Below are 141930 nucleotides of genomic sequence, written 5' to 3'. Positions count from 1 at the left end.
GCTCCCCAAGGCCCCAGCCAAGTTTCTGGGCCCCAGATGAGGCGTGAATCGCTGGTTCCCCCTGGAGGGGAGTAGTCAGTCACCCCATATAAGTTTATTTTTATACATGTCTGATCTATTTCACATCCGCTCAGATATTTTGACACATATACAGGAAATGTAACTCTCCCCCATATGGCAGTGTTTGGTTGGCCAGACCTGGGGAAACTCAATAGGGTCACAGAGGAGCAGAGGGGAAGAATGCCAGAGGCCTGAGGCCGTGATGGGCATTTCGGGCCAGCAGGCAGGGGACAGGGGTCATGGTTGGGTCGATCCAGGAATCCCCCTGCCTGGGTAGAGCCCCAGGGCCCACACCTAGGAAGCCGCGTGCGCCCAGGGTGCAGCTCTCCCAGAAGGATGGGCTAAGGGTGAAGCCGTCCAGCAGAGGACAACTCGAGTGAGCAGCCCAGAGCATGGGGCTTTTGGACAGAGACAAGTCTGGCCGGAGAGGCAGAGACTGAGGTACCGTGGGCATCAGCAAAGGGGCAGATCAGCGTGCGGGCATCCTGGCAGGAGGAGAGCCCGAGACCTGTAGCTCACGTGAAACAAAAGGCAGTACCCAGCCGGACCGTCCCCAAGTCACCAAACAGAACCACGGGCCTCACTTTTCCTCATATGCAAATTGGGTTTGATACTACCCAGCTGAGAGCCTGGGAGGATGCAAAGAAAGAACGCTGGCCCTGTTCCTCCAGAAGGTCTGATAAAGGAGAACAGCGCCACAGATTCTCTCCAAGAGTACAGCAGGGAGGGGTACTGGTGTCTCCTATGCAGGGGGGGCGACGTAGGAAGGTCGATGTGCGCGAATCCCCCCCCCCCCCCCCCCCCCCCCCCCCCCCATGATGCCTGGCTGCAGCGGTGGCCGGTGAACTTGGTTCTTCAGTTCTATTCACCAGGCACCGAGCTCAGAGCCTAGAGAGAGAGAGAACCCATCAGGTCTTTAAATGACGCTGACGGGCCCTGCAGGAGTGTAAACAGGAGGCTGCGGAAGAGCCAGGAGGGGCTCCTTCCCCCCAACGGATCAGGGAAGCTCCTTCTCAGCTCTCCCAGACAGAAAAGTAGACTCACGCAGCCCATCATTCCAAGAGGGACAATGGGCCTGAACAGCACACTGATTTTGTGGAGCTTTTCAGGGGTTTGTTTTGTTGGTTTTTTGTTGTTGTGTTTTTTTTTTTAAGTTTAAATTCACGGTCATTGCATGGGCAGCCCTAACTCACGGAGTCAAGATAGGGGCAGGCGCCCTGCTCTCTCCCTGTGATCCCTCAGTGTTGGTGTCGGACACGGGGCATGGGCAAGACTGGCCGTGAAACAATCTCTCCTAAATGAAGCCGTTTGGATCATTCTAGTCCTTAGAAACTGCATAGGTAGCCTGGCCTCTGCCTCCGTCCCCAGGGCCTCCTTCCCCCTGGCCCTGGACCCTGCTGGCCTGGAATATGTCACTGCCTTGGTCAGCCCCTTGCCCAGGGGGGCTGGCTCAGGATAGAAAAGAACCAAGGAGGAGCCTCACAGTCCCTGCTTGGTAAATGGAGTGTGACAGCCAAGAAGTTGCTAAGCACTCCCCTTCCTCCATTCTCCTCTGGGACCCAAAGAATGGGAGCTCTGAAAAACCCGAAGCCTGGGGAGTGTCAGAGGGTGGAGGCTGCACTTGGCCTCACCTCACCCCATTCCCCCACCCACCTCCCTGTAAATCCTGGCAACACAACAGGAAGGCCCTTTAACTAGCACATAAAAGTGCTTTGGGCTTTCAAAGCCCCCCACTCTGGTGTTTACGGGGAGCCTGAGACATTTATGGGCCATTTCCAGTCTCCTTCCCGCTGACCTACTGAAGCATCTTGGTTTCTAGCTGTGGTGTGGGGAACTGTCACCGCCCAGGTAAGGGACTGTGAGGCCAGGAAGGAGCATGGGACACCCCCGTCCCCGGGAGGTGCCAGCTGGCCTCTATGGGTCAGGCAGTCTGCTGGGATCCCCCTCGGATTCGCCCCTTTGTCCTTCAGACAGGGCACAAAATGAAAACTCACCAAGTTGTTATTTACCAACTGACTGGTTGGCGGTTATAGTAACTGTAGATCAGTCTCGGAAGGGGCCCAGCAAACACCCCGGAAGGGTCATGAGGGCCCCATCCCAATAGGTATTCAGCCCATTCTGGAGGTGGCTAGGCAGGTGAGCTGTCTTAGGCTAGGATTCCAACAATGGATCTTTAATATCTTGTTTAGCCCTGCAAGACTGCAAAGCTATAGACTTCTAAGGATCTGGGGGGAAAGAATTATTAAGCATCTCTCCCATGCAGAGCCAGGACTTCCCCAGGCCAGTAGACCTGGGAAGAGCCCAAGAGAGGCTTTCCCCAGCTGGGTCTCTGATCCTAGCAGGTCCAGAGACCACCTGGCTCTAAGTGCCCAGTGGGGTGGCAGGGAGCTCCCAGCCTGGGAGCTGACAGAAGCCCGGTGGTGGGGTGGCAGGGAAGGATCTCTGCCTGCTCCTAGCTTCTCCCGCCTGGAGACCTGGGCCAGGGAGTCATCCTAGCCCTAGAGGCTCCCAAGGCAGATTCGGAAGACCCGCCCTGGGCTCTGCTGGTCGTCCCCGCTCCCCAGCCCCTTCCCACCCTTCCCCACTGGCCCTCCTTTCCTGACCTCTTCTATCTCTTTGTCTGCTACATTTTGGGGGGACGCTTTTGCTCTCCCCCTTATTCTTCCCCTTTCATATTCCTTAGACTCACTCTTGTTCTCGGAACCATTCCATTTGGTTTTTACTATTTCTTCCTCCCTTTTGCCTTTTCTCCCTATTTGATCTAGCCATCTCTGCGCCCGCTCTTAGACAAGATTGTCTCTTAAGGTCTCGTGCGACCATGAAGTCACATGATTTTAATTATATTCCAATGAATATATGTGCTACACATATACGTGCCAGGCTCTTCCCGTTGATTACTACACTGGAACCTCACGACCTTTCTCTGAGGCTGAGTTTCTTCCCATTTTACAGGTGCAGACCTGAGGCTCAGCCTGATTTGCTTAGAGTCACAGAGCTCTTAGATGACAGACCTAGGATGACCTCCAGCTGCCTCCAATCCCAGAATGGTAATCAAGATCTCCCACAGTAGCACTCTATAGTATAACATATATTATGACCTATAACATAGCACATTCCAGATATGGACAGTGTATTTAGTGCGGTGTACAGGACCATGCCAGCTACTGTTCTTAGTGCTTGTTGTTCTTTTGTTTTGTTTTGTTTTGTTTTATTTTATTCTTAAAGATTTTATTTATTTATTTGTCAGAGAGAAAGAGAGAGCGAGCACAAGCAGGGGGAGTGGGAGAGGGAGAAGCAGGCTCCCCGCCGAGCAGGGAGCCCAATGCGGGACTCGATCCCAGGACCCCGGGATCATGACCTGAGCCGAAGGCAGACGCTTAACCGACTGAGCCCCGCAGGCGCCCCAGTGTTTGTTGTTCTAACCACACACAACTTCACAGCAATCCTATGAGGTGGGTGTACTACCCCCATTTTACAGATGACAAAACTGAGGTGCAGAGAGATTAAATAACTTGCCTACAGACACACAACTAGTAAGTGGCCGACCAAGATCCAACCCCAGGCATTCGCCTGCAGCCTCTGCCTGCACTGTCCCTGGGCTCCCGGTCTCCCCCCAACCTCAAGCTCTACGGCAGGTGGTCCCCCTCCTTCCCCCAAGCTCTACGGCAGGTGGTCCCATCATCAGGAAATTCAGGGTGGTGGAGGCATGGTCTCTGATTCAGACAGTCACAGAGTTTTCAGAGGCCTATGGGCCTTGCCTACGAGAGGAGAAAGAGTCCACAGCATGTGTCTGGGTCTGTATGTCCTCTGGAACTCCAAGGCCAAGTGTTGAGGAGGGATGTCAGAGGAAGGGGTCAGCTGAGACAAGCAGATCCTGTCTTCTTTCCAGACTAGAGAGAATAAAGGCCTCTATTTGGAGCCCCTGCACACACACTGCCCCCTCCCAAGCTGGCTACTCCCAGAAGGGCCTCTTGCCTCCGCCCCCCCCACATTCTGGGAAGGCCCTGAAAAACTTGCCCTTCCTCCTGACCCCGCCCTGGGAGCCACAGCTAAATCTTGCTCCACTATTGTCCAGCAGCACCCCAACTTGGACCCATAACCTCCCAGCCCCTGCGGACTTCTTGGCGGGTACCTGGTATGGCTCCCCCCGCCCCCGCCCCCCCCCCCCCGGCATAGGGAAGAATGTGTTGCTGTCATCCTATCCTCCCTCCCCGACCCTAGCCCAGTGCAGAATTGGATTAAGAACAAAAATACGAGCTGTGTTTGTTTTAATCAGCTTCAAGACATGGGGACTTCTAAAGGGAAGGAGAGCAGGCCGGAGCTGGCCCGAGGCAGGCAGGCCGGGCGGTGATGCCATCCTGAGGTCAGGAGCACACAGAGCAGTGAGTGCATCCGCGGGTCAGATCCCGGGCCAGATAAGGGCTGAGAGAGGAGGACCTGGGGGCCGAGGGCTGGGGCTCAGGGAGGAGGAAAAGGATGGTGGGAGGGAGGGGAGACACAGGTTTCCCCGCCACACACACCCCGGAGTGCTGGAGTGAGGCGGGAGGGGAGGGGAGGCGGTGGGAGGCCCAGGGAGCCCCTGTGGCGAAGAGCAGCAGGGAGTAATTTTTTCCAGAGGAGGGGCTTCCTTGGGGTCTCTGGAATGAGGGATGATGGGAAGGAGGTGAGGGAGGGTCGACGATGATCTCCACCATCCATTGCAGGAAGAACCCCTAGCAGGGGCTGCCACAGCGCCCGAGCAATGGTGTCTGGACTTGAGCTTCATGCCCAGATGTGCCAGAGCTGGGGGGACACAGGTGTTCACGTTAAGTCAAACATGTGGAAACCAGTGGAAAATGGGAGGTATCAGCGCCAGATTGAGGGAACCTGCCTGATCCCTGGGCAGATGTCAGATTTGATGAAGAACGGGAGGCTGCAAGGTGTGGAGGAAGGACTCTGAGGTGGGAGCCAGGAACCTGGGTGCTCTGGGATCCTGGGGCATTTAAGGAGAAGCCCCTGTGGCCATACAATCCCACACTTGCTCTATGAGTGTCTATGCTCACATTAGCTCTGTGAGCCAAAGAAAGGGGCTCAGAGAGGTTCAGGAACTGGTCCAAGGTCACACAGCCAATGAGATAAGAAGCTGGACTTTAGTTACCTAAAGCTCAGGATACCCGGCCAGTGCTCCAACCCCTGTGGGTTGAACAGCCTCAACTAGTTCTCAAGTCAAAGCATCCAGATGGAAACAATGATGTCAGACAGCCGAGGGCAGAGCTCCCAGAGGTCCTTCCCAGAACCCTCCTGCTCCCCAGCCACCAGGCACCAGGGGAAGGGCCTGGATGGACTCTGCCCACATGCCAATCGGACTCTGGTGCTTTGGGTCACCCTTGCCTGGAGGCACCTGTGAGGTGGCGGCAGGAGTCTGGGCCAGCCCTGAGGCCAAAGCACTGGCTCCCTGGGACAGATCTGGGTCTTCTCATCCAGGTCCACAGAAAGGTTCTGGTCCATGACGATGCTGTTACCAGCTGGAGGTGAAGGAGAAAAAACCAATAGTGAATTCTTTATATGGTTACATTTAGTGAGCTTCTAAATTTGAAATGATATCCTTTTTCTGATTTAAAATGTTCTTTCTTTCTTGTTACAAAACATAATGAAAGCAGGATTTCTAGAAAGTCTATTCTTGGCAAAATAAAAATTGTCAAACCTTTTCCTCCCTTCAGTTAAAAGCAATTTTTAATGGGTCCATAAAAATCCCCAAGTTTGGGAACAACTGTATATTATTTATTTGGTTTTTTTACAGATTTATTTATTTATTTGAGAAAGAGAATGCCAGCGTACACATGTGGGGTGGCGGTGTGTGGGGCAGAGAGAAACTAACTCTAAGCAGCCTCCACACCCAGCACAGAGCCTGACGTGGGTCTTGATCTCACAACCCTGAGATCATGATCTGAGCGGAAACCAAGAGTCAGGCGCTTAACGGACTGTGCCCCCCAGGCACCTCTATTATTTATTTGGAGACATTCTTACCTAGCCTGAGACACAGTCTGGAGCTCTGCATGCTACAAGTGCTTAATAAATGCGGATCACAGGACTTCTCATGGTCCAGGTCAGCAGGGGCATGGATGGGAGGTTTGGGGTGGCTGTGCAGGCCTGAGCAAACTACTGCATTTCCGCCTCAGTCTCCTCTTCTGCAGTGGAGGAGGCAGGAGCATCTGGTGACCCTGAGATGGATTTCAGTGGCAACATCCCGCAGCTCAGGGAAGGGCAACTCTGAGTTCTTGGCACATAGATGAGGCCCGTCTCAAGCCTGGAGCTCGCAGCCGTGCCCCAGGCCGAAGACTTAAGGGGGAAGACGGAAGGATGGACTTGTTCAGCCAGCCCACGTGAGAGAATTTCTAGCATCAGCAACGGAGGGTCTGCCAGCCAGGAGAAAAGAGTATCACCGATAGCAGCCAGGACTCAGGCCCAAACGAAACGATGGCCCCTTGCCCACTGTCCCAAGCCTCTGGATGCATCTCCCAGCCCCTGCAGGCTGGGACCAGTCTCCGAGCCTCCGCTCCACCATAAATCACGCCACCCTCTGTAGGTCAAGTCCATCGGATCCAGTGCCGCTTAGCCCCTACTCTGATGCCAAGTGGGGGGGGGGGGCGGTGCACGCGTTATCCAGGAAAACGGTGCACACAGTTGTGCTGCATCATTTCAGTTTAGGACATATATGTTCATATGGGTCTTGGTCAAGCAACAGGAGTCAAGCCTGTTAAGAGGCAGTTGGACTAAACAAAATATGACCAGTCTCTGCCCTCACAGACCGGCTTCTGGAAAACACCCCTACTGACCTGAAGAGAATCCAGAGGGGAGAGGAAACCATTCCGCCCCAGGGAGCATTCTGGCTAAAGGAGAAGGTGGGTGCTCTGCACAGACCCAGCAATAAGGTAAACCCAGAAGCAGGAGGTGTGGACTGTTGGCCATCCATTGAAAGGGCCTGGACGAAGATGTTTCTGTGAGCGCTGGAGCTAGGTTAGAATGGGGAGGGAAGGGGCCAAGGCCATTCCACTCCTCCTTGAAGCGGGGCCCTCAGCCACTGGGGGAGGCAGGGCTTGGCCTGTCTGGAGCAGACACTGTCTCCGGGGTGTGGGTGACGTTTCCCAGCTTTGGTCTGGTTGTGACGCAGGAAAGAGGCAAGTTTGCCAGGGTCCTGGGGCACAGGGGGAGAGGGCACAACGGCCTCCACAAAGTGTGGAAGGGACAGGGCAGCTATGGGGGAGGGCGGAGGTGGCTCTCCTACCCCCTCAGGCAGCTCAGCTCTGCACAGTCTCAGCCCCATTCCCCAGACACCAGGGGACACCCGCTGCTGACACCATGGCATTGGGTTTCCCCTGGGCTGGCTCAGGCTACTGTCACTGGGCCTGCAGGAAATTGCTGCTGACACTCGGGGAAGGGCCCAGGGAAGGGTCTGGGGAAGGGTCCAGGAGGTGGGGGGCCAGGATCGTGCAGTCGGTGAGTTCCGAGCAGGCACCAGACGGGCTGGAGCAGGGGCAGACCGCTGTGGCTCTGAGGGGATTGTAGCCACACAGAGCTGGGCCCTGAATCTCCATCTTGGTCCCGCTCCTCTTGCGCTCTCCCCAGGAGGCTGGGGAGTCTTGGAGCTTGGGGCCAGCCTGGCTGCGTGGGGTGAGAATGGAGGGGAAGGGCAGCACTGTCCAGGGTCACAGGACCCCCTCCATTTCCCCACCCCCACGGTTGTACGAACTGGCGCCTTAGCATCCCTCCGCTGCTCCACCCTCACCAGGCCACGTGCCCCTGCTTCACAGGCTCCCCTACCAGCTTTAATCTGGAGAGGAATCACATCCCCCTCCTCACAGGCTGTCCCCTGTCCCTCCCTGTCCCACTGGGCCCTAGACATTCTGCTCTGCATCCTCCCCCTGTGCCATCCCTTTCTCTCTCCCTCTCTCCCTCCCCTGCCACCTCTCTGTTCTCTGCTGTATTTAGTAAGATACAAACATGCGCTGGCTCCCAGGTGCTCCTAAGTATTTCAAAAATTTGGACAGAAACTGGGGAGGGCTGGGGGTGAGTGGCAGGAGGGATCCTGGGACTGGGAACTGAGATCCTCCAACTCGTACTGCCCCCGGAGGTTCTCCACCAGAAAGTGTGTGGTTACATGCTGGGGACGTTGGGGGTGGAATGACCAGGGACACACAGCACTCTGTGCGCTCAAAGGTAATACTTATAGGAGGCTGGGCTCAATCCCCACCTGCAAAGAAACATCCGTGGACTTCTCTCCCCTTTGCACTGCCCTGTCCCACGGCTCACCACCCCCCATCGCAGATGAAAGCCCTCCGTCCGGGGGACTGTGACCATCCCCCAGAACTTTGATCCTAGACTATCACAGCCGCAGCCCCAGGCAGGAGGACCCAAAGGAGAAGCAGGCCCAGGGGAAGTGCAGGAAGGGGCAGGCCCATTGGAGGAAGCCCCCCAGGGTGCCAGGGTAAGGGTGGGGATGGCGAGCATCCACTGTGAGTACAGGGTAGGGGCAGTGGGAGTCCAGCCAGGGACCCCCAGGAGGCAATGAACAGTAGATGGTACCATGCTAGCAGCCCGGGCCCTCGGTCTCATGGCCCCCGACAATGCAGGCCGCTCTCCAGGAACCCCACAAGGGCGGGAATGGACCATTTATTCAGATGATCCATCCTCGTCCATGCACACCTGTCACAGCCGTGACACTGTGACAAACGTGCAAAAGGCCCCCAAAGGCCCACTTCTTCCTCAGTCTAGGAGACTCCTTCAGAATGGGGTGGGACTGGGCCGGGGCGGGGTGGGGGGGGCCTCTAACTTGCTGGTTCCCAAACTGGGTATTAACAGACTGTCAAATTGGAATTTAATGTTCTGACTTTTCATTTAATCACAAAAGAAAGGTATTTTAACACTTGTTTTGAAAGAAGTGGAGAGGACAGAATAAAAGACCATCCTTCCCAATATCAACTAGTGATAAAGATCCAGCGAGGGGCAGCTTTGGGGGCAAGTGACTGAAAGGGGCACCAGGAGGCCCGGGAGGCACTGGTCAAGTGCGAGCCCCAGATCTGGGCGGCCGGCACGGAGATACGGTGCACAGAGAAAAGTACCGAGCCGTACATCTGGGAGGAGGGCACTGGCGCGCCTAAGTCACAACTAAATGGAAAAAGTCAAGTAATTAAGGCACAAGTCAGACATTGAGCTCACAGAAGCTCATGCCCTTGGGGCCACTCTTCCAAACTCAAATTCCAGCTCTACCCCTTGGTATCTGTGTGACTTTGAACCAAGTGCCTCACCTCCCTGTTCCTCAGTCTCCTCATCTCGGAAATGGGGATAATGACATTTAGCTCAAAGAGCCTGTGAGGTGCTCAGGAGTCAATGCATGTGAAGCCGGCCTGCGCGTAGCTCGAAAGTCAGTGGTGTTTGCTGTTCTTCCAAGAAACTGCAGCTGCCAACTCTAAACTGAAACATAAATGAGATGAAACAACTTCAAATTAAGAAAAGAAAACGTAACGTGACATTTTACAGGATCAATCACATTATACGATACTGCTTTCTTCTACAAACTTATTAGAGGCTCTATATATGGTTACTCATTCATTATTCAACCAATATTTACCGAAAGCCACCAGCTTCAGAGACTGTTCCAGACAGTGGGAATAAAGCAGTGAATTAGACAAAGTCTCCATCCTCATGAATTTACATTCTCCTGTGGGAGACAGTCAGTAAACTAAATAAGCAAAAAAATATATAATACAATGTCAACAGAGAACACCAATCGGGAGAAACACCAACAGATCTACATGTACACATACCATGTTCAAACTGCAGAAAAATCAACACAAAGAACAAATCTTGAAAGAAGCCAGAAGGAAAAAAATGTTTCACCTGTAAAAATGGATAAGAACTACATCGGACTTTCTTTAGACACCATGCAAGCACGATTAAAGTGGAATGAGATGTTTAAAGTGTTGAAAAAAAATATATGTCCCAATCTAGAATTCCGGATCCAGTGAAATTATCCTTCCAAAGGAAAAGAGAAATAAAGACGGTCTCAGACAACCAATGCCAACAGCAGTAAGTGCTGTGAGGAAAAATAAAGCAGGGTGGGGGTGCCTGGCTGGCTCAGTCAGGAGAGCATCTGACACTTGATCTCGGGGTCGTGAGTTCGAGGCCCACGTTGGACGTAGAGATGACTTAAAACAATAACAAATAAAGCAGGGTAAACGGTTAGAGAATGGTGGGGGGAGGCACTCTCTCAGGTGGTCAGGAGACCTGTCTAAGGGGGTGCCATTTCTGTGCAGACCTGAATGAAGTGAAGGATGGAAGCAGGAGCTGTGGGCGGATCAGGGAGAGAGAGCCACTGGCAGAGGGGACAGCAGGGGCAAAGGCCCTGAGGTGGGAGGGCGGGCATGTTGGGGCAACAGAAAGAAGTCATCATGGCTGGAGCATGATGAGCCCAGGGCAGAGGCTGTGAGGTGAGGAAGGAGAGGCACAGGGCCCAAGTCATGGAAGGAATTTGAACTGAGAGGTGACACAATCAAGATTTACGTCTTCAAAACCCCACTCTTGGCTCTGGTGTGTGGAGAACGGAGAAAAGCTGCAAGGCACTGTCCAGGCCAGAGATGGTGGGGCGTGGACCAGGACAGCAGTAGAAGGGAGGGGGTTACTGGATTCTGGATATGTTTGGAAGGTAGAGCCAATAGAACAATGGATGGATTGGATCTGGGACGTGAGGAACAGAAAGGGGCCAAGTGGATATTCTGGTCTGAGCAACTAGAGAGCCACAGTTGAGAGCAGCCTGCAGCTGAGATGGCGGACCTGGGACAGAAGCAGGTCTGTGGCTGGGTTGGGGCGGGGGTCGGGGGGCAATCAAGGCTCTGTTTAGCCATGATGAGTCTGAGACGCCTGTGAGGCCTGCAAGTGGACAGGACAACTGGACGGCTAGACATACCAGTCTAGGCCTCAGGGGAGTAGGCAGAGCTGAAAATATTCGGGAATTGTCATCAGCAGGAAGTGTAGCTCAAATGCCCTGCTTTTTCTCAGGCTTGGGGCTTTCTTATCCTCATTATGGAAAATTCCCCATTGCTCTGCTAAGCAAAGTGGAAACAGTCTTTCTAGGGTTGTCTCATTCAAGTTGGAATATTCCAGGCAATGTCCGAGGAGGCGAGACCAGTGCCCCTTGTCTCCAGCAACTCCGCCGGTCCTCCTCCCGTGGCCCGAAGAGCATGGCTCTGCGGAGCAGGTGTCTGCGAGGTGGAGCTCCTGGGAAGATGTGGTTGGAATGAGCTGAGAGGGATGCTTCAGTGTCTTCCGGGCAGGCCCACTTGGAGACCCTGGGCAGAACCTGCAATAATCTTCGATGGTGCCCAGAAGAGTGAGAAAATCAGTCCTCTCCAATTCCCTTTCATTTCTGATTACAATGCGTCCTTTACATAACAGGGGAATCTAACACTGGTCACTAACAATGTGGCCAATGGGGCTCTAATGCCCTCGAATCCTTGCTAACATTCCTGTTGTAGGAAAGAAAGCAAACCTTTGGACTCAGAGCCTTCTACGGGCAACTCTAGCTACAGTGGAATCACACTGCTATGCTTTTGTGTTATTTATCTTTATAGCCACTTCCTGTTTATGACAAGTGCTACTATTGTCCCATCGATGATAAGGATATAAAATTTCCTTTTAAAAGATATCTACGTGTGTGCATAGGCATACGCATGCACGTGTGTGTCGTGAGTTACCGTAAAGAAAACCGTTAATAGTACAAATGTGGCCCAAATCATGAAGGTGCTATTTCCACGACTAAAGTCTGAAAAAAAACATGGCTCTCAAAGATGCAGGAATGAGAATAAGAGTGCTGAGCCTCATGTTCATACACAGAGGTTGTAATCCCCCAAGCCACCCCAAGATCGAGGGTGGGAACATTCTCATTTCCCTCCATAGCCCCGGCGGGCCGTACCTGGATAAGACTCCCTCTTCCGTGTTGTGTTTGCCACCACCGGGTTTCACCAAAGGGGAAAAGTCTCTGAACATACAATTCTCACCATCTCAAGGCCATAAAATTGATGTTGTTACCAATGATAGCCCTCCAAGTGCTGCAAATTCAGGAAATGCCCTTTGAATCAGCAAAGCTGGGGCGTCTGGGTGGCTCAGTCGTTAAGCGTCTGCCTTCGGCTCAGGTCATGATCCCAGCGTCCTGGGATCGAGCCCCGTGTTAGGCTCCCTGCTCAGCAGGGAGTCTGCTTCTCCCTCTGCCCCCCTCTGCCCCTCCCCCTGCTCATGCTCTCTCTCTCCTCTCTCTTTCTCAAATAAACAAAATCTTAAAAAATCAGCAAAGCTTATGAGGCGCCCTTTAAGTAAGAGCTGCATCTGGTCACACTTCTAACTCATGCAGACAGACGTTCTGGACAATAACATCCGTAATCGGGGCGAAATTCGTAAGTGGATCTGGGCATGACTCGGGGCCTTTAGCGAGCCTGGCCCGGGCCAGACCTAAGAGGTCTCTGTGTATCGGGGGGTCCACACACAGCTGCCTGCCGAGTCAGAGGACAGCGACCGTGTTGGGTCCACAGACCCAGGCAGAGAACCAGCTCAGAATGTGGATAGAAGATACTCAGAAGCCAGTCCTGCTGACCTCTTGGGACCCTGTAGAGGCCGCCACTCCCCTTCCCTGGAGCCCTTTGGGCCCAGTGATATTATCCCGTAAGTAGGAAGTGTGGGTCCTGGGTTCTCAGCACCTCCAGCTGCGGCTGGGCTGAGGGAGGCACAGCTGTCTGGCCTGAGGCTGTGTCTCTTGTGAAGGAGAAACATCCGGCCAATTCCATCAAGAATGTCAGTCACAGTGCAGGGGAGGAATCGGTCAGTTCAGCCGTCCTGTCCTGCAGCAAGCGCTTGCATTCAGGAAGCGGGCGCCTGACCGCCCTCGGCCGGACGGGGAAAGAAAGGCCCATCTCCCATGGACTGCGGCCCAGGCAGCCCCCGGTCCCAAAGGTCTGCTCCCCACTAGAGCCTAGGGCTGGTGGCCCGCAGCCTGGGGGCGGCACAGGGACCCTCAGACGGGACCCAGGATGTGGAGACTCGAAGGTTCAGGGGGGAAAGATATGCAAAGGTGAAAGGGCAAACCTGTTTCCAGTCTCCTTATCAGGAACAGCCGAGTGAAAGGGAAGCGGGCCGCCCTGAAGGTCAGGCTGGGGGCCATGGCAGGGGCAGGGCCCAGCCCAGGAGACCTGAGAGGAGACCTGCTGGGTGGGGGAGAGAGAGAGAAAGGGAGGATGGAGAGAGGACCAGGGAGGAACCAACCGCAAGGCCCTTTGCGAAGGGGAGGAGCCGCTAGGGTGGCCAACCATCCAGGTCTGCCTTCCTGCAATACGGGCCTTCCACGCTGGAGACCAGATGGTTGGTCACCTCTGCAGCAGCCCCGGCTAGGGGACTGTCAGAGTCCCCCACACTGCATACCATCCCAGGTTCACCCCACCACCTTGTCTGAATGCCTTCTTACTCCCCATCCAATGCTAAGGAGTGCCTACTCCACACTAGGCCTGCTGCCACGCACAGCAGGTTCGGCCCTGAAAGGACAGACACGCCCCCTACCGTCCAGAACTTGTCCATTACGCACCTCTCAGAGCCCAGGCAGAAGGCCCACTCCCCACCCCACCACCTGCCCAGCCGGCGCACCACACGGTGCTTCCAGGGCGGGCATGTCTCTGGGAGACATCTTTTCTGTCTAACCCACCAAACACCCCCGGAGGGTGGGGGGGCGGACTGCTTCTAGCTCATGGCTCTACCTCCCACTGTGCCCAGCATAGGCTCCTGTGCAGGACAGGTGCTTTGGATTGAGGGGCTAAGGTACTGAGGACAGCTGGAAGGGGGACACCTCAACAATCTGAACGCCCACAGCCCATCATGCACGCCACCCCACCTGCACACCCACATATGCACATGGGGCACACCTAGCCTGTGGGGGCATTCCCCCCAACCCAGCACAAGGGGGGCCCCACCCTTCCCAGCTGCTCCTTAAATTAAGGAGCAGGGATTTGTATCACCAAAGTCACCATGGGACTGTAAGCCTCTTGCAGGCAGGGGCTGTATGCATTCATCTTAGTCTTCCCAACAGGGCAGTGCTTAGAGCAGGACTATGGCCAAAATCAAGCCTGGCCCTCAGAGAACAGGACCCCACGTTTCTGCCCTGCCCCCTAGTGGCAGTTTGTTGTATTGCAACTCACAGGATCTAACGGCGGGAGGGGGGGCGGTTCTGACAGCGGCTGAGCTCAGCCCCCTGAACACCCCCATCTTTGAGATGGTCTTGAGGTATCATTAGGATAGGGCCCCTGGGTGTTCTGGGAACAGCTGGAACCCAGCCACTCCCAACCAGCTGGGGAGTTGGAGAAAAGAGCAGGATGTGGGAAGACAAGGCCAGAGAAAACGGCAGCCTGGGACCTGATGTGCGCTCTAGCCACAGGCCACGTACCGAAGGGACTTGGCAATTTTTTCATCGAAACTCAGGTGTCCAGGATCGGATTCTGGCTTAATCACCATCTTTGGGTCCTGATGCACTCTCATGCTTTCATTATATGGTTCACTTAGCTATTTTTCCATCATGCACAAGCACCTATGAACCAGGGATTTTCTTTCTTTTAAAGCAGCACAGTCCCCCTTTTATCCCAAAGGAAATTTTATTTTTTTAAAAGGTTTTATTTATTTATTTGACAAAGAGAGACACAGCAAGAGAGGGAATACAAGCAGGGGGAGTGGGAGAGGGAGAAGCAGGCTTCCTGCTGAGCAAGGACCCCGATGTGGGCTCAATCCCAGGACCCTGGGATCATGACCTGAGCCGAAGGCAGATGCTTAACCGACTGAGCCCCCCAGGTGCCCCCCAAAGGAAGTTTTACATGGAATCCGAATGGAAAAGGGCAACTGCTCTGGCTGCAGTGGGGGTGGGGGCTGGCCGCTAACTGCTTGGCTTCCCCTTTCTCTGCCCCACAGCCCTGAGCAGCCCCTTGGAATTCTGTAGAACTTTATCTATACCAACAGTACCCAGGAGGGCAGGAACCTGCCTCCTCCATCTCTGTGCCCCAGTGCCCAGCACATGGCCAGTTTGGTGCCCCCACTTCAACACACGTTGGGTGAAATGAATTGAATGAGAGACATTTGCTCCAACGACTACCCAGGTCGGGTCTGGGGAGAGAGCACCAAAAAATGACCCTGCCTCCCAAAGTCTCGCCCATCCGCCCATCACAGTGCCTACCGTTCCCCATTACCACACAGTCTAGCCTTGCATGTCCCCCAGAACCCAGAAGAGGGGCCACCTCCTCCATGAAGCTTTCCCAGATGTCACCAACCAGTCATTTTGCTGCCCCTGAGCACCAAAGCCACTTCATCACCCCTCTTTCCCACATTCTTCACATGCACTCAGCCTTCAGCTCAAGTTAGGGGCAGGCACATCTCATTTCCCCAGCAATGTAGACGCTGCCCTCCGTAAGGGGCCAGACATGTTTGATTGCCTTTTGCATCCATCCCAGTGCCTTCACACAGAAATATTCAATAAATTTGTTTGAGGAAGAAGGCAAGTCTCCTCATGCTCCTCGGGGCACTGTGTTTCCAGAAAGGCCTGTTAAAATTCTCCAGAAGGGGCACCTGGAATCAATTTGCCCTACTAAGACATGAGCATGGAGTGGTTTATCCACCCGACAAAGTGTCACTGAGCACAGTGCGTGGAAGGGGATCCGGTATAGGGAAGTTTGGGTGGAAAAGAGACATTTAGGGTCGTACCAGTGCCTGAGCCGTGTACAGAGGATGGGTCTCTGGCCCTGAGAAGGATTCAGAGAGTGGGGCCAAGGAAGAGTTGGAGGTAGGGGCAATAAGAGGACAGAAGCGCCCTGGATAGCAGCAGAGCTGGCCTCCCCACGCTGGTCTCCAGGGCCTGGCAGGCTGGGACACTGGCTCCCTTTCTCTCCCACAGAACATCTGGGGCTGCATCAGACATAACGGTCTGGTAAAGAAAATTGTTATGGAAATATGTAACCGTGAGATGTTATCAAAGGCGTCTTTAAAGTCCCTCTTCAACCCCCAGCCGGGTGGAGGGGATTGGAAATTGGAAAACTGGGAGACAAGCACAGGACCATCAAAGTGGCCGAAATTCAATCCAATCTGCAGGGTTGAGGGTGGCTAGCAGACCCCTGCCCCAGCGCAGAAGGCTGCAAACCCACTGTTTAAAAACCAAATCAACAGCATCATCAGATCCGGGTCTGGAGCAAACAAACGGCGCCCACAAAGGCTTCCCTGGATTTCCCTTGCGTTGGGGAAATCTGAGAAGCGAGGCCCTGGGGAGGCGCCTAGCCCTGGGAAGGCTCCCAGCTTCCAGGGCTTCTATCTCCTCCTCCCCACCCACCCCACCCCCAGTCTGGGCTCCGGCTCTTTGACTCTTTGTCTCCGTCCCTCCTGATGTCTCTCCTCTTCCACGACTTTTTGTGCTTCTTTCTTCTTCTGTCTGTCTCTCTTCTCTATCTCTCTTTCCACATTTCTTTTTCTAAGAGTGTTCTCTCTTCTCTCTACGGTTCCCTCTTGTCATCAGTCTTTTTGTGACATTTCCATGCCTTCTGTGTCTTTCAGCACTGTATCTGTCTCTACATTTTGTCTTCTCTCCACCTTCCTTCCTCCCTTCCTTCCACAGCAACTTCATTTCCTTGGCCTCTCTTTAAATTTTTGGCCCCTTTTTCCGCATATGGATTTCCTGTAATTTCAGACTACATATGAGGTGAAATCCTCTTCGACCAGTTTATTTACCAGCGTGAGTCCTGGGTGTCTCCCCCAGGTCTCCAAACACACACTGGCCCTCCATGCATGCCCATCCCTTCTCCCAGCCCCTGCACCACGAACCGTCCATCGCTGCCATGTAACTGTGCCAGCACATACAGGCTCACCGAAGAGACATGTGGTTTTACCTATGAGCTGGCTCTGCAGACATGGAAATTTATGTCTGGAGGGTGGAATGCTACAGCACATAAAACTGATACACGCAGAGCACTTCCTTAATTTACAATTCTTTTTTATGGGGGATGAGAGAAAAAGACTGTTATTTTGCTACTAATACAGTTCTCCATATTTATCCTCGAGATGTGAGGGTTTATCTTCACATTTCTTGTGGCCCTAACCTTGGAAAGCTCTTTTAGATTGCAGGTTTACGATCGGACAAGAGCCCAAGTCGCGCGTCCTGCTGGAAACACCCAGGAGTTTCACTCCTGCAGAGTGTCCCAGTGACCACGAGAAGAAAGCTCCATTTTGAGTCATTCACCTTAGAAGAATCATTTCGGGAACGGAACGGGAAACGCTCAGGTCTGTTTCTGGAAAAATGGAACTGCGAAAGGGCAGGAGAAAACGAAAGCAGAGGCACGGCGGACGCCGCGGGAGCCCCGGGAAGGCGCGGGAGCCCGCAGGGCAGGGCGCGGTCATGCGACGCGAGGCAGCCATGGGGGGCCCGGTGGGACCCGAGCGGCCCGCGAGTGGCAGCGGCGGGTTCGGAGCAGCCAGCACCCGGCCGCCTGTCCGGCCGCCCGCCCGTCGGGCCATCTGTCCTTCGCGGACCCCGAGGAGCCGCGCTCTCCGCTAGCGCGTTTCCTCGGCCCGTCGCCTCCGGCTCGGCTCCCGGGCACTCTGGCCGCGCGGCGGACAACCTATGGGCTGCTGTCAGTTTACCAGGCCTCAAGTTCACGGGCACCACGTCCGTTCCGCCCGCATGCGCCCAGGCCGCGGTGCTGGAGTCCGAGGCCCCGGCTGGAGAGAAGAACGCGCGGCGCGGCCTGGGGCTCCATCTTCGGGGCTCCCCGGCGATCCGGGAAGAAACCAAGCGCCTGTTCCCTTTGATCTGGTTTTATAGAGATTTGATGTTGACATTAAACTTTGAATGCTTTTATCTATTTCAATCTCTCTCATTCCCATTTTGGGAGGGAATTCCTGGGCCCGCGGCGATGTCCGCGGGCGGGACGCGGGCACCGGGATCAGCAGGTCCGGAGGCACGAGGGTGCGGGGTGGGGGTCGGGGGGAGGCGACGCTGGGCACAGCCCCTACCCACACCCACACGCAACTCCGGCTCGCCTGGCGTACACCCACCCCTTCCCCGCTCGCGCGCCCGGCCGCTCTCCGCAAGGCGGGCGCGGGAGGCTGGGCGCGCGGTGCAGGCGTGGCGGACAGACCCGGGGGCGCAGGGCGCGGAGCTGCCGAGGGACTGGGGCGCCGCCGTCGCCCCTCGGTCTTCCCTTCGCAGCCCCCAAACCCAAGCCGAGGGACTGAATTACTTTCAGGTGTGGACCATTTAATAAAATAAATCTTCCTGGGCACGAGGGAAGTTTCCAGGGGCCCAACTCAAATCAGCAGACTTCACATTCAGAAAGAGAGGCTTCCCTAAAATCTTTCAGGGTTTTTGCGGAACAGGAGGAAAGGAGGTTCAGAAACACAGGGTGTCTCTTCCTGGGCTGATACTGTCCTGAAGGGTGGGGGGGAATCTAGGGAGGTGCTTTGTCTCTTTCCCGTGGCTCCTTGGGCTCTGGCTCTGTCTGTTCTTGGTGCTTAGGAATGGAATCAACCATCTTGGAATCGAATCACTGTTAAACCCGCCAGAGCCCCCCAGCACAGTGGGGAGACCCAGTGGAAACACAAAGCTCTTTCCTTCCTCTCCCTCACTTCTTTCTCTCTCCTCCTCTCCTTTGTCTCCATCATTCATTGCCCAACAGTTCTCTTGATCTGAGATTTCCAAATCCAGTTTTGCAACACTCCAGGGAAACTCCAATTATCTCTAGGGCTTTGTGAAATGCTCAAAACGAAATAAACTTCAATTAACTTTAATTACTTAACTGCAGGTTATAGACCCCTAGTTGGGCAGGAGAAGCCGAGGAGGATGTTGGGGAATCAAGCAAGCCATCCCGGGGTGTCACCACTCTCTTGAAGTTGAGGAATTCCAGCTTCAAAAAACTTTAGGGCTCGGGAAAGAATCCTGGACTCAGGCGAAGAAAAGCAAGTTCCCAGGAGGTCAGGGCCTTAGTTAAGTAAGGTTTGGAGCCAGGGAAGGCTCTCCCTGACAGAAGGGGGCCTCCTCCCCCACCCTCCTGCCAACCATCTCCACCTAGGCCTTTGGAGGAGGAAGGGAGCGCATTTCTCCCCCACTCTAAATCCACCTACAATTCTGCCCTAAGGTCCAGTTGACCCTGGACTCGGGCGGGTCCTTGACCGTTCGAATTCAGACCACAACAGAAGTTTTGCATGAACTTTCCAGGAATTGGGGCTGATGTAAATATGCTATCTGTCACGGTTCTGCTCTTGTAGAAGAGTTACTCACCCAGAAGTCTCAGAGACCCCCCTCATCCTCACACCACCGGCTCCAGAAAACTGCCATCTCCTGAGCTCAGGGTTGGGAGCCCCCAGAGGTGACCAGATGGTTGTGACGGAGGGCAACTCACTTTCCCAGCATCTGACGGGAGCCCACATGTTTCCCGTACAGAGAACAAATCTGCCCCATTAAAGCGTTATTCCGTTGGGGAAGACACGGAGGCGATATTGGAAACATGCTGGGCCCACTGCAAGAGCCACCGGAAGGGGAGGCAGGTCTTCTCTCGCAGCCAGTGAAGGCCAGTGGGCGAAACTAATCCTGCCACGTCCACCCGCACTGGGACGGGCAGATGGAGGGAGGGATTACTGACCAAAACATCTGCAGGGAGTGAGCCTTTGGGGCTGGTGGCGTAGTCACAGACAGAGCATCTGGGGACAGACAGGGGAAGAAGGTGCTGGTGACTTGGGGGGGGGCAGCTGGGGGGACATGGCCGGGCTGCTTTGGCTTGGGGCCCTACTGGAGAGTCCACTTCCCAGAGCCTGAACTTTATAGCAAATAACTCCATGGTCTGAGCCCCGGCAACACTGCTGATCTAAATAGCTTATTAACAAATGAAAATATATAAACACAACAATTGCCTCTAAGAAAAAATTTATTAACACCCCCCATGTTATTTGCAAAATAAATAGCTGAGAACATATGGGTGAGGGGGGATGTGGCTGTGTCCTAATTAGCTATATGCTCTTGGCAAAGGTTCCCTCCCTAGGCCTCCCTTGCCTCGTTTTTAAATGAAGATGACAGCCTAGATCAGTGGTGCTTGAGCTGAAGACACCATCAGTATCGCCCAGGAAAAAAATGTCAAACCAAAGTTTGCTGGGCCGCAACCCCAAGACTTTCTGGCTTCATAGGTCTCAGGTAGGGCCAATCATTTGCCTTTCTATTAAGTTCCTGATGCTGCTGCTGCTGGGCTGAGGGTCATCCCTTTGAACATCTTCGGACTAGGTGAGGGTTTAGGTGATGCCCATCCTGATTCTAGCATTCTGTTCTATCTCCACGCCCCTGTCCTTCCCCCTCACCCCCTGGGGTGTTTGGAACCAAATACGAGAGGCTTGATGTTTCTATGCCCAAGCTTGTACCCTCTGTCATCGGTACAGAATAAATCCTTCAACTGGCCAACGTGGGCTGATCGCCCTGCCCCGAGGGATTCCTGACCCCTCGGCGCACCTATTCCAGTCTGAATTAACCCCAGCTGGCTGACTGCGGGGCCTCAATCTCCCCACGGTGGCTAACACTGGTTTCCCTTTGTACCAAGCAGGACGGGGCCTGATCCTAACTAAATCCCAAGCAGGCCTGTTGTACGGAGGGCTGCCTTCAGAGGGGCTGGCAGGAGCCCAAGGTACATCTCCGGGCCCTTCCATATAGCCTGGTGTCTGCCAAACACTTGCCCCAACACACGCACATGCACACGCACGCGCACACGCAACGCGCACACTTCGGCACACGCGAACCCGCGGTCGTCAGGAGAGCTAGTTTTACTTTGATGTACCTCTCGCTGCACATTTGTTTTAGCTCCTCTCCTGGAGCCCCGGCCTTATTTATCTTCTTGGCATGGGTTCTTAGAATACTTCCATTCAGGCAGCAGCAAAATCACTCAGCTCCACTGTTTTATGAAGTTTATCAAACAGCAAAATATCCGGTCTCTTTGTCCAATGGGTCTGGTGTGAATGTGCCTACAGAGCTGCTTTTCCCCAGACGTCCCGGGGTCTGTGTGTGGTTACAGACACCCTCCCCTGTACGGACCCCACCAAATCCAGGGCTTGCCTGTTTCGGCTGCAAGGGGCCCCCAAAGTAGATGCAGGGCTTTGAGGCTTCTTCCAAAGAGGGAGACCTAGCCACACACACTCCACACATGCACACACCATGTTCACACCCCACCAACAGAGCCTCAGACTCCCACGGCAGATGCACACCCCCCAAAGCCCCCCACCCAGACCCCTGGCCTGGCACAGCACCCCCACCCCCAAGGACAGGCGCTGCTTCTAAAATCCTCACTGTCATCTCAGTCCCAAAGTGTGGGACCTCTCTGGAGAGAGCCACCTTCCCTGAAGCCGGGGCCTTGGGCTCTCCGCTCCCATTTAAAGGGACCAAGTGTTTCATAATCTTCACGGATTGACTCAGAACAGCTGCGGGCCTGGTCTTCACTGTCTTCTACCCGGCGCCCGAATCATCCGCTCGTTCCCCAGGAATCATGCCCACCCCAGGACTGGGCTCTCTACCTCTCTACCTCTGACCCCAGCAGAGGACCCCCGCCAGGGCCCACACTCTCTGAGGGCCAGGCCAGCCAGCCTCCAGACCCATTCTCGCTTAGCACCTGGTGTGCCTAGTGCTGTTACCAGGAGGGCAGCGATCACAGGCTTCCAGAGCCCGGCCAGTCCACAGGAAGCCTTCCGCCCTCTGCCCCCAAAGTCCAGAGAGTAGCCTTGACTTTGCAGTCGACAATGTGTAGGGATCGCAGGACCCCCTTCCAGATGGACGTCTGCCTCAGAGGTTCCAAATGTCCCCTGAAGACATATCCCTGTGCCCCGTCTTGGCAGCAGCCATTCTCCGGGCGGCTGGTCGTCCATACGCCACACACCGCCCCCCCCCAACCATGGCAATAAGTCACTTCTTCCCACTAAATACCTCTTCCCTCCAGCCATCCCTCTTCATCCCCTCGGCCACACCCCAGTTCAGCCCTCAGTCACCTCATTCCAGGACCACTCTCTTACATGCTGTGTCCCCTTGCCTTATGTGCCCCCACTACCTTGGGCAAGTGACTGACTTCTCCGTGCCCTAGTTTTCTCAGCTGTAAAACGGAGATAGTGGGACTTGCCTCGTAAGAAGCTTAGAATTCAGTAAGACAGTGTACTTAAAGAGCCCGGCCCATAGTAACTGCTCAAGAAACATTAAGTATCATCATTACTATTATTACTCTGCTCAGGCCACCAAAACTCTCTTCCCAAAGCACAGCTCTCCTTCTCCTGCTAAATAACAACAACCATAATACTCCTAACACTCCAAACACTTAGTAAGGGCCAGGCCCCCTGCAAGGGCTTCTCACTCACAACTCCCCGGTGGCTCCCATTATCTAAAAGAAAGAAGGCTCCATTTTCCACACCTGCCACATTCTGGTCCTGCCCAGCCGGTCTCTGTCACACCTGCTACTCCTTCACACAACCCTCTGCTGGAGGCAGCCACACGCCCCGTGCTCAGAGGCACCATGTCCGCTTGACCTGGGCTCAGCAACTCCTCTCCATCTGTCCAGATCCTTCACATCTTCTCAGGCTGCAGCTCAGAAATCTCCAGGGACGCTCTGCACGGGGAAATGGCCCTTTGCTTTGGTCCCCAGGGCTGTGCAGCTCGGAGTCCAGCAATGGGTGCTGATATGCTCGCGACCGCACAGCGGTTTTCTTCTCTACCTGGAAGTGACTCAGAGTACACCACGCCTCCCTGTTTATGTCTGTTCCTCCGCAAGGGCAGCCCAGTCTCACACTTAACAACATCCCCGTATTCCTGGGTGATTGTTCACGTGTCCAAATCTCGTCTCCTCAGAAGGAAAAAAAAAAATCTAGTAAGAAGGATTCACCCAGAATTTGGAGTGGGGGTGCATTTTTAGCCCCTCATCTCCCGATTCGGCCCAGCATGGTCTCTGCCCACCCCTCAAGCCCCCCAGGGCTCAGATCTACTAAATGGCAGGAGGGAAAAGTGCAGCCCTCGTCTGTCTGAGAAGACTCAAGCAGCACAGCATGCTGGAGACGGCGCAAGCTGATTAGGCCACCTGCCTGGGGGTCCCTCCTGGTTCCACCATTTAGGAAGTATATGACACCTTGGACAACTGACTTCATTCTCTGAGTTCTGTATTATCAACTGGGAAGTAGAAATGATAGCATCTACCTCCTGGGTGGGTTATATGCAACTTTAAAAAGTACAGTGCCTGGTTCAGACCCAGCTCAGAGTGGGCTCCCAACACTGCCCCCCCCCCCCGCCCCGCTCCCGATCGCTCAATTCCAGGTCTAAGGCCGGGGTTCCCCTTGCTAAGCTGACAGCAATGCAAATAGGATATTCTAGTACCTGCTCAGGGAAAAGGTGCCCCTGCTTCCTTCCTTCACCCACATGAACGAAGAGCCCCAGAGGAGCCCTGAGATCAGCTCGCTGTACTGAGGGAGCCCCTAGGAGTCTGTGTGCTGTGGCTGCTGACCTCTCAGGGCACACCTTGTCCCCATTTCCATATCAGTCTCCCTCAGGACAGGCAGTGAGTGGGGCTCTCACTGCCCACTGGGCTTTGCCACTTGCCTGCCGGGCTCCTCATCCTGCCCCTTCAGGGCCTCTTCTTAACTCTTCAATGTAGCCAGTCTTTCTGAGCCAACACGTGGCCTTCGAGCCTCCCCACGGAGTCGGGCACCTCGAGTGTGAATCCCAGCCGCACTCCGCAGCTGTGGGATCCGGGCAGTTTTCTGAGCCGGTCTGGGTTGCCAGCCTCCACAGTGGCCCTGCACTGGTGGCATCCTCTCCGACGATCAATCAGAACCAATCAGAACTGTGTGGCCAATCCAATACGGCTGAATTGTGCGTGTGTGCGTGCGTTCTGAGGCTGGGTCATTAATGACACTGCACCTTGCACCTGGGTCTCTCAGATCGTTCGCTGTGGGGAAAGCCAGCTGCCAGGTTGTGAGAACCCCCAAGCAGCCAGGTGGAGAGGCCCCCGAAGGGGAGGAACTGGGGCCTCCCATCAACAGCCAACACCAACCTGCCAACTATGGCAGTGAGCCACCTTGGAAATCCATCCTGCATGCCAGCACCAAGCCTCCGAGTCCTGCAGCCCAGCCCATATTGGACTTGGGGTCATGAGACACCCCAGGACAGACCAGTCAGCCAAGCTGCTCCTGAATCCCTGACCTGTAGTCACCGACTATTGTTGTTCTAAGCCCACCAAGTTTTGGGGTGATTTGCTATGCAGTACTAGATAACTGACACACAGATCGATCTCCATTTCTTCACTTGTTAAAATGGGACTATTAATGTCAGCTGTGTAACAATGTGAAGATGAGATGAGATGGCGTTTGCCTGGCACACCGTAGGTGCTCTGTGAGCAGTGGACATTATTATTACCCGGCCCACTACCTCTTCTTCCCGGGTGACTCAGAGGAGGCCAGGCAGAGGCCCTTTGACCCTTGTCATTTGCTTTTCTCCCAGTCCCTCGTAAAGTTCAGACTCAGTCTTGGTCCTCTCTCTCTTCCTCCAGAGCAGGAGCAGACCCTGGACTAGAGTGGACGTCTCTGTGACATGGTGGTAAGCTCCTTCCAGAACTCTGGGGTGGGTCCCACTCACATCTCTAAGGGTGTTCAATGGTGTATGTTTGCATTTCCTTTGAAGGGCCCCAGATGTGCTAATTACATACTTGTTAGCCCCGTAAAAACAACAAATCTGGAATCTACACTCTGGAACCAATGGATTTCCTGCTGAAATGAGTTCAAGAGGTGCCCCGGCCAGCATTCTCGGTAAGAGCCAAAGCTCTGCTACGGAAGGGTCTCACGGATCGCCCCGCTTAGCCTGCCGCGCACAGCTCCTCTGCCCTCCACCAACTCTCCAACCTCAGGGCGCCCAGCAGCTAGACATGTTCTGCCTCTTCTCTGCTTCTTCTCTGCAGGCTTTCTTACTACCTGCCTGCTAGGTATGGGTCATGCGCCCCCCCTAAAGTTGGGGACTTCTGGGCCCTGGGGCTTGCTCCCTCTCATCTCCCACTTGCAGATCCGGTGCATGAAGCTGGGCTTGGCGGACGCGGTGCATGGTGCATGGCGCATGGTGCAGGGTGCACGGACAGATGCCTGTGGAACCATCCTGCCCTCCCCCTGGAGTCTCTCTTGATTCTGGTGGACTCTTCTGCCTCTTTCTCTCTTCCTCCCACTTCAGCCCGGACTCTTCCTGCTCCGGCCCCAGCAATTCAACAAATCCATGTTCCCCAAATGTGGCTTCCTCTTTCCCACCTCTGGGCTGTTCTCTCTGGATGCTCTCTCACCTGCCCCCTCCACATGCCCTTCCCCTGTTAAGCCCCACTCAACCTTCTACCTGGAAGTGTTCCATGACCAGCTGCCCCCAGCCCAAGGCTGGGACAGGTGCCCATCTCATGGCTGCCACAGCCCCTGTGCTTCCTGCCAGCACACAGCCTGTGATCTAAGTGCCCATTGCCCTGTGTCTCCCCTGCCAGCCTGGAAAAGCCCTGGGAGTAAGGCTTCTGTCCTCGGACTCCGTCCTCACCGTGCAGCCCCACTTTCTGGCACATGGCAGGCACTCCATACGTGTTTGACGAATAAACGAATGCACCATATTAACTGATCAGAGTATCAGAATTGCCAAGAAGCCCAAACCTGCCTCCTTCTGTTTTACACCAAGAATGAGTTCACCAGAAACTCTCCCACAAAATGACTTCTCCTGGTCTGCGTTGGCATTTGCCACAGAACCCATTCACCTCACACAAAGGCAGTAAGACAGGCATCAGGCCAGACCAGGCACTCAGGACACATCCCCGACACAGCCCCACCTCGCTGTTCACTGCCCCCATCCCAGCCCGACCCCAGGGAGGTGGGCAGAGAGCGTAAGCAGAGAAATATAGGTTCAGGGTGGAGGCAGGCTCAAGAAACATCTGTCTAAACACTGTTTTGTTCATTCCAGCAAAGCTGAACTACAAAATCATTCCTCTCACTTTCCAGGGGAGAAATTGAGGTACGGACAGGTTAAGTGTCTGTCCCAAGAAAACAGATCAAATTAACAGAAGCGAAAAAATAGCTCCCTAATGTCCCAGAAATTTCACCCCAAAGCCCAGACTGCAGCCTGGATTGTCAGCCCAGGATTCTGGGTCTCCACAGCACAAAGCTCCCCGCCCCCTTCTTTCTTTCTTTTAAATATCATGGGTGAGGAGGAAGCACCGGATCTGAAGGTTTATTTACCATTCCTTAGCCTGACCTTCCAGGAAGAATGTCACTAATGAGAAACAATCTCCTTGGGCTCCCAAACCCAGAATTTTCATAGGGATCAATTTAGGATTTCAGAGTCTAAACAGGACAAGGGCAATACCAACTCTCTTCCCTTCGAGAAAAAAAAAAAAAAGCAACTGAGTCTTTCCTGTCTGGAAGGAAGTTTTGTATAATGTCAGATCTGAGGTGACATCTTTCCCGTTGTCCCGACCCCTTTCGGATATCCACTGCAGCAAAAGGGAGGAGCCTTCGCCGTCCTGTGGTGTAGGCTGAGGGAAGTCAAAAATGAAAGAAAGTAGGAGTTGGGGCTGCTTCCCTGATTCTAGAACCAACCTCACAGGTGAGGCTAGATGCCAGGAACTCTGCTCTCGAGACCAGATTCCACCCTAATTCACATCCCAATGCTGATTTTGTCGTGGTGGAGGAGACATTTCCACTCCAGCAAAGTGTCTGCTCCACGAAGCCCAGAGGCACACCTAGTACCTCAGTGCTGGCACACTGTGCCTGTCACATAGTAGGTCCTCCTAGTGAATGAATGAATGAATGAATGAATGAATGAATGAATGAAGCAACTGGCTGGTGCAAAACAGTTGCCTAGACACAGTCAGTTAGTACCATTTTTATTTTAAAGGTAGTGTTTCTCAGCAGGTGGGAAGTTAGTTGTTGTTGCTGTTTTTTAAGGTTTTTCATGACAGGACCTAGAATGATCTGGATCATCGCATCAGTTCATCTCACTTACTCCATGGATAATACAGCAGTGACAAACACTACTGCAATGCAAGTGATTATCAAACATCACACATGGTGAACTTGCAGATTCTCTTAAGATTCTGCCCCATATCTGGCTGCGTCAGTGGGTCGTAAAACCTCTCAGGTGTTCGCCGCTCTGGTCTCAGCTTAGCAGAAACCACCCTCCACCTACTGTCCCAGCCACCCCAGCATGAGGTACAGCGTGTCTCAATAACCTGCCACTCTGCCATCAGGAATGCAGCAGTGTGGTTCCACCCTGGACCACCTCTGTCCCTAATCCACTTTGGCCTCAACTTCCTCTTCAGGGAAAAGTCCCAACCTTCCTCTGAGAACACGAGGGTGTGCACTGGATGATTTCAGCTTTGTCAAGTTAGCCGAAGAAGGAATGAGAGGCGCTCAGTGTCAGGCGGGGGACCATGGGTCTGGGCATAAATTCTGGGTCTGCCACGAAGTGGCCATGTCCACCGTGGACGAATGGCTCCCTTCTGTGGCCTCACTCTCTTCTCTGTAAAATGGGGATAATAATTGTGCCTACTTCGTGGAGTTGGGAGGATTAAATAAACTCATGTCTATAGGATACATTAGATAGTGGCTGGTACACTGTAAGAAGTATTAGCTCTTGTTTTTATCTGTAAAATGAGGGCCCCTGTGGTACTCCAGGATGTCTCAGCCTTCCTAAGGGAAAACCTGGACAACTCTAAGAGTGCCAATTTTTGTGTTTTCTATGCGCCTCTGCCCCATCAAACTCTCCCCACATCCCATACAGATAAAGAGTTTGCACTAGTGGCTTAAAAGGGAAACAGGAAAGCGTACCCTGTGTCGCATTATCCTGGGGAAAAAGCCGCCCAGAGGGCAACTCTATCTATCCATCTGATCCGAATGTAAACTGGGGTTTTCTCCAGCCTCAGTTCCACTGACGGAATGGAAACTGGTTCTGGTCAGAGAGTGAGGAATGGCAGGAGGAGCTTCTGGGCTTGGGCAGGGCTCTGGGTCGGTCCCTAGGTCTCTCTGATCAGCCCCAGCCTCTAGCCCATTCAGACCCCGGAGTCAGGAACTTTCTGCCAATTGCCATCTCTGGATACCATAATAGTAATAATAATCTCATGAACTAACACAGTACATCACATCCATCAAAACATAAGTGCTTCTCCAACATCCTCTGTCCGCGTGCACAGCCCATTTTTACAATGAGAACACTGAGGCTGAGAAAGATTTATCACCTGAGGCAAAACACTTGGCATTTAAGCCCGGCTGCCTTGTTTAAACTGTTGGTGATGTTTTTCCTGCATCCTCCGTGCATATCTCACAGTAAGCTGCTCGATTCCTTTGTGGAACAGAAGCAGCGTCCTGAGTTGACATTGACATCCTCCTGAAGAGTCAACAATATCCACAGCCTTAGTCCAATAACTATTAAAAAAAAAAAAACCTTACTAATGAGCAAAAGGGATCATTGCAAATTGATTGCCCAGAGCTACGATCCACTGGATCCTAGAGAATGGATCCCCCCTGATGAGGCCAGAGTGGAAAGCTTAATTCTGAGCTGAACCTCCTTCTTGGCTGGAAATCCCAGCCCCAGGTGCTCCCACCTCACTAGCCCAGTCTGCAGTCTGTGATTAGGGGCCCTAATGGCCATAATACCTCCAATGTGGTGTTTAAACCAATAAGGCTTCAGAGAAGTTAGGGTATGTTTAATAATGGCTTAATGACTACTTGTGAGATGCAAGGCTTCTGGTTCCTGTTTGGCCTTGATTTACAGCCCAACTCTGGCTGAGGACAGCCAAGAAACCCCCTCTAAGCCCCCAGCGGAAGAGGGAGGTGTTCACACCAGGCCTCTTGGATTCCTTTAAAAATTGAGAATTCAAATGAAATACAAATGACGTTTGACTCCCCATCCCTCTAACTAGTCTCTGGAGGCACTAAAAATAAAAAGCAGTGTAACCCAGACTTGGGGACTCCTCAATCCACAGAAGGGAGCAGGTCCCAGGGCCCTCAGGAATTTCTTCCCGGATCTTAGGGTGGGGGTTGTTTCTCTTCTCAGAAATTCCAAGCCACCTCCCTAGTCCTATGCTTGCTTCCTTTTGGCTGGGGTGAGTCAACTCCTAGGAGATGCCACCCTACCCTCATCTCCCTCCAAAATGGCAGGCCTGGGGCAGCAGAGCCCTGAAGTCTGGGCTGCAGCCAGCCTCTCTCCAGTGGATCCCCATGCACTCCCAGATCGTTTGAAAGGTATTCACTCCACGCCTGCTGTTCAAACCCCAAACCCTCTATGTACCCCTCCACCTGCTCCAAAGACAGCCTCTGCCAAACCCTGCAAGTCTCCCTGAATCTTCTGGTTCTGCCTCTGCTTCTCAAACCCACCAGGAATACACAGAAAGGCTCCAAGGATTGCCGTGGTCCAGACTCCAGACTCAGATGAAGACAATGGTGACAGTTCAAGGTCCCACAGCTAATTAATGATAGTGCCCAGGCCCAAACTTCCCAGCCCCCATTCCCAGATTAGAGCTGTTTCCACACACCTCTTCCCAAGGACTCCTGTCCCAGTGAGGAACAAGGGATCCCCAAGGGAGGTGTTTCTGCAGAGGCAACGTTTTTCCAGCTCCCAGCAAAGAGTTAGGTAAAGGCCCAGCCCAGCCCCTCCCCCACCCCGCCCTTAGCCCAGGCTTATGTCGGGAGACCAGGCCTAAGAGCGTTTGTTGGGCGTGCCTCACGCCTCTAGGGGCGAGAACCTCCAGGCTGGATGTCAGGCCCAAGGCTGCTGCTCTGAGCAAGGGACTCACCAAGATGGGCAGACAAAAGGGACCCTGCCGTCGAGAGAAGGTGGCTTCCTCCCTCTGCTCGAACTGCCTCTGATACGCGGCCTGGGGTGAATCAGGGGGCTCCCGGGCTCCGAGGGGTTAACCCGCGCGGGGCCGCACGTGACGTGGATGGTTCCAGCATTAAGTCAGAGGCGCGGCCCCCTCCCCTGTCCCCCGCCCCCCGCGGCGCGCGCCGCTCCCGGGGGCTCCGCGCCCCCGCGCCCAGGTCCCTCCCCCTTGGCGGGCGCTCACAGGCCGCACGGGCAGCGCGAGCCCCGGAGCCCCGGCGGCCTGTGCGCCGGGAGCCGGCATGGACCCCAAGCGCTGCGCGCCTTTCGGCGTGGGGCCCGGGCCCGGCCCCTACGCGGCCGCGGGGGACGAGCCGCCCGGCCCCCAGGGGACCCCCGCTGGCGCGCCTCACCTGCACCCCGCGCCGCCCCGCGGCCCCCGCCTGACCCGTTTTCCGGCCTGCGGGCCCTTGGAGCCCTACCTCCCAGAGCCGGCCAAGCCGCCCGCCAAGTACCTGCAGGACCTCGGGCCCGGCCCGGCGCTCAACGGCAGCCACTTCTACGAGGGCCCCGCGGAAGGTAACGCGCGGCGCGGGCGTAGCGCGCAGCCCCGACCCGCTCTCCTTCTCTTCCCCGGCCCGCCCGGGCCTCCCTGCTTCCCTCGCCCGCTCGCCCAGCTCGCCACTTTTAGACCCTCTAGCCCCTCGCCACGGCTCCCTCAGAAGCCCCACCGGCGCTGGCCCAGGCCGGCAAAGCCAGCGCCCCGCGGGAGGCAGAGCCCTCCGTGCCTCCCGTGGCGGGAACGGGAGGCGGGAGGTCGCGCGAGGGTGGAGCGGCGACGGCCCCGGGCCCAGTGAAGCCCGAAGGCGACCGGAGGCGGGAAGGAGAAATCATGTTTGGCCGGAGTTGGCCTGAAACTGCCACTGACCCAGAAGCCCGGACCGGGCCCAGGGCCCCGGGCGCCACGCGGAGCCCTCGGTCCCGATGCGGGGAGAGAAGCGCGGCTTTTGTGTGTGGCGCCCGTTCGGGGCCCTGAGCTTGGGCCCCGACCTAGAGTGGCCCAGCAGGACTCAGCCGAGGGCTGCGGCCTGGCCTCCGCCGGCTTCTCCACCTCCCCCCCACCCCCCCCAAGGCCCAGCCTCCGCGGGGAAGGCGCTGCCGGCGCGTCAGGCATTCGGCGGCGCGGCCGCGGCCGGTCCCGCAGTACCGGGGCCGTTCTCAATACGGAATAACTGTGTTCTTATTTCTCAGACTAACCTGGCCTCCCCGTCGTTATGCACGGTGATGGCCGCCCTTCTCGCAGTCTTGGCTTCCTCGCACTGGATCGTCTCGGCTGGGGCCGTCGAGAGCAGCCCCGGCGGGCCTATCCCCTGGGCGCCTCGGGCTCCTGGGCCGGTGCCCCGTGCGCCAAGGCCAGTTGGACCCTGCCATCTCCGGAGAACGCGCCTGAACGCCGGGGCCTGCCACACGGGCCCGCAGCCGCGCCGCTGCCCACTGCACCGGCTGACCTGCAGGAGGCGGCGCCCGCCCCATCTGCGCTGCCACATCCCGCACCTTAGGCCCAGGGCTGGATCCTCTGAGATCGGCCCCAACCCGCCTCCACCCACTGGCGCCTCGCCGGCCTCCACCGAGTGGCCAGGCAGCTCGGGCCTTCGCCCAGCCCGGGCGGTGGGAATGTGTCGGGCAGGGCGGGGAGGTGTGGTGGGGGTCAGCGGAGGAAATGAGCGAGTCCGCGGAGCTTCGTGTCTGTGCCCTTTGAAAGAGGCTCTCCTGATAAAAACCACAGTTGGGATTTAATGAAAAGCAGTTGGCCTGGCTCCTCTGATCCCCGCCAGACGGCGGCGGCCGCGCAGCGCCATGAGCACCGCTGGGGACAGGTACCCGGGCTGGCTGGGCGCGCCGCGTCGGGCGGGACCCACGCCTCCGGCCCGCGTCCTGCTGGGCAGGCGGGATGCCGCAGGCACCGCGAGGACGCCAGGACTGGCACGCTGCGGAGAGCGCTGGGGCAGAACGAGCAGCGGGGCGCGGAGGGACCCGGCGACGGCGAGGGTGTCAGCAACGAAATGCGTAAAAGTAAAACCAAAGAGTGTTAACCACCAAAAAGAAGGAAAAGGAAAATGAACAAAACAACGGAGGAGAGAGACGAGGAGAGGTAGACGCAAGTCGGCAAGCCGGGCAGAACGTCAATAAATAAACGGAGAACGAACAGAAGAACAAGAAAAAAAGCAAGCGCAGGATCAAACGATCGAACGAAGCGGGTAAATGGAGAAGGAGGGAAAGGATGAAGAGAGTAGAAGCAGGAAAAAAAAAATGAAAGGAAAAAAGGGACATTCTAACAGAGCAGAAAGCAGCAAAATCAAGTGGGAGAGGAAAATTAACGATTCCAGTTGAGCGGAGGACCGGCCAAACGAAAAACAAGCAGCAGCGGGTGCGAGCGGAGCCTGGGACCCCAGCCGCCTCTCGCCTCGCGGATGCCAGGGCCGCAGCCCGGCGGGCGCGGGCCGCTTGCGACCCTGCGGCGGAGCGGGGCTGCTTGGGGAGGAACGGCCCCGGGGGACTCGGGCCACGCAGTCTACGAGGTGGGAAGTGGCGGCAAAGGGGGAACCCGCCTTATTTCCCGGCTTCTAACTTGACGGGCTCCGAGCGTTTCCAGTTCAAACCAGTGAGCGCGCAGCTGCGCCCCATCTGCGGCGCGATCTCGCCGACGCCGGGCAGTCCCGCTCTGGAGGGCCTGGCGCGCCTCTCCCGCTCTTTGCGGCGCCCTTGGCCGAGAGCGCACCCAGCCCTGCCCTGGACCCCGGCCGCGTCCTGGCGGTGCAGCGCGGCTGCTCAGAGGGCCGGAGAAGTGCCGGGCCGGTCCTTCCCGCTCCGCTCCGCCGCGGGCCGCCCGGTCCGCTCCCTGGCTTGGCTCTCGGACCCGGGAACGCGCCCGCCGCCTCGGAGGCCCGGAGCGGAGCATCCCGAAGGCCGCGCTCACCGGACCGACCGCAGACCTCGTGAAGGATTCCAAGTCAGGGCCCTCCCCGCCCTCCTCTCCCTTACCAGCCCCCTCCCCCCCCCCCCCCCCCCCCCCCCCCCCGCCGGCTGAGGCGTCTAGGGCAAAGCTGGAAACTCTAGGGAGAGCACCAAGGCCCCGCCGGGGTCCCGCGCACGGCGTTTATGCACACGACGGCTTCAGCCGGAGCTTCGAGAGCCCAGGCCTCTGCGAGCTCTGCGCATCGCGTGGGAAACCGCGCGGAGGCCGAAAGCCGGGTGGTGGGCCCGGCGGCCTCAGTGGACGCTAGCTGAGAGGGCAGTGGGTCTCCCGGTTGGCGTCCGGAGCCAGCGGTACGGCTCCTGAGCCGCTAGCGGGGAGGTGGGGGGGGGGCTCTGGCGGCCCCAGGGTGCAGGAGAGCAGCGGGGCGTGGGAGCAGGTCAGGGACCGAGCCCCGTGGCCGCCTCAGAGGTTTTTGCCCTGGCTCCTGTCTTTCTGGCCCGCCAGACCTCTGCTGTGGTGCTGCAGTTGTGCAGGCTGTGGACCCCCTGGTGCTGAGACCCAGGAGTCCAGTCTCTACCATAAACACTCCCCCTTAACCACCCCGTGTCCCCACCGGGTGCAGGTGACCCCCAAACACAGCCTGCATACACCTGGAAAGTGCCGGGGGCCTCCTGGTGCACCCTGCTGTTCACAAGCTGAGACTCAAACTTGGGGCTGCCTTTCTTTCCTTTCCTTGACTGCTGCCCTTAGCTGATCCCACCTCCGCTCTTTTCTCCACTGCGCCTTGCTCTTCAGGAGACATTCTAGGAAGTGTGCCCCTGTCCCCTCAAAGAGGGGGATGCCGGCTTCTCCCCGGAGTCCTTCAGGTAGATGGAGGTTTCAGGGCCATGGCAATGAGGAGGGGACAAGTACCCCGGTCCCCTGGGAGGGCTGTAGACTGGGCAGGTGAGGGAGGCCAGTGGAGGCCAGCAGCCTTTTCTGGGTGGCTATTCGGAAAAGTCCTGCTGCGCTTTTATCTCTTACTCTGGTCACTCAGAGCCCAGAGCTAGTCACTTCCTCTGGGCAGATCCTGTTCGGACAGACACTGAGGGCCCAAGAGCCAGATGAGCAAAGCCTCAGGACTTTGGGGGGCCCTCTGTAGTGATGTCAGTGCTCCCCTCATCCCCATCCCTGAGCCACCCTCACCTTTTTTTGCCTCGAGTCCAGCAGGACCTCCCTCTGAACCCAGAACTCCAAGACCACCCCCTCAAATCTGCTAGATGTGGGGTGTCGTCCCCTTCCAGTCTCCCACTCCCCCTGACCATTTTCAGTTATTTGGCTCAGCTTCCATGAGTCCTTCTCCCTAAGCTGCTGCCCATGGAACTACCTCTAGAACCAAAACATGTGTGGGCCAAGAATGGAGGTCAGTGGCTGGTGTACTTTCTCCTCGATGCTCCGCCCGAGCTGTGAGCTTGGTGCCCGAGGGCAGGTCTCCTGACTCTGCCAGGCCTCCAGGACCCTCTCACAACATGGAGCTTCTGGGAGGTCCCTGATCACCTTCCAGCTGGGGGGACCTTGCCGGACTTGTCCTCCATAATGCAGACAGGGGCTCCTTAGCGCCAGAGCCCGAGAATCCCATCTCTGGTCCCATGCTTCCCTGATGATAGCTGTGATCCTGACACCGAGTCCCAAGGAGGAAACAGCCTCCTGGTGCCAGCCTGCTGGGCCTCCGGGGGTCCAGGCCCCTGCTGGGGATGGGCCAGGGCCGGGGCCAGGCTGTGTGAGTCAGTGGGGCGTCTCTGTGGCGGTGCTCCTGCTGTCCCAGTGAGCTCTTGGAGATTTCATGGCAGTGCTGCTGGGGGCCTCGCCAGAGGAGAGGGCGGAGCAATCAGGGTGACCTATTTTTCACCATGACCGGGTTGTGGCAGGGCTCCACCAAGCCCGCCGAGTGAGGGTTAGCGTGTCAGAGTGGGGCTGCTGGGAACTGTGCCCAGCTGCAGTCAGGTCCTCCCTCCCTGCTTGCTCGTCATGGGCAATGGGGCGGGGGGGGGGGGGGGGGGGGGGGCATTGGAAACTGCTGAGGAGGGAGGGGGCAGTCCATGGCCAGAGTGATGGGGTTGGGAGCTGAGTCCTGTTTTGACACTGGCCCCCCCAAGCCCTGACTCTCCTCTGCAGATAGCCGACCTCCTGGTCTCTAATGCTGGAGCTCAAGTCTTGGGCCCAAACATCACAATTTTCGGAGGAATGAGACAATCTTTTTTGGACGCTTCTTTGCCCCATCTTGCCTTTCATGCCCCAGGGCTGGGGGATTTGACATTGCCCTGAGATTTGGGGTCCAAAGAATGGGGCACAGCCAGACCAGCCAATGGGGATCTGAATGTCCCTGTCTGTCCCCTGCCTGGACCTGGGACCGGAGGCAGGGGCATGAGGACCTGGGAACCATGTTCCCTCCCCCACCACCCACAGCCAGGGCCAAGGAGGCACTTCCTGGCAGGGGCGGGAGACGTCAACCACCCCGTGCTCACCCCCTCCTCCCGCCTCTGCGCCAAGCCCTGCCATGGCGCCAACCCTGGCACCTCCACACCCTGTGGGACGCACCACCACAAAGCGCTTCCCCGAAATGAACCCTCGTCTGGCCCCAGCAGATCCGCCCAGACCACAGAGCACATGGTTCCCCAGGGCCCCCTCCCCAGCTGGAGGCTCAGCAAGCAGGCCTCCGAATGCCAGGCTCCCATGGAGGGTGGCTGCTGGGACGAGGGAAGAGAAAGGAAGGGGGAGGCGGGGACTGAAGCGTCAAACGTCCTGCCCCCTCCCCCAGTCCACCCACAAAACCCCCTGGTTCGGTTTCCATCCTCCTTTTTGTGTTTTCCATTGCAGCTGAGGAGAAGGCCTCCAAAGCTGCCAGCTTCCCCCAGCTGCCCTTGGACTGCCGAGGGGCGCCCAGAGACGGGGCCTCTAACTTGCAAGGCTCCCCAGGCCCTTGTCTGGCCAGCCTGCGTGTCCCTCTGTCCCCGGGACTGCCTGACTCCATGGAGTTGGCCAAGAACAAGAGCAAGAAGCGCCGTAACCGCACGACCTTCAGCACGTTCCAGCTGGAAGAGCTGGAGAGAGTCTTCCAGAAAACTCACTACCCTGATGTGTATGCCCGGGAGCAGCTGGCTCTGCGAACGGACCTCACCGAGGCCCGGGTACAGGTGAGGGCACCCCGGACGTGGGCCTCTCTGGCTGCCTCTCCCACCCCGACCATGGGCCAGGCCGTGGAAGGGCTGGGAGAGGTGGGCGCTGGTGCCACGCAGACCCACCTTTCCCAGGTGCCTGCCGCCCGGCCCGCCTGCCCTCGGCTCCCCTCCATGCCCAACTCTGCTGCCGCCACGGGCTTGCAGCCCAAGTGCCTCATGGGGTTGGTGGCCTCTGGGAGTCCTTGCTCTGCCACTTCCAGCTGACCAGGTGACTTGGGGCATGTCCTTGGATCTCTCAGTCTCGCTTTTCCTACTTAGGATGGTCTTTGAGGATCACAGATGTGACAGCCTTTCGGAAGCAGTGAAATGCTGAACACATCCGGCTACTCCCGAGGTAGCTGCCCAGAGCAGGAGGGTCCCCACTGGGGCGGGGGGGGTTTGAAGCTCAGTGATGCTCAAAGCCATCCCGAGCCAGCGACTGTCAGGCCCACCAGCTCCCAGACCCCAGCCGGGAGAGCCTGGCCAGGGGCCCTTCCCCACCCAACCAACTCTCTCCAGCAGAGATCGGGCCGCAGGGCTTCCTGGGTAGGGCTGTGGTCAGCTTCAGGTAGGGGTTGGGGGTCAGGGGACGGAGGGATGCTGGGAACAGGGGAAAGGGAGAAGGGAAGTCCACGTCCAAGACATGTCGGAGGTGAGAAAGAACATGAAGGTGGCAAGCAGAGGGTGGGGATGGGGAAGGAGGCTTCAGTAAACGCCTGGCCCAAGAGGAAGATGGTGGTTGTTGCCTTGCTTTGACTTTGAACTGGCATGACGCACAGCAGGTTCCCTGAGGCCAAGCAGGAGGCACTGGGAGAGGGGTGGGATTTGGGCTTCTCAGGAGAGGTGAGGAGGTGACCTCTAGACAGAGAAGATTCTCTTTCCCACCACAGAGGAGACCTATTTGGGACAGAGCTCATACATAGCACACCTGTGTGGGGCCTCCCTCTGGCCGAATATGGGGACTGGCCGGCCAGTCCACGAAGAGGCTGGCTGCCTTCTAGCAGAGAAGGCCCTACAGCTGGATTCAGCGTAGGACCAGAGGGGCTTGGGCTGTTTCCCCTTCCCTTCTGGGTCCTCCTGCTTTCATTTTCCTCCCAGGCGGCACCCAAAACACACTTCTAGGACTGTCCTCCCAGGGCGCCCCAGGACCTGGGCCAGCAGGGTAAGAGACCAAGCATTCACAACAGTCCCAGAGTCCATGAGCCACGGAAGTCCGGAACATCAAGTCTCCGGACGCTCTGCGAGCCTCTGGATAGCCGTGGCCATGGCACTGCCTTGGAGAGGCGGAGCGCAGCCCCCCACTCCTCTCCCAGGCCTTTTCAATGCCGAAGTGGTGCAGGGGCGGCCACAGGGCTCTTTTCTCTGATGGGAATGTGACAGCCACCCGTAGGCCCTACCCCATGGAGAGCAGTAAGCCACCACACAGAACAGTGCAGAGGGCAAGGCCCAAGTGCAGGCAGAAGTCTACAGTGGGGGCTGCAGAGACAACCAGGGATGATGGGGAAGAATGCCCGGTGAAGCAGGCCAGACTCCTTCATCTACCCGAGGGGGAGGGAGGCTGAGAAGGAAAGGCCCAGCAGCTGGGCAGGTGGGATGGTCCGTCCTGGACCTTGCCCCAGGCCTGCTCTGGGATCTCTGCATCTGGGGCTTAGGGGGCTCGGGGCCTGCCAAGCTCCTTAACTGTCATGGCTTCACCTGCCTGCGCAGTAGGAACGGCCACGGTGGGGGCGTGTGTGAGGGGCCGAGGTGGGGTTCCTTTCACACACACACACTCTCACACACAGAACTTCTTTTGTCATGGCTCCCAGCTAAATCCCTGGAAAGCAAGGGAATGGTTTGGTTCGGTTTGGTTTTGATATTGCCAACAGCTAGCCCAGAGCCTGACACAGAAATGTTTATTAAATGACAGAAATACAAAACGCATGCACTGGTACCATAAATGTAACAGCCGCAGGGCCTCCGTCAAGTGAAAGATTCGGCGCAGATAGGTACACAGATGCGCACAGCACACAGGGAGGCCACCCTCACCTGCCAGGAGCTGCCAAATGAGTGGGAGACACAGATGGCAAAAGGGACGATGGTAATAGGGTGTGGTGAGTACGAGGGAGATGCCGGAGCATCACCCAGGCCATCGGTGACATATGCGTGTGTGTTGGGGTGAGGCAGTAAGCCCAGGCAGGGGAAGGCTGAGGTGAGGCAGGGAGTCGCAAGGTAGCAGATGCGTTCAAAGGCAAGCTGGCCTGAGAGGCAAGTAGGAAGAATCAAGCCATACTGCCTGGCTGGGGGTGAGGCTGTGGAGAAGGGCAGGGCTCAGTGCCCAGGGGCCTTAAGGAGCTGGGCTCTGGGCTGAGGATGGGAGGTGGGGAGCCTGGGAACGGAGATGAGGCAGGGGGGCTAGAGGCCTGTGCCCTGATATGCCTAGGCAGTGCCCAGAGCCTCTGAGGCCACAGATCCCACGACACCCTTAGTGGCACAAGCGGGCTGGAGAACCAAGAGAGTGACTCAGCCTGGTGACTAGGGGTGAGGGGTGGCCCAAGGGACCAAGAAGCCCCCCCCCCCCGTTCCCTGGCCTGGAGAATAGGGATTTACAGGCTGCTGCAGCTCAAGATCCTCCAGCTGGAGCCAGCTCCCCATCCTGCAGGAGGACACCCCCACCCACTCTCTCCCCAGCGGGCTCTATTCCTCAGGGCCGCTTTGTCACTCCCTCAGCCTCTCACCTCGGTCCCCAGGTCTGGTTCCAGAACCGCAGAGCGAAGTGGCGGAAGCGTGAGCGCTACGGGAAGATCCAGGAGGGGCAGAACCCCTTCACATCTGCCTATGACATCTCTGTGCTGCCCCGAACAGACAGCCACCCACAGGTGAGACCCCAGCTGGCCCTGCGTCAGGGCCTGGCCACATCCCCCAGGGTAGCGTGGGCCCCAGGGAGACCTGAAGCAGCATTAGGACTCTGCGGGACCATGGGTAAATCACTTCTCCTCTGCAAAGTGGGGCTCCTCCCTGTCTTGTGAACGAGGCATGCCGAACAGCTGGTACTGAAGTAAACCTCATTTGGAGGCGCAGTGGCAGGGGGCTCCTGAGATGCCATTTCGAGTGTCGGGGGTAGGCAGGAGCAGATTCTAGACCTGGGCCAAGTGGAGGTTTCCTGCTAAGTTTCTGGAGCCCTAAGGGCAAAGACAGAACCCCCAGGTAAGGGAGGCAGCCCCTGGGCTACTGATTCATGGGCCTTCTTTTCTGTCTCTCTTTTCAGCTGCAGAACTCCCTGTGGCCCAGTCCAGGGTCCGGGAGCCCCCCCGGCCCCTGCCTCGTGTCTCCAGAGGGCATGCCCTCCCCGTGCATGTCTCCATACTCCCACTCTCATGGGAATGTGGCTGGCTTCATGGGGGTGCCAGCCTCCCCCGGAGCCCACCCTGGCATCTACTCCATCCATGGCTTCTCCCCTGCCCTGGGGGGCCACAGCTTTGAGCCTACCCCAGATGGCGACTATAAGTCTCCAAGCCTCATCTCGCTCAGGGTGAAGTCCAAGGAGCCACCCAGCCTACTGAACTGGACCACGTGATCGGTTGCGTGGACATGCAGACTAAGCTGCCCACCCCCCTTTTCCTGTTCCCAGCTGCTCCCACCCCACCCCAGCCTGGATGCCAGAGAGGGCACACCTCTGCCTCCAAGCCCCGGTCGGTTCCCGGAGGCCCAGGCAGAGCAGCTGGGATCCTCAGCCTCCCACAGGGAACAAGCTAGAGTTTTTTTTTTTTTCTCTTAAAATAAGGTGAGACTGCTCAGGACAAAGGGGGCTGCAAAGCAGGTAGGACTCTTCCTACCACACACTGGGTCCCTTCATCCAACTCTGGGCTGGAGGGAGGAAGACACTGCCCTGCTTCCTTCAGACTTTGTCCAAGTTTAAGTGTCATCCCTCCAGCTGAAATGGCTGAATTGGCTCCTCATTCAGGGAACCCAGGAAAACAAGAGGATGATGACACAGGTTGAACCAGGAGAAGCTCTTTGTGACTAAGGGGAAACCAGTGTTAGAGCAGGAGCAGCCAGGGCCAGCCTGACTCCCCCCTCCCACCACCAGGGGGCGAGCGCTCAGCGTCTGGAGTTCACAAGGGCCTGAAGGCCACCGGGGAAAAGGTGCCAGAAAAGGTGCCCGGAGCCCCAGCTCCAGCCACCCCTTACTCCTGCCCTGTGCCCCCTCCCCCAACATGGCATGGAGTCCTCACCCCCTCCAAGGGGGCAGAAAGTCCACCAGAAACCACCAAATATTTGGATTCTCTTCTATGGGCTCAGGCCAGAGCTATGCCATAGAAACTGTAGACTCCCTTGGTTTACTCATTAGATGTTGGTAAGAATAAAACAGACTTCCACAAATTCTAAGCCCCTGAGATCTCAAACCCCACTTTTGTAAAAAAAAAAAAAAAAAAAAAAAAGTGTGCTGCCCAGCATAATAATAAAGATGGCAGTATTTTTTAGACCAGGTGATTGTGTATCCTCAGGGTTTGACAGTGGGTTAGCTGGTCTGTGCCCAGGGTTCAGGCTGGGCCAGGCCCTCCTAAGGGGCCAGCGGGGGTCCTGGGGGCTAGGGGAAGGTGGGCCTGCAGCAGGGCCCCCAAGGCCATTGATGCCATGCCTGGCCCTTTCACCTGCCTAGGATCGGCTCGAGGGCTGCTGGGCCCATGTGGAAGGGAAAATGGGGAGCTGGGGTGGGAAGGCAGAGATAAACGTGTGGCTGAACTGGCAGTGGAAGGGGGCTGGAATGAAAGATGGGTGAGTCCACTGAGGGCTCTGAGCTCCCCTGGGCCAGAACCGTGGGGGTGGGGCAACCCCCTTCTCCCAGATGCCCCAGGAACATGTCTGAGCTGTGGGGCAGAGACAAAAGCCAGGACTCTTTCTTGTGGTTTCAGAGTATTAGCCAATCTACCCTTCATCCCCACTTTCTGCCTTATCTCCGCAGCCTGGAAGGCAGGAAGAAAGCAGGCCCGGCCCTCCCACCCTCCCAGTAAACACAACCACATTGCTGAGAGCTCAGCCTCGGCTAGTAGCCTCTTCCAGGCACAGAGAAACCCGAGCACACAAAGACACCAGTGCTGTGCTCGTTCCCAGAGGGAGCAAGTGCCCCATCAGATCAGATTTTCCTCTAAGACAGTCAGTGTGACTAGGCTCAAGCTCCCCTCAGAAGAAACCAGGGTCTTCCTTCCCTTCCCTTCATTCGAGGGCCTGGCTGCTGGTGATTTCTCTCCTCTCGGTACTGATGCTGGCTCTGAGGTCCATGCGAGAGCCCTGCGTCCATCAGGAAGGGAAGAGTCGGAGCAGTAAGGAGAAGCAGCCCCAGCACCTCCGAGGAACACAACCCCCTTCACACAGCTGGTCAATAATGACTGGGCCTCAAACCCACACTTCTAACTCAGGGCTAAGACCAGTGCACTAGAAGGTTCTTCACCCAAGGAGTGGGCAGCAAGATTTTGGAGTTCTGTGTCACCGAGTCAGAGAGATGCAGAAAGGTTGGTTTGTTCTACAAATATTTACTGAGTGCCCACTCTGTGCCAAGCATTGTGCTGGGTGCCAGAGATAGAACAATGGTCAAGAAAAAAAACCACAATTCCCTCTCTCACACAGCTCAGGGCGGGGGGGGGGGGGGGGGGGAGCGGTGCGGTGCACGGGGAGGAAAGGATCTGTGAAAGCAAAGGAAGCAGAAGTGGGGGAAGAGAGGGATGAGAGAAGAGAAGGCAGTAAAGCCAAGAGAGATCCCCGAAGCAGGAGTGGAGGAGGCAGGCGGAGGCTGGGAGCGAACCGTGCGGGAGGGAGGCCCTGGCGGAGGAGGGCACGGGGAGGCCAGAGACCAGCTACTGGCTCCCATCCAGGGGCATCTGCCCACAGCTCATATTTCTCTGTCCAGTGACAGCTAAATGAAGAGAAAGCTAACTTTACAACCGCCCACTTCACACATAATGAATATGAATGGGCATCCCGGAGCCCGTTCCCTGGGATTATCTGTGAGCTGATGGCTTCTCCCACTGACTGGGCCATCCCAGCCGGCCTGTCCCCTGGCTGGGACGCAGGCGGCCCTTCCACCTGCTTCCCATTAGCCATTCTCCCGTCCTCCTCCACACCCTAGGCATCTCACCGCTAAGATTCAGTCCCCAGGTCTTCAGATGCCCCTGCCCCCAGCCTCACTCCAGAGGTGACCTCAGCTCTCAACCTAGGCCAAAGGCCAGGCTGGGGGCTATGCTCATCCCCTTCTGGAAAAAGAAAGGGGAAGTGGCCCCATCTGGAATCCCAAATTTAAGAGAGTTGCTAGGCTCAATGTCCTTTTGCTAAGGCCCCACTCTGCCCCAGTGAGGCCCACCCAGAGAAGCCTTAAATCTCGGTGCTGGCAGGGGCACAGACCCCAGGCCCAGAGCAGAGAGCCCTCGCTAACGGGCCCTTCAGTCCAGGCTTCTGGGCTCAGTCCGGTGTGAGAAAATGCTTCTCATGAGAGGCATTCAATCTTCCTCCCCCACCTCCCCCCAGGCATTTACACATCAACCTGAATTACAGCCCTGAAGTGCAGACCTTCTGCAGCTCCGGACAGGAACCGAGCCCGGCCCCACCTCGCCAGGAGCCGGGCATTCCCTGTACCAGGCAGAGGGAGCACACACCTCACTCCTGCCCCAGCCTCTGCCTCAGGCTTACCCTCGCCATTCTCCCCAGGGGCAATGCTCTCAGAGGCCCCGCGCCCGCCCCTCACCCACGGCAGCCTCCGCCGCCCAGTCTCTTCTCCGGGGCACTGGCTGGGGCCGGCAGAGCCTGGGCGGCCCCGCAGACGTCTGTCTCGGTGCCCACCACGTTACTGCTCCCGCTTGCTCTCGTGGCCACCTATCGACTGACAAGGAAAGTGGGAGGGTGCGGTGTTCTGTTCACCTGGACGCCCAGGGCTCCTGGAACGAGGCCTGGCCCAGAGAAGAGGCCTTCAAGGCAGGACAGCAGGGTGGCTGGGTGAATGACTGACTTTTGAAAGCCTTCTGCATAGAGAGCAGTGAACTCAGGAGGAGGGACAGGAGGAGCCCTAAGACATTGTTCTGGCCCTTGAAGGCAGGGGTGGTCTCTTCTCCAGGGGATTCAGGAAGTGGAAGCAAATTCAGAGTGGGCCAGAGTTGGAAGGGCCCTTAGCAGGACTACGAATAGCTGTCACTTACGAGCCGTGCTGTCACTCCTCAGCCAGGTCCGTAGAGCCATTATTAACTATCTTATTCAGCCCTCGTGACCACCTTGCTGTTATTAAACCAGTTCTTGCAGATAAGCCAACTGAGGCGTCGAGCTTGATGAGCTCAAGGCCCTTCAGTGAGTAAATGGCAGCCTGCAGCCCGAAGCTGACCGTGCTGAGTGACGTATGAATGGTACAAGTACTGCTTCCCCAAGTCGGTTCGTGAGAGGACAGTCAGGAAGCCAGCCGCTTGGGACAGAAGCCTAACAGGAACGGTGGGGCAGCCACACGCGAGTCCTCTGGGACCCAGGAGAGCAAGACGCCCAGGCTCAGGCTGAAAAGGAAGGTGGCAGCGACAGCCCCCGAACTACCTGAACAAGGGCACATTTGGGGCACATGAGAAGCCAGGGCAAGGCCTAGCGGACATTTGCCAACAATCTCCTTGCCAAGGACCATGCTTGTGCAAAGATTAAGTACTTACTAAAGGGGGCGCCTGGGTGGCTCAGATGGTTAAGCGTCTGCCTTCGGCTCAGGTCATGATCCCAGGATCCTGGGATCAAGTCCCGCATCGGGCTCCCTGCTCCTTGGGAGCCTGCTTCTCCCTCTGCTTCTCTCTCTCTCTCTCTCTCCCTGTCTCTCATGAATAAATAAATAAAATTTAAAAAAAAAAAGTACTCACTAAAGGTAATAAAAGAGCAAATGAATGCCTTGGTGGTAAGTGCTGGGGAATCAAAATGATTCATTAGAGAAAGTGTGTGTGGGGGGGGGGCGGGGAGGCCATGGGACATACACTTAGCAGAGACCTTGGTTGTATCCAGGCTCTGGCTCTCATTATTTTGTGCCCTTGGGCAAGTTCTTTACCCTTTCTGTGCCCATTTCTCATGTGCAAAATAGGCACTGCAATGCTGATACCTTTCAGGGTTATTATAAACAATAACATCAGAGTACTGGCTGGCTCCTGTGTGGAAAATGAGCTTTCCAGAAGCATCAGTACTGGGCCTGGTACCTATGTGGCACCCAGTAAGTGGTAACGCTTTTGACTGCCAGTTCCCTCAGATGATACGGCCACAAGGTAACCCATCCCTCAGTGGATGGAAGGAGCCCTGGACCTTGAGCCTGGTTAGCAATAACCAACATTTTGTGTAACTCAACCATTTACAAAAGGCCTTCATGTACCCTGCCCATCTCGGGAGCCAGATGAGAAAGAAAACCACAGAGAGAGGGTGGCCACTTTACCACTAGCACACTCTGTGGCTGGGCAAAGACTCTTCCTCTCCTGGGCCAGCCCCTGGGCCTACAGAGATGCAGGGGTTCACCCGCCCACTCAGGCTTCATGGCCCTTGCAGCTTTGATAATGTGTTCTTTTTTGTATAAACTGAAATATAAATTAGATATATAGGTATTTACAGACCTTTGCAAACCAAGAGGAAAAAATTGCACCTCTGACTAAGGGAAGCTTCAGAAAAGGGGAAGGAAGGAAAACTTCAGACAAGCTGGTTCAATGAGTGGAGTATGAATGTGAAAATCTATCTTACCCAAACTAAAATCTCATGATACATACTTCCTATCGGTCCTGGGCAAGGAACAGTAGAAAATCCATCACGCACACACAAATCGTGTCAGAGTCCCTTGTCTGGTGCAAGTTACCAAGGGGCAAAAAGTCGGTCAGTCACAGGGACTTCCCACCTCAGAGGTTGTGTGACTTACAGAAAAAGGACAGTGCTGGCTTTGCCCCTGCGGCTCCAAATCATACAGACTTATCCTGGAAGCCCAGCTTGGGGCCTACACTGAGGCTCAGCCCAAGACCCAGGCCAGGCAGGTACTGAACCAACAAAAGGGAGATTTTCCCCAGAGTACATTTCCTTTGTAAGCCAAGACCCCTCAGAGACTTAAGACCTCATACACATGGCCCACAGGTAAGATAAGGGACCTTCAAGCAATTCTGAAAAGAGAACAGTCCTATCATATCACCCGCAGCAGAAACAGAGCCTCAAGATGGAAGTAGGTGAAAGCGGATGTGTGTCCAGGGATCTGAGGGCCAGGTGCAGGCTCCACGAGACCTCAAACTGACACCTACCACAGAGAGTTTCCTTGCCTCTTCCCCAGCAACGTGGGCTCCCCCAACACACTCCTTCCCACTGCGAAGCTGACCGCTTCCCCAGGCTCTGGTCACAGACGTTTCCTCTCAGTCCCAACCACCTACCCTTGCTAGGCCTATAGCAGCTGACCCCCTCTCTGACCCAGCCCCTCCCTCGCTAGCACTGAAATTGGTTTGGTGGAGGCCAACTCAGGAGTGTGATCCTGGGGCTTCTACTGCAATTACATCAAACCCAGAGATACAGGACAACTTGTCACCCCAGCAGCCCGGAGCCCTGGAGCTGGGCTGAAGTGATTCCAGATTGATGTGGGGGAAAAAACACTCTGGATAAGTGCCAACTCCCCGTTTCTCCCCCTCAGGTGGGAAAGGCAGGCAGCCTGGCAGGGAACAAGTGGGTGACCCATCAATGCTGGCAGGAAAAGCCACTTTCTAGACCTGAGGAAATATTCAGGGGCCGTATTTCCTGCAGACACGGCAACGGGGATTGGTTTTGCTTCCTTTTAATGTAAACAGAATACACAAACACGTTAAAAACCCCAACGTGACACAAGAGAATACATAGAGATTTATATATAGGTATTTACAGACCCTCGCAAACCAAGAGGAAAAATGGCACCTCTGGTTAAGGGAAGCTTCTCTTCCTACCCCCTAACCCTGCCCAAAATCAAAGCACTGAGGCAGCTGTAGGAGCCTCTGCAATTGCTTCTGGATGAAACTTAGCAGGAGGCTGGAATGACATCAGAAACCCTTCAAAGCAAAACCAAACATTCCGACTTTCTGGCCCTGACCCTCCTCCTTGGCAGGCTGACATGCCAAGGATTTGTGTGTCTCTGGAAGAGTCAGCACGACCCCTGCAATTCAGATGCCAATAGCTTCCCAGCCCACCCCAGCTTTTCCCAGCCTTGGCCTGAACGAGAAACGAGCTGCAACCAACCATGTCCAAGAGGGTGGGGAGGAGTAAAGGAAGAGCGGACCCCAAGTAGAGAGCAGACTGCGGCTCGGTGCAGGACGCTGGGAATCAACTGAGGGGCCAAATCTAGCCTCCCCCAGCAGCCCAGCTCGGCCTAGGGAGGGCACAGTGGGGCTGTGCTGCCACCTGGAGGGAGGTGGGAGCACTGCAGCCACGGACCGGGACAGCCCCTGGGGCACCTCCAGGTCAGCCCTTCTTTCCTTGTCAGTCCCCTGCCCAGGAGCCTCACTGCAGCAGCTCCTCCCAAGAAATGGGCTTGGAGAAGACCTCCCTTTCTAACCAGAGGTCATAGTTCATCTGGAAGTCCTCAGGGAGGTCCACCCGCTGGCCCAGGACACTCTGCAGGCAGTTGTCCACAGGCAGGAAGTCCGGGTTGCTGTGGGCCCGGTCGTACCGCCGGGCGTTGAAGCGTTCGATATTGGCACGGAGGGCACATTCCTCTGCCTGGAAGTCCCAAGGCCGGGCATCAAGATCTGGGACAAAGCGGGAAGACATGTTTAGGAGCTGAGCCCTCATGGCAGCTCCCCGCTGGGTTCACTGAAGCTCGGGGCCAGGCTGACCCTGGCTCGAAACGCTGTCAGCCCCAAGCAGGAGACCTCCAATTCCCATCCTCAGGAAGACTGATGGGACTTTTTACTTCGATACAAAGGAAAATCAGGGGAAAAGAGAGAGGCCAGATCTACAGAGAAAGAGGCCACACTGCCGTTTTGGGGGGGACCCAGCCAGGGAGAGCCACAGGAATGACACGCTTCTCTGAAGTCACCTTCTCCCTGGCTCTCTGGGATGGATGGCAGGAAGCTGCAGAGCCCCTCATTTGCTCATTCTCTCAGTGCCCTGACCAGGGACTGGGGGGCACTCCCGCTCCACACAAATCCACAGGGCACTGCGGTGCTCACGTGGTCACCTGGCCGTGGGGCCGTGAGCAAGGAACCGGAACAGCGTGGCAGCATGTTCGGGAAAGCCCAGGAAGAGCCCACCCTGCCTGGAGGCCGACGCAGCCGCCCAGACGGGAAGGACACGTGCGGGTACCGAACAGTTACGGGTATGAGGGGGGCGCCCTGCCGGGAGCAAGAAACATGGGGGACAACACGGCTAATGGGCCAAGATCCCTGCATGTGATGGACGCTGAGCTGAAGAGAAGCTGGGTCAGATTACGCAGGAGGGGAAGGGACGCTGGGCCAGCCTCACATGCCTTGCTTAAGAGTTCGGCTCAAATTGTAAGGGAAATCAGAAGCTAATGAAGGATTTTACTCAGGGAGTTAGCACCCCAGAATCTGCTTTTCAGAAAGATCACTGGGGGGACACCTGGGCGGCTCCATCGGTTAAGTGCCTTCGGCCCAGGTCATGATCCCAGGGTCCTGGGATCGAGTCCCACATCGGACTCCTCGCTCAGCAGGGAGCCTGCTTCTCCCTCTCCCACTGCTCTGCCTGCCGCTCCCCCGGCTTGTGCTCTCTCTTTGACAAACAAATAAAATCTTAAAAAAGAAATTTAAAAATAAAATAAAAAATTTTAAAAAAAGATCACTGGGGCTCAGTTTGAGGCACTGACAGAGGGGAAGAAAAGGGGGGCAGGGAAGAAAAGGGGGGCAAGGAAGCCATCAGGGTCTGTGAGAATTCCAGTGGTGAGACCCAAGGCAGTGGTAGTAGGGAGAGAAAAGATGGGCAGTTATCTTGTGACAGTTTCTGAAAAAGGAACACCTTCCAGGGGACAGAGGAATGGGGGTGATCACATGCGCCAATCCCAGGCAGTTTCTCAAAGTCGTTCTTGGAGCTCTTATCCGGATGCTAGAGAAGCAGGAACTGGACTCTGTGGGTTCCTCGGAGGGAAAGGCACCCCCCCAGCTTTGCGCCAGAGCCTTACCATTGCCGTACGCCCAGTCGTCGTTCAGCCGATGCCGCACCTTCTGGTAGATGGCAGACATGGTCTTCATGTTGCTCTTCCGCCACTGCCGTCCCAGGTACTTGGTCTGCACCTTGAGCAGCTTCAGCACGTACAGCTGCATCATGGCCTGCTTCACCTTCAGGGCCCGCTTCAGGATGGGGGCCGACTTGAACACCACCAGCATCTGGAAGGGCCACGAGAGGGCCGGATCGAGGGCAGAGATCAACACCTGCACGACCACCTTGCTGCTCACCCCTTCTGGGGTTACAGGCAGGGGAACCGACCATCTCCGTCTCCCCAGACTGAGGGGTTTCCCGGGACATGGACTCCCACCACTAAAATCATGGGTCATCGTGAAATCTGAGGGAAGCCGTGAACTCACTCACCGGGAATGTTCCTATGTGCGTGTATGGAAAATTTCCGAGGATCCACGGACCTCCCCACCCCAAATGCATCCTCAGACTCAGGGTTAAGGGAGACTCCCAGAATCCCGGTTGTGTTACCGGTGGATGTTAAAAGGACATAGAAAAATCCCTTCTCTAAGTGTCCACTGGCTTCAGGGCACGACTGAGCCTCTTCTAGCTTCCAGTTCAACTCAGCGAGGAACCAGGCACGAGCCGTTAAATGCAAGGACGTGGCAAGAGTGAGTCCGGTGAGAAGGGGGTAGGGGCAGCAGCAAGCCTGCCCCCAGGACACCCTGGGAGGGGACAGCACGGGGTGTGGCCCTCTGCCTTGACTTCCAAGTCGTGTGCCCGCTGACTGCACTAGCTCACCATGGTCCTCGAATGCTTCCATTTTGTCAGCTTGTTCAAGATCCGAAGCAGATTGATACAGGAAAAGAGGTTCCTCCAGCAAAACTGGTTATTGTCACCTGCCTCCTGCAGGGAGAACCCGAGAACAGTTATAACCCTCACAGCTGTAGGGTGCTCAGCAGTGTCCATGGCCCGCACGCCTCTCTCGGAACTGTCGGGCCTTCCGCTCCTCAGCCCAGGAGGACTTCCATCCCAGAGCTTGGCAGGGGAAAGGGAGCTCCCTAGAATTTTTCTGCAGGAAACGTGGAGCATGATTCTGGGGACTGTGCCCTTAGCCCCCAAAGCTGGGGCATCCGCACCCAGCTCCCTCAGAGCTGTGCCCCACGGAGATCCAGTGTGAGAGAGCGAAGCCACCCGACCAGGTGAGCCCTGGGTCAGCAGCCCCTGAAGACCACGCTCCTGATGAACTACTCCCTGTATATCCACATCTTTCCCCTCAGCGAGCTCCCTCCTCTGGCCCTTCTATGCCATTTTGGCCCTTTAAAAGCCAGTCCGCAACAGGGACCTCCCATGTGAGCACCTCTATCCCTGTGTCAGGGGAGGCAGGCCCTCCACCACCACCCCTCACGCCAAAGGAGCAGCCAGGGAAGCATACAGCCACTCACCAGACTCTCGGCGGTCAGCTCCGGCAGCTCGTGCACCACGCAGTGGGGGTAATCCAGGACAGAAATGCTGCAGAGAGCAAGAGAAGCTGGGCGCCCACCCTGAGCAAAGGCTGTGGGCTGGTGAAGCAGCTGCGACAGGGCTGGCTCCTGGCCTTCCTCCCTCACTTGGGAGTGGAAGCAGGACTCCGCCTTGTGTGCACCCCCCTCATCCCGCCAGCTACAGGAGATGAAATCCCTGCTACCACAGAACTTGTACGGTCCTACTATGGCCAGAGACCAGCCCACCATCTTGTAAGGTCCAGAGACCCTGCCTTCCCCACAGCAACGAGCCTGGGGCCAGGGGGAAGATTTCTCAAGGCAATTAATGTATGCCAAGCCCCTAGTGGAGAGAGTGTCTGGCCGAGAGCTCACCCTGCGGTGCACCATCAAACACAGCGGGCCCAGGCGAGCAGGGCAGGGGTAAGAGCAGATAGGGCTTTACAGTGCACATGGCGGAGGCCCTCAGAGAGCAGGAGGCCTGGCCAGTCTCCTCAAAAAACCACCGAACAGTGAGGACAGTACTGGAGCCCTGGATGAGAACCCTCCCACCCAGGCACAGACTAAGTCACCTGTCACTAGAGTGGCTAGACTCAGACTCGACACACTGGCATTCTCCACAGCAGGGACCGTGTCTCGTTCATCTTTGTGTCCTGAGGCCTGGCAGAGTGCTGGCTTGTAGGGGCTCAACGGGCTCAGGAGGAGAGGCCAGCCAGGAGCCCTGCCATCTGGCCATACCCACCCCTTCCTGCTCCCTCATCCTTATCACCTGTTCTTGGCGGTGATGTAGGACATGATGTTTTGATTGAAGAACTTTAGGATCAAAGGGATGCAGTTGGCAAACACCAGGTGCTGGGCCATGTATTCAAACTGGAACCAACAGAAAGGAATAAGCATGCCCTTTAGGACCTCACCCTCTTTCCTCCAATGATAAAAGGCCTTGGACAGAGGACTGTGTCTTAAAACATTCATGCAGAGCTCAAGGGGGTTTGAAGGTCAAGGCCTCAGTTCTTCGGGGCCGGAGGAGCAGCAATGTCTGAGGCCCTGGCCCAGTGAATGGGAAGGCCCTGCAGGTACCTGGTAGACGTGGTTCAACTTAAAATGCTTGAGCAGCAACAGCAGGACAGCAGAGATGGCCTTAACAATGACCTCCTTGTGGCGGTTCACATCCACCCCCAGCTTCATGCTCTGCAACACCGTGGTGCTGGAAACACAGTTCCCCGGGTGAGCCACCAGCATGTACAGCACAGCCGTTCCTGGTGCTCACAGGAGAGATGGGATTCCTGAGCCTTCCCTGGGCAGAGGGCCCCGCTTCACCGCCCACCCCCACGGACATCTCAGAGATCAGGACCGGGGCTCCTTCTGCCCACCTCGCAGGCAATCCAGCTCAGCACAATGTATTTCTTGTGAGGCCCCTAACACATTCTTAGCCTGCTTCCCTAATTTCTCAGAAAATGAACTTCTCCTTTTCAAGTTCTTCCTAAGCTTTTGCTACCATATGAACTTGGGTCCCTCAAAGTGTATTCTGTGGAATTACCAATACATTGAGACGTTTCATACTATGGAGAAAAAAGGGCTTTGGAAGTCAGATAAATAAAAGCAGCACTGAGTTAAATCGGTTTCTTAATTCAGGGTTTCTCACTGTAAATCTCTGTAAGAGGAAATTTAGTATTTGACTCGGGAACCCTTCTTCCAAGGATCATTGAAGGCCTAGTGTTCTGGGACACTCCCTTTGGTATTAGCCAACCCCTGCCTCCTCCCTCACCTGGCTATCACTGCCAGACTCAAGGGGCCCAGCCCCTAGGGAACTGGGCTCAGACCTGGGTGGTACTGGCAGGCAGGCTGGAGGTCAGATCAAGGCCCAGGTCCTTCTCAAAGCAGAAAACGATCTCGGTTTGTACTCTCATATCAAAGCAAGGTCAGTGCCACAGGGAAAAACAACCCCTAAGGATTTCACTAGCGCCCTGAGATACCCACAAATATCCTGCATGCCAAATCACCAGTGAAGAGAAAAGAACCCACACCCAGCTCAGGTTCAGCTGTTGGCTGGTGAAGTGTCCAGAAGCTAAACCTACACCTCCTGGATGTCCTGATCACACAGCTTTCGAGGGAGGGTTTCGGGAAATGTCTAACACCGCCTGATTCATTTTACAGAGGAGGAAACGACTTTTCCCCAGTTCACTCAGTGGCAGACTTTTCCCAAGTTCACTCAGCGGCAGAATCCATACCAGAATCCAGGCCCACCACATTAAGCCACTTCCCCAACGGGTAAAACTAAACATTTAATCTGATACAGTTTCTTTCTTCTGAGCCAGGAATACCCTAAACTTAACCTGCAGAGAAACTGAGCCAAAGAGAGAGACAACCTAGCAAGACTGGGACCGAGAGGAAAACACGTCCCTTTCCCCTCTACTCTGTGGCCCCTGACCTGCTCCGTTCACGGGAACACTACTCACGGCATCTCCTCAGGCAGGACATCTGCTAGGATGTTGATTGAGTCCGTCTTGGCCTTTGAGGTGGGGGCTGCAGCCAGCAGGATCTTCAGCAGCGCGATCTGGGGAGAAGCAGAGCTGAGCCCTGAGAGGCAGTCCTTCCCGAAGAGCTCAGGTGGGTGGCAGGAGGGGCTGAAGGACACTGGCAGGGCGTGCTCTCAAGGCCAGTGCAGTGGGGACGGTCCCAGACCCAGAGTACTCCTGAGGAGGAGGCAACACCCCAAAAGCAGGAGCACTCACCATATACTGAGGCAGGCTGGGAAGCAAGCCTTGGTAGAGGGTTTCTGCAGGTACTTGCTCGACTTCCTCTTCTCCCTTTCAACACAATAGGTACAGATACAAAACCCCTGTCCCAACTGGTCTCCTGAGCCAGCTTGCTAGGTGGCTAGAGGAGCATCTGTAAGTACCTATGTAAATAACGACGGCAAACCTTGAATAATACAACGTGTGAGGCACTTTACCTGCAGTAACTCAGTTAATCCACACTACAACTCTGTGAAGAAGATACTATTATTATTCCCATTCTACAGGCGAGAAAACTAAAGCACAGCGAGAGCCAGTAACTGGCCTAAGTGGCCACCTACTGAGTGATGGAGCCGGGAGTCAGGGGCGGGTGACAGGCTCAGAGTCTGCGCCCTGGACCCCCACACAGACCCAAGCCACCCCTGCAGTGGGAGCGAGACTGGGAGCTTTGAGGGCAGGGCCTGGGGCAGCTTTGCAGTCTGGGCCAGCGCAGTGCCTGGGAATGGCCTGGGGGTCTGGGGTTTTGTATTTGTACCTATTGTGTTGAGAAGGCCTCGGACTCACCCCCGAGAGAGGAGAGCGAAGGTACTCCTCCTCCATCTGTGCCTGGACCTCTGCAATCGACGTGTACTTGTGCTGGAGAGAGAGCAGAGAAACACCTCTCATTCTCTGGCCGAAGCCCCACACCCTGGCAAAGACCCCACTCGATTTTCTTCAGACACAATCTCCTCAAAGAGGACTAAGTCACCACAAAGATCCCTAACTTAAGTCCTAAAATATTTTTCTAAGTGGGCACATATTTCTTTTTTTTTTTCCTTTTTTAATTTTTTCTAAAGATTTTATTCATTCACTTGACACAGAGTGAGCATGAGCCGGGGGGGGGGGGGGGGGGGGGGGCAGAGGGAGAGGGAGAAGCAGACTCCCCACTGAGCAGGGAACCCAATGCAGGACCCGATCCCAGGACCCTGGAATCATGACCTAAGCCCAAGGCAGACACTTAACCAACTGAGCCACCCCGGTGCCCCCGTTGGCATATATTTCTTAAACCCAGTCTAAAAAGCACACGATAGATTAGAAAAAAAAAAAACACACAAAGGAAAGGGGCTTTTCAGACAACCATAGAGACAGGAGAAAACTATTAGAGGGAGGGTCCAGGATTCAGAAACGCCTAGCAGCACAGGGCCCACCTAACTCACTTCTACTACAAATCTCAAAAATAGATTTCAAAAACATATCAAAATTTCCACTCCTGACATGTTGTCAGGGGAGACAGCCCTTCCCCACTCTTGATGTTTCCTCCCACATGGAGGGATATGCACGTGTAAAAAAAACCCCGCTCTCCCCTGCCCCTTTCCACACACTCACTCCTCCCTTTGCCGACTAGTGAGTATCGGGAGAGGAACAGGACTTTCTGAGCCCAACCACCTTCTCTCTTCACTTTAGAAAAAAGAAAAGCCTATGTTCTCTTCTGCTCCTCAACCAGGCTTAGCAGGGTTCCAGCACTGCCTGACCCTGGGTAGATGAGTCCACCTAATTCTGGAAGTAAAGCATTAGGGTGCACATCATTGCTGTGTTCTTATGCCTCATTGTCCAGTCGCTCTATCAGCAATAAAGCTGGTGTTTCGATTTCCATCTGCCTACTCCTCTATCTCAACTGCCTTAGAACTTGGACTTGGAAAAGGGAGGGCTATTTATCAGGCCCTTTAAAACTCCACCTATTAAAATAAAAATAAAATAAATAAAATAAAAAATAAATAAATAAAAAAATAAAACTCCACCTATCAAGTACTATCTTTAATAAACTCTCAGTTAAGTCCCCAACAAAAACTCAGCTAAAATAAATAGAACTTACAAAGAACTGTATTAAAGGGTATAGCCACGGTCCACCTATGCCTCCACCCCAGGTTCCTTCAGGCAGACAACAGTCTTAAAAAGGTTTCTCCCAACAGACTGCTCTCACTTTACTCATATGGGACCAAAGTAGGTCAAAAGCTCATCCAAAGCCACCTACCTGTTTCAGAGTCTTGATGCTTTCATGGATTGGCCTGGGCAGCCCCACCACCGTGTTCGTGTCACTGGAGAATAAAGAAAACCCTGTGTTAAGCCTAGACAGCAATTCGCCTCAATCCCTAAACACCAAAGGCCAGGAGAATGAACTCCCGTTACCTTTCTTCAAAAGGATGTCAGATCACACTCACCTGCCTAGGGTGTAACCTATAAACTTGCTGCGGCTGGATTCCAGGAACATCTCAATGTCTTTCTCTCTGTCAAAGAGAAAGAACGAGGTTTTTATTAAATGTTATTTCAAGGTGTCATGGTCAATAAAACATAGAATGCCCAGAAATTGTGAAGCCAGAAGAAAAGGTCTCCCACCATTGTTTTTCTTTTTAGGTAAACAAGAAAAGAAAAGAGAAAGAGAAAAAAATGAACAAATGAACTAAAATCTTCAGACTATTTTAACATCCTCTATAATGTTGTTGGATCAATAACCTGAAACTATATTATGTGTAACTAGTTTACCAGTAAAATTAAGGTGCTACCTCAAACTGAAAAGCATACTTTATTCAGCTAACAAGTCCGTTTGTCAAAAGAATTTCTCAAATATTTAAAGTTATTACAACAATTAGACCTATCAACTACAGAGATTTTCATATGAGTCCTGGGTCCGTCTTAAACAACTGGCACACCCTGCATGAGGACTAGTTTTGTACTGCCATCACAAATAACTGAAAACTGGGGTTTCAGATCAAGAAACTGACTTCTGTATCCTTTCACGTGTCCACCTATTTCTTAAGTCGGTGCTTTTTTTTTTTTTTTTTTTTAAGATTTTTATTTATCCATTTAAGAGCGAGAGCAAGGAAGAGAGCACGAGCAGGGGGAGAGGCAAAGGGAGAGGGAGAAGCAGGCTCCCCGCTGAGCAGGGAGCCCGATGCAGGACTCAATCCCAGGACCCTGAGATCGTGACCTGAGCCGAAGGCAGACGCTTAAGTGGCTGAGCCACCCAGGCGCCCCTAACTGGTGCCTTTTCAAACAGATGCCATTTCTACATATCCAGGTACCTTCCCACCCATTGATTCATGCACACATATCTCAAACACCTTAATTACGATTCTAAAAACTCTTCCTTAATCTTGAATTCTTCTGTGAAAAACCACATGCAACTCCAGCAAGAGTGCAGATGGGTTCAGTTAAATGTCCTGGTTTTCATTTTTCCTATTCCCCCTTCATGATAGTACAGCTAACCAAGAGCTAACTCATCTTACTGACTCAAGAGCCATACAGGGGTCTCTCTGAGCAAGTCCAGCACCCTGAGACCTCTGGGCCAACAGAGGGTACTTTAAGAGAGTTCCATCCCAGAGCCAAAGTCAGCCTGGCCCCACAGAGGACCTCCTGTGGTGACTCAGGCCAGGTGCCAGGCCTGGGGGTGGGAGGCCTCTGGTTTCAGGAGCCAGAAGTGCGCCAGAAGTCTGAGCCTCACCTGACCTTGGGAGCCCACGGAAGCCCTTTGGGGCAGGCGAGCCTGTCAGTCTGAGGGTGCTGTAATGGGGGAGGCATCACTTCATCCCGCTCAAGGGGGAATGTCTCCCCCTCCAGACTGTTGTCATCATCATTCTCCTCTTCCTCTTCTCGAGAGTCATCAGCTTTGTAGGGATCCCGCTCGTTGAAGGCATCCAAGTTGTCCTGTTTTATCAGCGCCTGAAAACAGGGGGAAGGGAAATCAGACAAGTGCCAACCGAGCAACCACAAAGGGCAAGGAGGCTAGAGAGGCTGTAACACAGAAAGGTGGTAGGCAGAGCCAAGAGCAGGGGAAAAATCTGAGAGGAAGTCAAGGCTGGGCCCAAAAGACAAAGCCTTTCTTGCCCCAGTGCCTCAAAAGTGCCATGCTGTGAGTCCCCACGATAAACTGGACCCTGGGCTAGAGACACAGTGTCCCTGGCCCAGAGACCTTCATTGGGACTAGCTGGTCAGAGATGGTTTCCAACAACAGCGCTCACCCAGGGATCATGCTGCCATGTGCTGTGCACCTCGGGACCCTCGGGACTCCCAGGGGACATCCGTCACCCTTACCTTGTGCTCCCGACGGCCCCGCTTCTGCTGCTGCTCAATCAGGTCCGAGGCAGACGCCGGCGGGGAGGCAGCCCTCATGTTGCGGATCACCTTGATGCTGTCCTCGGGCAGCGGCGGGAGGCCCAGGATGGTGCGCTTCTCAGCCTTCATGCTCTGTAGCTCCTCAAAGCCACCCAGTGTGCACTGCATCGTGGACAAGGGACGGGGCCGGGCTCAACACCTCCGCGAGTGGGTCCCCGAGCCCCGTGTGACACCACAACCCGCACCAGTCTCTGAACAAGGGACTGATCACACAAGGATCCAGTGACGCCAACGCGGGAGCAAACAGACCAAGGGAAGGAGACATGCAGGCTGACTGAGCTAGTGGACACGCTTAGCTCTGTATGTATGATATACTCTTCAGATCAAGAAGGCAGACTGAAGAGCCTACCCCTTCAGGTTCCTAGACAAGTCTGTGAGACTCACATGCTTCAAAGGCTGTACATGCCAGTCTTTCAAATTGGGGATACACTTTTAGATACTCCAAAAAAAAAAAAAAAAAAAAAAGCTTCCTCTCAACATGCCCCTAGAAGCCAAAACCCCAGTGGTATTCAGCTTTTATCTCTGGCTTCAGTGAGGCTCTGTGAGGAACCAAGAGGATGTCTGACCAAAATAAAATGCACACACCACTCTAGAGAGGCGCTAAACTCACTGAGCCTGGCTCCACAGAGCTGGCCTGCTCTGCAAGGAGGAAGCGAGCCCCAAGGGGACGAGGAATCCCACCTGCAGCTCCTCTCTCTGCTGAGGTCACTCCTCCAAGTGGGAAGGGCGCTGGGCTTCGCTACTGACAATGGCCCCCAAGCCAAGGGTGCTAGCCATTCCTTCCCCAGCCAGAAACAGTCTCTACACCACCCCCGGAGGGAGACGGCACTAGCACAAGGTTCGCTCTTGCTCTTTTGCTTCCTTCAAGTGACCTCTGACTGAGGGGACCCAATTACACCAGCTCTACTTCTGCCTCCAATCACTTCATATACTCCAGGCTCGGAAGCAGCCTGTCTGGGGAGAAGGCGTTTTATGACTAGAGAAGCAGCTTGCAGGAGTCAGAGAGCCAACAGTCTACTCTGACCCAAGGGCCAAGTCCTCTTTGGCTACAGTGAGGCAAAAGTGTCTTGTTTTGTTTTAAACCAAAGTTTTATAGTTTAGTTATATATTAATTTATATATAGGTTTTCACATAATTCAACATTTAAAAAGATATGCAGTGCAAAGTCTCTCTCCTGCCCTGACCCCTAGCAGCTGAGTTCCCCTTCATAAAGTTTTTTTTTTAAAGATTTTATTTATTTATTTGACAGAGAAAGAGACAGTGAGAGAGGGAACACAAGAAGGGGGAGTGGGAGAGGGAGAAGCAGGCTTCCCGCTGAGCAGGGAGACCGATGCGGGACTCGATCCCGGGACCCCAGGATCATGACCTGAGCCGAAGGCAGTCGCTCAACCAACTAAGTCACCCAGGTGCGCCCTGAGTTCCCCTTCAAGGAGGTGCTCACCAACACTGTCTTCCAGAGCAGCAAGAGAACTTTCTTCATGGGGAAGTGAGGGGCATGGCCGCTGCAAAATTTGGTCACCATCCCAAACAGCATGATGGCAAATGGTTCATTGTTGTACAGGGGGGAACCTAGGGGTAACACAAAGGGATCAGGACCAGCAGGAACAGGGCCCTCCCCAAGGCCAGCAGCCTCAGCTCCCAGGCAGGGCCTCAAAACCCCAGGATCTGCAGGGCCCTACCCAGCTCAGCCCTGAAGGTCTGTCGCATGGTCCTCCACTCAGCCTTATCACCCTCACACTCCTGGTGAACAGTCTCCACAATCAGGTACATGATGTTAAGCAGGACCCTGGGAACAAAAGCCAGCTCATAATGGTGCAGAATGGGGAAGCAAGGGAGTATCCTGGCTTCTCCACGGTCCAGCTAACAGGAGGAAAGCACGTGCACAAAGGCTAGTCGGTGGCAGAGGGCTATAACGCAGAGAAAACTAAAAGTCCCACAGAGCGCCCCATGGGGTGCCCTTTCTTGTCCTCTGCTATTAAGGGCATGACCAGATCTTACTCTGCTTTGCATTCCAGCATTGAGCTAAGTGCTTATCAAAGCAGGTGCTTCATCAATGGCTGAATGGATTAATATGAACAAGAATGGCCCAAAGCATTTCTGGCCCTAAGCTTCCTGGAGCAAGAAGAGCTCAGAGGTGGGAGTGAGCTGCGGAAGTAGGTGCCAGATCAGATGAAGCAGCGCAGGGTCAAAGCGAGAACAAGCAAGTGCTACTGTGATGGAGCGGAAATCGGGAGCCAGCGGGCAGCGCCCAGGGACCCGACCGCAGTGGGGAACGCCACGAATGGCCGGTCTGAAAACTCCCAAACTCACAGAGACAGATGCTAAGCCTCACAAAAATGGGAAGGTGATCTCACTGTTCAGCAGTTGCTATTACTTCCTGTACAGCCACAGAATATCATGAAGGAGATGGGGGTCAAGCTGCGCACCCGAAGGTGGAGCCAAGGAGCCACGTCGTGCGTTTCACCAAGCACAAAGTATCGTCAGCAGCAGTGTGGGCAGGAGGCCGCACGTCACTGTGGCTCTATCAAGTGGCTTCACCCTAGATTTCCTGTGGGTGGGGTCTCAGCCCAGAGCCCCACTGAGGGAGAGCCCCCCCGCGGGGCCGACTCAGGGCAGACGGAGATCGGCGTGTGCAGAAGGCGCGCACACACAGCGAGGGCCCCGGAAGACGCCCTCCCGCTCCCGGCTCTGATCTCATTCTCAGGGAGCCCAGGCTTGCTGCCTGCCTCACCTCAGGTCTGTGCTGTCGGCCAGGGAGATGGCCGGCTTCCTCACTGCGCTGCTGCACGCCGCACTGTTGCTGCAGGAGAGATTTGGGAGTCAGGCCTTCCCCCAGGAAGGAAGACAAGGAGTCGCCCTGACAAGGGCGCCCAGTAGGGGGGACTGAAACGCTATGATAAGTGCTTTGACTGCCCGAGAGGCCACAGTTCAACCTGAGTGGTCAGAATAGAGCCTGGGACCACACCGTCAGCCCCAGTTGGCCCATTCACCCTTCTCAAAACCACTGAGTTCTGCCAGCTCTGTCCCCTCGCCCCCTGCCTCCCCTTCCCTACTCCAGCTCCTCAGAACAACTCACTCTATCTCCATGTTCAGAAGCTCCACCAACGCATTGAACGTGCCCACCTCCAGGAGCAGAAAGATGTTGTAGCGCATCCAGGACTGCACCTCTGCCTCCGAGCTGCACTCTCCAAAGGTGCCTGCAAACATAGGGCACAGCTCACGGAGTCCCTCCCGGTATCGGGCTGGACAACGTCACTGAAGGCAGCGTCAGAGGGCCTGGGGGCCTGCTCGGTACCTTGGGCAACATAGAGAATTGCTCGAGCCACCTTGAGTCTTTTCTCCCTGGCAGTGACTTCCAGGCCATCCAGGAGCCTCATGGCATGGGTACGGTGCTGGTTGGTATCCAGCTCGGTCCATTTCTTATCTGTTACTGCAGGGCAAGAGACCAGTCGCACTTGAGCCCAGAAAAATCCTCACAATGGAATGAACACAATGTTAACTCACCAAATTCAAGACTGCCACAAGACCAGAAAACTCAGAAAGAAAAGTTACTCTCTAGGTCACGCTGCTGCTCTACGAATTTCCAGGCTGAAACACTGCTATTTTTGGTGCAATTCTAATCACAGAAAGCATTCCCCCCCCAGTACTCACACTCTACAAAGCCACCACCAGAGCACCAGCAAGCCCACCCTAAAGGTCACATGTGGCCTGGAGCAGTCAGGGTTCGGCAGGTTTCTTAGGCCAGGCCAGGACGACTCAAGGCACTCAGATGACCAAGAGAAGCTCTGCAGCTGTCACGGCACAGGGTCAAAGGAACCAAGAAGTGCAGAGAATCATCTCACCGTGGATCCGGAAGTCCTCCTCAAAGCATTTTCGATTCATCAGGAATTCTGGCCCTTCTGTGTAGCTGTAAAGCTCTATCAAGAACAAAGCTTCATCAGCTCCATGTCCATGTGCCATAGCAGGTCACACACGCAGCAGAGAATATAAGGCATTTGCCTCTAGGCCCCACTCTGTCCCTGAGTCACAGTGACTCCGGGACTATCCAGTTACTAAGGGGATCTTAATGCTCCGACGTACATAACGGAGAGAGTGCTGACTCCCCTCGCGGCAGATAATCAGAATGCCGGTTACACATAAATCCAGGCACTTCCAGTCCGGTGCACGTCAGTCCCACCATGCCATGCGAGGTGGACTACCACCATGGACGTGTGTCTCTTAAGTGGCCATGACCTCCTAGCTAGGACCTGCACTGAGAAGCCTGAGGCCTGAGAAGCAGCTCAGGCTAGCCCCACATGACATGTGGAGTAGCAGTGGCAGCAACAGATGTGCACAGATGCAGGCAAGACCTACTGCTCTAGGAGAGACCACTGTCAGGCGGACAGTGTATGGCCAAGGAGCATCACTGTCTGCGACTGGGCCACAGCCAACCGAGCTGGCCGCACAGCAGAGGTGCTTCACCAAAGTAAAGGAAAAGCCAAACATATGAGATACACAAAGCTTGAACCCCGTAATTAATATGTTTATATATATATATATATGTTTATACGAACGCTATATATGTGTATATATATATCATTACTAGCTAACCAAAGGAAAACATGAACTCCAAAATGACACTGACTCTTAATTTTATTAAAGACCAATACAGAAAACAAACACCTCCCAAGAGTAGGAAGGTCTGTGCTTTACCTGCGAGCTCTGCAGCCCACTTGTCTGTGTCAGCATATTCAAACTCCAGATCTGGCGACTCGGAATAGCCCTGCGGAGAAAAAGAGACAGTAATGCCAAAAGGAAGAGATACATATGCGTCCAGAGACGCTGCTGTGTTACAAGACACCACTGCCTCCCCTTTCTGAGGTTTTATCACATTTTGTCTCCGGGCCTAGCTCAGGTTTCCCTGTTAAGCCCTTGCAGAGCACCTTCCACTTTTCTCTAAGAGCACAACTTCTCATTATATACCAGCATGGGTGTGTGTTTCATGTCTGCCTCTCCATGACACTGCAAGTTCCTTGAGGAGGAGAACTTTGTTCACTCTGCTCACCAGTAACTTCACAATGCCCAGCACGCTACCTCGCCTGAACGAATGAATGAAGAGTTTATAGTCAAATAAACGCTTGTTAGATAAATGAACACAGAGCTTCTATGTATTCTGTGCAGTGAATGACCCGTTCCACATGGTGCTAAGATGCCGGAAGCCTCACTTCTTTCTGGCTAGTAGTAGGCCATCAACAGCTCAGGACAAAATGAGTACTGACATTCTCAGCTTTCCTGCTTCTCTCAAATTTCAGTGAGAACTGACAGACAGAGAAGGCGGCAGCCTAACAGAATGGTTTCCCTCCCACACACAGGAGAGAAATGTGACAAAGAGAATCTTTTCACTGCTGGGGGGGGGGGGGGGATAGGTGATCACCCAGAACACACCATCTTGAGAGCCTTGTGCTGGGAAGAGAGAAGAGGTGATGAAGTAGGTAAAGTCCTCAGGCTTAATTCCAAGCTACTTGGGAAGAGAAAGACCAGCCACAAAATGACATAACAAACCCACAGACACCGAAAAACATGAAGAACTCCACTCTGTCAGAGGCAACAGAGTGTGTACACTTTCACAAGTTACTGAGCTTCAGTTCATTTATGGAATGGGGATGACGAAAATCTATCCTGAAGGTTTTTAAGGACTAATCAGAATTATGTAGCGCAAAGGTGGCTCTCCTCAAGTGATGGCCTCCCTGTCCTCCAGGCATCGCTCAAGCTCCCGGCCGACTGATTCCAGCTAGGCCCAAAGAGCTGGGTGCAGAACCGGCATCTCTAAGAAAATAAATTGAAACAGATCTCTCAGCTTAAACGCGTTCACTGGCTGGCCTTCCACATGTTGTGTCTATATGGAAACTAAAGGGTAGGAGAAATTTAAATCGCATCAAAGGGTATTTATTTGCTCTTTCAAGGCTACCTAGGGAAATTTTAAACTGTTTTTAAACTGTAACTCCTCTCCTGATGAAGGCGGGTTCACCCCCACCACTTTGATAATCCTCCATCACCCCACCAGGCAAAGGCTCCTAAAAAGTCAGTTTCATTGCTTTTTCAAATTCACCTCAAGCTCAGAGTATCTCTATTTTGGACTTGCCAAATTTTGACACGTTTTACCAGAGCTTTGCACTTGCGAACAAAATACAAAAGCTTGAGAGGAACTGATTTCACATATCAGTCTTTGGTATGACCTGGTATACTGCGTCTGGACAAGGAGGAATTCCTTCTCATTAATAAGCGCCTCACTGCTGATCAGCCTCTGAGTTATCTCTGGTGAAGGAGACCTCACAGTAAATACTCTGGGAACGTACTGATTAAGAAGCCCTAAGATGCTGCGACGTGTGTGTCTTCATTCATGAAATCTACATTGGGAGGGAGTGGGAGGAATTCTTTAACTCGGGGTGAGGTGACTAGTCAGCTTCAGACTATGGTGTCTCCGGAACCAGAGGAAGAGCCCACTAGCAAGAAAGGGAATGTTGAGCCCTAATGCTTGTTTACAGTGTGTATTTGTGATCGTTAACAGTTCGACATCGGGCGGACTAGGCACTGTCAAACGACAGCCCGCACCTGTAAATAGCTAAGGTCAGACTGAATAGGGAATGTTACTCCCTCCTACTCTCAAAATCTCCGGGCGCGTAGTACTATTAGTGATAATTAGCTCCGTCCGCCCCCCAGCTCCCTTCCCTGCCCACACACACCGCCCACCGCACGCTGCGGAGCCCACAGGACAAGCCCACAGAGATGATTAGGGGTCGGGGTGCAGCCGCCCGCCCCCTGGAGCGCACGCAGACCACTGACTCCTCACCCCCGAACTGGGGCCGGGGGCGGCTTCCCCAGGGGCTGGGGCCTGGAGGCCGCACCCTCAGCCCCCGCCCCAGAGAAGCAAACGAGGAGCCGCCGGCCCCGGGAGGTTCTGGCAAACAGCGAGCTCGGGATGGGACCCTGGCCTCACGCCCCTGGCACCGGGGCTGCCAGCCTTGCTTCCTGCTCCTTTCGCTGTAAAATGACAACTCTCCCACCGGGCCCTTTCCAACCCTCCGGGCAGCCCAGCTGGAACCCGAAGGAGGCCCCGAGCCCGGGTCCCCCGCCGCCACCCGCCCGGTGCTATACTCGCCCCCCGAAGCTCCTGACCTCCGAGTCTTTGCGCTGGTTGCGGTTGAACTCCCGGGCTTTGCCCCCGGGCAGGAGGCCCCCGCCGGCCCGCGGGGCTCCGGGTGGAGGCTGCGCGGTTGCCGGTGGTGGAGGTGGTGGCGGCTGGGGCTGTTTGTTGTTCATGATCAGTGGGCCGGGACCGCCGGCTGCCGGCTCCATCTTGGCTGCTCCACACCCCCGGCTCAATTCACGGCCGGTAGCCGTGATGCAACTCCCGCGTGATTTCCTCCAGGAACGCTCCCTGGTCGCCATATTAGGTGTGGCGGCAAGTGCTGGAAGCCATCTTGGCTGCCCAACACCTCGCGAGATTGCGTCTGCCGGGACTCTTACCTTTCTCTGTCCTTTTGGTTTTCGCCCCTATTCAGTACTTGTTTAGGTGCAGTTTTATCTGTGAGTACTTCCATAGCTCCTTAGGTCAGTTTAGTTGCGCCCACCTCGCTTTAATATAACTTTGCACGTGACACTGTTACAGCTCTGTTCAAAGCTTAGGGGATAGAACAGTGAACAAAATGGGCACGATCCCAGTCTTCACGGAGTTTACACTCACCTGGGGGAGATACGCTAAACAAATGAATAAATCAATAGAACAATCAGTGTTGTGACAAGCATACATTCATCGTTCATTCAACAAACAATAAACGTCTCTGTGCTTCCAGGCAGTGCGATAGAATGGGGAACACATCACGTTCCCGCGCTAATGGTACCTGACATAGTACCGAGTAGGACATTGACACAGTGAACGATGAGCACGCAAATACGACATTAGAGAAAGAAGTGCTGAGAAGAAACAAAAAGTAGCGTAAGGCATTAGGAAGTGGCAGTGGTGATGGGACGCATGGCTATGTTAGGTCGGATGCCAGGGGTGGCAGGCCCGAGAGTACGATTTTAAATGAGTTCTGAAGAACTGAGAACCAAGCAAAGCGCCCTGGAGCAACTTAAGCAGAGGGACCTGAGGTCGGTGTGGCAGGTGAGTGAGCCAGGGGAAGCATAGGAGGAGGTGAGGGCCAGATAATGCAGAGGCACATAAATGCAGAGCATGAAAAGAATTTTGAATTGTATTCTAAGTGAGATGGAAAACCATCAGAGGGTGTTAACCAGGGAGCTGTCATGGTCTAATGTATACAAGACCAATCTGGCTGCTTTTTGGAGAAAGGATTAGGGAGTTGACAGTGGATGAGGGTAGGCAGGTTCGGAGACTTTATAGATGACAATGACGGTGCTTGCACCAGGATGGAGTTAGGATGTTTCCATATTGTGTGGGTAGATCCTAAAGGATTTAGTGAAAGGCTGGAATCCTATCAACAAGACAGAGTGGAGTAAAGGATGAGTCCTAGATTTTTGGCTTGAGTAACTAGGTGAGTGGTTGTGTTGCTTATTAAAATAGGGAAGTCTGGGAGAAAGAAAAACAGGTTTAGGAAGAAGATCAAGATTTCTGTTTTGGACATGTCAAATTTGAGATGCCCATTAGACTCCTTAGGGGTAACGTTTGATAATTACCTATTACTATGCTGTGAAGTCCTTAAAGGCATTTTCGCCATCTTTGTCTCTCCGGAGCTCCATCTTGGCTACTCCAGCTCAATTCTCAGAAAGTCCCCATGTTGCAACTTTTGCGAAATTTCCACCACCCAACTAGTAGAGGTACTTTAAAAGTCTTTGTTGTAAACTAATAAATAAATCTAAAGCCACTGTGTTGCTACGTACTCCTACTGATCTTCCTGTCTTTTGCCCCCTTCTTCTCATATCCAGTAATATCCTTTGTAAATTAGCATTTCGTCCAAGCAGGGCTGGGCCAAGGTGATAGGAAAAACCAAGGAATTTGCAGGAAAAGGACTAATGCACCAAGGACAATGCACCACTAATGCTGGATAAAACCAGCAGGTCCCACAAAACCCAACACATAACTGCTATCTAATTTAGTGACCAGTTTGGCCAAGTACTAAGACGGACCTACCACAAGCTGGGGAGTGGGTGGGAATAGACCTTTAAACATCCTATACTGTTTCAGCTCTATTCAGAATAGGGAAGGTTTAAGGTTTTAGTTCAGTAATTCCACTTCTAGTAATAGATCCTAAGGAAACAAAGATTTAGACAAAGATATATATATGATGATGTTCCAGCCAGTGGTATTTTTCAGCTGTGTAAAGTTGGGACCAACCTAATTTGAGAAGTAGCCAATAAGAAAATGACTAAAAATGGGGGCATGGATAAAATTGAATATACAGACGCCATGAATATTTGTGTTTAATATTAAGAAGAATTTTTAGTGACAGGAGAATGGTTATGACTTCCTTCTTTCCTCATCTGTAAAATGATGATAATCCCATCTGTCTTATGAGGCTGTGGATCAGATGAGCTCATTCATGTGAAATCATTTTGAAAACTATAAAGCATTTTTTAAAAAAATTATTTTGGGGCGCCCGGGTGACTCTCCCACCAAAACCTGCCCTCACGCTCCTATTTCATGAACATCACACCTGTAGTCTCCCTCACTTCACTCCCTGCTGTTTGCCTGACTCTCCCAGCAAGCCAGGCTGGGCTTTTATTATTCTTTTTTAAATATTTTATTTATTTATTTGATAGAGAACACAAGTGGGGGGAGGGGCAGAGGCAGAGGGAGAAGCAGGCTCCCCGCTGAGCAGGGAGCCCAGTGATGCGGGGCTCGATCCCAGGACCCCGGGATCACGACCTGAGCCAAACGCTTAACTGACTGAGGCACCCAGGCGCCCCCAGGCTGGGCTTTTAGAACCCCAAAGCAACTCATGTAACTTATTTGCTCCCAATCTGCCATGGCTCCCCACCTCCCTTAGATTTAAATCCAACCTCTTTACCCTAACATCCAAGGCCCACGTGGGCCCAGCAGGGCCCTGCCTGCTTCTCTGACCTCATCTCCTGCTGTTCTCCTCCTTTGGCCTCATGCACCCCCACCCCCACCCCCCACCTCCGCTCTATCTCTCTAGCATGCCAAGTCTGTGGCTACCTCAAGACCTTGGCACTAGCTGGTTTGTTGAGGTGAGGGGAGCAGGGAGCTTGGAATGTTCTTTTGATAGAGAATAGAAATAATCATAACAGCAACTATGTATATGTGCTGACCATATGGCAGGCACCATGCCAAGGACCTAAACTCATTTAATCCTCACAACAATGCTCTGGGATGGACACTGGTGTTTCTCCCATTTTGCTGACAAAGAAACCAGGATAAAGAAAGGTAAAGTATTTGCTCAAGGTCACATAGTGGCTGAGGCCAGGTTCCCCGGAAAGCAGGCTCTGAGGCAGAGATTTGCATTTAGGAGGTGTGTTGGAGACTGACCCTGGCACAAACCCCCTTACGGAGGTGAGAGCACCAGGAATGGGGGAGGGAGAAGCTGAACTGTGACGCAGCTGCAGCAGAGATCTCGGTGGACCCTTCAGGGCCCTGTAGAGCTGAGTTGTCCCACCTTGGAGGCCAAGGAGCCAGGCCTTTATATTCCTGCGTGGACAAATCCTTGCTGGCAGACTGCCTGGGGAAGGGCTATATCTTTTAGGCAAGGTAGTTCTCTTTACCAAAGGCAGTCACTGGAGAAAGACTTCTGGAAACAGCAACTGCTAAGCAGCCAACACTGCGGGCAATGGAAGCAAGAGAGCCCCAGCTCCAAAAGGAGAGTGTGAGCACTATACATTAGCTTCTAGTTCTGCATAGCAAGTTACCCTCACATTTAAGGATCAAAACAACAAACAGTTATTATCTCATAGTTTCTATGGGTCAGCAGTCTGGGGATGGCTTTGCTGAGTGCCTCTAGCTCAGGGATGTTAAAGCACAAATATTCTGGCACTTGTTAACGTGGTAAGGAAGACTTCAGTCAGGACTCTTGCAGTAGGTGTCCGGGCTATCACGAGATGAGAAAGATTGGGCTCAACTCTAAATCCAGCAAAGACAGCTGGGGACTTACAGCCAACAAGTGGAATGAGGGGGTTAGTGGATGAAAAAAAAAAAGATATTACTAAGAGGAGACACCTAGGGTAGGGCGATTCTTGCTAAACTGACATAACAGGATTCTTGCTGAAGGCAGTCCAGGGTGATCGGATATCAAGGGTAGGGAATGAAGAATATGATCAGATATCAAGGGTGAGGAGATTCTTGCTAAACTGACTTAGCAGAATTCTTGTTACACTTGGGCAATGCAGGCCTGGCAAGGACAGGGGGCCAAGGTCAAGGCCTCATCAAGAAAAGGGCTCAGAGGAGGCTGACTGAAGTTTGGACAAGGAGAGCGTCACTGTCAAGGTCTTGCACGAGGTTACAGTCAAGCGGTTGCCCGGGTGGTCTTATCTGACAGCTTGACCTGCGGAGGGGGTAGATGGTGGGACATAGTCAAATGATATGTAGGTGTTAGGGGTTGCAGGGAGAGGATCCTAGGAAGATGGCAGAGTAGGAAGCACCAGGAAATCTGTCTCCCCACCTAGGGGACAATTGCAGGGGCAGAATCTGTCCGATGTAACTGTTTTGGAACTCTGAGGTTTGCTGAAGGCTCTGCAACTTCCAGGGGAAGACCCAGAGAGTAAATTACCTTCGCTTTGATCAGTTTCAGCTGTTAGCACAGTAGCAACTCCCCATCCCCCAATGGCTTGTAACTGTACCTTTTTTCTATATGAGACTGATACATTTAAAGAAAAAAATTGTTAGTGTGAAAACTAGTATTACGGTATCTTTGGTTTGCGACTCCACACTTTGTTTTCTACATAATTTAGAATAGTGAATTTAAAAGAATTGTTTGTTTTGGGGCACACAATGTATAAAGATGATATTCTGTAATATCAGTAACCAAAAGGGGTAAGAACAGAGCCGTAAAGGAGCAGAGTTTTTGTATGTTACTGAAAGTATAAATTCAAATGAGAGCATTATAAATTTAGACTTAAATGTAATCCCATGGTAACCACAAAGAAAATAGCTGTATAATATACACAAAAGGAAATGAGAAAGGAATTTAAACAATTCACTATAAAAAATCAACTAAACACAAAAGACAGTAATGCAGGAAATGAGGGACCAAAAAAAGCTATAGGGCATATGGAATACACATAGTGCAATGCCAGAAGTAAGTCCCTCTTTATAAGTAACTAAGTGTAAATAGATTTAACTCAGCAATCAAAAGACAGAGATTGGCAGAATGGACAAACATATGACCTAACTATATGCTGTCTATGAGACTCACCTGAGATCCAAAGACACTATCAAGTTGAAAGGGGAGGATGGAAAAAGATGTTTCATGCAAATAGCCAGCAGAAGAGAGCAGGGGTGGCCATACTCATATCAGACAATTGATTTTTATTTATTTATTTATTTATTTATTTATAGAGAGTGCACGCAAGCGCAAGCATAAGGGTAGGGGCAGAGGGAAAGGAAGAGAGAATCTTAAGCAGACTCCATGCTGAATGTGGAGCCCAACACAGGGCTCCATCTCACCACCCTGAGATCATGACTCTGAGATCACAACCTGAACTGAAACCAAGAGTCAGTCGCTTAACTGACTATGCCACCCAGGCACACCAGACAGAATCAATTTTAAATCAAAAAAGTTTAGAAGAGACAAAGAAGGACATTATGTATTTTTTTAAAAAGATTTTTATTTATTTGAGAGAGATAGAGTGCATCCGAGCGGGGAGAGGGCCGGAAGGAGGGGGAGAGAGAATCTCAAGCAGACTCTGTGCTGAGCCAGGAACCCAAGGCGGGGCTCGATTTCACGACCCTGAGATCATGACGCCGAGAGCACAACCAGAGCTGAAACCAAGAGTCGGATGCCCAATTGACTGAACCATCCAGGCGCCCCAAAGGAGGACATTATGTAGTAAGAAAAAGCTCGATACAGCATAAAACTATAATAATTATAAACATTTATGCATCTAATGAAGACCGTCAAAATGTATGAAGCAAATCTGATAGAATTGAAGGGAGAAATGGATAGTTGTACAGTAATAGTTGGAGACTTCAATATCCCACTCATGATAATGGATAGAACAATCAGACAGAAGACAAGCAAGGAAATAGAGGACTTAACATAATAAACCAACCAGAGCTAACAGACACACAGAACACTCTATCCAACAACCAAAGCACACACATTAGTGAGCCCACAGCATAGATAGGAAAAAGCCACCGTTGATGGGTTGTTCCCCATTGTACGTGTGACAGAAAAAGACACTTCCCTTCTTCCTCTACCTTACCATTAAATTTGAGGTAAAGCCATCTTTGCTTGAAAGAAAATTCACACACAGCTTTCCCCTCTGTAGACAGATTTGCCTGAAAGCAAGCGGTAAGAGCTAGTGCCCCTCAGAAAAGGCTGTGTTGACCTTCAGGAAAGCATCATGCTCATATTTATCCAGTTCAAGCTCCTCATTATGCTTTCCCTGACGGGAAGACACCTCTAAGTGGCCCTTCAGAAGTACTTTGCCCAGATAGAAATACAAAGGCAAGAGAATCATTGAAGAGAATGCACCTTTCGTTTGGTGTTTGTGCACGAAAATAGTGGGGTTGGTAATGAATATGTGTGTGAACTTTTGTGATTGAACAACCCAATGCAGAGCACAAGGGCCCAACGGGTCATCAGGGGATCTGTGAGGCCCGGAGAGTGGGTGACTTTGACCCAGCTTGGCTCTGGCTCTGGGAAGCAAGAGTTCTGTGCACCCGGAGGCAGCAGGTTCCCTAGGTGGTCAGGGCTTGCTATGCAGGAAGCATCTGCCAAGTCACAGCATCTGCAGTGTGGGGCTTCATGCCCATGCCGTTTCTTCTGCTGAAAGGATCTTTGCTAAGAAATGAGAACCATAGAGAAACTGCTTCAAAATACCCTTTTGGGAGCTTCAAGGGAACTCAGAAGAAAGGCCACGGGGAGCCATAAAGACTGGAGGTTAAATCCTCGGTCTACCTATCAAGTGCACTAGGACTCGAGGTATTTGATTTCCTCTTGGCTCTGAGTTTGTTTCAGTGCGTCTGGGACAGGATTGGGAATTTATATTTTTAACCAGCCCCATATGTGACTCATACTAGAAACCTGGTTTGAGGCTCTTTCCTACAAGCCATATTGCCTAGTGTTTGTTAAGCGTGGACCCAGGAGCCAGAATGTCTGGGTTAATCCCAGCTCCACCAATTTAGGAGTTGTGTACCGTTGGGCAAGTTACTTCACCCCCCCCCCGTCTCAACTTCCCCATCTGTACAATGGGGAGATTAGTAGTACCTGTCTTATGGGGTTATTGTGAAGATCGAGTTAGCTAATTGCGGAAAGCTTTTAGAATAGAGCCAGTTACAACACTGTGTTACTCTTAATATTCCAGAGCCACAGACCATTATTCACAACTCCAAAATTTTTTAAAAATTCTAAAAATCAAAAAGTTTTTCCCTGGGACGCCTGGGTGCTCGGTCGGTTAAGCGTCTGCCTTCAGCTCAGGTCATGATCCCAGGGTCTTGGGATCGAGCCCTGCATCGGGCTCCCTGCTCAGCGGGGAGCCTGCTTCTCCCTCTGCCTGCCATTCCCCCTGTTCGCGTGTTCTCGCTCTCTCTGACAAATAAATAAATCTTTTTAAAAAAGTTTTTCCCTGAAGTTTGGCACAAATCAATTTGGCAGCAAAACCTGATCTGAACTGATGGGAGGCTATTGATAGTCTTTATCCCTTAGTCTGTGAATATTAAAATTTATTTTTTTAAATATATATATATTTTTAAGATTTTATTTATTCATGAGAGACAGAGGGAGAAAGAGAGAGAGAAGCAGAGGAAGAAGCAGGCTCCCAAGGAGCAGGGAGCCCGATGCGAGACTCGATCCCAAGACCCCGGGATCGTCACCTGAGCCGAAGGCAGATGCTCAACCATCTGAGCCACCCAGGCGCCCTGAATATTAAAATTTAATTGAAGAAATATCAACACATTTGCTTATGGAATGCTGCCCCACACCAATAGGTATTACATGATATACTGTGTATTTGTGTATTTCCTAAAAATCTGTAATACTCTCAACTTCAAAACACAGGGGTTTCAGAGACGGGATTGTGGAGCTACATGTCATTATCATTTGCCAGCCAGAGACCGTGTGTGATAACCAGACAATGTGAGAAAACTCGCCCTCTGGTGGTTGCAGTGGAGAACCACGCCACGGGACGACGGGATGAGGGGGAAAAGCCCCACCATCAGAGACTTGTATCCCCTGGCCCACAGTTCAGAAGAAAAATTTTTAGAGGACATTTTAAAATATCTTCAAGTGCTGCTGTATGGGCAGAGAAGACATCACTTCAGTCAAAAAAAATTAATATTCAATTTACTAAAGTGACAAAAACAAGCTTTTTAAAGTTTGGCTTCTAGATCTTATATTTATAAATCTAGCAAATGTTAATTACTTTAATTAAGGGAAATTTGAATATCCAATTTATAAACTTAAACACCTTTAAACATTTCCTATTGCATTTATTGTATTTATGTATTTAATATATTCGATTTCCTTTTTGGAGTACTTTATTTGGCAAACCAAACACAAACAAAATAATACTATTAAAAGTTCCGGATAGTTTCCAATACCATATATAGAGAAATGGTTGCAATTTAAAACTGATTACTAAGTCTAAATTAATTACTCAGTCACACACTCTAGACTGGAATCAAATTATCTTCCCCAAGTAAATTTTAAGTTGCTTTATCGGTTTGCTGAGATTTCCTTGTACCAGAGGGACTCCTGGCCAGGATGCAGATGGATTGAGCATCTGCTACCTGAACTAGAATACTCTGTTCAACATCCTTTACTTTCCAGTGCTTTCATTCTCTCAGCTTCTGCTCTCAGACTCCCTCTTCTTACCTAATAGAATGCAAATGAAATGCCTTTCAACACATCTTTCCCTTTACACCTAACACAACCTTTATGCCTGTGGTCAGCAAACTTGTTCCATAAAAGGCCAGTAAATATTTTGCACTTTGTGAGCTATTTGGTTGCACCTACTTAACTCATCGTGGCATGAAAGGAGTCATAGACATTATATAAATAAGTGTGGCTGTGTATAAAATTTCATTCATGGACACTGAAGTTTGAATTTTATGTAATTTTCATGTGTCACAAAGTATCAGTCACAATTTAAAGATTTTGTCAGAGAGAAAGAGCACAAGCGGAGGGAGCGGCAGGCAGAGGGGGAAGCAGGCTCCCCGCTGAGCAGGGAGCCCGATGCTGGGGCTCGATTCCAGGACCCTGGGACCACGATCTGAGCCGAAGGCAGACGCTTAACCGACTGGGCCACCCAGGTGCCCCTCAGTCACGATTTAAAAAAAACATTTAAAAATGTGAAAATCATTCTTTAGCTTGTGAGCTGTGCTAACACAGGCAATGGGCCAGATTGGGCTCATGGGAAGGCTATCGCTTACTGACTCCTGCTCTAACCCAGAGTTTTGCACCCAGTTAGCAGGTAAGTACTGATGTCAATTCTTGCTCTAAGTTCTCTCAAAATTCGCAAATTTCTCTGAAATTTCCCACATTCGGAAGTTACTTGGCAGCTAAGACTTTGTTCAGGGAGCACTCTTGAGTGGTTACACCACAGTGCACCCACACAGGAATGTCCACCTTTCTGTTGATCCATCCGGGTCTGTGTTATTACTTTCATTGGGATTTGTCAGTGAAATACGGTTTTGTGTAGGCAGGTAAAATAGTTTTTCTGTTGATTTCTTTTCCTTTGCTAACCCAGGAGGCTTAACCTTTATCATCTGGTCTAAGATGTTCCTAAATAGAGCCAATAGATTTAAACAATTTTTCTCAATTGATGAAACTAAAGTCTGATTTTTTTTTTTTTTGGTCTTTGAACTCTCATTAAAATTCTTTGACTTCGCAATAAAACTTACAGAATAGCAAGTACATTACAAATAATCTTTTCCTAGCCCGTCCAAGAGTGAATCATTGACCTGATGACACATCACCCCCTAATATTTGAGTGCTTATTTCCTCCAAGCAAGGACACTCTATAGAACAACAGTTCAGCCATTCACATCAGGAAATTAACACCGCTGTTCCCACCACCTAGTCCTTGGCCTCCGTTCAGTTTCACCGGTTGTCCCAGTAATGTTTACAATAAAATGATCCAGTTCAGTTTATTTTTTCTTTTTTTTAAAGATTTTATTTATTTATTCATGAGACAGAGAGAGAGAGAGAGAGAGGCAGAGGGAGAAGCAGGCTCCCCACTGAGCAGGAAGCCCAATGCAGGACTCAATCCCAGGACCCTGGGATCATGACCTGAGCCGAAGGCAGACGCTTAACCATCTGAACCACCCAGGCGCCCGGTCCAGTTCAGTTTATTTAGTTGTTTCATTAGTCTCTGCAGTTCTTTGGTCATTCTTTGACTTTGGTGACCTTGGCACTTTTGAAGACTGACTACAGGCAAGTAATTTGGTAAAACAATTTGGATTTGTCTGTCTCCTCGTGATTCCATTTGGGTTTTGCGTCTTTGGCAGAAATATTACAGAAGGGATGCTGTGCCCTTCTCAATGCATCCCAGGGGTGGAGATTTAGAATCCTCCCCGTTATTTTCATCGTGTTCAGTTAAGGTGGTCTGCCAGCTTCCCCACTTTAAAACTACTTTCTCCCATTGTACTTAAGTATTTTATGGGGAGGTACTTTGAAACTATGTACGTATCCAATTTCTTATTTCTCCATTCATTCATTCATATCAGTGTAGACTCATAGTTTCCTATTTCATTTTAATGGTTTGTAAGCCATTATTTTGATGTCAGATTGTCTATTTGCCCAGTCTAAATCCCTTCAAAGCTGGCTTGTGTGTCCTTTTGACATGCCCCCATCACTTTTTGACTACTTCCTTTCTTTCTGGTTCATCTTGTGCTATTCCTGCCCATCCATGGAAATCAGCCTTTCTCCAAATGGTCCTGGCTCCTTTAAGTGGAGAATGTAATGCCTGAATCTGGATGCTTGATGTGTGCACTGCATCAGGGGAAGGAGACTGCTGCAAGGCTTAGAGCTAGAGAATGTTTGTGCACGCACACTCGCGCACACACATTCCTGTATTTATGTTGAAATTCATGAATTCACAGCAATACCTCCTGTTCAAACACAACACCAGAGTTCATTCTAGTCTTTTCCTCTTTCCAGTTTGGAACACCTTCTCTGAAAATGAGAAAGCTGACTTCCATTATCCTTAATATTTTTGCTTATTTGATCAAGTCCCCTGTTCTTACCCAATCCCATTGCCCTCCTCATCCCACTTAGGATGACTCCCCGCACTGGGCCTCGCCCCCAGCTCCCACATCCACATATCAGGCTACAAATCCATGCGGATGCCTAGCTTGCTCTGCCCTACTGAATTGCAGAATTGTGGGTGAAGGAAAAAGGGGAAGAGGAATCTGAGACTTGTTGGAATTTTATGTAAACTCCACAAAGGGAGAAATTGGATTCTCACTGATGTATGTCTCAATATCTAAAACAGACCTTGGCACGTAATAGGCAATAAAAAAAAAAAATTTCAAAGAATCAATTTTATGAAACTATAAGGTCAACAGTTCATTTAAATTCTTTATATTCAAATATATTAAGATATTTTCCCACAATAGGCAACTTTATAATCTCAAAAGTTATAAAAGAGACTTACAAAACAGTTGAAAGTTTAAATCTCTTTTTAGGCAATATGAAGTTTATCTTAAATTTGGATTTATGTGCATGGATAAAGCCTCCCAGCATGAAAAACACTCATTTGACCAGTCTGCATAGAAATCATCAACATTGTTTGGGACCAATTTAACAAAAAAGAAAAGGTATTACTTTTTAATATTAATAGATACATTGTTACATCAAAAGACACAGAGACAACTCCAGAGTTGGATACAGGTGTGGGAGGGGCTGAAGCTTTCCTAATTTTGGGAGACATTCTTTTTTTTTTTTTTTTAAGATTTATTTGAGAGAAAGCAAGCGAGCAGGGGGAAGGGACAGAGGAAGAGAGTCTCAAGAAGACTCCGTAATAAGATGCCGTTAATAAGCCCCCCAACGCGGGGCTCGATCTCATGACTCTTGAGACCATGACCTCGGCTGAAACCAAGAGTCAGTCGCTTAACTGACTGAGCTGCCCAGGCGCCCCGGAGACATTCTTTAAGGAAAAGAATTAGGTATAGGGTATTGAAGGGGGACTATGTAAGTGAGGGGCCCCGAAGTTTAAGCAGTTGTTTTTTTTTTTAGATTTTAAGTAATCTCCACACCCAACAAAGGGCTCAAACTCACAACCCCAAGGACAAGAACTGCACATTCCACCAACTGAGCCAACCAGGCACCTCACAGATTGGCTTCTTGAAGGAGTTTTGAGTGCAAGTGCTTTGGCACAGAGCAAACACACCTTAAGACAGTCCTGCAGAACTCTGCATCCAGCCTGCTCCTCTCCATATCAGGTCCTCAGCAAATCTCTGTGAGGGACTGCTCACTGACCTGTGACTTATCCCGCCCTAGAAGAGAAGTTCTAATGACGTTCTGCTGTTCAGGCAAGAATGACACAGAATCCCAATAAGGTCTTATCGTTTTAATTGACTTTAATGATTATTGCTCATCTGCAAGGATTAATATTGCATTCATTAAAAATCATTCAATACAAAATAAACTTGTTCTTCCCGAGTTGCTCTCCACACGCTCCCTCTGATGCCAGACATTTTCCCACAGTGTCCTTTGTTACATGGCTTGACAGAGATGGAGCCCTTACCTATTATTCCTATGGACACAGTAATAGATTGGGAGCAGGGGGCAGGCCAGAGGGCAGCGGGACCTGGGCCCCTCGCCTCCAGCAGAGCTGACACGACGGATACCACTGTTGGCCAGGTTACTGCCCCTCAAGGATGGGGTGTTCTGATTGGCTGGTTCAGCGCCCTGGGGAAAAGGGCCTGAACTGTTAGCATCTACAGAGAAGAAAGCATGGTCACACTGAAAAGGAGCAGGAAGGGGCTGGGTGGGGGAGAACCAGGAGAGGAAAAGGAAAAATGTTTTGGCAAGACTCTGCTAGAAGGCTGCAGAGTGAAAGCTTTCCTTTCTTATATTACTGTTTTTAACGTCTTGTCTCTCCGATCGATGGCAACAGAGAAATGAACATTGCTAGTACCTAGCACTAATGCCTGACCCAACTTTGAAGGATCGCCAGCTAGAACAAGTTGAGGATTTAGAATCCTGCATAATTACATACTTAAAGCTCATGAGCATAAAGCTCACCGGACCATGCAGAAATGCTGGTAAGCAGGGTGCATGGCATGGGAATACACCTCTCCAATCTTTGAGGGCCTTTCTAGGGATTCTTTCCGAGCATGAGCCAGGACGCACTGATTACCTTCTCTGTGCACAAACTGCCCTTTAAGATCTTGGTTCATAAACTTTTTGTGACACATGTCAATTAAAAGAGGTACCACTTCTGTAAAACTAACGTTATACATGGGGCCGAAAGTCCCAGACCAGTTATACGGAACTACATTTCCCTCACCCTGCCCAATTTACTCTTCTCCTCTCATCCACATCTACCTCCCTTTAAATATTTTAGGTTGCAGAAGCACAGCTGACCAGAAATTTGCTCTTAAAGGATAAATCCTAAAGATAGAGCTCAGTGTTTTAGACTGAATAATGGCTCAAGAAATTCGCCTTCAGCACAAGCTATATGGGGCAGAGCTGACAGAACTTGCCATTATGGCCCCAGTTCACTGATGCTATACATTATGGGCTAGAGACAGAGGGACTTATGATGAGTTTGAGGCCAGCATTTCTCCAGACTCAATTCTGCACTCTCAGCTCCAAAGGTTCAAAAGAGAAACCGGTAACAACTAATCACCCAAGCAGTTCCTCAGTGTTAACACTAAACATTTTTCTTACTTTTTTTTTTTCCTTTTTTGTACAACGGAAATCAATGCTAGGGGACAAAATTAAACTTAGTAGAGTGCAGTCTGGTTAAAAACTCGAAAAATGAGAAGGTCTGGTGGGAGTGGAGGAAGGGCTGTACTAAATCCAAGTGGACCAACTGGATCTTAACAGTACACATCTCTGAACCGGACACACCACCTTCACACAAGAAACAGGGCTTGGAACACCTGGAGAAATGAGCATGCGCCACCTAACATCTAACCTACCTGGCTAGTGGGTACCATCCCTGCTCCTCTGACAAAGTGAAGAGCACTGATTTCAGCAGCTAAGAAATGGGCTCTTTTAAGGCAATTTAGACATTGCAGATTGTTCAACAAAGAAGGTACCTTAGCATTTCCTGTTAATAAGGTACCCAATTAAGACTAAAGTCCCCAGAAATGGGAAAGAAAGAATCACCTTTCTGGGCTGGGAGAGTAAAATCCTTCTTTAGTGACTAGGGTGAGGAACCTTGAACCTCAGTTTCATCTAAAGAGCCATGAAGCAAGTTCCTGTGTGGTCTGCAGAACTTGGACAATGAGATGAAAAAAAAAAAGAAAAGAAGAAATTATAGAAAAAAAAATCAACAGGAAAGGAGTAAGAAGAAAATAAAAGTTATCTTAAAAAAGATTTCTTTTTAGAGTTGTGTGGTTCATGTGGACTGGTCCTTGGTAATATGGTCCATTAGTATCTGTAAAGAAAGAGACTGGTTGGTTAGCACTTGGGTCTTCCACATGAGAGATCCCACAGAGAAAAATCAGAAACAGAGGACACTCCCCAGGATCCCTCCCCAGCCCCAGTTGGGGTTCCCTACAGCCATTCCCCACGGATCATTCTTCCCTGTGCTTCCACAGGGTTTCTGGCAATGACATCTCTGGTTTCATTTCCTGCTTCCTAATAATATAAACCAGTGGTTTTCAACCCGGCCTATACATTAATCTAGGGAGCTTTTACAAAGTAAGTCTGGGCCCATGCCAGACCAATTGTATCAGAATCTCTGGGGGTGAGGCCCAAGCTTCAGAATTCTAGAAAACCCTTACTCCTTTACATCTATTACTAGATATACAATTTCTCTGCCTATCTTGTTAGTCTGGAGAAGATTTCTTGTACTCTTCAAAATCAGGCACACCACTTTATTTAAGAAAGCTGGCTAGCATACTTGTTTAATATTGGGTAAAAGAGCTTCTCACTTGTTTTCCCCCCAAGTTACCTGTAATAATTGGGTTTGAATGGCCCATTTTTGTTGAGTCCCAGATATTTTGCTTGGTCATCTGTCAGCTCTGTCAGGTGGGCATCAAATGATGGCAGGTGCAAGCTGGCCACGTACTCATCTAGGAAGAACACAGTGGCAGGGGAGCAGACTCCATTTCAATCTGCCTCTCAGGGCACAACCTCCCCCTATTTTCCTCCGAAGCTTTTCGAGAAAAAGGACAAGGAATGGAATAACTGTGAAAGCATCTATAACTCGAAATAATTGCTTAAAGAACCCTCAAAGTTGCCCCTCTGGCAGGGTACTTCTCTCTGTACAAGCAGAATGCATGTAGAAAGCCATCTGCCAGGGTGACAAAATGAGGTGGACTTGTACCTCCCCATCATTCTCCAGCCAAGCTTATGGCTTTACCCCAGTGGCCAACATGCTATGTATGACTCTCACCTTCCTGCAGCAACTTCCTTAAATGAATTACAAACTATGAAACAAAGTAGACACCAATAGCTCAAAAGAGCTTTGTGTCATTAAGATTTATTTAGGGGGGATGGGTTAGGCTGGTGATGGGTATTAAAGAGGGCACAGTTCTGCGTGGAGCACTGGGTTTTATGCACAAACAATGAATCATGGAACAGTACATCAAAAACTAATGATGTAATGTATGGTGATTAACATAACAATAAAAACAAATTAGAAAAAAAGATTTATTTAGAATAACATCCATAAAGACCTCAAATCTTAGGTTCATGGATTTCTAAGGCAGCTGGTACAAATTTATTACTCTTTCATAGATACTTCCTGGGTTTTACTTTTATGAGTATGAATTAAAGAAAAAAACAACAATAATCTGAGGTAAGCTGTTGGAGGAGATGAGAGTGAGAAGTCTTTCAGCTTTAATTAAGGGGTCAGGGGCTGACCAATTATAGATGGGAGGTGGGTGCCACTATTCAAAAAGGGAAAGAACCAGAGATGATGTATTACGCCACAGGAACAAAACACAGCTGTCCCCCAGAATATCAGGAGTTTGCATATTTATAGACAGAGGATGGATGATAAAACCTAGATCTGTTTCTGTTTCTCTCGTCTCGGTCCCAGGCTGTAGTCACTGGTGGTGGGAAGTTTACTAAACTCCATATGGCTACTAAGAATAAGAGTATCTACCCTAATCCACTGTGCTAAGCACGTTTACTCATTAGCTCTAATTCTTACTACAATTCTGCAATGTATGTAAATATTACTCTCACATTATTGATAAAGATACTGAGGCTCATTAGAATTTGTCCTGAGGTCCAGAAACCACGAAATGCTAGGATGCAGATTAGAACTCTTGACTCTAAATCCAATACTTTCATTTCAATGATAATCATTTTACCAAATCATGCAAAAGACTGGGGATCAATACAGGTTCCTACTGTTTCTCGCTCACCCATTTTCTTAGGAAGCAGGTATACGTCTTGTTTGTATCGTCCCTCGGGTGCATTATAGAGTTCTATCAGTGCCAAAGCCTAGGTTGGGAAAAGAGGATCAGAAGACACAAAAACCCTTCTTAGACAGGGACATAAAAATAAAACTAGATCTAACAGGGTCTTGGGGTAGGTACTATAGTGATCTATCATAGGGACAGCTCCCAGGGCTTGGCCTGCAATAAACACCACCACACATCGTAAGAGAATTTGCTGCTGCTATTGTTTAGTTCCTAATAAAAGAGCAGACTAAATACAACTAAGCTGGAACCCTACATTCTCAACTAACACAGCCAACTCAAAGGGACACAACACTGACTCTGCTTGACTGACTACTCTTTTCTACACTCAAGAAGGCCCATCTTGAACACCCGTGACCTGAAACCAGTTGAAAAGAACATAGCAGGGCACAGTCTCACTGAACTCTGACCAAGGCCCGGTTCCACTAATATCAGGGCAGGAGAAGCAGGCATTTGGTCACATACCTGTGTTGTAGCTGTGATGGACAGAACAAAGGTGGGAACTGTGGAGCAGCTCAGGTTGAGCAGACGACCCTGAAAAGGTAAGAGAGCCCTGGGATGAGCTGTGCTCCCCCCTCCGTCTGATTCCAGTGTCATACAAGCAAAGCAAATGCAGGACAGGACTCAGTTGGTAGAAAAAGAATTACAGTTCCAGATCAGGACTCTAGATTGTATCTTATTTCCTGTAAGCCCATGTGAGTATGACAAGCTAAAGCAGCCGCTGGGGTAAAGAAATAGTGTGTTACTTGGAAAAAGGTAGATTTTTTGTTTTTTGAGTGGTTCTACTTTAGGGACCAGAAAGTTTAAGAACTATATGTCTATCCAAAGATGGAGTTCAGGGAAACGTGGGCCTAATGCTTTTTCCCCACCTCCCCCCTCCGCCATGGATCTAACGACACTGCCCTCCCGTGTGCGTACCTCTGCCAGGAGGACGACACGTTTGCCATCTGGCCAGATGACATGGTCCACCTGAGAACGCACGCGCTCCCATGTCAGCTCTGGAGTGCGCAGGCTGGTCTGAAAGGAAGACGGCACAGTTGACGGTGGCTATCACAGGAGGGGAAAAAGGCCCTGCAGCAAATCAACGAGGGAAAACTTACCACATCAATTTCCGTGTTGGAGTGGCCCATATTGCATACGATACAGCTGTTTTTCATGCGGTCCAAATGCTCCCGTGTCACTACATTCTTATTTCCTAAAGGTAAACAAGAATAGCCGAGGAAAGATGCTGGGGAACAAAGGTATCGACTGGCTTCCAGTGAGAACATGGGAAAGAGGAGGTCTGCTGCATTAAAGGGCATGCAACCTTTGTGAGAAACGAGTACACTGCGTAACAGCTCTTTAGGCTCAGTGATCTGGTTTTAAGATTCAACAGTATAAACAACCATCAGGTGAAAAGGCTCTTGGTTCTGGAAAACATGTTAAGGTTCTGATAGCTTATTCTGGTTCTGGGACTTTTCCACCAAGCACAAGGTCTCACCTACTTTATCTGAAAGTCAGACCACTTTCAAGGTTTGGCCTGAGAGTTACCAGTCCTCCACGTACACCAAAGCACTGATACTTACCCGTGCAAGTTATTACGACATCAACTTGCCGGATGACTTCATTTAGCTTTACCACCCTGAACCCATCCATGCTGGAAGAAAAGGAAGGAACAAGATGAGCAAAGCAAGGAGACTGTGGGACAGAAGCTGGTCACAAAATGAGACTTGCTAAATTCCCTTCTGAAGTCAGGTCCAGTGCTACCTTACAGGAGTAAGTGACAAGCTGTGCTACACTACACACTGGCCTCTCGGACTATCCGAGATTCCATTCAGGAAGGGGAATGCCAAGAAGCTCTAGGCGTGCCCTGGGGTTACAGTGGAGGGAACAGAGCCATCCTCATAGCTTTCTCTTCCTTTGAGAGATTCCTGCAAGGAATGATTAATATAATCAATCGTAAACTCTCAGAAACACAATCTTACCAGGCCTGCAGAGCACAGATGGGGTCGATTTCTGTGATGTAGACAATGGCTCCAAGGGCCTTGAGAGCAGCACAGCAGCCCTTCCCCACCTGCAGAGCAGAAGAAAGAAGTAGGGGTGTCAGGTCCATTAAGGCACGGGTACTAGGGCAGGTAGGCTCTTCGGGAGATGGGAATTAACCACCCTGAAATCACCAATCCTCTAGTGAGCCCTTGCAGGGATGCTCCAAACCAAGCAGAGCTTAAACAGATCCAGATTATGCTGTAACCCTCAGTCAGAGAGGTGATTTAGCAGACATTCATATTTCATAGCAAGGGCTGGGGCTTGGGATGGTAAAAGAAATGCGGAGATCAAATAAGTGTTACCATTAGGAAAACAAGACCAAGGAAGAGCAATTGTAACTTCTCATAGCTTATTCCAGAAAAACCTCATTAACTCCCATTTGAGATGCATCTAACTCAAGGATAGCCCAGTAGTTCAGGAACCATCATGGGTCACTGATGACAACACAATCTCCTTCACCTAGTCTAGGTTTGAGATAACTACATACCACTTCGGATCCCACCCTTCGCTCTAATACCAAGTCACTTATGTGGCTAAAATGCTACATATTCACTTGAAGTAAGTCTCATAAAAGGTAACTGTTACGGTGGGGGAAAGGGTGGATGATGCCAACATGCCATTCCACAAAATAGTGTGGTGAGATCTGAGAACTCAATTGATTTTGTATTTCTCTATTCATAAATCTGAATAAAGCACTTTTGTTATTGAGATCCATTATCTCAAAGCATATTTTAACCCCACATCAGTGACCACACTGACAGCACAGATCTCCTTCACTCAACATTTCTAGTAAGTCTACAAAAAGACACACTGAGGCCCAGCTATTTACCTCACCATAGCCACACACCACCACTTGTTTCCCACCAAACATCACATCTGTGGTCCTCTTCAGGCTGTGGAAAACAGATAAGGGCTCAACTTAAACATTATTAGCCCAAACACAGTCCCTCTGCACAAAAGCAAAGTGTGAGGCAATGCCCCACGAGAACTCCAGCTGGTAGCTGGCTGGGCTCAGTATGACATGAACCCCTCTAACGAACCTTTAGTGGCAAAGGAAGACCATGAGACAAGACTGGCGTGATATCAGACTAACACTGCAACCCAACCCAAACCTGTCCCCTTAGAAGTTTAAGTATCTATACATTTCAACCTACCCATCCAAAATAGACTCTCGGCAGCAGTACAAGTTGTCAAACTTCTGTTTGGTAACAGAGTCATTGACATTCATGGCTGGAACACAGAGCTTCCCAGCTTTGGAGAGCTGATACAGCCTAAAGGGAGAAGAAGCCACAAAAACAAACAAAACCAAAGTTAGCTGGTAAAACATACTACCTGGTGAAATCTGCCTAATTCTCTGCGAGCTCCATGCTGCCCACCCCAGCTGTATTTACTGCCCAAGGATATTAGTAAACAAGGTCATTTCCTTGTCATCCCTCCTCACCTCTTTTCATTTTCTCTCCCCCTGGGCCCCCGCCCTTTTCTTGGAGAGGGGAAAAAAAAAAAAAAAAAAAAAAACCCTCTCAACAGAAGAAATGGACTTCTCTTCCATAAAAGGGGATGTATTTCCTTAGACCAGCATTTTCTCAATTAAAAAAAAATCAAACATGCCTACTTCTGACAAACAAAGATTATCAATAACTCTGCTTCGGTTCCCTATGTGTGCATGTGTGAGCATGTGCAGTGTGCCCCCAACTGAGAAACACTCTTTCAGAGAGAGATCTTTCAGGGTTTTTGACAAGCCAAGAATATTTTGCCCAGTTTTACTTTTTGTGGTGTGTATGATGTATAGTTTTACAACAGGATTTTTTTTTCATATTTCAAATATAAAATTATAATACAATATTGAATACAGTTTTTCCAGATATATTCATTCCTACACCTCCCAACACTGGTTGAGACTCACAGTGGAATAAGTGGGAAAGAAAAATGTGTGAACTAGAACCTGAGATAACTTCCTTTTAGGATCTCCTGGATTCTTCAGAAGTAAACACAGAGAAGGTTTTATCTAATGAAGGTATTCCCATTTAGTTACAAGTCTGAAACACAGCCCTCGAGCCTAACGGAGAGCAGGAGAGTTTGCTGAGGCAAGGACACAAGGGGCAGCTACTCCAGAATCTGTTACCTGTGAACACCAGTCACGCTCTCTTCCACAATGCCTCGGATCTTCTTAAACACGTTTGGATACTTCTTATAAACCCAGTGGGTTAAGTCTCCCCCATCATCCAGGATCTATAGAACAGCCAGAAGACTTCTATGGGCATTCAGGCTGCTAGAGCTGGGGGGAACTTTGAACCCACTTTCTGTACTAGTAAGAGAGCCCTGTATGTTTTGGAAGAGCACTCCTCAGAGCTCCTTAGAGCAGGTTTAGACAGTGGAAACACAGTCAAATCTGTTGGTGTAGAATGGTTAAAAGGATTCCTAAGTTTGTTCTTGGCTATAGTGAAGAGTATGAGGCTAATCACAGACTCGTTTTTAGTCTAGAGTCTTGAAATATATAGCTCCGTGGGATGCAAAAGGAGAGCTGGGGCAGGAAGGAGAGAAACCAGAATTCTACCCCAAAGAGGAAGCACATTATTCCTTTCTATTTCACTCTGCTGTGTTTGAGCCACATGTGTTCACTTTAGTCTTACCCTTCCCCCACCTTTCCATTCAGTACTCAGACCCATTCTGAACAGGTATCAGCCAAACACTTTGGCAACAAAGTAAGTATATCAGAACATACATCCAAAACATATTTAGGGAACCATGCTTTGAGGGGAAAAAAGGGAAACAAATCTATGGTCAAAGTGTAGGATGAATATACATCATTACCATGTTAGCTTGCCAACCATCCATGTTCACACAGCGGTCAATACACCACCAGAAGTCATCTTCCGACTCGCCCTTCCAGGCAAACACTGCAACTCCTGTAGGATGGGAACAGACCAGCTGATTCCTCCTTCTGGGAGTTTGCTATCCCAATACCACTTCCTGAGATCCATGTGAAGAGAAAAAGGCTACAGAAACTATGATGGAACGGAAACAACTTCGAAAGGGCAAAAAGTCAAAATGGCACCTGTAGTTCAGAAATCGGTAACAAATTTAAGAGATTTTTATTTTTAAAAATATTTTGGAATTTTAAAATGTTATTCTCTTTGGCCAATTTTATACTTGGAACTCTACCTCAGGAGATAAAATGAAATGGAAACCAAAATAAAGTTGTTCACTAGAACATTATTTGTATTAGCAAGAATCTTGAAACAACCGAAATGTTCAATGTGAGTAAAACAGTGAAGTAAAATCACGTGGCCGTGATTATTACAAATGATGCTTTCAAGAAGTTTTCAGTGATATGGAAAACTCCTTCTGAAAATGTTATGTTTTAGGTTATCAATTGTATATTGAGATTTATTTATCTCTGTGAAAAAGTGAATAGAAAAAAGGAAAAATGTGTAAAATATTATCCCTGTGAAGTAGGATTATTATTATTATTCTGGAAACTCCTAAATTTTCTGCAATAAACACAAGAACAAGGAAAACAAAAGTATTATAAAGTTGCTCTCTGAGGATCCCAGGGACATGGTAAGTCCTTCAGAAACTTCACGGTGATTTTCCTCTGAATATTTTTACAACAAAAACCGTTTCAACCTAAACTAAACTTATAAGTAGTCCATGTATTTTCAATGCAATATCTAATGAGCTACCAATCTAGAAGGCACTTCTTGTGTTCCCTCAAAAGTGATGAGCTTTTGGTGAGAAGAGACCAGCTGAACTCATATACCTCACACAGTTTAATACTCCTCCTCGTTCACTTACCATTAGAATTAAGCATCTCCCCATGTGTTTATAATTCTTTTCAAAGGTCATTCTTAATGACCATATGATATTTCATCAGGGATATGGACCTTCATTTTATTACCCATTTTCTTCCTGTGGCTATTCTTACTACCCTCCATGTCTTACAGCCCCTAGACATACGTGTAACTGTAAAGACAATTTAGATCCAAAATATTCTATTTAGATAATTATTTTAAGGCAAAGTTGGTGAAAAAAGCTAAACTTACCAGCCTCAGCCAGGGCTGCAGCCACTTCATTCTGAGTGGAGTAGATGTTGCAAGCAGACCAGCGGCACTGAGCCCCCAGGGCACAGAGTGTCTCAATCAACACCTAGATAGACATTCAGGAAGACAGGGTGAGATAGAGGAGGGCCAGGTAGGAGCGGCACACAAGAGGACAATACCCAGCAACTCTGCGGCAACTAGTGCTACACTGGGAAGTTACAAGAGGATATGGTCCTGCGAGGTAGCCTACTGGTATCTAACTTTACCCAGAAGATGTGTTCCTAAAAGTCTTAACATCTTCATTAACAGTCATATTTTTGCAGATCTAGACCTCCCCGAATCAGGTCTGTTAAACATAGGTTATAGCTATCCACACAGAGTAGAAAACCCCATTCCTGTGTAATAGGAGGTCCCACCTAATAGTCATTAGCATTTGGAGACTGGATAGATAGGGAAGGAAAAGCAAGAAAAAACAAATTTCTTTTCTCCCCTCATCTGAAGTCCCTCTTGTGTCTCCCAACAAACTCACCGCTGTCTGGGCTGTGATGTGTGTACAGCCCACTATTTTAGCACCAGCCAAGGGCTTCTCCCCCTGAGCACGTTTCCTGAGTGAAATCAGAGCAGACATGTCTGTGAAAGAACAGAGGATTTGAGCTAGGTCTGCACTAGCAGTATTATCAATTTCTGCCCCAGCAACATCTAGGGGTGGTCTGGATCTGTTGAGATACTACAAGATAAGGTAGAAACACTCTAAGCAAATTTCCATGATGACTGGCGGCTTCAACAGCAGAAAGGCAGTTGGGGAGTTGTCATCCAATGACTTGGAAATGTCTCTCTTCCTCCACCATTTCAGCCTTCTATGCAGAGGACTGAATGGAGAATGAAGTAAATTCTCACATGTGGTCAAAATGGAGGGGGAAGTCTTATTATTCACTAGGGAGGAGAGGGAAGTGGTTATGGCATTGGCTAATGGACTCCTCTATATAATCATCAAACCAGGAAGGAAGACTTCACCCTCAGCAGAAGAGCACTTGCTGCTTTTTCTATAGTGCCTAACCCCATTCTGTCAGTCTGTTTGGTTTCCGTACTTCCCCCCAGTAGAGAGCACGCCTTCAGTGTGAAAGTAATAAGAGTAAAAAGACCTTATCAGGAGTGGGGTGGGTGGGGAAACCAAGATCTAACAGACTGTCAGTCACTTTCACTCTTGCTCCAGCAGAGGGTGCTAAGGACCAAAGACCAAAGAGACCCTGGTCACCACATCCTTAGCTGAAAACCCTCCCACATCTGCTGCTTCTGGGAAATGTGGGTCTCTGAGATTGGCAGCTCTGGTAGAATCCCGCAGACCTAACCACCATGTAGTGATCCGGGACTTGCTGACTCCACAAGGAGATCTCCAAATATGGTGTCATGGGGGAGGAAAACAGAAACTACTCTGTGTCATTACTACGTGCTGAGAACAGGAAGCAAGGAGAACAGAACCCTGAGGCTCAAGCTGCACACAGAGAGATGTGCTTATACAAGAGTCCAGAGTGCTGAATTTTTCGAGGCGACTTTCAAGTTAGCTTTCAAGTGTAAAGCTGTCTGTGGATCCTCATGACCAGCAAGTGGGTTGCTTCTGGTCCCCTACCCACTCCCTTTCTTTACCTTGCTCTGCAATCTCAATCTCCCGGCGTCCAAATTCTGCCTGCTTGATGTTCTTCACACAGAAATTGCTGCTGCCCTTGGAGTTGGTTTGCTGTTTCTCTCGGGGGGAAACCTCATCATCAGAGCTATCGGTGTAGGATGCAGCTAGAGCCAGGACAGAAAGAAACAAGGATAGAAAAACCGCAATGGTCCCAACTCCACAAAGTGCACTCCCCAAAGGACTCTCATTTAAGTTAAGCAAACTCGGAATTGGGAGTCACCTTTTACATCACTCTCAGCTCTACTCCTTCAGAGTCTAACAGATGAATGAAACTGCTGTGGCTCTTTCAGTGTTTTGGCCCCTTCATCCACCCTGATGATCCTCCGCCATTAGTCCCTGTAACAGAAGCTATGGATCCCACTCTTGCACCACCTCTCGGGGTCCCAGCTAACAGAGGCGCTTGGTCCCAATGTGGACTGGAACCAGACACGGCAAAAACGCAAGAATACTTTAGGGCATGTAAGGAACACCATCTCTGTAGAACACTGGTTCTCAAACTCAAGCATCTACAGCATTCATCAGAATCACGTGGAAGGTTTGTTAAAATACAAATGGCTAGGCCCCACCGCCAGAGAGTCCCACCCAGTAGGTCTCAGGTGGGGCCCAAGAATTAGCATTTCTAACAAGTCCCCAGGTGTTGCTGCTGCCACCGTTCAGAAGACCACACTCTGAGAACCACTAAAACGGATGACAGTGATAAGAGAATCTTACAAGGGATTTTACACTAGGTTGTGCTCAAGGAATACAGAAATGGAAAGAAACGACTCAAAAGGTGAGTAGGTAGCTCTGGTTTTACTGTCAGCCCTGAGATCACTCAGTATGTTCAACTTTAAGGAAAAAAAAAGCAGCTTCATATAAAAATGTCCTTTCAGACGATATGCAGGGGGACATACAATAATCACTCCCCTACTCTCAATTCACTTCTTTTCTCTCTGAATCGACCAGTATTTCTTCTGTCTCTGCCAGTGCATCAGGTCTCTCTCGCTGTCTTCTACACACTGCTAGCTAACACAAATACTCCCAAAGGTATCTGTCCCACCGGGACAATTTAACTAGATCATAAAGCTTTTTTTTTTTTTTTTTTAAGATTTTTATTTATTTATTTGACAGAGAGACACACAGCGAGAGAGGGAACACGAGCAGGGGGAGTGGGAAAGGGAGAAGCAGGCTTCCCGCCAAGCAGGGAGCCCGATGCGGGGCTCGATCCCAGGACCCTGGGATCATGACCTGAGCCGAAGGCAGACGCCTAACGACTGAGCCACCCAGGCGCCCCTAGATCATAAAGCTTTTAAAAATGCTCTGATAGGCTCCTGTTAATACATGGACATCGAGATCTTTGAGAACTTCGCCAAAGCTTTCTTCACTCACTCCTTCCTTCTTCCTCTTATAGCCCAGTTTTTCACAATTAATTCTCTCTTAGCTGGAATCGGTCTGCTTATCACTCCCACTCCTTGGCATCTTTCACTCCTTTCATTTGTGACAGCCATTATATTTGGAACCTTTCTTGCACACATGCCACGGTGACTCTGAATACTCATCTATTTCAGTACTTACCCTGTAGACCACAATTTGCTCTTATCTGCCTATCTCACCCACGCTGGGTTATCAATGGCACAGAGCAGAGGACACGTTTTTTTAAAATGCATTTACTTGTTGTTTTTTTTTTTACAATCCACTCACCTCAAGCCAGATCCTTAATGTTAATAACACTGTACAAACAGTATTCTGGTAAAGTCATTCATGGAGACAGCAAATCTCTTTGCTGAAACTAACAGCAATCTATGACCTTGGGCAAGCCTCTTAAACTCTTAAATGTTTCCTCAGTTAACAATGAGGGGGCAGGGTTAGATCAGATGTCCCTGTGGATCTTTCAGTGTCTCTTCCACTAGTACTCAAATCCTAAATTCTACATCCTTTTCCACATTAACTTTCCAGTACTCCCTCTGAAGTTGAGAAGAACACAATTAAAAAAAAAAAAAAAAAGGCCTACTTATATAAGGTTAAAACAGGAGAGCAGGACTAAAAAGAAACAGCTGGAGCCACATTACCATAGTTGAACCTTTCCTACTCCAGAGGTGAACAGGGGAGGACACTTCAACATAAAGGGTGACCTAGCAAATAAAAGGAGCCCAAATATTCATTCTTCTTGTCACCATTCAAGCAGTCTTGGAGCCAAGAAAGAAAAAGACAGGTGGTGGGGTATATCTTAAACAACAAAGTTGGAAATTATGCTTCCAAAGTACACCTCTTTTTCAAGGCCCGTTCCGTCAGCCAAAATAGAATTGATTTTCTCCCTTTGTGATGTGGGCGGAGAAACGTGGGAATGGGAACAGGCCCAGTACTACCAAGCAGGCACTGGCCGCAGACCACACAGAGACAGCCAGGGGAAGAGAAGTCTCCAGATGACAAAAGCCTCCCCAGCTACAAGCCTGGGTGGGGATATTCCCATTGCCCAAGTGCTAATTATCAGCTTTCAGCAGAAAGATGGGGAGTTCTGATATGAGGTACTTTTAGATTCTAGATAAACAGAGCAGTGGGTAGAGAACTAGCTTAAGGCTCTGGACCTGGGAAGAGAGATCAGAGTGGACACGAAGTTCATACCTACCTGAACTGTAGCTGTCAGTGGAGGATTGGGAGATGGAGCGAGACAAAGATCGTCGGCCTGTCTTGGTGGGGAATTTGGTGAACTCCTGCATGTCATCAGCAAACTGGATTTGCTGTAAGAGGAAGACAAACAGTTGAAAACTTACAACAAGCATTCTATGAAATGTTCCATTTTTTAAGGCCATACATTTCCTTCCCTAAAACCTAATGTTATTATATAGCTCCTACTAAGCCAGCAACTCTCCCACCAGAACAAGGGTGGGCGGAGGCGACTTGCTGACTCCTCCCCAAATGCCAATTACTGCCTCTTTCCAATTGTAGAATTTTTTTGTTGGGGGGACGGGGAGAGCTTAAACACAACTTCTTTTAGCATTCTGTCCAAATTTCACAAATCTTTCTTCTCACATTCCATAAAGTTTTCTTTCCTCTTACAACCTTGACACACATTAAGCTCTTTACCCTTCCTCCCAACTCTACCAAAAAATAGCACAATCTCATAGTGCTTCTGCTTGTTTTTTGTTCCTTTGTTTTGTTTTGTTTTTTCCCAGAAGATCCTCTTGTAGCACATTCTTATCCTAAAATCAGCAATGGTCTTGTTGTTTGAAAAATTATGGAGCTGCCTTGAAATGGTAATGGGCACTGGGGTGCCAATTCAGAGTCCAATCATACCTATACTTCACAAAGGCAATGTAGTATGCGCAGAACTTTCTACATCCAGTAAAATACTTGCATACAGTAAAGAAAGCAAAATTAAAAACAAAAAAATCTCTGCACTCCACAGTAAAATCCAACTAATTAGGACTAATTTGAAGGAGAAAATAAATGACTTGGTAAATTCTGTATTAAAAGCTTCTTTAAATGAAATACACCAGAACTAAGTAATTGTTTGAAGGATACTTGGAAAATTGGCTTTAACAAATGGCAAATACCTTACAATTAATACAATTTACAGTCAAATTAATGGATGCTTCTAAAGTGTATGAAAACATTTTCTTCTATTAAATGGTTTAAACCTTCCTCCTGAACTCTTTATTTAAGCTCTGATAAACCCTTTAAGATATAAAATAAGCTTTAGCCTCCTGAAAAACAAAACGGTTTGAGACTATGAATTGAGATTCTCCTCACAATCTGACTAAATCTGAAAAGGTTCCCACGGAGAATCCATTAAGGTAAGTCTTTAGCAGGGATCTCTGGAAATATAAAAGCTATTACAGATTAAAAGTCTCCCCATAATGCTAGCAACGTGGTTATACCCACTTTGAAGCCAGGAACAGTAAACTGCCCATCTGTTACAGCTGCAAAACATCCCCCTCCTCTGACACATGTGCCCTCCAGCTAGGGTAGCATCAGCTAGCAGTGTGAGAATCAGGCTTAAATGTGCAACACAGAAGAAATAAGTAAAAGGGACTCACCCTAAACAACATACATGGCACCAGAACCTGATTAACAAATACCTTTATACATCCTAAGCAGCTTGTTTAGTTTAGGTGCTAAAACTTAAGTAGTTTAAAATGCTAAAAGCACAGCGCCTTTCAGAAAAACCAACCAACCAACCAACCCTACTCTTGAGGGGCACCTGGGTGGCACGTTTGGTTAAGCGACCCACTCTTGGTTTCAGCTCAGGTCGGGATCTCGGGGTCATGAGATCGAGCCCTGGCTCTGTGCTCAGCATGGAGTCTGCTTAAATTTCTCTCCCTCTGTCTCTGCCCCTCCCCCCATGTGCTCTTTCTCGCTCTCAGATAAATAAATCTAAAACAAAACACAAAACCCACTTGTTGAAGTGGCCACAGGTCAGCGTCCGCCCTTCTAGATAGGATTTCCCACCGCATGTTCACATGACTTCTGCAGTCAGCAAAGCGAGTTTTAGTGAAGAGATTAATCCAGGACCAACGTAATGACTTTCAACCCAATATGCAGTTCTTTTGGTGGCAGAAAAAATACAGTCAAGAGACTGTCATGCCTTTTAACACTCCCCAGAGGCAGCCCTTCCTCCATCAGCCTCCTTGTTCCTGGCATGGGCAGTCTAGTCGGAAGCTAGTCTTCTCTCTTAGCTGTTACGATTCCCTCCCCTGTTCATCTTTTTTCAAAAGGCTCCGGGCATATTCCCAGACACCACCTACCTGGTGGTGGCGGGGGTGGGGGAGGGAAATGCAGTAACATTCGCCGTTTCTTAAATAGAGAGAGAGCTGGCTGTGGCAAGATAGAAATGTGTTTCTTCAGCAACCTAAGAACTAATTTAATAGTCATAATCCTACCTTGTATTAATGCAGCTCAACAGTAGCCTAAAGCTTAGCAAAATCTTTCCCATCTAAAAATATTAGACTGTGTTGCAAGCAGCTTACTGATCAGTGCAGTGCCTCATGTCTCAAATAACGAATATGGTCCATATTTGAAGTGGGCAGACTGTTAACTCAAGCCATGACACGGATGGGTGGCTGTCTATTCTCACAGCTCTTTGATATTTTCACTTCTTACAACTAAGGTGGTCCGGCTATACGAAGATGCACGATAACCTGTCTTCTCTCCCACCACCGAACTGCGTGCTGAAGAGAACCGAGATCACAACTGCTGCTCTGCCAGTCTCCACCAGGCCTGCTTGCTGCATGGCTGCCTTACAGTCTGCAGCTCTGTCTTCCTTTTGAAGTACCTCCTGGAATGCCATTCACCTTCACATTGTAAACCAAGACACTGTTGTCAAAAGCAGTTTTTGAATATCATAGGTTTTCCCCTCTAGTGAAACCAGATCTCAGTAACAGCCCTCTGAATTGGGATGAATTCACCACATTTACACAATATGATCATTTAGGTAAAAATGAAATCCAAGGACGGCTGCAAAGCTGTTCTGTCTACATTACTTCCTATTGTCATCATTTCTCCCAATCATAAGTCTCAACTGGTGTACTTGAGTGTTTCTTCAAAGCCGTATCTGTAAGGAAGGCTAGTTCTAAATATGATGTAGAGGGGGAAGGAAAAAGAGATAAGGTAGTTGGAACTTCAGAAAGTATCTGAAAATCAGGGGCGCCTGGGTGGCTCAGTCGTTAAGCGTCTGCCTTCGGCTCAGGTCATGATCCCAGGGTCCTGGGATCGAGCCCCGCATCGGACTCCCTGCTCGGCGGGAAGCCTGCTTCTCCCTCTGCCTGCTGCTCCCCCTGCTTGTGTTCCCTCTCTCGCTGTGTCTCTGTCAAATAAATGAATAAAATCTTAAGAAAAAAAAGTATCTGAAAATCAAAAAGTCCTATGTTAAAGAACTATTTTGAATACTCACCACTCCATAAACAGCCTTGCCCACAACAAGCATGCCAGTGTTTCATTCTTGAACTAATATTACATCTGAGAAAGGTTAGAAGGTCAGATTGACCCATTCTCCAAATAGCACATCCAAATACAGAAGTCTATTTGCTGTGCCTTAAAAACTCAATTAAGTATCAGGCCAATTCAATGTGCTATTTTAAAGCACCTCTTCAAAGGACTCAGTGGGTACAAACACTCTTCCATGTGACACTGAAAATGATGAAAAGCAGCTTTCCAAAGAAACAATTTGGGATACGGTACACCCACCTCCTCGTGGTTAAGTCTGGTGACAAAGTGATCTGAAAGAACTGCTGTATATAATTTATCAAGAAAAAGGGATCACAGGCAACCCAAAACAGTTATAACCCTCCAGGGAAGAAAAACTGTCGTATACTACTCGTTCAATTTATCCCAACTGATATTTTTTACCATTAGAAGCTGAAGTTTACTTCCACAAACACCTGTTCTATCTCCCCAGATGTTAGATAATAGCTTAGCTACACTTCCTTCCCAGGTCCCACCCAATTTTGCTGTCTAGCTCCTGAATCCCAGAGAAGTGAAAGCCATCAGAATTGCACTATGACACTATAGCCAAAGGATGGTGATCAGGATAATATTCATGGATTATATTCTTTTAGTTGACACATTTGGGAGGCACCAACTAAGCACCCAGCGCTATCCCAGGAAAGATCTATGAAAGCAAATATGGGCCCTTACAATCTGTAGATTTGGTTTGACCAAGAGGGTAATGATAACACAAATGGCTGTTACAGAATTTTACTCCTTCTTAAGGAAGATCCTAGATATTGCAGTCTTAACAGGCTTATCTGGATATTGTTCAGCTTAGGCCTCCAAAAATCAGAGGTTAGGCTAGACATCTCACAAAACCTGTGATTTCACATGCCTATCTAGCAGCTTTTAATTTCCTCAGAAAGGTTTCCTCCTAAGGGTGAAGGACTAGACTCAAAGGTAAATAGCAATTATTAGGAAAACAAACCATTAAGAAAGCATAGCTTAGAAGCGAGTAGAGGGACTGGTCTGTCTTAACTGCTGAGGAGTATGTGAGAGGCCAGTATCTCTCCTTCTGGTACACTACTGATTTCCTGAGGCATTCCCAAAGTTATATAATCTGTCACACTGTCTCCTCTAGCATACTGTGTGTGCAGAATTCTCTGTTTTGAAATGATGGTCAGCATATTTCTTAGCTAACACTTAGCAACTGAGCAAAAAGACTATCAGAAGCTAAAAATTTTAACAAGGTCAATTACTAAGCAACGTGTTATAACACCTTCCAGGATTCCTACATCTTTTCTAATCCGTCTTTCACACATCTTCTGGCTAATAGATTCCTTCTTCTTCTACAGAATCTACTCTCATCTGCTCTCTTTTCAGAGGGAAGGAAGAGGGTATGGCTGTCAGCCTAAACTAAAGAGGTGCAAGACCTTTCCTTGATACTTACCAGTGATCAGTCTGATTCCATTTCAGATGAATCCAAAGAAATAGTTATCAATAAACAACAATTTTTTGGTACAAGAACTATCTAAGTCTGCACATCTTTCAGACCTTCCATTAGGTAAAAGAAATTTCCCAAAGAAGAAGGGTATCCTCTTCCCAACACATTGCTCTCAAGTATACCACCAGAAAATAATTTATCTCAAGGGAATCAATCTCCGGCCACAGAGTCAAATCCACAGCCTCCTTCAGTCACTTCTTCCATTCCCTAGTGCAGAAACCAGTCTTCTGAGACTCAGCAGGTTTTGGCTGCTCCCTGTCCTCCTTCCCTGTCTCAAGTTTCTTAAGTTCTCAGTTTCCCCAGATGGGGCTTGAGCTTGGGGCGGGGGGGGGGGGGGGGGGGGGGGGGGGGGGAGGGAGACAGCAAACTGACTAATCACAGCACACATCTCCCTCCTCCACTCCACCCATCTCTGTCTCAAGGGTAACAGGATATAATATGTGCGTGTGCACACACACACTGCTAGAATCCACTTCCAGAAGAAACACTCCTTTCAAAAATGGGACTTAACTTGACCTTTCATCAATGTCGGTGGGAGGAAGGGGTGAGGCAACACCAGGGCTTACAGTGCCAAGTCACTTAACTGGTGAGGAAGTAATACAAAGCTTGAAAACCTCTGCCAAAGAGTGGTTTTACCCTTATCAGCCACTCCCCCATCCTCCACCCTTCATATGAGACAACGTACCTCAGTGGCTTTCTATTAGCTCTTAAAATGGTCTAATGAAAGTGAATGATCTGGGCCTCCAACTGCCAACCTCTTAAAATTAAGAGGTTAAAAACTGGCAACAAGTAGGACAGGGAGGGCTTCCTAATCTTTTGAAAACCATAATTTACAACACGTTCTCCCCTATATTTCAATGCCCATTTAGCTATCTGCCTGTCCAACTGCCTGGCCTGTCCATACTTTCCTCATCCTCAATCTGCTACCAGTATTATATGAAAAGATGCTGGTCATTCTTCTTTTTCTCCTGACATTCAATTATCATCAACTCTAGGTTTTATATATATATTCATATATTTATACTTATATATATATAAACATATATTTATATTTATTTTTGTACAGGTGACTAAAGAAATCTAGATTCTTGGAACATACCCATGACTTCAGCGATACACCAAAGTTCCCTTCCAACTCACTCTCCACCCCCACTGTCCCATTTTCCCAACTTTATTATCATTTTCTACATGTAAACACTTTAAAAGAATAGTTTAATGAACACCTGTATACCCTCCATCTACATCGAATCCTCCCATTTTCCACATTAGGTTTCTGCCTCTGTATATATACACACATGTACATATGCAAACTTTCAAGTGGTCCTGCCAAAAAAAAAAAATGCAAACATGAAAACTCACCAATAAATTCTTAAGAATGAATCTTCTAAGAATAAGGATATTTTCTTACAGAACCACGATAACATTCTCATGCTTTTACAAATATTAATAACCCTATCTCATCCAGCTTGTATTCAAACTTCTCCAATTATCTCAGGAATACCTTTCATGAAGATGTGGTATGTGCACAATGGAGTATTATGTGGCCATAACAAAGTATGAAATCTTGCCATCTGCAGCAACCAGAGGGTATTATGCTAAGGGAAATAAGTCAGTCAGAGAAAGACAAATACCATATAAATTTCACTCATATGTGGAATTTAAAAAAGCAAACAAAAAAAAAGAGACCAAAAAAAAAAAAAAACCACACTCTTAAGTACAGAGAACAAATTGGTGGTTGACAGAGAAGTAGTGGGGGAAATAAAGGAGACTAAGACTTATCTTGATGAGCACTGAGTAATGTACAGAATTGCTATATCATTATATTGTACACCTAAAACTAATATAACACTGTTACTCATACTTGAGCAATTTAAAAAAAGAATCTTTCATAGTTATAGACCCAAATGCCTCCCCAACTCTTCCAACCCAGGATGGAGAATCAAGGTTCACTAAATTCATTTGGTTGTTAGGTTCCTTCAGTGTCTGGTAATTTAGAACAGTTCTCTTGCTTTTATTTTTTTTCCCCTGTGATATTTTTTCCTGGAGGAGTCCAGGCCAGTTGCCTTATGGAATCTCCTATATTCTGAATTTTTTAGATTAGTTCTTTCCTGTAAACTGGAAGTTCAGTTTTGAGGTTTGACTTGAAAGAGATTAAAATTTTGGCAAGAATATTTCATAGACAGGGGTGCCTCGGTGGCTCAGTTGGTTAAGCGGCTGCCTTCAGCTCAGATCATGATCCCAGGGTCTGGGATCGAGCCCCACATCGGGCTCCCTGCTCAGTGGGGAATTTGCTTCTCCCTCTCCCTCTGCCTGCCACTCTGCTTACTTGTGCTCTGTCAAATAAATAAAATCTTTAAAAAAATAAATAAAAATTAAAAAAGAATATTTCATAGATAATGTTGTATACTTTACTTTGCATCATATCAGGCAGCACATAACGTCAGGTTGTTCCATGATTAGTGACACCAAGCTGAACCCTGGGTTAAAGTGAGACCATCAGTCTCTGAAAGGTGTATTTTCTCCTTTGCAAGTAAAGGTTAAACTGTGGGGTGATATTTTTCAGCCTGTGATTATCCTGTTCCCTAGTGACTTTACCATCTGCTCATAATCCTTGCCTGAACCAATTATATTGGGGGGAGTGTTTCAGAATCATGGCTTTTTCCCTATCATTCTTTCCACATGTATTAGCTGGCATTATTTTGTAAAGAAAAGCTTTTCTTCTCCCTCTTTCACTTGTTTCTTTGTCATTCGTATTTTTATTTATTCAATCTGTTACACTATATTATACAATGAGTACGCTGAATGCTCCAGTTGTCCCAAACTGAGCCAGTGGGAGTCTCCTTCAAGCTGACTCTTCTAAGTGCTTCCTTCCTTTCTGGCATAAGAAGATACACCAGGCTTACCTTGTTCTTTCTCTGCTTCAGACCTGAAATTAGCCATTTCTCAAAGAGCACTGACTTCTTTCAGTGGGGAATGTTATTTAGAAAATAGTATCTGAGTATAAAGTGGGTTAATTGTTATTACAGGTGTCAGTGCTAAGAAGTTCTTTCAGGGTACAGAGAAATCTTTTTGTTTATTCATGAGTTCGCACTGATATATCCGTTTCAAATTTAACATTACCTTTTTAAAAACTTTTAATTTTCCTATTTGTATTTCTTTCCCCTTATATGTTGACAATCTTGGTCTCTGTTACCAATGATACACTTACTTGTTTTATTCTATAATACATCTAAAACAATTTCAAAATTGTAAGGGTAATATTACTAACAATATTCTACATAGTGAAGTGCCAATATTTCACTGAAGTTCTTTTTGTCTTTAGAAAATATCTCACAAATGATGTATAGTTCAAGTATGGTTTTCTGGGTGATTATATAATCAATATGATATGTAGTTCGATTCATTTGTTTCTGTTAACAGCAATCTTAAGGTTTCCTTTTTCTTTTTTTTTTTTTACATATGAAACACACATCTCAGAAGTTTTAAAGGTATATTCAGAGAAGTGTCACTGCCATTTCTAACCCACCCCCCGTCACCATTTTCACTGGTTTCTGGTTTCTGTTCATTTCTGGAGGTAGAAAAAAAGCAAGTATATATTTATACTTTTTTCCTTTTCTTACTCAAAAGGTAGAATGCTAAAATATTCTGCACTTTTTTTTTCCACTTAGGAATCACTTTGTATTGGCTCAGAGTATAAGAAGCAGTAATTCTTAAATGCTGGGAAGGACTGAGCCAGGTTACTACTGTTCACCTTATATGTTTGTAATAAAAAGTCATTAGCCTAAAGCCAATCTTGACTTTAAATAAATAAAGCTCACAAGAAATTAAACTGGCAAATCTCACTGCAAGGTATGCTGGGATGTTCTTTAAGATGAAAATTTGTCAAATGCTTATAAATAGGTAAATCTGTATTCGTCAAACGAATTTTTATGAGAAGAAAAGTTAACAGTGAAAGCAAGCAATCGATCAATGGACAGGTCTAGAAGGAAGATGGAGTTTCTGACATTTTGGAAGGTGGCCACACAGACTGAGTAAATGCCATCTGTATAATATCTTAGCCTGCCAAGAAGGAACAAGATTGGAGATGTACAAAAACAATTCTTCCTTCCTTGATCTAGAAGTTTAGCTTAAATGAAGTTGAAAGCCAATTACATCTGACAAATTGAAACCCTCTACACACATTTGCTGGAGTGAATGAATCTCACCTTTAAGTCAGAGCAGCTTTTGGGAAGGCTATATCCATTGAGAGGCGCAAGACATGCAAATCCCTGCCAAATAGTTTATGGCAGAAGAACTACAAGCAGCTCCAAAAAAGTGGCAGCTCAGTTTATGTAGGTGTGCTTTCTAAACCCCAGGCTAATGCCCAACAAAGGTTAATAAGACAAAAACCACATCAGTTTTTTAGTTACCTTCCACTGCTTCCCATAAAGTACTGGCTCAAGGGAGGAAAAAGCCATCAAAACATTAAATAAAAAATCTGACTTTAAAGACCTAATACTAAACAGTAACTATGTAGTATGGGTCAATGGGATCTTTCAGAATCCACTCTGTAGAGAGGTAGAAGAGTTTCAATTTCAAAAAAACAGGTAAAATCACTTTAAAGATCAGCTGCAGGTGGCTTTAGTTTCCACAGCTTTTTTTTTTTTTTAAGTTTCCACAGCTCTTAACAAAACACAAAATATTAAACTTCTAGAAGGAGACTAGAGATATAACACAAGGACAAGAATCTGACAGTCACATCAAAAACATAACTATATTTTTCACTTTAGAGAGGTAATATTTGCCATCTCTTCCTGGCTTTCTAAACTCGAGGTGTATATGTTCAATTTTAGATAAAAGTCTCAGTATGAAACCATGACCTTAGATAGCCTGTAAGAAAGAAGCTGGCTGAAAGGAATTGTTGGCTGTAATGTCTTTGGGGCTATTTAAAAAGAAGAACTACCTGGGCACCTGGGTAGCTCAGTCGGTTAAGCATCCGACTCTTGATTTTGGCTCTCATGATTTCAGGGTCTTGAGGGCAAGCCCTGCATTGGCTCTGCACTGGGTGTGGAGCGGAGCCTGCTTAAGATTCGCTTCATCTCCCCCTCCCATCCCCCCACCCCAAACCCATGTGCTCACTCATGCGCTCTCTCTCAAAAAAACAAAACAAAACCAAAAACAAAAAACCAAACACAAAACCCCCCAAAAACAAACTACCTATTGCTCCATAATGAATACAGTACAATACCCTCTATTTCCCAGACCAAAATACCAAAGTGGAGTTTTCCTCACCCATGACTCCCTAAACAGTCATTTTCTAATGAGTAAAGTGGACAGACGCACAAGGATAAAGATCTCTTGCTTTAGGCTGTATTGCAAACTAAAAGTCAAAATCAAGTTTGGTATAGAAGAGTTACTCAGCAAATTTTATCAATAAATAACAATGCCAGAACATCACTGATCTCAGTATTTTTCAAACCATTTTTGTTGAAATTCTGGCATACAAAGAACAAGTAAAACCACCTTCGAGCATTACGTCAGGACTTTTACTTAAAGCTGATTATAAATTCGAAATCCACACTTAACCGGTATCGTAAAAACAAAGGTCCTGAACGCCTAGATTTTTTTTTTTTAAGATTTTTGTTGTTGTTGTTGAGAGAGAGAGAGCGAAGACACACAAGCAGGGGGGAGCAGCAGGTAGAGGGAGAAGCAGGATCCCCACTGAGCAAGGAGCCCAAATCTACTCCCAGGACCCTGAGATCATAACCTGAGCCAAAGGCAGACGCTTAACCGACTGAGCCACCCAGGCGTCCCCTGAATGCCTAGATTTCTATGACATTCTAGTTTAAGCACTCTGCTTCAACATCAGTGGCCTGCAGATATGATTTCCTTATAGAGGATTTGTATTTTCAAAAAATTTTAGAATCTTTTGAGTATGGGATTTACTCCTCACAGATGAAAAAAACAGAACAGGGGTGGGGATTAAGTGACTTGCTGAAGGCAAATTTGCTAACAATATTGAGATTAAAAAAAAAAAAAAAGGAAAAAAGCAAGGGAGAAAAAAAATCCCTACAGGTCCTGTACTACTATCCTTCTTTTGGAATAGTTTGGGGAAAACAGCAGCTTTCCCCTTTATTTTCAAGAGATCAGCTACAGAATAGTCTACTATTGCACTGAAGCTTTCTGAGCTTCCAGATGAACACTTGTGAACTCTAGAGAAGGAAAAGAATTCTTTCTGTTCCAAAATCTACATTGATTTTGGGAGAAGTGCAATGATGCAAAGAAATGTAATATATTAAAGTTGCCAATGAATTGCCTTGAGGTTCCTCAGGGTGGAAAGGGTGAGAAAAGAGTAAGAGCCCAAACACTGTGGAAGCAAAAAGCTCTGTTCTAGCATATACATCCACTGTCTTCTGGGGGCGGGATGGGGAAGAGGAGAATGCATGGACAATCTAATCCTGACCACTAGGATGAGAGAAATGACCCGAGAATGTCTTGTAGGCATCAAGAGCAATGTAAAAATTCCACCTGTGATTACTTACACAAGAGGTTTTCAAATTAGGTATGGTTAAAACCAATAATTTTTTTCCCCATCATCTGGGAAACCTGCTATTTTCATAAGAAATAATTTATGTAGTGCACAATGGGAATGTGGGGATTTTTCTCTCACACACAGCACAGAGTTCATGCCCTTAAACGGAGAACTCCACCAGGTCCCTTTCTCATCTGTGGTGTGGTACTCAAACAGTATCCACTCCAAGTCACCCTGCATCTTATAACATGTCTGAAAGATCTTGCAAAGTCAGATTTTTCAAATACAAAACAAATTCTCTGACTTTACTATGACTAAAAAAAAGTTCTTATAAGGGTATTAATTTTATTGAGGTACTCTGGATTTAAGCAATATGATTATTGAATTTTGATTTCATATCCACAGTAGGTATTTATTTAAACTACTCATTTAATGAATGAAAAAAAACATTCTGGCTATATGTTTTGGAGAATCTTTGTTATATTTTATATATATATATTTTATATGTTATATATTTTGGAGAATCTTTCCAAAAACCGAGTAGCAGATTTTAACTACACAGCTTACACACTGAAAAGAACCTTAAAATAAACAGTCCCAGGAAGTGAGGCCTGAAATCCCTTTGATCATTCAAGGGGCGTCTTTAAAAATAGAAAATAAATCAGTGGTATGATTCTATTCCCCTAGATTAGGGAGCTTTGGTTTTAATGCATCATTGAGCAAACAATGAGACATCCATATACTAACAGGTTGGAAAGTTTCATAGAACAGCTTTTCCATACGCTGGACAAACTAGAGCAGTTACAACTGGAATCATCTAGAGCCTCCAGACTCCTCTGGGGAGAACTGTGGGCTCTGTTCTTTAACACGCTCTGAGGGTACAGCAGTTTGGCCTAGAAGGCCTTGAATACGGCACTTTCTCAGCAATCCCTCAGTGTGGGTCTGGAAAGTTTCCATTAGATCTCAGGCAGAGAAACAAGAATTCCCTGGAAAGACCACCCTTCAGGAGGTCTTGATCTGCAGTTACATTAAAGATCAGATTCCAGGGAGGTAAAGGTAGAATTGGTACAGGACTCTGTGTGCTCACTGTGCTCCAAACGTCTAAATCTGGCCACATCATTCTATCTTTCTCCCAGTGTCCCAAATGAAATTTCATTCATACTTCTGCAGTATACGTTATACGTGGTACTAACTCTGAGGCAGGGTTTAGCCACTCATTCAAGTCAAACACCAACTTTTCCAAGGATAGAGATGTATTAATACTGGTATATATAAAGCAAAGCCTTATCTGCCCTCCCCTTTTTATCCTGAGTTCGGTCTGATAATAAAGGAATAGTGACAGACCCCTCAGGACTAAAAAGGAATCTTTTTTTTTTTTGGTCTGGGTCTCAAATCCACTCCTTTTGGCTTAAGGCTACCTGTCTTGCCAGCTCCTCACTGCCTGAGTTCTGCCCTCCTTTGTTTCCTCTCATCTCTCTCCAGTCTTTACTCCTTGGCTATTTCCTCAGTCCCTCATCAATCAGCTCCTTCTGTGAGGTTGTGTTCTGAAGCCAGAATTTCGCTAAAATGTCCTCTCATGATCTTTATAATTTTACTAACACTCTTAGTCCAGGAATTGATAGTATAAATTATCATGTTAAGGAAATTCTCATCTTCTGACCCGATTTTTAATCTACTGAGTCCAAGAAGCTCAGCCAACCAGAAATCAAGAGGTGGGAATGGGAACAGAGTCAAAATCATTCAGAGAGAGCACAGACTCAAGAAATGCCATTGATGTAGTGGAGGCCTAGCACTTGCTTTTTTTTAGAGACACCCTCAAGTTCTTTGCAAATGGCCTTGGCTATACAGAAAAAGAAACTACAAACCAGTGTGGCTAGCAGATAATAGTCCCTAACATGCAACTCATGGCCTGGCCTGATCCCAAACACCAGGTTCTCAATTCTAGGCAAGTATTCCAGGTTTTTAGCCTGGGTTCATGGATGGGCTTCAGGCTGCCAAGTCCCCTTATATGTCATATATATACACATATGTATTTATATAATAATGTGTGTTTATTTTTCTGGAAGATGAACACAGCTCTGATAGGGCTCCAAACCCCAAACAGTTAAGAACCACTACACTAGACTTATGCGACCTGAATAATAACCTCACGAGAATGTAAACTCCAGAGGATATGGATCTTTGTCTTGTTCACTGATGAATCCTAAGTGCCCAGTACAGGTCCTCAGATACAGCAGTAGGTGCTCAACCCTAAGCTGATAGAGCTGCATAATTTCTGGTCACGCTTACTCTGAGTACTCTGGAAAGGAAGAGTAACCACAGGCTACTTACTTTCAGGACCTCTCACATGGGGCACAAGATTTTTTCTCATGGCCAAAGTCATTCGAGGTAGGTGGGGGCTACGTTACCATCCCAGTATCAGATTTCCTAACAACGCTGGCCAGGCTTGCTAGATAATCTAAAAGACTGGTTCTAACCACGGGATCTTTCAAGTTTAAGCTGTTTCAAAAAGCACATACTATCCTACTCTCCACTTGCTCTTAACCCTCAACCCTTCCCCTTCTGGTTAAGTAGATCTAGGTTAGGGCCTTGAAATGAGTGTTTTGGAGCACTCCCTAGGTGACTGATTCCTTCCATTCCTTCCACGCCATGAGAAGTACTCATCAGAGACAGTCTCAGCAGGATCCGAAAAAGCAAGCACAAGCACACTGAGTTTACCAGGCTCTTGATAAAGCAACTGAAGGCACACAGGGAACAAACAGACTAGACATATCTTGTTCAGAGATAAAACAAATAAGGCAAAGAAAGCAGAAAATCTGCCTCTTTAATACCAACTCCATCTGTCAGGTACAGCCAATCCATCAGATAGATCTACGGGGTTTAGGAGAACATGACAAAGAGCTTGTTATAGGCAGAGAGACTGTATTTTTACAATGGCTTGGTCCAAAATCAGTAAGAATTGGCAAGATGCTCTCATTCCAACCATGCCCAGTGTTCTGCTAATCCCCTCCCTGTGGAGTCAGAAAAGAATGTGCAGAATTCTGAACCCTCTATTCCTCAAATAGGAGGGGTTCCTTCTTCTGAATGCAAGGGTTGCAACTGATCTGATCACTCTCCACTCCTAATTACACACTAGGTAGAGGAAGGAGATGCCTCCCAACATGGGTGCTCTCCGTCCAACCTTTAGGATTTGTAAATATCCTTTACCCCCATCTCACAAAAGCCATGCCTCTGCCAACTTTAATTCATTTTCAACTGGCAAATAAGAACAGAAACCACCCCCAGAGTAATGCTTTCCTCTGGGAAATCCTGGGGAAGGGTGCAATAGGGTCAGTGCGTCCAGCATGCGTTTTCCGTGGACTTACAATACAGCTTATTACATTTAGAACATCATGTTCCCAACCAGCTTGGTCTCTTTTCTGTTATAAACCTGAAGTAAACAGATTCTACAGCAGCTACAAGTCTGTTACCAAGGCCACTGTATTGATCAGTATAATTAACATTCACAATTCATCTAGCCCAGCATGACAAGCCAGCTGGGCTACTCTCCGTAAGAACTGAACATTGGGAATCTTCATGTCCTGCGTGCTAAGAAGTCTGGTGCTCTGAAGCTGGGCACTAAAAACTCAAGTACTGAATTAGAAGTAGGATACTACCTGGCAACCCACAGGAAACTGAATTAGTTACCAGAACAATCGAACACATCTGCCATCTTTACGAAGTGCCTATTTCTACTTCCAAAACTACAAAATTCTGAAGATCTCCCTTTCCCCCGAGTCCTGCTTACATCACATACTTAGGGAAACAAAAGACACAAAATCCTCAATGCCAACTAGAGCCTGATTCCTGGTTAGGACAAGCATCGGCCCAGTTCCCAGAAGACTGTAACTCTAAAGGAGGTGTATTGCAAAGACAAGGGCATATAAAGCTTTAGAACATGGAGCTCAGCCATTGGTTCAGAAGGGACAGCTAGGGCTGCGGAATAAGAATCAGAAGTTTGCCCAGCATTGCCGGGCAGCGCTGTTGTTTATTCCTTTCCAACACAAATTCCAAAATGAAACTCTTCAACTCACTGCTGGCCCTCAAATCTCAAACACCCCAAGAGTAAGCCTCTGTTCCTTAAATCAAGAGCATGTGTAAACCAGAATACCACTTGCAACTCAGGGCAATGTCCCTAATGCTAAGGGTTTAAAACGTGGTGGGACATCAAATTACCTTCCCATTACATGGAAGGATATCCCCTAAGCTTCTAGCCTATTGCCCTGTGGTTCTCCGCTCCTGGGCGAAGAAGCTGGAGGCCTTGTATCTCCACAGTCTCCTCCCTTACCTCCTATTTCTGGCATTACAGAGGGATCGACTCAGCTGTTGGAAATTCTTATCAATTTTTCACCTGCAGTTCTTGGTATTTCCATTATCACCCAAATGAGAGGGATCTGAGTTAGAAAAACAACGTTTTGCCAACTGAAAGGGACAGGGAGCCAAAACAACCCAGTGAGTCCAACTCACTTTCTCCTAGTGATAATCATCTCACAGTATTTTACTCAAAAAACAAATACCGACAGTACTTACATGGGAAGCACTGCATACTATACGTAAGTGTGACATATGGTCCTTGCCCTCAATATGCCTGGTTTACAGAAATCAAATGAAAATTAAGATTCAGGTATCAAGTCAGTCCTGAAAATAGTCCTATTTTTGATACAGAGGAACAAGTTATTTTGTTTGGTTTTGAGAGAATAGCACGTGAGTTCCCTAAGCACTCCTGAGAATCAGCTCTGAAGCTTTAGAGGCACCACAATTCATATGAAGGGCAGAGGGTATGAGATAGTACAAGAACCCCCAGAAGTTGCTGAAATGCTGGTTTCAGTATGCCTAAGTTCCTGGGTTGAACCCTCAAGGCATTGATAATGAGTCTCTTGGGAAGCTGAGGAATATCCCAAAGAGGGAGATGACAAAGAACACCAACAACCTCAGCTTTGTTTCAAGGACAAACTGCAAGCAGAAAACAGTCTCAGCAGTTTCTGGATCTGTAAAGAAAAGAGATACTATGGCTTAGAGACCTCCTCTTCTAAATCAGGGTTTTTAACCCAGGATCCATGGATGAGTTTCAGGAAGTACCACAAGTCCTTTGAAACATATATGCAAGTTTTTGTGTTCCTGAATTTTCCCAAAGAACTGTAATTTTCAAAAGATTCTTAAAGGGATCTGTTGACTCAAAAGATTAAGAACCATCGTTCTAGAGTTTCTAATCCAGCGACAATCTCCGCAGCATCCCTCAAACTGGCAAAAGAGAAACCCATTCCAGTTCTCTACCTTCCACACAGACTTATCTACTTACTGACCTGTCTCCTAAAGGTAGAAACAGAGATGAGGGTGTGCACTTTAAAAATTCAAGGCGAAGAGGTCTTTTCTACATCTCCAAAATAAAGCTAACCATCCCGAGGGTCCAAACAAATCCTTCATAAGACCTTTGAGAAAGGAGGTGGTCAAAAAGGGCAGAGAAGAACCACTGTCCTACTTACTTTTCTGATAGGTCCCTTTTTTGATTTCAGGATCCTAAGATCATAATGAAGACAAGTCATAGCCCAAAAACTCTGACTTGAGGTCAAGCCAGTCCTGGGGGAAAGGAATAAAGTAATTCCCATTATGCCCATGGAAACCTGTGCCCCAAAGGTTCACTTTAATAAGTACCATAAGAGCTAGAAACATTTACTATTAAAAACAGAACTTCCAAAATCCTGACATTACTCAAAACACAGTGAAATGGACAGCTTCATTCAGGAGACGGAAATGAAACATGGTTACACTCATCCCCTCCGGCCTTTAACCCCTCACTCGGTCACTCACCAGTTCACCATCTAGCTCACAGAGCTGTGCACCACTGTGGATCAGCGGATCAGCACGTTAGTGTTTTCCTTGGCACCTGGAGCACACAGCATGCTCAGTGGGATTCCACTGGTGGCACTGAACACATACACACTCTTCGAGAAAAATATACAAGAGGGCTTGTTCTAGCTGGGCAGTTATTCAGATTGTGAAGAACTAAGCCTGAGGCAGGTCCAAGAGGAACAGCATGGAACAGTGAGCAATCCCAAGACCCTCCTGCTTACACCTCATTGGAGCACACAACTGAGTACGAGGTGTCCATTTTAGCAGTGAACTGGTTTGGGCTGGTGAAGAAGAACATTTTCAGTCCATTAAGCTCTACCGGTTAAGTACAGAGGAATGTCAGCTGAGGCACTGGGACTTCTGTGGCAAGGCAGCAGGAGCATGCTGGGCTAGTCCTCCATTTGTGTTTCTTCAAAGTCTTTTCCTTGTGTCGGCCACAGGATTCCAAACACTACCTTTTACCGGTGGTTCATTATACTTTTTCACTTTGTGGCCTGTTTGGTAGTAAATGATTAAGCCCCATTGTATATTGCTGAGTAGCACCAATCATTACACTCATTCTGAGATTAAGGCACTGGACTGAATCCTTTAGAGAAAAACAGAGATAGGGAAAAAATGAAACCAGTCTGAGTGTTAACAAAAGCATGGGTGTTCCACCCTAGCTCTGTAATTGCTTTGGGGCAAAGGCCACACACTTCTGCAGGAGAAAATCTGTTAAATGTAATTAGGAGCAGGCTGTTCAGAGCAAAGAGAAACAGTACCTGAGGGAGGGAGTTGGGAGTACACGGGGATGTGATCTGAAGGTGATTATATAAAAAGATAAAGTCACACCTCAAAAGGGTCTTTGGAATTGTTTCATGTAATTCAAGGATTCCAGTTTGGGAAGACTCCCAGATGATTGCAGTTTGAGGAAATAAACTCCTGGACTCAGCTAGCCCACTGTCTGAAAGGTGCCCGCCTTCTACAGGGGCACTGTGTGCTGTGGGGGGTGGGGGAGGAGGGGGGGTCAGGTAGAGCACATCCCAGTTCTATCACAAGCTCTAAGTTCTCCCGTTGTCTGCGTACCTCTTAGAAATACAAAATTTTAGGGGCGCCCGGGTGGCTCAGTCGTTAAGCGTCTGCCTTTGGCTCAGGTCATGATCTCAGGGTCCTGGGATCGAGCCCCGCATCGGGCTCCCTGCTCAGCCGGAAGCCTGCTTCTCCCTCTCCCACTCCCCCTGCTTGTGTTCCCTCTCTCACTGTGTCTCTATCAAATAAATAAAATCCTTAAAAAAAAAAAAAAAGAAATCCAAAGTTTTAGTGTTCAATAGGTTTAAGCTGTATGTAAAATAACATTTTTCTCAAGGCAAATTTTTTTCCTGTTGAAAAGACATTCCAATAGAGGCATCTTTGTTTTGGCTCTTTAAGACTATTTCAAAATTCCATATAAACCAGGGTACTTTTCAGAGTTTACAGAGACAGTCATTGAACAGCATGATGGGATAACAGGTCTAAACCAGAACTGCACCAGGCAAATGAGAAATATGGTCACTCCAGTTATAAAGGAACAAAAGCACTAAGAATATTTACTAAATGCTAATGCCCTGAACAATCCTGTAGAACTATCATTATTCCTCATTTTACAGACAAGAAAATGGAGGCTCCACAGGTTAAGTCACTTGCCCAAAGTCACATGGTTTTTGGATGGTGGGGACTGGAGGTAAACCTGACTCCAAAAATCAAGTGCTTGATGTACATTGTACTCCTCAGTTTTAGGAACAAAAAGGGGAAGTTAAAGAGATCTTATGTAACAGCCAAGCCAAGAGTGGGAGAGCAAGAGAACTACCTGAATGAGTCAAAGGGAAATAGGGAATCGTAAGAGAAAAGGTGACGATACTTCTATGTGAAGTTTTAACTGCTTATCATATGCAAGATGCTGACACCGTTGACAAGGGTAGGAAAGACAATTTGTGGTAAGAATCTTAACTACTTGAGGCGGCAGAGTAAATTTATGAAGAGTCACAGGCAACTAGAAATCTACATGATTCTATGTATCAAAATATCCTTCATAAATAACTTTACAAGAATACATTGGGTAACACACCCTGGATCCAAATGATAACCCCCTGATAAAATAAAAGATAACACAATTGTAATCTTGCCAGCAAGGGATCTAGACAATGAACAGATTTCTCTCTGTTACAAGATAAAAGTCTAAAGGAACTTAGAACAAAGTAATTTGGAAACTAGTGTCTAACAACTCAAATTAGAAAAAGAGATAATCAGTATCTGTGGAGAAATCCAAACAAGATCTTCTTACACCCTGACTTCTGTTTGAAGACTGTCACTAAAACAGTAGCTGCCCTGAAGAGATCAAGAGATACTGATGATGTAGAGAAAATAGGAAATATCCACCTGTCAAACCTCTTCTCGGTGAATCTAAGAAGTATCCGTGCAAATTCTATAAAACCACACCAAGAATTAGCCATAACACAGCCCTGATGAGAAGAGGAGCATCATATATTTCACCCAACAGGTTAAGAGCTAAGTAGTACTCACTAGGGCTCTACTTAGTGTGCTTCCTAAGTCCTAGCCGACCCTTTTGACAAACTGAGGCTGCTATATATGCCTTATTCAAATAAAGAATATCCTACAAGCAAAAGTAGTTGTGTGTCTTCTCTTTTCCTCTACTATGCTGGTGGTAAAAGTCTGTCTGCATAGATCTTAGGTTCAATGCCTAATGTATCACTCTGGAGAGTACCCCCCAATACTCAGACGTACAGACAGCCCCCCCCCATAAATGTTCAGAAGTGCAGAGAATAGCAAATGCTCTGATAGGCCTTCCAGAGAAGCGTGTCTATCTTAGGAAGTTTCATCAAGCTGGAGATTTGGGTTTACTCTTAGAAAAAAAAAAATCAACTTGATACAATGTCAATTTCCAAAGGCCCAAGGACAGCTCTCATTCCCACAATACAAAGTAGCAGAAAGAGGGATAAATAACCAGTGATTACCAGGAACTAGCCAGTTTATTTGGGTCGACTGATAATAGCCAACATTAAACAAAATAGCCAACACATTAAACAAGGACCCTCTTTAGTTGTGGCAGAATGTACACTACCCTTACAACTAAGGGACCCCTTTTCTCACCCAAATTTTCCTGGCAATACAATCTGAAATAAACAGTAACAGTTGTAAACAAGCCTTATGATGTTGATTTATACTATAGCTTGTTAGTACTGTCCCATGAACATCTCCTTTAAAAATCTGTGTCAGCCAAAGCTGTCTTCCCAAGAAAATGGTGTATGTATTATTTCCCACGTCTGCTAATGGGATTCCCTTTATCATCTGACTCCTAGGAAGTGTGGAGTTGCATGTGACGATCAGCCTCATCAACTATCTTAGCCCTTACGGTTAGTATTTTTTCCCTTCCTTCTATAGTTTTGACTTTTTCTTTTTTTTTTAAGATTTATTTATTTGAGAGAGTGAGCAAGCGCACGAGCAGAGGGGAGAGGGAGAAGCAGGCTCCCCAATGAGCAGGGAGCCCAATGCGGCACTCGATCTCAGGACCCTGGGATCATGACCTGAGCCGAAGGCAGACACCTAACTGACTGAGCCACCCAGGCATCCCTAGTTTTGACTTTCTATTTATATTGTATGTGTCTTGTGTTATAAGCCATCTCAAATGCTCACTAAAAAGAGGGAGTGTAAGTATACTAATAGACTTCCTTAAAACCACTGATGCAATCTTAGCTAACATGCACCTATCTCTACCTGTTCCAAATAAAAAGTACTTTTTGGTAGATGAGGAAACTGAGGCACAGAACCTCACTTGCTTAAGGTGGTACCCACTTAGTTGACTTCTTGACACCCAGATCAAACCTTGAATCAAACCGACAAGTCCTATTAACTTCACAGTACTGTGGCAGACCCTGGGGGCATACAAAACTAAGTTACGATTATAGTTGAAGAATCTCAATCTATGCTTTTAATTGATGGACATCTACTCTTCCCCCAAAATGAGTAAGATTTCACCAGTTACACTGGAATCTGATCTAAGGACGTAATCTACAGATTGACTGGCACCTCACTTCCTGAGGGGCTTTGAAATGATCTAAGGATTACTTGGTCTAGAGCCACACTGGAATCCTCACAGGGTAAGGCCGGCACCTTTTGAAGAGGCCTTTTTCTTACATCATTCAGTACACACCAAGCTACGTTTTTTCTTTTCTCATGCTTTCTCACATTATCCACACATGGCAGAGGTACAAAAGTGACTTAAGACACAATGTCCAATTCAGTTGTTCTGAAAAAAACGGATCACCTAGAACTTGCTATGTGACCTTGACTAGTCCTCAGTCAACTCATTAACTAAATAAATGCCTTTAATCATCACTAGGGGAAGGGTAATTAGTCATCATAAATCACTCTAATACGAAGTGCTGTGTAAATGCTAAACAACAAACCTCAGAAAGAGTAAGATTAATAAGAAACACGAGGGACATTTACCAACAAATGGAAACTTATAATAGGGTCTTCCCACATTCCTGGCAGAGACTCCTCATTTCAGCTAATGGAATGACTCTTTAAAATCACTAGCACTTGGCTTGACAATAATACACATTAACAATATTCCTCCTGGGAAGAAAAGAGGAAAAGGAATATTTATTCCTGGTAGGTGGCCCCACAGACATCTCAATTACTAGTTAGCCAGGTGGGCAATTAATATTTGAATATCTACTGTATGCTACGTATAGAGCTAGGCACAATAAATACACTGGTGAATAAGAGTCCCTGCCTTTATGGAGTTTACAATCTACAATACAAACTTTGCATTACTAGTAAGTGGCACTTGGCAAGAATACGAGCTTACTAAAATTAAGGCACGTAAGAATAAAGCCGCTTAATCCCTGAAGCAACTAGTCAAAAGAGGATAGGCTAATGGGGAGAGGAAGAGTTCAGGGAATGAGGGTACCAGGGCTTTTCCCCTAACTCATCGTAGGTATTACCCTTAAGCATTCTTAGAAAGACTGTGACTGTGTCTCCAAATACTGCAGATTACAGTTACTGCCCCAACAAAGCAGTCAACTGAACTGAAAGCACTAAAAATAAGGTTAATCAGACTCCACAGAATCAAAGGATCTTCTACTACCTTTTTAAGGCATTCTGTTGGTAAGTTCCTTAATTTTGTGGGAAAAGAGAGCTACAGCACACCATGGCAACCCGTCTTTTCAATCCTGCATTTGATTTCCGGAGTGGTAGATTAATCTCCTTTAAAAACAAAGTCATCCCTCCCACTATGACAGCTTAACTAATTCAGGTGTAGGAGCCTCAAGGACTGTAACTATTCCTGCAAACCATGTATTCAGCTTATACAAGCACTGCATCCCATCAAACACTGCAGGCAGAGACAGCCTTGAAACTCTGTCTTTACAGGAGGGAAATATTTACCCAGCTTCTCATCAGTTTCAGAAAAGTCACCTCTCTGCAAAGGTTCTCCCGTCTACTGTTAACTGGGTGCCAGGTATGTGGAAAGTCAAGATGTGGTTGGCAGCAAATGCTCACAAAGCACTTGGGATCCCAAGTCCATCGTTCAGAGAGCTAGTTAGACTAAAATCTCCAAAGGTTGCTATTTAATCTTTCACGACAAGAAGAGAATTAGAAGGATGTCCTTTTGAGCTCAACCTGCAGCACAATAGACTAAACTTGTTCTGCCTCAGTTAAGTGCGGTAAAGAATGAGCAATCCTTCCTTACCACCCACCCCTCCAACCCACCCAAGCTCCTTTCTCAAGGGATGCCTAAGTGATCTACTCACATGACTACGATCAACCTGTATCCATGACAGTGTCTGTCACCAACCTCCAGACGTTAATATCTTACATATGTCGAAGCAACTGGATGACCACAGAAGGTGAAAATCATACTTTCCTTTTCGATCTCACACTGCCCTCGCTTTCACCTGCATAAAAGAGCTAGCTCCACGTATTTTTTCCTCTGGCCTCCAAGCTAGCACGCAGTTGTTGGATAAACCAGCCACTGCTCCCAAGGATTTGCCCAAAGCAGCTCTGCCGGATTTACCCACTCACCTGAGGGGAGATTTTCTGTACAGCGCCATCCCCGGGGGCTGGTCACAAGGGTCGACTGAGCTGGCTCACCACCCCCCCTCCCGTCTTCGAAAAGCCCTTCATCCAGGAAAAGTCCGCCGCAAATTAAAGGCCCGGCCCTTTCGGATTTCAGAAAGATCCCGGAGGACTAGGGCCGAGGCACAAAGGAAAGTGAGGTCAGGGGCGGCCTTTCCAGCTCGGGATAGGCCTGGGGGTCACTCACCCGCCACCCCTCCCACCACTTCAGTCGTCCCGGACCACCTCAATCCTGGCCCCTGAAGTCCCGAACTAGCTGGAGCCCGGGCCCTGGGCTCGCTCGCGCCCCTTCCGCGAGGCCCCATCCCAGGCCCCCGCCGCCACCCAGAGCCCCCGCACCTTCTTGGGCGCCTTGGTGACGGTGGCCATGAAGGAGTACTTCTCAGCGTCCTCAATCTCCTTGGCCTGCTTCAGCTCCTCCCCGACCCCGGGCAGCGGCATCGCGTCAGGCATCGACATCCCCCGGCCGGCCCGGCCCGCGGCTGACCCGCCGCCCCCGCCTCTTTCCCTCACCGGCGCCCGCCCGCCCTCCCGCCCGCGCGGCACCCTTCGACACGCGTTCGCCCACCCTCCCGCCGGGCCCGCGCGGAGCTGCGCCCGGTGCTAAGGTGCTGTGGCCAGCGTCTCGTCCCCTCGGCAGTCTAGACCAGCCGGACAGCGACGGCGGCGACAGGAGCACCAAGAGCACCAACGCCGAGCCCCGACCGGCCCGCGCCGCCACCTCCGCCGCACGCAAACACGCACGCAAAGTAAGGGTAGAGGGCGGTGACGCCACGTCAAGTACTGGCAGCTCCGAGCGGGGCGGGGTAAGGGGAAGAGGCGGGGAGAAATGGCGCCTTGTCGTGACGTCACTACGCTGGACCAGAAGCCACGCCTTCTTCTTCCTGCTTCTCCGGGTCCCAGAGTGAGCTAGACACTTTCCGCCGCCAGGTGGCGGCATCAGCCCTGTGAGCGGCGCGTGGTTTCCGCAAGGACTCCTCGGAACTTGGCGGGAGGAGGGGAGGGTTTCTTTGGGCTGTGGGGTTCCCCGCAAGGCCTCAGAAAGGCGTAAGGGGGATGTTTGGAAGCAAAGGCCAGAGCCCCACGCGACGCATTCTACGGCCAGTACCAGGAAATAGTCGGGGACCCAGACCCTTTGGACCAGGAGCCTCTTCCCCTTCTGCTCACACTTATGGGGTGAGCAGAACAGATTCAGAGCAGTTTGGTTTCCGCACGACCTTTTGTGACCTCCACCACCACCGTCTCCACTGGATCTTGCTTGTTTACAAGACCTTCAGGCCGCAGAGCTAATATTATCTGGCCATTGGGATAGGGCTAATGGGTAGGGAGTGGAGAGAAGGAGGGGGACTTGGGGGTGGGAGAGAGAAGTCCTGCCCCGAATGGTTTTCTTGCTCCCCCCACTCCCAGCATAGACTCTGCCAACTCCCGGTGGCACCCAGGGCATTCTTTTACTGGCCCCAATATGTGCTCTCTGCTAAGGCCCTGGATAGTAAAGGTGTGTGTGATACATTTTATGTTTTGCAAGGCTTAGTCCAGTTGCAGAGGTAAAGCCTATTTGGAACCTAATGTCAGCTGAGGTAGCATGTCCTTTGAGATTTAAATGACACTGGCTGAATGCCCATGTCCTGTGGAAAGTCCAGTGCCCTCCCCAGGATTTCTGTGAATTACTGGGTGGGGCGGGGGGGAGGACTTAAATTTTCGTGGTTACCTCTGGCTCCAGTTTTCTGCCACATCTGAAGTTTTATTCACTATTCTAGCGGTGTTGGCTGTTTCTTCATTTCCTGCTGTCAATTCAAATATGGAACACAGCCCCCACCCCTATTCCAAAACAATTGCAAAAATAATGCTGTAACACGTAGCAGAACTTTTAATGAAGGTTTGTGGGCCACAGGGGAGAGATTACATCACACAGCAAACAATTTAAAATCACATTTCTGAAATGTTCTGAAAAGTTATTTTGGCTGTCTTGTCACCTGGGGTTTCTCACTGGCCACACCACCCCGCAAAGCTCTTCTAGCCCACTGCTGTCTATTGTGGCTGCCTCCTGTTACTGCCTTCCTATTTAATTTTATTTAAATTGAATTAATTAACATATAGTATATTATTCGTTTCAGAGGTAGAGTTCAGTGATTCATCAATTGTATGTAACACCCAGGGCTCATTATAATATCATGTGTCCTCCCTAATGCCCAGTCACCCAGTTACCCCATCCGTTACTCCCTTCCCATTCTTCCATCTCCCCCTCTCCTCCTTGAACGACTCTGGGAAGCCAGATTCCTCTCTACTGTGATGAGTAATTCAGGTCTTCCCAGTGCCCTTTTCTCAAATTCCCCCTGCCTCACCAAGCCCACCGCCTCATATCCAGAAGCCCACCAGGTCTTTGACAGGCTCAACTCTTTCAAGAAAGAAGCTGTGGTTTGAAATGACATCTTTTTCACTGCCTTGTGTTCAAGACTGGGGAGAGTGTGAAACACATGCCTCTGGGGCCCTAGAGTCTTAGTCAGAGAAGCCCATGTTCCAACCACCCCGCCCCAGGGGGCCATCTGTTTAAATCAGGCTTCGAAAGTGCCCGAAAGGAAGCATACTTCTGCAGATCCTCATCTTAACTGTTAGAATTCTCTCCTCTGCCCCCTCTTTCAAGCCCCCAACTTCCTTCTCAGCCGTATTCCCTGTATTCCTGTCCCCCAAGGGACAGAGAGCAGGAGGACTAGAATACCAGATTCATCCACAAGGGTGCCAGACTGGTACCTTCCTCTTTATCTCTCAGCTGGGGCCACGAGCCATACTTGCCCACCCAGGAGTCTTTGGACCTACAGCCTAGAGTAGCTCGTATCCTGTGGGTTTGCCCAAACTGTTGTCAGAGTCCAGGGATCAGAGGTGCCTGCTCAGAGAACAGAGGCAGAGCCAGTTGGAACAGAGGTGAAAACTCCACATCCCTAGAATAGGAAAACATGTGACTTAGGATAGCTTATTAAAAACAACAACAAAAACCAAAAAAAAAAAAAAAACAAACAAACCCCAAAAAACAAAAAAACACAAAAAAAGTAGATGTGTCTGTCTTTTGTATCTGATCTTTTAAAACTCCCATTGTCTGAGAGCTTTGTCTCTCCGAGCCCAAGTTCCACCATGCGTGTTAGAAATCAGACTGAGAGGGCGCCTGGGTGGCTCAGTTGGTTAAGCGACTGCCTTCGGCTCAGGTCATGATCCTGGAGTCCCGGGATCGAGTCCCACGTCGGGCTCCCTGCTGAGCAGGGAGTCTGCTTCTCCCTCTGACCCTCCCCCCTCTCATGCTCTCTCTCTCTCTCTCATTCTCTCTCTCAAATAAATAAATAAATAAATCTTTAAAAAAAAAAAAAAGAAAGAAAGAAATCAGACTGAGACTCCTGGAGGTGGAAGATCCCTTTTCTCTGACTTCTCCTGGATCAAAGTTAACAGGTTTTCCCTAACACCTCACGCACAGAACCGGCCGCTGCTGCTACTAAGGATGCTGAAAATGGAGCCAGGCCTCGACAGAGTAGTACCTTTGCAGTTTGAGCCAGGAAGGAGACTGGCAGGTCTGACTCCACTCACCTGAGTGCCTGGCCCAGGGGGAGGCTGGGGAGGCCGAGCTAGGGAACTGGGTGCTTAGATTGGAAGGCAGCAGGGACAGTACTCCCTCCCTGCCCTGGAAAAGGCAGCAGGGCTGTGTGGTTCACATCGGGCCAGGGCCCAGGGCCTTTCCGGAAGTCAGCCCGCCACAGAGGACATGGGTGGATACTATTGCCCCCACCTTTGCGGGCTAGAGCCCCAAGAACTCACCCAGCCAGAGAGTGTGTGGACCTAATAGGGGTGAGAACTGTTGCACGCCGCCCCTCTCCCTCCTAGATGGTCCCACTTGGCCCAGCTAAGGGGGTTGCTTCTCATGGATGACAAGAAATGACCTGTTCTCATCCCACCCACCTATTACCCATCTGACCTGGCCCCTCTGAGGTAAGTCAGGTGGATGAGTCGGGGCTCACTCCCATGAACAGCACAATCCACACACAGAGGAGAACAATGACCAGGGGCCCACGTTTGAGAAGAGCAGAGCCCCAAGGACAGGTGCCTCTGTTGTGTGTGGTGGAGGGAAGGTGCCAACGAGCCTTGGGGTCAGAAGTGACCCTGCTCTAGAAAGGAGTAGCCTGAGGGTAGAGGTGAATTGGGAGATGCCCTCACCAGAAATGCGCTGGCCCTGGGCTCTCATGCCTGGGCTTGGTCTTGTTAATCCAATTGACCCTTCTGTCTACCCCAAAACGTACCCTCCACATTCATTCATTTTTTTTTTAATTCATAAAATATACATCAAATGCTGAAGATGTGCCAGGAGCAGCACTAGATAGTGGGGCCACAGAGACAAAAGAAGTACTGATCTCTCCTGGGGGACAGATGGGAGGGTCTGGGGCGTGGGAATGAGCAGGATAGGCTTTGTAAAGATGGATGGTCCTTGAGCTGACTCTTGACATACAAGCAGCTGGACAAGGTAGGGAAGGGATTGCATGAGAAAAGGCAGGGCAATGAAATAACTTGGTTTATTATAGTCACTATAAATATTTCAGTGCAGGTGGGGCCTAGGGTGCAAAATGGAGCAGAATGAGAGCTGAAGTTGGAGCCAGATCCTGCAGATTCTGGCAAGCCGAGGGCTGGTGGTGGTGACATCCACCGGGATGGGGAACATGGGAGGAGAAGCAAGTCTGCGCAGAGGGGCTGCTGAGATAAGGAGTCAGCTTCAGGGCGCCTGGGTGGCTCAGTCGTTAAGTGTCTGCCTTCGGCCCAGGTCCGGATCCCAGGGTCCTGAGATCGAGTCCCGCATCGGGCTCCCTCCTCCACGGGGGAGGCTGCTTCTCCCTCTCCCACTCCCCCTGCTTGTGTTCCCTCTCTGGCTGTGTCGCTCTCTGTCAAATAAATAAATAAAATCTTAAAAAAAAAAAAAAAAGGAGTCAGCTTCAGATGTGTCGAGTTCGATATATCTGTGGAGAGCACTGTTCCCAAGTCCCAGGGGAGCCCAGGTTGGTGCCTTTCATACTTGCTGGCTCCCTGCCAGGCTGGCACCCCACAGAGCAAGGCTGGCCTTCCCCTGGAGGCTTTTCACCTTCTGTAGGCCAGGCCTCCCTTTTAGCCCTCTGAAATGAAAGGTGCAGAAAAATTGCAAGAGATCTTGGATGACCGCAGAAGCAGGGGAGCAAGGCTCCGTGGCTCTACGTTCGGCGGATCACCGCCCATCTTCTTTCTGTCCCAGGGCCTCCATGTTGCACAACTCTGGGAGACACCATGAACATTGACATGAAGGGGCCCCTGAAGCAGGACTCCAGATGGCTAATCTGCCCTCCTGGCCCTGAGGGACCCCCAGAGGCGAGGCTCCCAGCTGCACCTCTGCATCTCGGGGCCGGGGGGTGGGGCGCAGGGGGACTGGCTCCGCAAGCATGCCTGGCTCCTACCTCCCACCCAGCTCCTTCACTCCCCATGTCCAGTCTTCCCCCTCCCTTTGTAACTCTAGCCCTTTTGAGAAGATGGACAGTCCCCCAGGGGCCTTTTCCTTCTCTGCCTCCTCTGCTTCTGACAATCATATTTATAATTTATTATTGTTTGGAACACCATAGGAAAGAAAAACCTGCAAAGATAAAAATCTCTTCACATCCCTCTAAGTTAGATTCTGGTTCTTGGCCATTTGCAGAAGCTGGCGTTTACATACCTGTGATTAGTAGGTGCATGTCGCTTTGTGTTCTGCTTTGATCAGATTACAATATTTCGAAAACACATTACCACATACAGAGATTGCTTACATGCTTGTCCTTGTCAGCATTTCCCAAGCATTCCATCATCTTGCCATAAAAGTTAGCTAGGTCGTGCTCCCAGTGCTGGGCCCTGGTTTCCAACTTAGTGCCCTCTGAATAAAGTGTGGGCCAGAGTAAGAGTCAGAGAGGGATAGGCTTTCAAACAACATAGACAAGGTTGGGTCACAGCCCCCAGGTCCTGCCAGAGAGAAGGAGCAAAAATGTAAAGAGTGGGGCCAATTGTCCTGGCTATAAATAGAAACTGGGGGTAAGGCACCTTTAAGCCCTAGGGGATGTGAGGCCCAGTGCTTGGAATTCGTGATGACTGACTCCCGGGGTGCCACAGGGTGCTGCATGGTGTGGAGGGAAGCCGGGCCTCTGGACAGATGGCGATCTGGCCTCTCAAGTCTTGACTCTGCTACCAACTTGGCTGCTGGAATCCTGGGCCTTTCTGGGCCTTTCCGGGCCTCCGTTTCTTCATGCAAAACAGGGGGATAGCTCTCCATCTGGGGCCTGTGATGATCCAATCTCATAAAACAATAAATATCAAAGAGCTTTGAACAAGTTACAAGTATTGTGCAAATGTAAGTTACCAAAATGTGGCTCCAGCTAAAAATCGGGAGGGGAAGGTGTTATCATGGAGAATTTGGAATTCTCTCGGTGCCCCGCTTCCCAGAGTGATGAGCAGCAGCTACTTGCTTGTCAGTGCTGGTGCTGAGTCCTTGCTTACACTAGGACTGTACTTCCTTGAGAACTGCCACTCTGCCGCTCTCGTGAGGAGCTACCACCTCCCTGGCGCAGCCTGGCCTGGGCTCTGGCTACTGTGTATCCAGGAGCCCCTCCAGGCTTCCTCAAATGCTTTCTCCTGGGTTGGACCAGAGAGCCTGATGTATCTTTCTTCAGTTTTCCTTTTCCAAGACTGCAGCCGGGAAAAGTTAAGGCTGGGCAAGCATCCAGTCATTGTAAACAATGTTCAAGGAACCTGTTTTGATGGTTCTTTGTGCTATCTTGTGTACTTTCTTGTGCCTGCGAGTGTGCGTGTGTGCGCGCGCGCGTGCACTGTGTGTTAGTGGTAAGGAGTTTACCAAAAAAGCAGACTCCAGAAATTGTGAAACTGGCCTTGGGCACCAGCCTGTGGCCAGGTCTCTGCCAGTCAGTTATTTATTAAGCACAGGCTTCTTGTCAGGGGATGGGCTGGATGTCAGGGCGCCTGCAGTCAACAAGACAGACACTGTTCCTGGCCTCATGGGGCTTAGAGTCAACAGCAGGACTCGGTCACAAAATCTGTCTCCCCCTCATACCTTTTCAGAGTGGGGCCTTCTTCCTTCCTCTCTCCATGTGCCCCACCCTGCAAAGTCCTTCTGAGAAGTAAACTGCATTTACCATGCCAGACCTCAGGGTGGGGTGGAGGACGGCCGTCCATCTCCAGAGTTTGCGTCGACTTACCCACCCCTGGCTCTGTCCTGGAGTCTTAGAAGTTTCTGGAATACTGTCTCCCTGGCAGATATCCTGTCCCAAGACAACGGAGAATGGGCTGGTGAGGCGGAGGTACCAGTTTGCTGGGATCGGGGACTGCATTGCCTGTCTCCACCTCTCACCAGCATTGGCTTCCCACCTGCTGCTAGCCACCTGCCCCTAGGGCTGGAAATGGTCTTGGATTTGGGAGAGACAAGAGGTTGGGCCAGGTTGATTAGATCTGCTGTTGGGGGCTCAGAGAGGGATTTGCCTTGACGGGAAGGACACTGGGGCTGGATGCAGTGGGACAGCCAGAAGTTTCAACCCTCTAAGTCTCTGGTGGCTGGGATGCTGCCCCCTTTGCCCCAAAGGCCCTGCCCCAAGGTTGGCTTGTTGGAGCTGGAGGAGTGTGGTCAGCTGTCAGTGTGGAGGCTGCTGCTGGGTGGGAGCCCGCCTTCCTCACCCTCTCTGGTGTGCAGGGCGGGCCCCATTGCATCACCCTTGGAGCCTCTGCTCCTGGCTTTGCAGCCAACTGGGCCCCTGGAGGAGGGACTCTCCCTGTTTTTCAACAAACCTTTAACCATTTCAGCCTCCCAGCCCTTCCTATAGCTGACCTAGATTCCCAGAGCTGCCCCTCACACCTGTCTGTCTGGATCTCGCAAACCTCCCTTCTGCCCCGTGATATGCAGGAGTTCTGCCTGGGCGGCCATCGGAGGGTTGAAGCCTCCACTTTAGGCATGGCAAGCCTGGACTCTAACCCCAGGAAGAGTTAACCTCCCTCATCCCCACCCTCAGCATTTGTCCCATTCTGCAGCAGTGAGGAAAGGCTCCTCGGCCTCTTGCATGAGCTCATGCCACTTCCACACTCCAAACAGAGCCTGGACAAAGGGTCAACACAACGTTTTAGACCAAAAGCAACAGTGGGGCCCAAGCGGAGACCAGGAGCTTGGGCGTTAACTTCTCCCCACAGCCCCTCCAACCATTTCCTGCAGACCTGCTTGGGCCTTGGCCCACCCCTCCCCCATGCCAGGGACCCAGGGAAGGGGTGGGCGGGGCTGGGGTTCTAAGGGGCCCACAGGGGTCTGATGGAAGCGTCCCTAGGACACAGTGTTTCCCTGCATCAGCTTGAATGGCAGGGAGAGGAGGGAGGCAGAGAGGCCCTTCCAGGCTGTGAAGCCTAGGCCACATTCCCGCTCAGGCCTTTTATGTTGCAGCCCCAGCATTCCCCTCGTCACCCCACCCATTCCAGGGCCTGAAATAGCCTGAAACTTGAGCCAAGCCTAGGCCCAGATCCCGGTTTAGTTCCACAAACATTTGGCTGCACCATAACATGTAGCATCCTGGGCTGGGCCCTGTGGGGACCACAGAGAGGAGCGAGGCCCAGCCCCTGCCCTCAGGGAGCTTGAAAAATGTACCCTGATGACTGTAGTTTCAGGCATAAGACATGGAAGAAAGAAAGAAAAGAAAAGAAAAGAGAAGAAAAAAGGAAGGGGGCTTCCAAGGGGGGTGGCCTCGTGGAGAGTCGTTTTGGTTGAGTTTCAAAGGCCTAGTGGGACTTCCACAGGCAGGAGCGAGGGCCACTTGTTCTAGGGGAACAGCAAGAGCAAAACCACGGATGTGTAAACCTCAGCGTATGTTCTGGAACATGGCCCACCATCTAGTTTGACCAGAGCACATGGGAGGATACTGAGCTGCTTACGGTTTCCATGAATATGTCATTTAATTTACTGGCGAGTTGTCTCAACTTCCTACAGACTGAGGGCTCCAAGAAGCAAGGACTTACGGGTCCACAGAACTTTCCAGATCAGAAAACGGAGGCACAGAGAGGTAAAGAGACTTGCTCAGCGTCATAAAGCACAGTCGCGACAAAGTGAGGACTGGAACCAGGTTCCCATACTCTTGTCCGTCTTTGCCCGGTTTGGTCTCTTAATCCATGGAGCTGACCGGCCCAGCTGACCTTGCCCCACTTTCCAGGCCAAGAGATGTTTGGAATGAACAGCCAGCAATCAAGAATCAACACAGATTTAGTCACATGAATGTGCCTCATATCGTCGTGCATAAATGAGGAAACGAACGGTTCCATGAAACTTGATGGAGAATAAATGCCAGTATTTTTCATTTTGCCAGGTTTATTTAAATCTGATCACAAGCCCCATCCACAGTTGGTGAGAAGTTTAAAATCATTATTAGGTCCTCATCCCCTGGCCCATTGGATTTAACAAAAAACAAAACAAAACAAAATAACCCCCACAGAAACCCCAAAATGCCCAAACAAACAAAGGGTTTGATCTTGTAAAACTGGGGCAGCTGGTCCTTATTCAGGGAAAATGACCACAGTAACATTGCTCCTTGTACTACATGCTGAATGCCGGTCCTTTCTGTCTGTGACTATTGGCTCCTCCACATAGCTGTCCCATACCAGATTCCACCCCCCGGGGTGGCGGGCGGGGGAGGGGGGCGGGCGGCGTGGGGTCAGGGGATGTGTGTTCCAGCCGGATCTCAACGTCTGCCACTTGTGGACACTCGTGATCACGCACCTTCTTCTCAGGTACTAGAAGTAACGGCCCCACAGGTAAGGCTCTCGCTTCCCCAGCTTGGAAAACCAGCTCCAATTCCCCTTTGACCTCCAGGACTGGAAAGTCTGGCCACCCTCCTGGGAGGTTGTGGGGAAAATACTTCACATTCTTTCCTGAAGAGTCTACAGCCAAGAAAACCACATATAGCTGATTTCTCAATCACGTTATCCCACTACTTTAAATGTTCAATTAATCACCCTCTCCCACTTCCAATAGCAAAAGAGAAGTATAGCTGCAGGGAACCAAAACTATGGTCAAGGCCATACCATGCAAGAAGGCTTAATGACCTGGACAGATGTTCATCGTAAAATGGCTAGCCAAAAAAGGCAGCTTTTCAGACGGCGTTACAGTGCTGTGTATGGAAAGACTCCGTTTTCCACCTAGAAATGGGGAAAACCCAGCTCCTGCCCAATGTGTGTCTCTCCTGTGTGTCTTCTCTACTTTTAGACAGAGCACCTCACTTCTGGTCTCCAAATGTGTAGAGGTTTTTCCCCAGAACAAGCAATTCTCTGTGACACCAGCTAGGGTTCCCATAATTCAACCCCATTCCAACACCATCTAATCAGGAGACAGCATCAGATGCCACAGGTGAAGGGCTTGGTCCCACAACACAGACACCTCCCTCCCAGCCCCACTTCAGACACCAGTCTAGTCGCGTGCTCAGGCTGTCACTCGTGTTTCTGACCAGCCAGCTGTAGATCAGAGATTCCAATGACCCCACCTTTGGTTTGATTACTTTGCCAGAGCTGCTTACAGAAGTCAGGGAAACACTGACTTATATCTGCCAGTTTCTTATATAAAGGATATGATAAAGGATGAACACCCAGATGGGAGAGACGCCCAGGGTGAGGTATGTGAGAAGGGACATGGAGTGACCCCTCTCCCCTCACCTCCACGTGGTCGTCAGCCTGAAAGCTTTCTGAGCCTGTACCTGTGGGAATTGATGGACTTAGTCTCACATAGGTATGATCAATCATTAACTCCATTTTCAGCCATTCCTTCTTGAAGAGCCTGAAAATTCCGAGCTTCAAGTCATGGTTTGCTCTTTCCATTGACCAGCCCCCACTCAGAAGCCCACCAATAGTCACCTCACTAAAACAAGAGATGCTCCCGGGGTTCTGATCATATGGGAAATTACAAGGGTTTTAGGAGCTCTTTAGGAGCCAGGAATGGGGGACAGAGGCCAATATATATTTTCGGTTATCTCTCAAGTGTGAAGCAACTTTTTGGTAAATGTAAAACCACTTATTTATACAAAGAAAAAAGAACTAAAAAGATAAACACCAAAATGCTTATTTCCTCTCCGAGGTGAGATCACAAGTCATTTCTATTTTCTCACTTGTGTGTGTTTTAATTTTCTAAAAATTTGACAGTCAGTGCATATTCCTTTTGGTGAGCAATTTGAATAAAAATGCAATTTTAAATATAAAAGTAATGTATACTTGTAAAAAGAAATCTAAGCAAACAGATGTATGTACAACAAAAGTGAAGCACACACTCCGGGCTTAGAGTGGGGAACCTCACCTCCACATAATATTTTTTGTATTTTCATAGATGGGATTTTTTTATTGCATAAATAAGGCTATTCATATTATTCTACAACCCCTCTTTTGACAGTTACCTAGTAAAATTGGGATTACAATGATACCTACCTTGTTGGGGGTTTTGTCACAATTAAATGAGTTCATATATATAAAAGGCTTAGAGCCGTGCCTGGCATATAAAAAGCACTACCTGAATGGTATAATACATAAATAATGTATTTATTATTTAATTTCCCACTCTATTTTATAGACATCGCTCCACATTAAAACTATATCAACTTAATACTTAGGAAAACATTTAAAATTGTGTTTTTTAAAAATTAAACAAAATGTGGGTACCTGGGTGGCTCAGTCGGTTAGGCATCTGCCTTTGGCTCAGGTCTTGATCCCGGGGTCCTATGATGGAGCCCTGTGTTGGGCTCCCTGCTCAGTGGGGAGTCTGCTTCTCCCTCTCCCTTTGCCTCCCCTTTGCTCCCCACAGCTCATGCTCTTGCTCTTCTCTCTCATTCTCTCAAATAAATAAATAAAATTTTAAAAATTAAATTAAACAAAACAAATGAATAGCTGACTTCTCATTTATTCCTTTCATCACTTGGAGAGGGGCTGCCTGGTGGAAAGTTCCCCCCTTATTTACTTTCACACTGATGACCTGGCTGGCCTTCACCTGAATGATCATATGATCATGAGCCCCAGACAGGCAACTATTCAGCCAAATGCATGCTACCTAGAGGCCCGGGGTTATCTGAACTATTTGTCCCTTTCTGGAGAGAAGGAAGCAGAAATTCCCTAAGCCCTCTGGAAATCAATATGCAGATCTTCTTCCGCTTATGATGGGGTTATCTCAATAAACCCATAATAAGTCGAAAATATCTTTAGGTTGAAAATGTATTTAAGACATCTAAACCACTGAATATCATAGCTTTAGTGGAGCCTACCTTAAACATGCTCAGAACACTTACATTAGCCTAGAGTAGGGCAGAATCATCTAACATAAGTCTATTTCACTGTACAGTGTCAAATATCACATGTAATTTATTGAATACTGTACTAAAACTGAGAAACAGAATAGCTGTATGGTTGTACCTGTAGGGGTTGTTTACCCTTCCTGATCACGTGGCTGACCAGGAGCTGCGGCTGGCTGCCAGGGCCCAGCATCCCGAGAGAAGATCGGAAGGTGTCTAAATAGCCATGGAAAAGATCAAAACTCAAAATTCGAAGTAGAGTTTCTATTGAATATATTGCTTTTGCAACATCGTAAAGCCAAAAAGTTGTAAGTCGAATCATACATAAGTCAGGGACTGTGTGTAGCTCTGAATCGCACAGAAGCCTGGGCTTACCTGGCTGGTAGATTTTACGCAGTCCCGGGGTGACTGCAAAAAGGAAAGGAAAAAGAGATCAGGTTGACAGTGCAGCTGTAGGAGAATGGAAACATTTGTTATATCAAATACTGAAAATGTGTCAGCAGGGAAGAAGACAGTTTTAATAATTGGCAATGAGATATTGAGATTACAGTAGTCAGTTATCACTGTAGCCAACATGACTACCATCGTATTTTGGACCCAGGAGCAAAACATACAAGAAATTATATATAATTCACAGCACAGCAAATGGCACTGGTTTGGAATCTAGGAATTGTGTTCTATGGGATGTTTGCAGAATCCTTGTCATTTCTTAGGTTCAATCCTCTTTAAAATAAAGGATTGCTCCATTAATAGAATAGCATTATACCCAAACCAGAAAAACACATCACAAGAAAAGAAAATTACAAATAATTCTCATGAACATAGATACAAATCCTCAACAGATTATTAGAAAATCAAATCCAACACTATATAAAAAGGGAATAACACACCATGCCCAAATAGGGTTTATCCAAGGAGTGCAGGGATTACTCATTATCTGAAAGCCAATCAATGTAATTCCCACATTTACCATTTAAAGGAAAAAAAAAAAACATGATTACAGCAATTGATGCATAAAAACCACCTGACAAAATTCACATCTATTTATGATTTTAGAAAAAAGAAATAAAAGTCATATGGATTGGAAGAAAGAAATAAAACTGCCTTTGTTCACAGATAACCCCAAAGAATTCATAGACACACACGAAACATCACCTAGCAGTGAGTTTAGCAATATTGCAAAAGGTAAGATCCACACATAAAAATCAATCCTATATCTATATACCAGCAAAAGAAATCGGAAACCAAAATTCAAAAAACCAATATCATCTTCAATAGCTAAGAAAATCAAAGATTTAGATACAAATCTCCTAAAACATATCCAGGATCTATATGCTTAAAAGTATAAGATTAATGAAAGAAATCAAAGAGGACCTAATAAGATAGAAAATCATGCCATGTTCAGGGACTGGAAGACTCAATAGGGTATAGAGATTTGATTCTCTCCAACTTGATCAATAAATTTAACTCAGTTCTTATCAAAACCTCAGCAGATTTTTGGTAGATATAGACAAGCAGTTTCTAAAATTTATACCGAAAAGCAAAGGAACTAAAACAATTGTGCAAAAGAGGAACAAAGCTGGGAGAATCACACAGCCTGATTTTAAGACTTACTACAAAGCTATATTAATCAAAACAGGAGAGACACATACGTCAGTGAAACAAAATAGAGAATCTAGAAACAGATACACACAAATATGGCTATAATTGGTATCTCACAAAGGCACAAAGGCAATCCAGTGCAAAAAAGGACAGTTTTGTGTTTTTTTACCAACAAATTGTGCTGAAACAGTTGGAGATCCATAAGCAGAAAAACAAACCTCATACCATGTACAAAAATTAACTCTGAATGGATGTTTAATCCATGTAACTTTCAATGTAAAACATCAAACTATAAAACTTTCAGAAGAGGAAAGAAGAAAGAAAAGAATTTGCAACAGCAATAGAAATCAAGCATCTACTTTGAGAATTCAGAAGACGCAGCACCCCTGGGACTAAAATCAGAGAACTCTGAAGTGCTGGCGTGGTGTTAAATGTTCTCCAGGGAAGAGGGCCACATACATTGGGGCTTGTGTCACAGTCGTTCTTAATTTTGTTTTTTTGTTTTGTTTTGTTTTTGTTTTTCTTAAAGATTTTATTTATTTATTTGAGAGAGAGAGAGAATGAGAGATAGAAAGCACGAGAGGGAAGAGGGTCAGAGGGAGAAGCAGACTCCCTGCTGAGCAGGAAGCCCGACGTGGGACGCGATCCCAGGACTCCAGGATCATGACCTGAGCCGAGGGCAGTCGCTTAACCAACTGAGCCACCCAGGCGCCCCTCGTTCTTAATTTTGTTTTCAAATTCCCCTTAGGATAATACACCCTAAAATACTTTGCATCTATAAGGTGCATAAATTACTGCAATTCACAAAATATAATCTGCTGTCCATGCGTTTGAGCGGCTGATGAAATTCCTTAAACTGTGCTGTGGACTGCATGGTGGTGGAGTTCTACACCGACAATGCCTCTAAAAAGACTGAGGTAAATCTGTATTGTTAGGTTAAGAGAGCACTGCATAAAAGTGGCTGCAAGATGATCCTATGAGGTTTTTTTTTGAGCTGATGTGTATCTATAGAGAAGTGAAGCGTATTGGAAGAATAAGTCAAACTCTTCTTGTGGCTATTTTAAGGGAGCAGGATTTGGGCTGGGAAAAAGAAAGAGATGTTGCTTCATTTTTGCCTGTCTATATTATTTACATTTTCTGTCGTTAATATGTATTATGCTATCATTAAAAACTCCTTGGGGTGCCTGGGTGGCTCAGTCAGTTAAGCATCTGCCTTGGCTCAGGGGTCGTGGGATGAAGCCCTGCATTGGGTTCCTTGCTCAGCAGGAAGCCTGCTGCTTCTCCCGCTCCCCATGCTTGTGCTCTCTCTCTCTCTCTCTCTCTCTCTGTGTCAAATAAATAAAATCTTAAAAAAAAAACTTTCAGAAGAAAACAGGAGAATCTTCATGACTTGGGGGTTAGGCAAAGAATTCTGAAACTTGACAAGAAAAGCATGATCCATAAAAGAAAAATACAAATATATTGGACTTCATTAAAATTAAAAACTTTGAGGGGCGCCTGGGTGGCTCCATCAGTTAAGCGCCTGCCTTCAGCTCAGGTCATGATCCCAGAGCCCTGGGATTGAGCCCAGATCCCCGAGCCCCCTGAGCCCCTTCGTCGGGCTGGCTCCCTGCTCAGTGGGAAGTCTGCTTCTCCCTCTCTCTCTGCCCCACCCCCTGCTCATGCACATGTCCTCTCTCTCTCTCTCTCTCAAATAAATAAATAAAATTTGAAAAAAATAAAACATGAATGAGATAGCAGTACACATGTTAGAATGGCTAAAATAAAACCCCTGACAATACCAAGTACTGATGAGATGTTGTCATACGTTGGAACATGGTTCCAATACATTGCTGGTAGGAATGAAAAAGGGTGCAGCCACACTGGGAAACAATTGGATAAATTCTTATAAAATGAAACACAAATTACCTTATGACCCAGTATTGCGCTCATGGGTAGTTACCCTAGAGAAATGAAAGTTTATTCATAATTGCCAAAACCTGAAATAATCCAAATATCCTTCAATAAGTTAATGGAGAAAAGAAAACTGTGGTCCATCTATACAATGGATTAAAAAGGAGTAAACTATTAATATATAAAACAACTTTGATGACTGCCAAAGATATTATGCTGAGTGAAAGAAGCTACACTCACTCTGTTTTGGTTAGTATTGGCATTGTATATCTTTCCCTATTCCTTTACTTGTAAACATATTTATTTATATATATGATCTATATTATATTTAAAATGGGCTTCTTGTAGACAACATTTAGCTGGGCCCTGTTTTTTGATCCACTCTGACATCTCTGTCTTTTAATTGGCATGATAGATTTTTGACATTTAAAGCAATTATGGCTATAGTTGTTTTTATATCTACCATCTTTGGTGCTACTTTCCATTCATTACCCTTGTTCTTTGTTCCTACTTTTGTCTTCTATTCTTTCTGGCTTTTGAAGTTTTTGTAGGATTCTGTTTTCTGTCTTTTCTTAGCCTGTCAATTACACTTCCTTTTTAAACTTTTTATAGTGGTTACCCTAGAGTTTGCAATATACATTTACAGCCAACCCAAGTCCATTATCAGATAACGCTGTACCACTTCATGGGTAGTGCCTTACAATAACAAAATATTCCAAATTCCTGCCTCCAAACAATGATCTGTTGGATTAATTCAGAATAAGAAAAGTAAAAGTTTTTGTTTTGCTTTCACCTACTCTAATACTCTTCCTCTTTTTTTATGTAAATCTGAGTTTCTGACCTATATCATTTTCCTTGTCTCTGAAGGATTTCTTCTAACATTTCTTGCAAATCAGGACCTACTGGCAACCAGTTCCCTCAGTTTTTGTTTGTCTAACAAGGATTGATTTCTCCTTAATTTTGGAGGATAATTTCACAGGGCACAGAGTTCTACATTGGCGGGTTTTTTTTTTCTCTTAACACTTGAAATATTTCACTCTGTTCTCTTCTTGCTTGCACGGTTTCTGAGAAGCCAAATTCATTCTTATCTTTCCTCTTCTGTAGGTAGGGTGTTTTTTCACTCCCCTCTGGCTTCTTTCAAGACTTTTTATTTAATTTTATGCAGTTTCAATATGATATGGTTAGGTGTAACTTTTTGTTGTTGTTTATTTGTTGCATTTATCCTGCCTGGTGTTCTCTGAGCTTTCTGGATGTGTAGTTTGGTGTCTGACATTAATTTGGAAGACATTCTCAGTCATAATTGTTTCGAATATTTCCTCTGCTCTTTCTCTTTTTCTTCTGGTGGTAGTCCCATTATACGAATGTTACCTCTTCTGTAGTTGTCCTGTAGTTCTTGGATATTCTGTTCCATTTTTTTTCTTCAATCTTTTTCCCCTTTGATTTTTTTTTTAAAGAATTTATTTATTTATTTGACAGAGAGAGAGAAATAGCAAGAGAAGGAACACAAGCAGGGGGAGTGGGAGAAGGAGAAGCAGGCTTCCCGCCGAGCATGGAGCCCGATGCAGGGCTCGATCCCAGGGCCCTGGGACCATGACCTGAGCCGAAGGCAGATGCTTAACAACTGAGCCACCCAGGCACTCCTCCTCTTTGACTTTTAGTCTTGGAAATTTCCATTGACATATCCTCTAGCTCAGAGATTCTTTCCTCAGCTGTCTCCAGTCTATTAATGAACCCATCAAAGACATTTTTTATTTCTGTTACCGTGGTGTTGTGGTTGTTGTTTTTATCTCTAGTATTTCTTTTTGATTCTTTCTAAGACTCTCCATCTCTCTGTTTACATTACCCATCTGTTCTTGCATGTTGTCTACTTTTTCCACTGGAGCCGTTAGCATATTATTCGTACTTGTTTTAAATTCCCAGGCTGATAATAGGACACCTGCTATAATCTGAATCTGGTTCTGATGCTTCCTCTGCCTCTTCACACTGTGGTTTTTGCCTTTTAGTATATGCCTTGCAGAGTTTTTTGTTTGTTTGTTTTTTGTTTTTGTGTTTGTGTGTGTTTTGGTTATTGAAAGCCTGCCATGATGTACTGGGTAAAAGGAACTCTGGGAAATAGGCCTTTAGTGGTGTGGTGGTCAGGTGCGGGGGGAGGGGAAGCATTCTGTAGTCTGATGATTAGGTCTCGGTCTTTTAGTGAGGCTGTGTTCCTGGGCTGTGAACTTCACATAGGCTTCTTCATTTTCTCTCCCCTTAGGTGGAATAGGGGCTAAAGTTGGGTATTTCCCTTCCTTTAGTTAAGGACTAAGCTCTGAGAAAAACCCCAATAGGTTAGGCTGTGGTAAAATAGTTTCTCTTGGGAGCAGGCCTCCATTAAGAAGAATGGAATGCTCTGGCATATTTCAAAATGGTCACTTTTTCCCTTTCTGTGCCGGAAGGAAGTACAAGGGGATTTTTCTCTGATATGCTCAGCGAGAACCTGGTACAGCCCTATGATTGCCCCCTGGAGTTTTTCACTCTCAGACTTGTCCGCACTGAGCCTCCAGCAACTTGTCAGCTACAGCTTAGGTTCTCCTCCCCCAGGACTGACTCCCACGGAGGTTTCTGCTACACAAAGTTGCGATTCTTTGTATGTACCTGTCTCTCTCTCCATTCTGGGGGGGCAGCAGTGTGTTCTGCGACCACAGTGTTCTGATAGATCTAAGAAGAGTTGATTTTTTCCGTTTGTTCAGCTTTTTACTTGTTGAGTGGATGGACTGATGACTTCCAAGCTCCTTCCATGCTGGAGCAGTAACCAGAAGTCCTATTAGTTTAAAAAATAAGACTCTTTTTTTTTTAAGATTTTATTTATTTATTTGAGAGAGAGAATGAGAGACAGAGAGAGCATGAGAGGGGGGAGGGTCAGAGGGAGAAGCAGATTCCCCGCTGAGCAGGGAGCCCGATGTGGAACTCGATCCCGGGACTCCAGGATCATGACCTGAGCCAAAGGCAGTCGCTTAACCCACTGAGCCACCCAGGCGCCCCAAAAATAAGACTCTTAAAATGGTTAAAAGGTAAATTTTATATGAGGCATATTTTATCACAATAAAATAAAAAAAATAACATCTAAAAAAAGAAAAGAATGAGACACTTAAGAATGAGACATTATAAATGAGGAATAAGGTGTAAGGAATAAGGTGGGTTTTCCAAATGCTTGCAAGATATCTCTACATGATAATGCCATCAACACATCAAACTCGACACAGTTTGAACTCCTTTAACTTGCTTTACTTCCTATGTTCTTCATTTTCATTACAGTGCCTCCTTTCTGTTGGTCACCCATCCTCTAAACTTTGGGCCATCCTTGACCACTCTGTCTCTCCAGTAGTCCCCCAGTTGCTACGTCATGTCTGTCATGTATCCACAGTTCAGTTGTGCATCCCTTTTCTCTTTTCCTTCCCTCCTGCTCTTCTTCCAGTTCATCCAACTGGTCAGGATTTTGCAATTACTTCCTAACATGTCCTCCCTTAAGAGTTCACTTTAGAGTCAGACCGATCTGAGTTTAAACCCTGGCTCTGCTTTTAACACTTTTTTAAAAAAAGATTTATTTATTTATTTAAGAGAAAGTGAGCGAGCATCGGGGTGGGGAGGAGACAGAAGCAGAAGGAAAGAGAATCCCAAGCAGACTCCCCGCTGAGCGCAGAGCCGGAGGCGGGGCTCCATCTCATGAGCCTGAGATCAGGACCGAGCTAAAACCAAGAGTTGGGTGCTCAACCGACTGCGCGCCCCGGGGCGTGCCTGCCACTTAACACTTCTGACCTTGGGTATAATGTATTTAACCAGTTTGCTCCTCAGGCATCATCTGTAAAATTGAGGTAAGAATAATATTCAACTCACAGGTTCATTGTAAAGATTAGAAAAGACGAGGAGCCAGGCACTGAGTCTTAAATGAATTATCTATTAATTTTATTGAATGAGACAATGTGTATGAACGACTTGGCATGGCGCTGGGTGCAGAGTAAGTACCCAGTCATCGCTGGCTGCTCTGTATGATTATTCTTCATCTCAGTCCATTTTAGGCACTACTGTCAAATTAATTTTCCTAATGAGCAGTTTTGATTACATCCATCTTGCTCAGAATCTTTGACTCCCTCCTGCCTGTTGAAATAAGCCCAAACTCCCGTGCCAAACATTCAAAGCTCTTGATCTGTTCCTTCCTACCTTTCAAATGTTCCCTCCTGAATTTCACTACTCACTTGACCTCAAGCATATCCTTGGTTTCCCCTCTCTTTAACTTTGTTCAAACTGTTCTCTCTCCCTGGAATACCCTTCCTCCTCCCATCTTGCTCGGTAAATATTTGCTGAGTAAATAGATGGTGTCCTTTGGAAAAGCTCCCCCAAAGAAGACAGTTCTAATCCATGCCGTATACCCTTCCTGTGGTGGAGACACACAGGGCAGGCTATGTTTATTTTCAGCAGGCCTCTCTGTGGGAGAGACATATATACAAACGAAGAGGTTTTAAACAAATCAATCTTGCTCTGCATCCCCCAACCCTTCCTGAATACTGATGCCACATAAAACCGATGCCAAGAGGTGGTATTGCTCAACTCCTCTTGCTCAGCTAACCTCTCCATTCAGGGCATATTTATTGAGGACCTACAAGGTGCAACTTATTGGGGGTGGAGGGGGGAGTCAGAGCACATTTAAGACTATCTGGCTGATGGAGAGAAGGCCAACACAGTGATGGCCGCCAGCGCCTGGGAATTCAGAATCCAGTTCTTTTTTTTTTTTAAAGATTTTATTTATTTATTCATGAGAGACAGAGGGGGGGAGAGAGAGAGAGAGAGAGAGAGAGAGAAGCAGAGGGAGAAGCAGGCTCCCAAGGAGCAGGGAGCCCGATGCGGGACTCGATCCCAGGACCTCGGGATCATGACCTGAGCCGAAGGCAGACGCTCAACCATCTGAGCCACCCAGGCACCCCAGAATCCAGTTCTAAACTCTGTGATGCCCAAGGGAAGTCTCACCAGGATGAGCTCGTGCACTAGAGAAGGGGTTAAAGAGGCTACAGCCAGAGGAAGCTTTGTGACAGTCATGCCTGGGGTGAGTCTTCCTGTCCCCCATGCTTGGAGAATGTATGGTATGCTAAGGCCAACATCTGATGTATGGTATGCTAAGGCCAACATCTGATGTGTGCTGGGGAAATGCAAACCAATGACATTTCCCATTAGGGATGAGCCAGGCCCAGGGCAGTTTCCTAAAAGACAGCTGTCCTAAAACCCCTGGTACTTGGCCCCTGCTGAAGGAATAGGTGCAGGTGAAGATTTTTTTTCACCCAAGTCTACTTCCCCACACCCAGTGCGGTCCATTTGGTCTAGGCAAGCCCAGTTGATTAAATACTAAGACATCATTAATGACAGCAGGAGTGATAAGCATGGGTTCATGAAAAAAGATGGGGGTGTATGTTCTTGTAATTCTACATAAGTTAACTCAACATCTAGGTTCTTGGCAGGTCTCTAACCTAGGTTTCATTCCCAGAATATTCTTAGCTCCTGGGTTACCCAAGATAGGGTAGGAGTTCAAACCTAACGCAAAGCTTTCAAAATGGATTTGGGTTGAACCCGGCTCAACCATCTACTACCTCTACGACCTTGAACCTCAGAGAAGTGCTTCGGGGTTCAGCTTCCTCGTTTCGACAAGTGGGGTGATACCACCAACGTTAAGCGTTGTTGTGAGGATTTAATGAAAGGATGTGTGTGGAATGCCTGACAGAGTCGGTGCTCAGTATCTGCTGGCTATTATCACCATCGCAATTATCGGAGGTCTCCCCGCACTCCATCCTGTCCTCAAACTGTACAGGTAACAGCTTCCTCCATACTTCCCGCACACCTCTAAATAACCATAGTGGTAAATAATAATAACAGAAGCAACAGCACGTCTGTTAGAGAGGGCCTAGGACATGCCATGCCCTGGGCGGGGTGGGGTCGACCTGGCAAACCTCATCTCCAATCCTCATTATATCTACTCTACAGGGCAAGACCCTAAAGCTCAAAAAAGAGAAGTTGACTTGTCCAAAGGAAGTGACAGAGCTGGAATCAGAACTCAGGTATTCTCTGTCCAAAGCCTATATTCTTCCCACTTGACCATATTTTCTCCTCTGGAAAGATAATCTCCTTTCTGGACATGAAGACCAGAGACAGGAGCTGGCCCTTAGCAACATTCAGACCTTTTCTAACAGTCTGCCTACAGACCATTCATTCCTTCACGCATTCACTCCACAAATATTTTTTGAGTGTTTACTAGTGCTAGGGACATAAGATTGATTAATAAGACAGTTCATGTGTCGGGGGCCCTGGGTGGCTCAGTTGGTTAAGCGACTACCTTCAGCTCAGGTCATGATCTCAAGGTCCTGGGATCGAGCCCCGCATCGGGTTCCCTGCTCAGTGGGAAGCCTGCTTCTCCCTCTGACCCTCCCTCCCCTTGCTTGTGTTCCCTCTCTCGCTGTCTCTCTCTCTCTGTCAATTAAATAAATAAAATCTTAAAAAAAAAAGTTCACGTGTCTAAAGAGTTCACACTGTTATGGGGAAGAGGGATGCATAAAAGGAGAAGTGGGGAAGTCAGCGGTTAAATCAAAGGACCCAGTGGGCTCCCAGCGTCCAGGTTGGGTTGAAGGGAACAGAGATGGTGTCAGGAAAAGCTTCACAGGAGGAGATCTGCGTTGATTCATTATCATTATCTTTATTTCAGTCATTCCAGAAATACATTTGAAGCAATGACTGTGTTTCAGGCTTTAGGCTAATCCCTGGGATTAAATGTAGCCGGGGCTCGGTTCAGTTCAGTCTACGCCCCTAAGAAATGTATGCCTAGCCAGGAAGGATGGATCATAAATCATTCATTGTCACTGAAATTGCACTTGGGCGGCACAAGGACAGAGTTAATGCTCTAGGCCAAGGGTGGCTTCAGAGGCCCAGGTTCTTTTAAAAGAACCCGTTCCCCCTCCCCTTTTTCCTGTCTGGTCTTTTTGGCACTTGAAACACCTTTGAGGATCTCCCACAGACCATGCCAAGTAAAAATAGCACATCCAAGACTACATTTATGTTTTATGACATTCTCCAGGGGAAGAAGCCATAATTCAAAGTTCCATCTCCTTCATTTCCCCGAGGTGTTGTTAGTTATAGAGATATCACCCCATTTTGATGTATCATAGTCCAGATCATTACACACAGTATCACAAAATGCAGTATTAGTTATGTTAAAAAAAATAACATAATAAAAAAATAACTGCCTGCTCTTTTCCCACCATTGCCCTCTCTGGAGTGGACCACGGTGTGAGACAAAAGTGGAGCTCCGTTAACTGCGTGACTCTCGTCTCCTAAATCATTCCTTCCACCTTGTGAGTCTCAGACCCAGCAGGCAAAAGCGGGTTCAATAAAAAGTCTTCAAAAGTAAGGAAACGTAATAGATGATAAAAGTGTCCTTTTATATCAGGGTCAACTGTGTGGCCATTTAGAACAAAAATAAACTTGGATCCATACTATATATATGCCTTTATACTAAAATAAAATCAAGACGAATCTGAGATATCTAAACTTTGAAAAATGAAATCCTAGAAGCACCAGAAGGAAACATGGGAAGTTTTTTTTTTTTTAATTTTCATAATCTTAGCGTAGGAAAGGGTTGAAGCCATAAGGGAAAGTACTGATAAATTCAGTCCCATAAAAATAAAACTTTTCCGCATAACAAAAAAATCACCATAAGTAGTCAAAATCAGATAACAAACTGGGCAGGAGGGAGTATCTGAAACTTAGAATACAGCACAAAGGATAACATATATAATAATATATAATATCATTTGTATGTAATATATATTCATTTATATTAATATACATTTATATGTAATATATATCATATATACAATAAAAGAGAATGTGCTTATATATATATTTATGTATATATATACACATTATCCTTTTTGGATATTGCAGGTAGATAGATCTAAGCAATTAGTGGGGAAATATATCTATAAAATTTATAATTTTATGTAAAAAAATATATAAAATTTCTCCAGAATTGCTCGGCTCTACCTGGGGCTCTCCAGGACCTCAGTTGCTTGCTCAGTGGTGTCCCCTGGCCACTGCCCTCATTGCCTTGTCCCCAACACACTGCCTGGCTTGTCTTCTGCCAGGATGAAAGCTGGGCAACGGCCACAATTGCCCAGATCTGGGAGCTATGCCTCCCCCTCTTCTGGACTAAGAGAAACACTATGACACAGGACACAAAATCTGGCTTCCCCGCTAGCTGTGCTGGGCGTGCCACCCAGGAGTGCAAGGCAATTAGCACCCTGTGAGGCAAATATTGACCTCTGAGAGACTGCAGATGGGAGGGAACTGACAGAGGATATCCCTTTCTGCCCATCTCACCAGTGATACTCACATAACCGTGCAATGATCTGTTTCTTTGTGAATCTGTGACCAGCTTGGTAATGTACCACCCTGTATTTGCTTTCCCTACTTTTTGGCCTCACTGCCATATCTCTCTTCATTCTTGCTGTCCTGACATTGCGCTCCCCCAGTAAAGCATTAGAATGTGAGCTTTGGGGCGCCTGGGTGGCTCAGTTGTTAAGCGTCTGCCTTCGGCTCAGGTCATGATTGGGATCGAGTCCCACATCGGGCTCCCTGCTCAGCGGGAAGCCTGCTTCTCCCTCTCCCACTCCCCCTGCTTGTGTCCCTGCTCTCGCTGTCTCGCTCTGTCAAATAAATAAATAAAATCTTTAAAAAAAAAAAAAAGAAAAAAGAATGTAAGCTTTGTCTCAGCCAGTTTCCTAGGGCATCTGAGTCAAGACCAGGTGTAAAGAACTATTAGAAGGCAATATGAAAAAGCCCAACAATGCTACAGAAAAATAGGCAGATATGAATAACGATTTCACAAAAAAGTAACTGCAAAGACAACTATAAATAACTCTTTAAAAATGTGAAAAGATGGGGTGCCTGGGTGGCTTAGTCGTTAAGCGTCTGCTTTCAGCTCAGGTCATGATCCCAGGGTCCTGGGATCGAGCCCTGCATCGGGCTCCCTGCTCCACAGGAAGCCTGCTTCTCCCTCTCCCACTCACCCTGCTTGTCTCTCTCTCTGTCAAATAAATAAATAAAATCTTTTAAAAAATGTGAAAAGACCCTCAACCCTACTCATAATAGGAGAAATAAAAAATAAAATTATAGGGCGCCTGGGTGGTTCAGTTGGTTAGGCGACTGCCTTCAGCTCAGGTCATGATCCTGGAGTCCCGGGATCGAGTCCCGCATCGGGGTCCCTGCTCAGCGGGGAGTCTGCTTCTCCCTCTGACCCTCCTCCCTCTCATGCTCTCTGTCTCTCATTCTCTCTCTTGCAAATAAATAAAATCTTAAAAAAATAAAAATAAAAAAATAAAATTACAATGATCTATTCTTTTTTTTATCTATCCCATTGAACAGTCTGATAACAGTACTCCAGCAAGGCTGTGGAAGACAGTAGGCACTCTTGCTGTTGGTGGGAATGGGTACTGCTGTGACCTCTATGGAGGGTAATTTAGTAATACCTTTAAAAATAAAAAAAAAACTTCACATATTCTATAACCCACCAGTTTGAGTTCATTGTTATTTTCTTTGTAAAAAGATTGGAAATAACCTAATGTCCATCAATTAAAAACTAGTTCAGTAAATTATGGTACAACCATAAAGGGACAATTATACAACTATTAAAAAGAAGAAAGAGGAAGGCTTTCTTTTTTAATGTGCTGATATGTAAAGATCTTTACTTCATATGAAGTAAAAATATCTGCCGAAAGCTACCCAGGAAATTGGTAATGGTGGTTGCCTCTGTTAGGGCCACTAACAAAAGGGCCACTTTGCACCTTTTGTACCTTTTGAATTTTGAACCACGTGGATCTGTTTTTCCTTGCCAAGTTTACTGAGTTTTTTGCACAGTTAAACCACATCCATTTAAAAAGCACAAAGCAATACATTTTGAAAATTGTATACACTTGTGAAACCACCATCACAATCTGGATACAGAATATTTCCCTCATCCCCCAAGGATTCCTCATGCCCCTTTGCTGTCCCTCTCTCTCCACCCTGGCCCCCTACAACCACTGAACTGCCCTCTGTCATTAGAGGCCAGCTTGCATTTTATATAAATGGAATCAGGTGGTAGCTCTTCCGTATCTGGCTCTTGCACACCGCATGACGGCTTAGAGATTTCTTCATGTGATTTTGTGTATTCAAGAGCATGTTCCTCAATAGTGTTTTGTTGTATGGTTGTACCACATTTTGTTTATCCAGTCAACTGTTGATGAACATTTGGGTTGTTTACAGATTTGAGTTATGCGAATAAGGCTGCTGCAAACCTTTGCCTGTAAGTCTTTGGGTGAAAATATGTTTTCATTTCTTTTGAGTAAATGCCTTGGAGTGGGAAGGTTAGCTTGTAGGTGTGTGTATGTTAACGTCTTAAGAAATGCGAGTTTTGCACAGTGATTGGACCCTTCTCCATTCCCACTAGCAGGGCATGAGAAATCCAGTTGCTCCACATCCTGCCAGTATTTGTTATGTTGGTCTTTTATTTATTTATTTTTATTATTATTTTTTTTATTTAAGAGATTTTTTTAAAGATTCTATTTATTTATTTATTTGAGAGAGCAAGAATGAGAGAGAGAGAGAGAGAGAGCACATGAGAGGGGGGAGGGTCAGAGGGAGAAGCAGACTCCCCGCCAAGCAGGGAGCCCGATGCGGTACTCGATCCTGGGACTCCAGGATCATGACCTGAGCCGAAGGCAGTCGCTTAACCAACTGAGCCACCCAGGCGCCCTTGTGTTGGTCTTTTAAATGTTATAATGAATGTATAATGGTGTATTACCTATTTTATTTTATTTAAAAAATTGTTTTATTAGAGAGAGGGGGAGAGAGGGAGAGGGAGAGAGTCCCAAGCAGTCTCCACGCCCAGCACAGAACCCGATCCGGGGCTCCATCTCACGACCCTGACATCATGACCTGAGCCAAAATCAAGAGTCAGACACTTAACTGACTGAGCCACCCAGGCACCCCTTACCTATTTTAAAAGATACATTTAAGATTAAAGTAAATAAATAGATAATAACATACAGCCTCTGCCCCCAAGTCTGTAAATAATGTGATAAGAAAGGTGGGTGTCAAAATTAGTTTTCTATTGCTGTGTAACCAATTACCACAATGTAATGGCTTAAAACAACCTGCATTTATTATTTCACAGTCTCTGTGGGTCAGGAGTCCAGGCATGGCTTTGTTGGGCCTTCTGCTCAGGGTCACACAAGGCTACAATCAAGGTTTTGGCTGACTGAGCTCCCTATTTTCCTGTTGGCTGTCATCTGGGGACTGCTTTCAGCGTCCAGAGGTCACCCACATTTCCTGGCATGTGGCACTCTCATAGGCTTCCACAACATGGTGGCTTACCTTGAAGGCCAGTAGGAAACCCTCTTTCTCCAGTCCTCTAAGACAGCCTCATAAAATGTACCGAAAGCACAGAAGCATCTGTACCACTACCTTTGCCACACACATTCTGCCCACACTTAAGGGAGAGGCTTACATAGGAACACGATGGATCGGGGGACATCTATGTCTGTTTGACACACGTGTGTCAGACTTGGGCAGTGGTTCTCAGATTTGAGTGTGCATGAGAACCACCTGAGGGGCCCATTCAGTTAGGATGAAGTTAAGATTTCTGGGATATATCCCCAGGGTTTCTGCCTCGATCAATCTAAACTGGGGCCTAGGAATGTGTTTTATTAGTGAGCAGTTAATGTCTCAGATGTGTCTGAGGCAGGTGGTCCCCAGGCCACATCTACAGACCACATCTATGTCATGGTGGTTACTCCATGGCTTTGGAGAGGGGCACACTTGAATCTGAGTCTCCCCTTTGCCCATAAGCAAGTGAGATTGACCAATTCCATCTTTTCTTCTTGAAGACCGAAAGAGAGGCTGGGTGCTATTTACCGGCAGAGCCCTACAGAGGCAAAGACCACAGCCAGGGACGAAGAAGACCATGAAAAAGAGATACCTTGAGGACAAACTAATCTACTAGGACATTGCTGAAAGGCAAGGCTAACAAATCAAAGTAAAACCCACTGGTAATATAATAAAGTTTACTTTATGGTTCTACCACTTACTAGATGTAAAAC

At 48.8% G+C, this 141930-nt stretch overlaps 3 protein-coding genes and 1 long non-coding RNA gene across 7 annotated transcripts; 1 reads left to right on the top strand and 3 right to left on the bottom strand.

Annotated features, from left to right (window-relative positions):
* Positions 1-4367: 4367 nt before the first annotated feature.
* On the bottom strand, positions 4368-30009 carry LOC113935716. The gene is made up of 3 exons (XR_003524105.1): positions 29904-30009; positions 9345-9510; positions 4368-5564 (listed from the first exon to the last, which is right to left on the bottom strand). It is a non-coding gene; the product is annotated as an uncharacterized LOC113935716 (long non-coding RNA).
* A 222-nt stretch (positions 30010-30231) lies between these two features.
* On the top strand, positions 30232-40487 carry ALX3 (ALX homeobox 3). Its single transcript, XM_027618070.1, has 4 exons — positions 30232-30508; positions 35763-36079; positions 38833-38961; positions 39351-40487. Exons 1-4 carry the CDS (start codon positions 30232-30234, stop codon positions 39657-39659), a joined length of 1032 nt encoding a protein of 343 aa, XP_027473871.1. The 3' UTR covers positions 39660-40487.
* A 5372-nt stretch (positions 40488-45859) lies between these two features.
* On the bottom strand, positions 45860-63914 carry STRIP1 (striatin interacting protein 1). The gene is made up of 21 exons (XM_027570633.1): positions 63720-63914; positions 61257-61326; positions 60407-60481; positions 59860-59994; positions 59641-59761; positions 59296-59364; positions 58244-58350; positions 58006-58133; positions 56484-56666; positions 55894-56111; positions 54614-54679; positions 54427-54490; positions 52980-53051; positions 52413-52487; positions 52137-52234; positions 50758-50884; positions 50450-50550; positions 49645-49711; positions 49001-49105; positions 48207-48411; positions 45860-46818 (listed from the first exon to the last, which is right to left on the bottom strand). Exons 1-21 carry the CDS (start codon positions 63897-63899, stop codon positions 46571-46573), a joined length of 2514 nt encoding a protein of 837 aa, XP_027426434.1. The 5' UTR covers positions 63900-63914; the 3' UTR covers positions 45860-46570.
* An 11560-nt stretch (positions 63915-75474) lies between these two features.
* Positions 75475-114694, bottom strand: AHCYL1 (adenosylhomocysteinase like 1). Of its 4 annotated transcripts, none has more exons than XM_027608516.1 (17): positions 114297-114694; positions 90638-90749; positions 87993-88136; positions 86878-86978; positions 86352-86454; positions 85120-85214; positions 84431-84537; positions 83463-83579; positions 83138-83201; positions 82248-82336; positions 81849-81919; positions 81384-81478; positions 81202-81300; positions 80749-80817; positions 80227-80305; positions 78804-78924; positions 75475-78284 (listed from the first exon to the last, which is right to left on the bottom strand). In XM_027608516.1, exons 1-17 carry the CDS (start codon positions 114414-114416, stop codon positions 78278-78280), a joined length of 1593 nt encoding a protein of 530 aa, XP_027464317.1. In that variant the 5' UTR covers positions 114417-114694; the 3' UTR covers positions 75475-78277. The 4 variants fall into 4 exon arrangements, with proteins under 4 accessions (XP_027464317.1, XP_027464347.1, XP_027464336.1 ...); XM_027608546.1 differs by lacking the exon at positions 114297-114694 and adding an exon at positions 113904-114042; XM_027608535.2 differs by lacking the exon at positions 114297-114694 and adding an exon at positions 113633-113805.
* Positions 114695-141930: the final 27236 nt, after the last annotated feature.

The sequence above is a fragment of the Zalophus californianus genome, chromosome 4, assembly GCF_009762305.2.
Source record: "Zalophus californianus isolate mZalCal1 chromosome 4, mZalCal1.pri.v2, whole genome shotgun sequence".
Classification (NCBI taxonomy): domain Eukaryota; kingdom Metazoa; phylum Chordata; class Mammalia; order Carnivora; family Otariidae; genus Zalophus; species Zalophus californianus.
The sequence above is the reverse complement of the archived record's forward strand: the minus strand, read 5'-3'. Positions and strand labels throughout refer to the sequence as shown.

What these genes read in the sequence shown, in the direction of transcription:
- ALX3 (XM_027618070.1), top strand. Translation starts at nt 30,232, where the DNA reads ATGGACCCCAAGCGCTGCGCGCCTTTCGGCGTGGGGCCCGGGCCCGGC. An exon ending in CTACGAGGGCCCCGCGGAAG is followed by an intron (nt 30,509 to 35,762) that starts GTAACGCGCGGC and finishes TTTCCATTGCAG; the next exon opens with CTGAGGAGAAGGCCTCCAAA. An exon ending in GAACAGACAGCCACCCACAG is followed by an intron (nt 38,962 to 39,350) that starts GTGAGACCCCAG and finishes CTCTCTTTTCAG; the next exon opens with CTGCAGAACTCCCTGTGGCC.
- STRIP1 (XM_027570633.1), bottom strand. Translation starts at nt 63,899, where the DNA reads ATGGAGCCGGCAGCCGGCGGTCCCGGCCCACTGATCATGAACAACAAA. An exon ending in GCCGACAGCACAGACCTGAG is followed by an intron (nt 58,351 to 59,295) that starts GTGAGGCAGGCA and finishes TTTTGTTCCCAG; the next exon opens with GGTCCTGCTTAACATCATGT. An exon ending in GGAAGCATTCGAGGACCATG is followed by an intron (nt 48,412 to 49,000) that starts GTGAGCTAGTGC and finishes TGGCCCTTCCAG; the next exon opens with ATGCTGGTGGTGTTCAAGTC.
- AHCYL1 (XM_027608516.1), bottom strand. Translation starts at nt 114,416, where the DNA reads ATGTCGATGCCTGACGCGATGCCGCTGCCCGGGGTCGGGGAGGAGCTG. An exon ending in CGAGAGTCTATTTTGGATGG is followed by an intron (nt 83,202 to 83,462) that starts GTAGGTTGAAAT and finishes TGTTTTCCACAG; the next exon opens with CCTGAAGAGGACCACAGATG. An exon ending in CCTGCTTCCTAAGAAAATGG is followed by an intron (nt 78,925 to 80,226) that starts GTGAGCGAGAAA and finishes TGTTCTTCCTAG; the next exon opens with ATGAGTACGTGGCCAGCTTG.